Source organism: Erpetoichthys calabaricus, chromosome 11, assembly GCF_900747795.2.
Source record: "Erpetoichthys calabaricus chromosome 11, fErpCal1.3, whole genome shotgun sequence".
Lineage (NCBI taxonomy): Eukaryota > Metazoa > Chordata > Cladistia > Polypteriformes > Polypteridae > Erpetoichthys > Erpetoichthys calabaricus.
Genome location: NC_041404.2, coordinates 66,138,993 through 66,260,045, shown reverse-complemented (window position 1 = coordinate 66,260,045; position 121,053 = coordinate 66,138,993). Strand labels below are relative to the sequence as shown.

General features: G+C 39.6%; 2 protein-coding genes across 3 annotated transcripts; both read right to left on the bottom strand.

Annotated features, from left to right (window-relative positions):
• Window positions 1-366: 366 nt before the first annotated feature.
• LOC114661320 (interleukin-17 receptor D-like) lies at window positions 367-79,129 on the bottom strand. The gene is made up of 13 exons (XM_051933981.1): window positions 79,028-79,129; window positions 55,664-55,754; window positions 51,671-51,829; window positions 49,265-49,389; window positions 47,908-48,034; window positions 47,600-47,635; window positions 41,978-42,022; window positions 41,729-41,874; window positions 37,112-37,192; window positions 26,549-26,609; window positions 17,267-17,371; window positions 1,841-2,025; window positions 367-992 (listed from the first exon to the last, which is right to left on the bottom strand). The coding sequence occupies exons 1-13, from the start codon at window positions 79,127-79,129 to the stop codon at window positions 519-521; spliced, it is 1,737 nt and encodes a 578-aa protein (XP_051789941.1). The 3' UTR covers window positions 367-518.
• Window positions 79,130-107,581: 28,452 nt separating this feature from the next.
• On the bottom strand, window positions 107,582-120,716 carry apex2 (APEX nuclease (apurinic/apyrimidinic endonuclease) 2). 2 transcript variants are annotated; one of them, XM_028813256.2, is made up of 6 exons: window positions 120,479-120,716; window positions 117,281-117,364; window positions 116,188-116,368; window positions 112,904-113,050; window positions 109,181-109,250; window positions 107,582-108,859 (listed from the first exon to the last, which is right to left on the bottom strand). In XM_028813256.2, exons 1-6 carry the CDS (start codon window positions 120,591-120,593, stop codon window positions 107,597-107,599), a joined length of 1,860 nt encoding a protein of 619 aa, XP_028669089.1. In that variant the 5' UTR covers window positions 120,594-120,716; the 3' UTR covers window positions 107,582-107,596. The 2 variants fall into 2 exon arrangements, with proteins under 2 accessions (XP_028669089.1, XP_051789940.1); XM_051933980.1 differs by lacking the exon at window positions 112,904-113,050.
• Between the last annotated feature and the right edge of the window lie 337 nt (window positions 120,717-121,053).

The following is a 121,053-nucleotide window of genomic DNA, read 5'->3' as shown; positions in this document are numbered from 1 at the left end:
AAGTATATAAAGTATAAGTATAGTGGTCAGCATGGAGATGTGTTCTATTGCATTATCAACTACTGTTTTAACTTCTTTGTAACAGTCCAGATGTTGTTTGACTTCTACGATTCTAAATGAACTTCCAGCTATCTGAAATCTGTGATTTTGTAATGCAAATCAATTAATGTTAGCTTGGAATTTAATTATTTTTTGACATTATTACATGTGCAAAAAAATATGATCATTATAATAGGACATTTCCAATAAGTAACTGTTGGCTATAGATCTTCCTCCATGTCTTTTATTTTGGCAATGTTGTTGTCAGTCCAAAAACACTTCATGAATTACTACTCTTAGGGCCAGTGGCCCACTGGTGTGCTGCAGGCTGTAATCAGAACATTAAATAACTTACACATGCGTGATCCTCAACAGACCCGGTGACACTGCTGGGCATGGAAATGCAGTGATGTTGTACAGGCATCCTCAGGAGACGGTTGTCATATGTGGTCAGGGAATGTCCAATTCTAATAATTTTACTATGAGAAATATGATTTCTTAATGGCACAATATAAAAGGTAACCAGAATTCACCATGAAATAATCATCTTGATTAATGTTGCTAACATGAAGTAGAAGACCAGGCTGGAGAAGTTCAAGAGAATGGAGGTGAGAGAAGAGTTTGGGAAAATCCTCCATAAGCCTGTATTTAGTTGCCAATTGCAAGACACTGGGAGTCTGAAGGTGAATGTCTTCTTGAAATGACACCACTATGAACTTTGAGATGTCTCTCTTGAAAATGAGATCTTGTCCTAATATTTCACCCACTAGAGATACGGAAGCCACAAATAAATTCCTAAAGTCAACCTCCACTGAAGATTTCGTGTCAACAAGGTCCTTGAGTGTTTTGGAGCAAATGATGATGACAAAATCACACGACTCAATGTGGCTGCTCATCCAGGACACGTGGCCTTCACGAGCAATGACAAGCTCCTCCCAAAGATCTAAAGTCACCTAGAACAGAAATGGAAATGGAATGGTTAGTATAAACATGCCTGTCTAATGAGATGCACCAAGATGCTTTTTTTATGGTCATGTTCAGTTCCTGCATTTGTTTCTGGGTTTATCAATGATTTAATTTTGAAGCTGTTTATACGTCCATGCAGCAGCTGTTCCGCCACAAGTTAGGAGCTATCCAAGAATGAAGGATTATGGGAGCCACACTCTTGGCCATACCAGGGAAATTTAGAGTAGTTCATCAACCTGAACAAATGCACGAGGCAATCAGAAGCAACCATTCTAAAAAAAAATAAGAAATGCAAGGATAGGTCACCCCTGAACTTGGGGTTCAAAACACTGCCACACTACTAGGTCAGCATATTTCTCATTTTTTATTCTTTTGAAGTTGTTGAAGAATTGAAGCCATTTCCATTAGAATCAGACCTACTGTAGGTGCCAACCATTCTTGAACACTCATACATCTTTGGGATGCGAGAGGAATACAGTGTATCAAATAAAAAGGAAAACCCACAAAAATCGGCCTCTGCAAGATTTGCACCCTCGCCCCTGAGGCACCTGCACTAGTGTGCTTCAATACACTTTCATGCCTACCAATATATTCTAGTAACATTTTACATGTCTTCTTGTTGTTTTGAAATTGTCATCCTTATTTTGTTTCACTCGTTTGAGGACTGATGCTTTTAAATCCTCTCTAGCCATTAAAGAAAAATCTGTGTGGGCTTATACAGTAAATGGACATCACAAGTGGGTTTATTCTCCATATAAACAATTTTGTGCTGAGAAACAACAAGATGTCACCACAACTGATCTGGATAGACAGATAGGTCTGCATTCATCCTTACCTGGCAGGAACAGTGTTGCTGGAGATAGTGAGCAAAGGCCAGGACCAGATGGGTGTGTGCCGGACCCTCACAGCTGGAGTAGCATAAGAATACATGAGGAGCAACCCTTAATGGCTTTGTCTGACACTGAGGATCACGTAAGCACCTGCCAAAGGACTCTTCACCTTCATTCAGACCACCTGCAACTAGAACCAGGACACTGGAATGAGTAACTGCCACCTTATAATCAGTAGCTCCTCTTACATTAGCCTTAACATCTTTTTTTTTTTATTTTGTGACATGGTATAAGTGCCATGGAGGAAGGACAGACATCCTGGTCAGGATGGAGGACGATTTCTTGCCTGGCCAGGCAGCAGGAATGCTTGACAATCTTCATTGTAACTGGGACAGAAGAATAAAGCATGGACTAGGTGATAATTGGTACCAGGAGCAGTTTATTCCCTGACGTGGCAGATGGCAGTGTTCCTCAAGGCTAAATCCATTTAAGACAACCACAGGGTGGAATGGGAATTGGTGTCTGGAAACGTAGCCCTGTTGGGGTCCTTGGGTTCTGCCGGACGAGGACTACCCTGCTTTCCACATGACCAGGAAGTGGTTCAGACAACCTTTGGCGTGACACTGGAAGCAGTTGCGGGTCAGAGTCAGGACACAGTGGGCAACACTCACTTGGAGAAGGAACAGAGGGAAGAAATTGATTGTTATATTTTGGTGTTTTTTCTATCTGGTGATTAACTGGAACATGATGGTAACAAATAAATACATTTTCTTTGAATCTGGAATTGTGTTCTGTGACATTGTGTCTATAGTTTGGGGCTAAGTGGCGCTAGCTTGTGGTTACCACAGGTTCACCTTGGTGCACCAAATTTTGGTTCTTTTGAGGTTGTCCAAGCAGGTGCATATGGAGATTTTGGAGTGGCAGCTCCTTTTTAAAAGAATTTTCACATCAAATGTATTATTAAATGAAGGGCACTTTGAGGCAGCTCCCTGTATACTGTAGCACCTTCAGACCTTTTGAGTGACCATTGGCACTGCCAGTTTGTGAAAAGGGAAGATCTACAATCAAGAGTAATGAAAGGTAATATAACAATTCTTAACTTGTTCAAAGAAAATCTCATGGCTTATATTAGGAGTTAAACTCAAACTCAATATAACCAATAATAATTGCTAAGAAAGGGAATTAGTGTCGCGTCTGACAGGAGACTGGACAAAAACTCTCAGGTCATAAATTAGCTAAAGCCTTGTCAATGAAGAAGAGTAGGACCATTAAAATAGGAACTAGGAGTGTGGGAACATTACTAAGAGCAGGGAAACCAGAAATTATCAAAAGGAATTCCATCAACTTCTTGGGCCTATGTGAACCTTGATGGCAAGGAAATGGAGATTTCTGGACTGAGGATTACAGAATGATACATGCAGAAGGAGAAGTGTCACAGAGAGGAGTTGGTATATAACACATTAAGGACATCATCCCTGACAGTCTGGACCCCCTCCAGTTTACCTACCATTGCAACAGGTCCACTGACAATGCCATCTCCATAACACTTCACACCACCCTGTCTCATATGGAGAACAAGAACTGTTATGCCAGGCTGCTGTTTGTGGACTATAGCTCTGCATTTAACACCATCATTCCATCCCAGCTCATCGCTAAACTCCTGGATCTGGGTCTTAGCTCCTCACTGTGCAACTGGGTGCTGGACTTCCTCACCAGAAGACCTCAGCAAGTGCATATTGGTGGAAAAACCTCCTCCATCTCATCATCAACACAGGCACCCTGCAGAGCAGCTTGCTGAGCACCCTCTCTACAGCTCTACAGCTTTACTCTCTCTACACCCATAACTGCGTAGCTAAGTACAGCTCTAACAGCACCCTCAAGTTTGCTGACGATACCACTGTAATAGGTCTGATCAGCAAGGACGATGAGACAGCCTAAAGGGAGGAGGTCAGACTCCTGGCAGAATGGTGTCAGGACAACAACCTCACCCTCAATGTTAGCAAAACTAACAAGACGATTGTGGATTTCCACAAACAGGCAATAGAGCACAGCCCCATCTACATCGGAGGTGAGGCTGTGGAGCAGTTCAGCAGCTTAAGGTTCCTCGAAGTAACCCTCACTGATGACCTTAAATGGTCAAGTCACACTGCGGCAGTAGTCAAGAAAGCCCAACAACGCCTCTACTTCCTCAGGAGACTGAGTAAGGCCCGGATGTCTCCCACATCCCTGTGCAGATTCTACAGGTATACTGTGGAATCCATCCTGACAGGATGCATCACATTCTGGTACAGCAACTGCTCAGTTCAGGACTGCAGAGCTCTGCAGCGTGTGGTGAATACAGCACAGCAGATCACGGGCACACAGCTCCCTGCGATCCATGACATCCACACTACACACTGTCTCAGGAAAGTGAACCGTATCAGTGAACCGTACCCAAGCCACCCTGCACTGTCACTTTTCACTCTCCTCCCATCTGGGAAGCCACTAAAGTCCATTCGGACGCGCACCTCCATGTCCAGGAACAGTTTCTACCCAACTGCAATCAGACTCATGAACAATCAGTAACCTTGTGTCACCTCCACTGCTACCTGCACATATACTTCTGCCATTGTATTTATTCCTAGGATTCTGATTTTGTTTACAGTATTTACTTGTTTATATTCATTTATTTATTGTGTGTGTGTTTTTTTTTTCTATGTTCACTGTCTGCGGGGGCACATGCAAGCAAGCATTTCATTGTACATGGTACTTGTACACATGACAAAGAATTGAATTGTTTGTATTGCTGCAAAAAGAGCAGCTAGAAGTGACATTAGGATAGAGCAACATGAGGATCAACTACTGGTGCTGAAACTTACAGGCCAACCAACAGATATCATTGTTACACAGGTGTATATGCCAGCAACAGGACATAAAGATGAAGAAGCAGTGAAGATATATGACATAATAAATTATATTTTGGAACACGAAAAGGGAAATACATGCCATTATAATGGGAGATTGGAACGCTATAGTAAATGAGGGACAAGATGGAAAGGAGGTGGGCTCTTTTGGACTAGGAAGAAGAAATGAAAGGGGAGAGAGGTTAGTTGATTTCTGCAGAGGACATAAATTCAAGGTTACCAATATGTGGTTTAAGCATGAAAAAAGAAGAAAATACACATGAAAAAAATCCAGAGACAGAATGATTTCAGATTGGCTGTACAGTATGTTGGTAAGACAGTGTTATAGAAATAGTATAAAGAATGATGGTACTCTACCAGGGGCAGATAAAGACCCGTAATTTAGTCGTGATAAAGCTAAGATTAAAGCTCAAGAAAACTAAAGTAAATAAAAAACAGGAGAGATGCAACTTTGAAAATTTGAACTAATAAGATTACGGTGACAACATTTGCTGGCCACACTGGCTGGAGGATCTGATATGTCAGTTAGTGGAAACCGACCGCCATGCCAGTATGTATAAATGATACTTTAAAGTGCCACAAATCCATTTTTGAGGTATGCCATCAGCTGTCTTCCATACTCAGGTATGTTTTTATATGTCTGACACACCAAGACGATGTGTCTATTATAAAAATCACACCAAGGATATGTGGTGTAACCAATTTTTATGTCCGCCTGTCTGTTTTAGCCCCTGGAAAGGCTGAACCTTAAAATTTAATTATCTTTGTCTGAATACATTTTTAAAATGATAATAAACTCAGGTATCCCAGCAGCTTCCTTCTGATTTAAAAATAAATACTTCCATTAACTGATAACTCTGAACTGCTGATGTGATGACATGAGACGCTCTTCTGAAAAAGTTCAAAGTGTCAATTCTTAGCAGAGAGAGATGCAGCCTACATCTGCAGTGCTGTGCAGTAACAAAGTATTGTTACTCCACTTGAGTATGTTTTGATAATATTTCTACTTTGAGTATAAACTTTCTGTCTACTTTCATGTTTATTTCATTTACATTTTCAAATATAAATAGAATTTACTATGATGCATTTTGCTAGACAAATGAATTCCTGCAACATTAAACCAGAAAACAAAAGAACTATTCAAATACAATGTTTTATTAAGTCGATTATTTAAAATATTAGGGGCAAGCTTCGCTTGACAACCCAGTTTGCTTTGCTCGCCAACCCAACCTCCCCTGGCCCCCCCTGGCCTACGCTATGCGCCAGCCATTTCGCGTCTCTGCCGCTTGCATTGTGAAGAGGGGTGATGAATGCACCCCAAGGTGATGCGGTTGCTCCTCCGAAACCCCTTCTTAAACGGTGATACAATGGGAGACAAATAGTTTTTTTTTTTTTTTTTTACCTCCTCTTTGCTCGATCAGCTGCTGGCTTGATGCTGCTGCCATGACGCATGATTTACATCTCGCACGGTGCTTCGAACATTTAAAAGCCTGTACAGCAGCTGTCCTTTTGTCTCACTGCCTTGTCTCTCTTCTCCCCCAGACATCCTCTGCTCCTGTTGGGGGTCCCGCTCCCGAGGCGCGCCCCTATTAAGAGGAAGATTTTCTATTCCTTTAATTGTGAGACTGAACTGTCCCCTCCTGGCAACACAAATTTGACGATCTACAAGTCTCCGACTTAAAGTTTAAATCCAAACAATATATTCAATCTCTTTTTGCTGTTTTGTTATTTCACCGAGTAATAATTTCTGTTTGTTTGCGCCAATGCGATCTTTACTATCATTTTTTTGAGACTCTTGAATTTTCGTACTTTCATTATCTCTAACCTGCTCTGCATGTGTATCGTGCCAACATTTTTGAATTCTTTACGATGTTCTACTTTGTCATCTACTCTTTGTGTTTTATTTCTGGCTCCAGGCATGGTTAAATCTATTGGCACAAAGTCTCGTCTCGCGAGATGTGAAAATGTCTTTCTGAGAAAGTCACATCTCGTCTCTCTGAAAAGGTCTCGTCTCATCCCAGGTTTTTTTTGCACAGTATAATAGAGAGACGGGCTTTCCACACTTTAGGAAAATTTGTGTAAGCAAAGAATCTGGCATGATTTTCTGACATTCACACCCGATCTTCTTCGCTGCGATACCAAGTACAGCTCACTGCTGTTGTGTTTCAGCCAGAGTCCCCCTATTTGGATTCAAATATCTCATTCATGTTTAATTTGTTAATTTTTTTATGTTAACTTTGTTGCTTATTTATTTTCTGTATGTCAAAATATCTGCTGCTATGTTTCTTGTTTCTTTCTATGACTGCCCTCGCCCCTATAAAGGCTGAGGAAAACCCACAGTCCCTTGCGGTTCATTAAATGTTCTTGGTAGGTGGTGAGTTCTCCTGTATCTTTGCTATTTTGAAAATTAATGATATTCTGGGTTTTTGTGACCTGTTGCTCAGTTTTTTCGACTTTGCATCTTATGTTTCAATTGGGATGGTGGTTACTATTTCAAACTCCTCTGGTTTGTTTCTCTTCTCGGCATCTGGATGTGGCACTTGGTGTAACTGCTCTACTGCTAGGCTGCTCTCCTGTGTACACAAAACACATCTAAGATAAAGGAACATTAGAATCATCGGATGGAAAGATTCTCTCATCAGATTGGATGGCCAGCACAGACTCCACTATAGAAAACCCAGGAGCGGGTAAGCAGCCAGTTGGCCGAGGTCTCCAGGACTGTGACTTTGTTTTTGACTTCCTCTTTACAATTTTAATCTTCTTCATTGTCAACTGGCCACAGAACATTAATAAATTAATGGACAGATATTGTTGGCTTCCGTTTAATGTTTAATCAGTATCTACTTTCTTCTCTGTGTTTTAACAAATCTGTATTTATATGTGTATCAATTCTGCATTTAATAATTAGTATAATCTACAGTATACTTGTATTTTAACTGAGAATTGTTCACCTGCACTCAGCACTAAGCTGCATTGTTGTGTTTGGATTGCCTATTTTAAAAACATTGCCCTCAGTCCCTCTTGACCACCTTGGAGCTTGGTTTGTTGCTGAGCATTTTTGTTGTTAATATATCTTTTTATTTATAAAGACTCTGCATTGTGTTTAATGTGGCGAGCTGAAGTTGTCAGTTTTCTCCACTCTAGTGGGCATTTTGAGTCATAATTAGCGGACTTTATGCTTAGGACCTCTCTAGTTCACAACAGCCACATCCTGCAGAATGGACATTGATGACGCACAATTCTTGTGTCAGCTATTTCCACTGCCAATGCTGGCAATTTCAGTCCTGATAGCAGCCCGCCGAACGAAACAGAGCTGAATGTGTAGGGACATTGGTGACATATAAACCTAGTCTCGAACGTTGCTTATAGGTCTCATATTATCCTGGACATCATGGGTTGGAAATCACTAATTGGAAAAGTCCAAGAAAAAGCTGAAAGGTTTGTTTATCATGACCAGGGGCCTCATTTAGGAAGGCTCGACATGTGCATTACCTATGCAAACATCAGGATTTATAAAAGAAAACATGATGGTTGTACATGCATACAGTAAATATTTAAGGCAACTCTCCTTATATTTCAGAAGACCTGGGAAATGATGACACCCTTCATCAAGTAGGGAAAAGCAGCCAAGCAAGTTCAATAACTTAATAATTCATATCACTGAACTATTATTATAATGTGCGTTGACATGACAAGCATTTTAAACTTTAAAAGTGATAAATATGATGTGTAGACTCTATTGTAGATCCCTTTTAAGAAGGACTATGCTGTGTATGTGCACTGAACAACTGTTTTGGTTTTTTTTCAGTTTATATCGGCTACCTGTTGTCACTTATCGGCAGGACAGGGATATCTCAGCCCAGTTGCACTCCACTGTGCCTGCTGTGCTGGACCCTGTTAACTAATCGGTAAGGCGCTACATCCAGTTTTCATATGGCGTGGGTGCACATACATAAAGAAGAGGTTTTTGCGAACATGAAAAGGAAATTTGCTGCAATGTCCACTTCTTCTAAAGTAATTGGAGCACTTCACTTATATTGCAGTTAAGGCACCTAGCGAAAATGAAGCTGCTTTTGTTAACTGTGAGCAGTGACAGTCCATTAACATACAAGTTATTTACAATGCTAAGATATGGCTGAGAAATGTTGGTGTCTCTATGACCCGAGTCAATCCATGATTCATTTATTTTGAGACAAAGTAGCTTTGGCAGACATGACTGTACTGTATATCACGGCTGGCTTATTGGTAAGGTAACTGGCTGTACACTCAGTTTTTCATATGACCTATGGTGGATGGCCAGGTCCCATGCCTGGCCAGAAGAGGGCTGATGCCTTGGTTTGTATGGAAGCTCAACCCTACTGGGGCCCATGGCCACCACAGGGGGGTGCCCAGAGGATTGTGGAGCCCTGGACGTCAGCACTTCCGCCACACCAGGTCATCAGAGAGCACCTGGAGCACATCCAGGTGATTATAAAAGAGGCCACCTCTCTCAAGCAGACGAGCTGGAGTTGGGAGGAAGAAGGCAACGCTTGGGAGGAGAGGTGGAAAGGCGGCAGGAGAAATCCAGAAAAGAGAGAAAAGAACGAAAGAAAGGTGGTGCATGGGCACTGTGTTGTGTGCTGAACTTTTATAATTAAATGCGTGAGTTTGGAACATTCTATGTCTGCCTTTTTGTGTCAGGGCTGAACTTACCACAGGCCATGCTATTCATTGTAACAGCAATCATATCATATCATTACCTGCTCCAGGTGATAGTGTGGACCTGCCCAGACACTGGCGCCTTACCCCTAGAGTACAGAGGAAAAGTGCTATATTGTCATACTTGATCTTGCACTCTCAGGAACACCGCCAGATAGTCTTTAATGACTAGGTGGTAGGGTCTCGACACGTCAGGAGGGAGGCTGCTCTACCAGCCAAGGAAGTTCTGCAGCATCGTAATTGCATAAGTGCCATATGCACATTTAAAAGTTTATAAAGGGTAAATGGTATAGAAATGTGCATACACCAGGTTTTATAAACAGATTTTGGTTTTTTTTGTGTACACATTTTCTTGTTTTATTTGGCATGTGTATATTTCCTCGCTTGAATCAATCCAAAATTTTATAGTGACCCCTAGAGAGTGGCAATGTGGTCCATGTGAGTTGGTTATACAACTATATATTTCATTGTCCTCTGTACACCTGATAGTACTATTACTACATTATGAAAGTTATGAAAGTGGCATCATCGCACCCCCATGTTTTGGGATTTTTCCTGTTTTGGGCACAGCCATTTTGTGCTACAGATCTTAGGCCACATTCACCTTTAACATAGTTAGATGCTCACTGCTGGTCACATGGTTGTAGAATGTGCCACCATTGGATATTTACTACTTTAAAATGTTTGTATACAGCACTCAGTGTCTCATTTGAACTCCATGTTTTTTATAACAATAACTAAGGGTAAAAAATACAAATTAGTGTACGGATTTTACTTTTGCTTCTTGATGTATAACTGTACTTTTGAGCTTTGAATTTTGTCTCTAGCCCTTTATTGATTTTTCTTACCTTTTGTAGGTTCCTGACCATGTCTTAGTGTTGCCCTTATTTCTGGTATTACAGTATTTCTAACTTTCCAAGAAGACCCCTTTTGTGACTTCTTTTGAGATTTCAGTCCCTGGTTTAGTTTGCGCCTACTGTATATACTCGCATTTAAGTTCTGCCGCGGATAAGTCGGGCTTGATTTTACCATATAATTTCTGGTATTTTATAATGTCGGTCGTATAAGTCGAATACAGAAAACTCACGCTATTGATCTAAGAGATTATGACATGCTAACACCCACCTGAGAGAGTAACCACGGAGCACACTGCCTTTGTTTCTATGTATTGTGCCTACGTGACCACGTGGTAACACCCAAACTATTCCAAAGCGACGTTTGTACTGGTTTGTATTTTTTGTATCTCACACTCTCATACACCTTTATTGAAAGAGCATCCTTTATCTACGATGGAGCGTTCGATCTGAAGAAAATATGAAGCTGGTTTTAAATTAAAAGTCATTGAAGTGCAAAAGAAATTGGTAACTGCACTGCTGCAACAAAATGTGATGTGTCTGAGAAACTGATGCGAGATTGGAGGAAGCAAGAAGATGTAAAAAAAAATGTAGGCCTAAGTGTCGCATTTTTGAATGGGCGTATAAGTCGTGGTCTGATTTTATGAAGACCTGCCATATATGTGAGTATATATGGTACTTCTTATTCTGCTGGTATTCTGACCTTTTGCCTGTTCTTGACTTTGTATAGTTCACTCCTATTAAGCTCTCCATTTCCAGGTATTATTATTTTCCGACCTCTGCTTTTTGGTTTTTAATGCAAGCTAGATTTTAACCAGTCAGGTTGGGGAGTATGCACTGGTACAGCTCGTTGCCTCAACCACCACACGGCGAAATAGCTCATGATCCTGGTTGGCAACTCCCCCAGGGCAGAGACACGGTCCAGTCCCACCCCCCAGAATTGACCATCTATCTGCCGCAGCCAAGTGTTTCATGGACATCCCCTTGGTCTGGTCTAGCCACTCGGGTTCTCAACCTGAGGAGCAAGAACACACTCCTGAACCTCAGAATCAACTGGGAAAAATGCAGAGGTTCTATCACCACTCTGCACAGCACTCACAGTACCAGTGTAAAGGCCAGCCATGATATCGAGCAACTTCAGGGGGATCCAGCAAATAATCAGGATGTACCACATGGCAACTTGATCATCTGAGTAGAACGCTTTATGAAAATCGACAAAGGCTGCAAAGAAACTCTGACGATATTCACGCTTGCACTCCATGAGAACCCTTAGTGCCAGAATACAGTTGATAGTAGACTTCTTAGGCATAAAACCAGACTGCTCCAGTCGCTGCTAGGTGAGCAAGTGATCAAGGATCCTATTGAGGACGACCCTAGCAAGGACCTTACCCGGCACTGAAAACAATGTCATCCCCCTGCAGTTGCCGCAATCCAGGCGATTGCCCTTTTCCAGATAGGAATTTGTTTGTTTGATTTTGTTGTGTCTTCCCTTTCCTATTTCAAAGGTTGGACATCTCACTGAGGGCACCAACATTTTTATATCATGTGCTTATTAACCAATCAACATCACAGCAACCAGCATGAAGTGCTCATAAAGAAGCAACACATAATGGTGATGTCTGTAATAAAATCAGGCATCAAATGGTGATGAGTAGAATTCTTGTCTGCATACTGAATACTTTGTTTTTTGTAATTATTCTGTGTTTCTTTTGAGCATTGCTAATTTCTTGATAATTTTAATGGCAGCAGCCATATTATCTAAAGTAATGGCACACGTTGCCAGTCACGTGATGGATGATGTCATCATGTCAGTACTCTGCATCCAAGCTGTTGGAGTGAACCTAAAACTTAAGCTGATTTTGGTAGATTTAGTTACCGAAACAAAAAAATAGAATTACTGGCAGGATTAGGACTTTAGCTTGGATTTTTAGTCTTTGACGGTTGATTTTTCCATGTGTTTTGGTTATTGACCAAATTTGATTCCTCTCTTCGCCTTTCCCAAATCATATCTTTTTGTTTCCTGATCATTTTCCTCCTTTAAAGTTTTTAGACTTACAGTTTGATGTTTTTCAAGTCAGAGCTATTTCTTCACAAATGTGCTATATATGCATTTGTCTTGCAAAATTAAGTTCCTAAGTTCGGCATCTTCTCTAAATTTTAAAAACTATCTTGCCTGCTTTGGTGGTTTACATTGGAAACAGCAGGGCATGAGTACAGCCAGAAAACAAAAGCCTTAAAACTTACCGAATACTCCCTGTTTGAGTTGTGATAAAAGAAAACATCTCTTTGATGTTTCCAACGCAGGTTTGTGACAACAAAAGGGATCTGGGAATAATCATTTTATCACATTGTATTTCTTACACCATTTTTCTCAAGGTAATGTTCTGATTGCTTGTGTGAGTCCTCACATAAACATGGAAGTACATCAAAACTAAACCTACCACGTGGTATGAACAATTTATTGTGCTAGACCTTTCGAGAGTAAACCACTCCCTGGAGTGGGGGTGAAATGTTCTTGCGGAAGACAACAGAGGGTCTTCTTTTAAAATTGCTGAATCTCATAATATTGGTGGAAGATCCACTTCATCAATCACTAATGTTTAGCACCCACATGGATGATGCGACAGCAGCCATTATTGCGCCAGTACCATCACCACACATTAGCTATTAGGTGGTGAAGGGGTGTGAGACAGTTAGCCAATTAGAGACAGGGGATGATTAGGGGGCCAGAATGACTAGGCCTTAGAGGGAAATTCAGCCTGGACTTCGGGATACACGCTGCTCTTTATGAAGGTTAGATGAAGACTTCCGTTTTACATTTCATCTGAAGGAGGGCATTACTTTACAGCACAGTGTCCCCCATCACTGCACTGGGATCCACATTCAGACCACAAGGTAAGTGCCCCCTGCTTGGGTCACCAACACTTCTTCCAGCAGCAACCCAAGCTTTTCCTACTTGGTCTCCCATTCAAGTACTGGTCAGGCCCAAACATGCAAGACACAGATCAATGTGCAACAGCGGTTTTGGCTTGACAAATGAACATATTTGGTAAGATTTAAGGCTTGTATTTTCGGGCTGTGCACAATCCCTGTTAATTTCAGCATAAAATGCCAGTGTGGACAACATTGGTCATTGGAACACAATTTTGCACAGCAACTGTATACAGTATAGCATGTTGGTGAAGAAATAACTTTGACTTGAAAAATACCAAACCTACCATTTAACAATGACAAGATGATGTCACCAAAATAACATTAAAATAAATAAACCACATTAATTATAAAGGAAAGAAACATGACTTTAATGGATTCCTAACAATTTGCTCCTAGGCATATTTGTGGGTGAACTTTGCATTGTCTCCCTTCAGATGGCTGTGCAACAATCAGGCTTTGTCCTTGACTATTGGCTTCTCTCCATTTATTAAACTATTGATGCTTTTGCCAACATGCTGCCCTGCCGCCTCTGGAAACTTTGTTGAGTATTTAGCTTTGTTAGTGCTGGAGGAAGCAAATAACAAACTGTCAGCTAAACCGAAGATGGTGAACTCCCTGAAGGGTCCTTTATCCATTTCTTTTGATCCTCCTCCTCCTCATCAGAAAGATATGAAATTTTGTAGATATTAGATAAATGTATTACATTTTTGATAAATAAAATGACATGAATAATAATTGCAGTGTATAAAATAATGCAAAAAGGCAATACTAAAAGCTGAATGCTCTTATTCTATAGCTTAATTATTTGAATTTTGTGGTACTTTACAATTTCCTTTCTCTGTCTGGCTCAAGTCTTTAATCTGATACCGTTACATATTTATTGCCTTTGTTTATTACCACAGCTTTGCTTAGTCATCTGTTTCTGCTGCTCGTATCTTGTACTTCATTATTATTGCATTTTGGATGCTTTTTCACTAGAAGTGCCATAAATACCATAAATTGGACAGAAATAACCTAAAAAATTACTTGTAAAACTTTATGCTTGCTTGCAGCTGTCACTTTGCTTTGTGTCAAGTTGTTGATGCAGCTGACAGTGAACTGTAATTCCCAATCTCTTCTCTGTTCATCTGATCATTAAGATAATTTTTTTACTCGAATTTGTCACCAATTGGGCTTACTAAAAAATACAGAGAATGTAGGATGGATTATTCCTAGTGTATCAGATACTCAGGATCATTTAAGCATCCCCTGCTATTTGGAGATCACCACAAACATTAATTCAAGCAGTAAGATTAAGCTTCCTTTCAGCAGTTCATGGTACCTCATGTGAGAGAGATACTACAGCAACTCCTCAGACACAAAAGTTACCATGGCTGGCATTGAAGTTAGGACTACGAGGAAGTGGAGGGTACAGGACACAGCTGTCCAGGGTGAGTTACGAGTACACCTCAGTCCGATGGTGGGATCAGTGACAGGAATTAGTAAGATTAGGTTTGAGGCGATACCACCTATTCTAGAAGGAGGTGTGTTTAAGTATGGAGGAACTAAAATACTGTATGATGCAGGGGATTCCACAGCAAGGAGCATGGACTGGGTGGATACAAGAAATGGACTGAGAGGTTTGGGAAGTTGAGCCATTTCATATCAGATTTCCAGTCCACTCAATCTATGATGTCTTCCCAAGTCCATCCAAAGTTTCCTACTGGGGTGGGAGTGACACATAGTTTCTTACAAAAAAACGCTCTAAGGAGCAGGCGAGGCAAAAGGAGTTGACTGAAAAGGAAAAGGCAGTCCAGAGGCAAACAAATCAAACAATGGTCTAAAACAGAGCAATTCCAATTCCAATAATGCGAAAGCATAGAATAAATCCTAGAGAACTCATCACACCACAAGTGTATTCAATGAACCAGGAGGGACTGTGGGTTATCCTCAGCTTATACAGGGCAGAGGGCAGTTCCTTGCGGTGATGGGCAGGTGGATCCACCTCTTGGAGGAGCACCCACAAAACACAAGGAACATAACAGAAGATACTTGGACGTATAGAAACTAAATACAGTGAAACCTCGGTTTGCGAGCATAATTCGTTCCGGAAACATGCTCGCAGTCCAAAGCACTCGTATATCAAAGTGAATTTCCCCATATTCCCCAATAAATAATGGAAACTCTGATGATTCGTTCCACAACCCAAAACTATTCATATAAAAATGATTAATACAAAATATAAAGTAAAAATACATAAAACAAATTAACCTGCACTTTACCTTTGAAAAGAATCATGGCTGGTGTGAGTGAGTTTCTAAACTCTTGTGGGATTCAACCCAACGGGACGACATGCGGAAGAGCATCCCAAGGCAATCGCAGTCTCCCAGCGCTGTAGCAGAGAGCGAATCCGAAAAGATCGCGGACATGCTATATGTGCCTGCCGTCGATGGGTGATACAAGGAACAAGGAACATTATAAATGCGCAGGGCACAGTATTACTTGGCCACGACCCTGCCTGACTGCTGTGTCTGTGTATAGGAGAGTGGCAGATCCTGCTACAATAAATAACCGCGCTGTTGCCGTTTCAAGCTGAATAAAACTGGTGTTGCTAAAGTACTGAGAATCAGCTTCATGTTTTGGGATGCAAGACGGGGACTCGCACGTCACAGCGCACACGCACACACACACACACACACACACAGTCACAATGCTGTAGTAAATAGTATACGCTCGTACGGATGTTGACTATATGAGTGAAGCACGCCGACTCAGACAGAGAATAGGAGACGATTGCCCACAATCCCGCAGCGAGAGAGAGAGAGAGAGAAGAACCATCAGCTCAGTTGTAATCACATGACACTCAGCAGACAAAGCGTATACATACTACTCATATTGCAAGACCTCGCTTGTTTATCAAGTCAAAATTGATTAAAAATTTTAGCTCGTCTTGCAAACCAAGTTGTAATTATAAACCAAGTTACTTGCAAACCGAGGTTCCACTGTAATTGGCAAATATCATATAAAAAATGAACAAATCATCATAAATGAGAGTTGAGAACACCAGCCAGGGAGGAACCATGGCTGAAATATGACAAAGAACATCATTGAGGCAGCAGACAAAACGTGTCAAGATGGCTGTGCATCACGTCAGGGGGATCAGAGGACAACAGGTGCTGCTTGGTCACAAGTCAGGACCTAATCAGCTCCAGCTGGGTCACCTGGGCAAGGGGGTATGATTGTGGAAAGACCCAAATCACCCTATAACCCCAGGTATAATCACTGAGGATGTGACCAAGTGCGTCGCAAGATGTGTGAATTAACTAACAAAAAACTTAGGCTTGTTTTATTATTCTATAGCAATTTAAAGATCGGCCTGAATAAAAGGATAAGTGTCTGTGTATCTGTCCATGCTATGCTATGAATCTGTCATTCCAAAAGGTGGATTATTACAGAAATTTGTAGTAGCAAAATGCATTGCATTTGTCATTCCAGTAGAAGGCACATCACAAACATTAACTCTGCTTTTATAAATTGCATCTAGCAAAGAGCATATAACAGAGACATACGTACTTCATTTGTCATTCCAACAGACAGTGCATCAAAAAACAGAAACAGTGCTTTTACATATCCCATACCAAATGGCATATAAAAGAGACATGGTTCACTACAAATGTTAAGGCTGAGCACAGCTAGTATCTAATACTGTTTTTCACATAGAATCATGGGGACAGTTAAACTGTTAGTCTATGCTCAAAAATACCACTTATTAGTTAAGACAACCCCCCCTCTAATATGGCAGGGCATATTGTGGACAAAAGACTCATGGGGACTGATCAGTAACTGCTGGGTGACAACAGCTTCATAACCCAGTATGATGCCATTTCTGAACAAGAAGGCTGTTGGTAGAATAAGACATGTCTGTGAGCTCCCTCTCACATCGACACCACGCTCTGCTTATACGTATCTTGGATCTTATTACTGTATGTAACTGAAGACTATTCTCACCACTAGATAACATCTCACTCAGTACAAATACGTCTCTTTTTGGCAGTGAACATACCTTTCTTCTTGGCAGAGCACACAAATGCAATAATAAACCCCAAGGCAACTCCAGTCACCATGACCAGTAGGGGAGCCACTATAAACACAACTTTGGGGACACTCTCTGGAATAAAACAAAACAAGACACAATTATTTACACTAAATGTGTTTTAAAATTTCATATTAATGGGCCAAGTAATAACTAAAAAAATGCATGATGGCAAAAAATTTATTAGACTGTGGTCCTGGCCCTTGTCATTATTACTCCAATAAAATGAAAACAATAACAATAATCACTTGAGAAAATCTTGTAAAACATGTCAGTGGCACAGCTAGGTTATTGGCAGAGCCCATTTCTTTTTTTTTAAATTTATATAACACAAAAGGCCTTAGCAGTTAAAAAAAGTGTAATAAAAATAGAGACGGCCATACCAGAATCTTAAAGCAAATGTAATAGGAGACTTACTCAAATGCATCACGGGTGCTGCTGAACACTGAGTATCAGAGATCAGACTAACAAATGAGACTTATTTGTTATAGTGCCTTTACATGGTAATTATTATTCTAAAGCACTGTACAAATCTATAAATATAATAGACATGTTAAGATTTTTTTATATAATACTAGAATAAGGGAAGGTTAAGTGACTGGAACTCCTGCAATTGGCCTCTCAAGGTGTGTGAGGAGATCCAGTACCAGGAACTAACGCCACTGTCCGCCTCTGATCAGAACAATGGTAATCAAGATAAGGTGACATCTTGTTAGCCTCCCACAGACTCGCATGTGGCTTGTCTTTGGCCTGGTCAGCCAAAGATATTTTTGCAAGCCTTGGTGGAACAATCATAATACCCAAAAGGTTGAACTTTCATGCAACCAGACATCCAACTGAAAAGGTTATCATCTCCATTTACGACCAAAGCAGAAGTTTGCAACAGTTTCAAACAGGGACTATCTGCTGTACTTGCACATACACCTATTAGTCAGTGTGTAGCATACCTGTAACAAATGCTGCATTTGGATTCAGACTTATAAAGCACCAATGACGTTACAATAGCGGCTACCTAGAGTGCATCCATTAGTTTAGTGATGGGTAGCAAGAAAGTAACAAATTCTTTGTTTGTGTTGCACGCAATAAGAGTCTAGTAGATGCATTTTGGTAAGCCCTCAAAGCCCCAATTCTAAAACATTACCCAAAGTTTCACTCCTGTCCTTCCTTACTTCCCGTTCTCCTAGTGGGCACCTCTCTCAGCCCAAAAGGAAAATCTGGTACTTGGACTTGAAGCAGAAAAGAGCCAACAATTAAGTGTAGAGTGAGTGGCAATTAGTGTAGACTCACAGGAGAAAAATGAGGTGCACAAGACACTGTGTAAGTAAAAGCAACATGATTGTTTCATTTCTAACCCTCAGGTGATGCATATGATACTGGCCAGCGTGGCTCACCACGTGAGAAATCAAAAGACTGGAGTGTGTAAAAACTAAGAGATCTGGACAAAGGAGCACTAAGTCTCTATGTGTATCTTTTTTGTTTAGTTTTACAGTCTTTTTGATCTTTTTAACTTTTTCATTAATGTATTATGTTTATGGATTTAGTTATGGTTTTGAAATTGAGGTCTTTTGGCATTGATAATATGCTATCTTTCGGACTTTTTTTTCAGTTCTAAGAATTGTTTCAGTCATTTCCTTTAGTTTCTCCAAGTATAAGCTCCTGATTTTTCTTTTGAATATATTTACTTGAGGGCGGCACGGTGGCGCAGTGGGTAGCGCTGCTGCCTCGCAGTTGGGAGACCTGGGGACCTGGGTTCACTTCCCGGGTCCTCCCTGCGTGGAGTTTGCATGTTCTCCCTGTGTCTGCGTGGGTTTCCTCCGGGCGCTCCGGTTTCCTCCCATGGTCCAAAGACATGCAGGTTAGGTGGATTGGCGATTCTAAATTGGCCCTAGTGTGTGCTTGGTTTGTGTGTGTCCTGCGGTGGGTTGGCACCCTGCCCGGGATTGGTTCCTGCCTTGTGCCCTGTGTTGGCTGGGATTGGCTCCAGCAGACCCCCGTGACCCTGTGTTTGGATTCAGCGGGTTGGTTGATGGATGGATGGATATATTTACTTGATTGTTTACTTTGTTTCTTTAATTAATTACTGAGTATTTGGATTTTGAATTTGCTATTAAATGTATTATTAAAAAAACAATTAAATGTGGTTTTGTGTAGGGCAAGATTTTCAGTGGTTTCTCCTTTAAATGAAAAATGATAACAGCTGGATAACAGCAGCTATGGCAGTTGGTGTTTAAACTGCTGTTCTGGTCTCTGAGATGCCTCTGTCACCATTTACGCAGACACAGAATCAGGAAAAAGGGAGGTTGTCACCACAGAGCATAAGGTATGTATAAAGGCTGGGAGACAACCTCAAAGTTCATTTAATAACTGTTACAGTCCGAGCCAGAGGGTGGTGCTGTTGTCTAATGTCTTCTCTCTTCTCCCCTCTGCAGAAAGGATGATTAACAGCTCCTTCATCTCTGACATCACTTCCGCTTTTCACCCTTCTGAACCCGCCCCTTCTGGCTTGCAGACGTCATTAATTGGTTCCAGCACCATCTTGGGGCAGTCTGAAGAAGATTCTCAATTGCACTCAAATGTTTTTCCTCTTTTTTTTTGTCCATATAATATATGGGGATCACTATGGTGCACCAACTCTTTATAGTGTTTCCTGTGTCTTATTACTATATAGTCTTATATATATACAGGGTGAGTCAAAATTATGTTAACACTAATGATACTGCTATGTATATACTAATATACAATTTTTGTGGACAATTTATGTGCCACATATGGTACATGTGTTGAATATGATGGCGAACAGGTTGAAACACTCCTGTAAATTATCTTGCACATATGAAGTATCTTTTGTGAATAAATTGTTTTCTGCCATTCAAATGTTAACATAATTTTCATTTAAAAATAAAAAAAAAATCAAATCAAACTTACACGCACACACATATATATATATATATATATATATATATATATATATATATATATATATATTTATATATATATATATATATATATTGTCATGCACAAGCGCATGGGGAGCAGTTTAAGGACCCGGGCCACATCGCAACAACTCATGCCGAGGATACAGAGACGCCGCACTAACCTTTCTCTTCTTATTTCATCAGCTAGAACGAGGACTCGCTGCCATAACAAAGCCAGGAAAAAACAAAAAGCCACCATACTTCCGGGTTCCCTTCTACCCTCCAGTTCCGGGATGATGATGTCAATCTTCTGTTCTGCATCACAGTTTTCCCAGCATTCCGCTGTTTAATTTCCTGTCCTCCTGTATAAATTTTCCCCCTTCCCTTCATACTGTGTCCTATGTTGACCATTAACTTATTGTGGAGACGTTACTCTTTTTTGTGTTACAGTAAACTGGGGCAGAAACCCCAAAAGTTAAAGCTGTGTCGTTTGCTTTCTTCACAGACTGGCGTAGTCGGCAGGATAACGCCTGAGGATGTCAGAAGGGCAGGACTTGAATGCTGTGTTGAATACCTTGGCGAACGAGCTCCAGGCGGTCAAGATGGACCAGGCTGCCACTCAGGTGGAGCTCGCATAAACAAAGAGGCGGCTGGCTGCCACGGAAGCTGCGAGGCCGGACCTCGCACGTCCTCCACCCCCCCAGATTGTTCCCCTTACAGAAGCCGACGATCTGGAAGCGTATCTGACCGTCTTTGAGAGAACGGCGGCAAGAAATCAGTGGCCACGAGCGGACTTGGTGTCCATCTTGGCTCCCTACCTGAAGGGTCTGGCGCAGTCGGCCTATCACGATCTCCCTAAGCAGGAAGCCGCCCAATATGACCTCCTGAGAGCTGAATTATACAAACACTACGGCATCACCTCCGGCCAGCAGGCGAAGTTATGGTGGCACTGGTGGTTTAATCCGGAGCTCCCTGCTATGGCCCAGGCATTCGAGTTCTGGAGCAAACTCGGGCGCTGGCTATGGCAAGATGTCAATCAAGCCCGCCAGCTGGTTGAGCAGGTAGCCTGTGAGGCATTAGTATATGCCATGCCGGACTACCTCGCCCAGCAGGTCTGGAGACATCCCTTCCGGGATATGAACGGGCTCCTGGAGGTCTTGGAGTGACAACTGGCGGTAAACCAAATCGGGGGGTCTGAGAAGCCTGCTCGTATGGCCTGACAGGGATGGGTTGCCACACAAGAGCCCTCCAGTCATGCTGTCACCACGGAGCCGCTAGCGAAGTCAAGAGACCGGGTGCTCACCCCGCTGCGCTGTTTCAAGTGTGGCGAGGTGGGGCACATCCTTCCCACCTGTCCCCTCAATGCAGAACCAATGGACTGCAGCTACACGAGAGGAGAGAGGTACTGTGTGCCATCAAACCCTCTGGCACTTACGAATACGGGAATGGTGTTGGTGAATGGGCACTCGGTAGTGGCTTTGTTTGATTCCGGGAGCAATATCACCATTGTTGCTCACCGTTATGTTTTACCGCAACAATGGCTCACCAAACGGTCGAGCATAACATGCGTACACAGAGAGACCAGATCATACAGGTCCACAAGGTGTTTTATAACATGGAAGGGGACTCCGAAACAGCTTATGGTTGCGGTGTTGCCTGAATCCCCCTATCCAGTTATATTGGGACAAGACTGATCCAAAACTAAATGCGATAGAACTGTCACCACTCCTGTACACAAGCTGGGTCTACTTATGGATGGTCAGGGGACCTTCAGAACTGCTCCCACTCCGTGCTCATCGGCAACTATTGATGACGTGGACAGCCCAGGAGGACGCCTTTCGGAAACGGACCCCGATCCGGAAGTATAACCGGGTAGGGTTCCGCCACGGGGAGATGCTGCTCCCGGCCTAGGCCCTGTTGTATTAGCTGGCCTAGACTTTCAATTTCGTTCTACGCCGGTGTCATTTAAAAGAGAACAGTGGAACGACGATTCCATGAAATTTTCCCGGAATGCTGTTGTATCCACAGACGACCTGGCATCGTTAGATTCCACACCTCTGGGACCCTACTTTGTCCTAGAAAATGACTTGTTGTACCGAGTTGCGAAACACGGAGGCGAGGTCCAGAAGTTGTTGTTAGTACCGCGAACCTACTGGCGGGAGGTCTGCGACCTAGCACGTGCCCACCTCTTAGGCACCCACCTCAGGGCCGAAAAGACGTTAGAGAGGATTAAACTCCGATTCTATTGGCTCGGGATCAATGAGGAGGTCCACCGTTTCTGTCAGTCTTGCCCAGTCTGTCAGTTACGCCAGATTCCCAGGAGGGACCGAGCTCCTCTAGTCCCGATTCCCCTTATTGACGTTCCCTTTGAGCAGATCAGAGTTGATCTCGTTGGACCCCTAGAGCCTTCAGCCCGTGGCCACAAATATATATTGGTCACGGTGGATTATGCAACACAGTATCCAGAAGCAGTTCCCCTGCGGGCTGCTAACTCAAAAAATATTGCACAGGAATCGGAAGGCTTACTTTCCCGAGTGGGCATACCTAAGGAAGTCCTTACGGGCCAAGGTACGCCCTTTACTTCAGATACGTTCAGGGAGGTGGCCAAGTTACTCCGCATTAAGCATCTCAAAACGTCTGTTTATCACCCACAGACGGACAGGCTGGAAGAAAGGTTTAACCAAACCCTTAAACAGATGCTCCGTAAGGTAGTCAGCACGGATGGAAGGAACTGGGACCAGCTCCTACCTTTAGTACTTTTTGCATATCGTGAGGTGCCACAAGCCTCCTCGGGATTTTCCCCCTTTGAACTTCTCTATGGGCGCCAGCCCCGGGGCATTTTAGACTTACTAAAGGAAGGTTGGGAAGGGGAGGCACTTCCCTCCACATATCTGTTGGAATATATCGCGCAATTACGCGATCGATTAGATAAAATCCGACCTATACTAAAAGATCACATATCTCGGGCTCAAACAGCGCAGGCCCGGAATTACAATAGGAACTCCTCCCTACGCAAATTTCAGTCCAGGAGATCGCGTACTGGTGCTCGTGCTCACCTCCCACTCAAAACTGCTGGCCCATTGGCAGGGCCCGTACAAGGTTAAAGAAAGAAAAGGACTCGTCGACTATTTGGTTATCCAACCAAATCGTCGACCGACCGAGAGGGTGTATCACATGAACTTATTAAAGCTGTGGAAGACCAAGGAGAAACAACCTCTTTCCGAGCCCACCCTCTCCCTTTTCTCCAGAAACATATTGCTTAACCTCGGCAACAATCTGATGTCCCACCAATGACAGGAGCTCAAAGGTGCAATCCTGTCCATCCCGGAAGTGGTCAGTGAAGCACCAGGCTGGACCGCACTGATTCAGCACGATATTGTGACAGACCCAGGAGTGGTTATCCGGGAAAGACCCTACCGTCCCCCGGAGGCAAAAAGGGCTGAGGTGGAGCTGGAGATCCAACGGATGTTGGACATGGATATTATCGAGGAAAGTCATAGCCCGTGGTCCAGTCCCATTGTCCTGGTGTCAAAACTGGACGGCTCTTGGAGATTTTGCAACGACTTCTGACGTCTTAATCAGGTCTCCAGGTTTGATGCCTATATCATGCCCTGAGTCAACGAGCTCCTCGAAAAGGTTGGGAACGGCCCGGTATTTGACTACACTTGACATGACCAAAGGGTACTGGCAAATTCCCTTACCGGCATCTGCTAAAGAAAAAAACGCTTTCAGTACCCTTAGTGGACACTGGCAATACAAGGTTCTCTCATTTGGGCTGCATGGGGCGCCGGCTACTTTCCAGCGTCTGGTAGATAGAGTGCTACGGCCCCACCAGTCCTATTGTGCCGCCTACCTCGATGACGTCGTCATCTTTTCCGGCACCTGGGAGGAGCATGTATTGCAGGTTTACGCTGTCTTCCTGTCATTAGCGAAAGCTGGCCTACGTATCAACCCCCGGAAGTGCTTCTTTAGGTTGAATGAGGCCAAATATTTGGGATACCTGGTAGGAGGGGGAATGGTGAAACCACAGTGCTCGAAAGTAAAAGACATCTTGGAATGGCCCCATCCGATAATCAAGAAACAGGTGCAAGCTTTCTTGGGGTTAGCGAGTTATTACCACGGGTTTGTACCTCGTTTCTCTGAGAGGGCAGCACCCTTGATAAACTTGACAAAGAAGAAAGCCCCTTTGCATGTGGTGTGGAATGAAGCCGCGGAACAAGCATTCAGTGACTTAAAACTGGCCCTCACTTCGGCACCTAAATTGAGAACACCTAACTTTTCCCTTCCTTTTCTCCTCCAGACCGATGCTTCGGACACTGGCCTCGGTGCCGTGTTGAGCCAAAGTATCGACGGTGTCGAACACCCTGTGATGTACCTGAGCCGGAATCTGTTAGACCGGGAAACGAGGTATGCGGTGGTGGAACGGGAAGCCCTGGCAATCAAGTGGGCGGTAACTCACCTGCGGTACTACCTGCTGGATCAGGAATTCACCCTGGTGACGGACCATGCCACCCTCCAGTGGATGGCCCTTCATAGGGAGTTGAATCCTTGAGTTACCAGGTGGTTTTTGGACCTGCAGCCATACAAGTTCACCGTCATTTATCGCCGGGGTAACCTTCAGGCCAACACGGATGCCCTCTCGCAGGCTTACAACCTCTCGGTTCGGGCCACCTGACCTGGTGGGTCTGGGCTGGTGGGGGGGTCATGTCACGCATGAGCGCATGGGGAGCAGGTTAAGGACCCGGGCCACATTGCGACAACTTATGCCGAGGGACAGAGATGGCACACTAATCTTTCTCTTCTTGTTTCATCAGCCAGAATGAGGACTTGCTGCCGTAACAAAGCTGTGAAAAAACAAAAAGCCGCCATACTTCCGGGTTCCCTTCTACCCTCCAGTTCCGGGACGATGACGTCAATCCTCCGTCCTGCATCACAGTTTTCTTAGCATTCCGCTGTTTAATTTCCTGTCCCCCTGTATAAATTTTCCCCATTCCCTTCATACTGTGTCCTATGTTGACCATTAACTTTGTATTGTAGAGACGTTACTCGTTTTGTGTTACAGTAAACTGTTCAAACGTGCAAACGTTCAAAAGTATGGAGACACTCAGAAATATCCATGTTTTGGATTTAAATTGACGCCATTTTTATCAAGATACCACATTAAATTTATTTAAAAATACAGCTAAGAGATTAAGACACTGAAGAAATATCTGCTGAAAATGGGGCTTTGCAGGCATATGTGAGTAAAAAATTAAAATGTAGTCATTTTAAGCAGTAATCGCCATTAGCAACACTAGTAATGTATATATATATATTCATAGCATTCGTATTCTGAATCACAATCTGATTGTATGGGTGGTTACCTACCAGGTAACACTTGTGGTTGGTCTGCAAACATCTGCCATGGTGCCCTCTCAGTTGCGAGAAGCAGATCATAGAATGTTGCATAGTTTACTGTCAAATAATGCAAAGAGTACGCAACACGTGTTTCGCCCTTATTTGGGCTCATCAGGCTTACACACTCACTGCACCCCTCTCGGGGATCGAACCTCGGACGTAAGCGGCGAAGCCTCTTTACGTTGCACCACAGCGTGTGGTTCGTTTATTTGACAGCCTGGAGATCGGGGTAATTACATTCATAGCATTCGTAGTCTGATAGCATTCGTAGTCTGACGTTCGAGGTTCGATCCGAGATTACCCCGGCTGTCGAATAAACAAACCACACGCCGTGGCGCAATGTAAAGAGTCTTCGCCACTGATGTCCGAGGTTCAATCCCCGAGAGGGGATTCTGGCAGCACTTCCAAGTTCCATAATCCAGGGTTCCATAATTGCCCGGGCGCCCCCTGGCAGAGGCCACGGGCCCGAATAGGGATGAGCTTCCCAGCTCTGTTCCGGTGGCCACCATGCAGACCAGGGCGGGTGCCCTCTCGTGACCCAGGGGAGGTATTGTCCCTGTTGTCAATGTCAATGTCAATTTATTTATATAGCACATTTAAAACAACATAGGAATGCTATGGCCAAAGCCGTCTACCACACTCTATATAGAGTTTTCAGCCAAACATTCATGCTGTGAACCTAATGTTTCACCTTATCCCAAATGAGCTCTGTTAGATGAGAGATCCAGGGATTGTGCATGTAACTGGAGTAAACTGGAACCAGTTTGAGATTATATGGGTTTTGTGACTAAAAATCATAAACCAACCTACACATGATCAGATCTGTCCAATGGCACCCTTTCTGATCTTTTTTATTTTTAGACCCTTTAAGATGGTGCTTGATCTGAGAAATATTATGTAATCAATGAGTAAGAATTTGTAGCATATATTTCTTGCTTACCTGTCTCTGGAAAAACATAGTAGACTTCTTTACAAGCTGAATCAGTTAAGTCAGAAGACACCTGTGGGTGAAATAGTCTGAGTTTATTTTCAAATCACATGTCAATTGATAGTAAATGTGCATGATAGACTGAGGATCCCACACATCCCAGTTTTCATCTGCTTTTCCGAGTGCCCTGGTAACTCATTGGAAGTCCAAAGATTTTGGATTTCATTCCCAGGTGTTCCCAGTTTTTGTCTTCAGTGGTAAATGAGCACTGCTGAGCATCATTTCTTAGATATGTAGTACCTTCAACATACACATTCTGACAAATACTCTATCTCATTATAAATTCTGCTTTATTGTAGTGAAAATATATTGTTGTTTGGAATCTGTGTAATCTTTTCGAAAAAAATACCAAAGCATAGGCCAAGATTTAGGCCCAGGCTTAAATCTCCAAGGTAAAAAAGGCTTTCCATTGATTTTAAAGTTTGGCAACAAAAACACTCCTTTCTATTTAGAAATATCTAAGTATTAAGTAAGAGAGACATGTAAAAACTATTACTCTTTGCAAACAATAATGAAGACTTATTAAAAACTTTGAGTAGATACACAAATATCAAAAACTAGGCAACTCAGGTGTTTCAAAAAAGGAAACCCAAAACAAACTAAGCCAAATGCAGAAACTAGAAATCAGTAGTCAAATAACAGTGTAAGAAAAGGACAAAATGCAAAAAAACAACACAAAACAAGTTCTCACAATAGCTCTCCAAAGATGCAGTGCCAGTCTGGAGGACCTGACCTACTGCCTGGGCTTTTATAGGTAGAAGGCGTTCCTCCAACTGTACATTGTGGTGGCCCCACCTCCTGAAACTTAATTTTAAGGGAACAGGTACACATAATTAATCACATAAACATAATTAATAAATAAAACAAATATTCAAAATACAATATATTAAAAGAATAACAAAACATAACGATAATACATTAAACAATAATTTACATGAGCCATGGATAAAACCCTGACTAAACCATAACACTTGAAATATCCTCTGTAAACTCCAGCCCATCAAATCACCAAAAAGACATGAAGTGACTTCATCCATCAGACAACATCTCAATTTCACTTCAAGCATGGGTTTTAAAAATACTGTAGTGTCTTTGTGAGGCTGAGAATTTGAATTTTATTGAATTTAATTAGGATAATAAACATCTCATTGTATATGAGTCAAAATACTGCATTTACACCTGTTAAAGCAGACACCTTACAGATGTTACAAGTTCAAGAAGATTTATTTAATGGCAAAAAACTTATTACAGGTGGGCTTCAGGTTACAAACGGGTTTGTTCCAGGCAGACATTCATACTCCGATTTTGTATTTAAATTGCAACTTGCACTGAAAATGTCCATTGACACAAAAATTGACAAAAATGTATGATGGTTTATTACTTATTGTACAGAAAAAAATCAAATGTATTATAAAGTGACAGTAAAGCAATATTACTATACTTTAAATCAAAAAGCACATAAACTGAAAAAAACACAAAAATGTACAATATGACAACGTTACTCTTAAACATCCTACAGCATTTAATAATAACACAGAACTCATAGAGCTGGTAGAGGTATAGTTATGGAAACAAAACCAGCTACTAATTGGCAACTGATCCCTCAGCAGAGACATGCTGTCTTTGTAGAAGAATTGCTCAGTGTGTCAGCTCCCTGTCCCAGTAGCAGTACCGTTGGATGCTGGGACTTTTCTATCTCTCATCTTAACAACCAGCTGCCCATTGAGCTGCTTGCACTGTGATTGAGATAACTGTGTAGCTGCATATTTGGTACTCACAAAGACACAAAGTGATTGAAAAGAGTGATAAAGTTCTCACTGTGCTGTCTGCTCCTCATCATTAACGATCGTTCCTCTGCATTATCTATGTCAAAACTAATTTGGTTCGTTTGTAAGTAAAAAAAATCTAAGTTGCTAGAAGAATTGTAATTGCAATACAGTTAAAATGAAAAACATTTGGAGTTTTATTCACTTATTTGTTTCTGTCGAATTGTATGTTTTTTTATGTATCACACATATAAAATATTGTCAAATGACCCTGCTGCCAAAACATGGCAAATACTGATGGCACAGAGATTAGCCTTGTCCTATTACATTTTAACAATGACTACAAGATTTTAATTCATGTGTTAGCCAGTAGATTAGGAGAGTACAAATATATTGTGTGTGACACCCGAACTCCACAAAAGGAAGATCAGTTGATGTTAATAGTATATTAGATGTGATACAGAACAGTAAATGAGGAAGATTTGTTCATTTTCTTGCTTTCATTTTTACAGACTTTTTGGTAGATTAGAGCATAACATTTTGTTTAAAATAATATCTTGAATTTTTCTCAATATAATTGAACTTATGCATAGAGATATCAGCACCTGAATTTCGAATGTAAATTAAACTTGGTCAGATGGTTGAAATTAAGTGTGGTTTAAAGAAATGTAGCATTATATTTACACTCTGGAACTGTGAGGTAGGGTGGCTCAGTGGTAGCGCTGTTCATGTTCTCCCTGAGTCTGCATAAGTTTCATCTGATTCATCCAGTTTCCTCTAAAAAACATGCAGGTTAGGTGAACTGGTGTTGTTGGGTGTGTATGTTCGCTCTGTGATGGACTGGTGTTCTGTCCAGGTGTTTTTCCTGCCTTGAGCCCAGTGATTGTTGGGATAGGCTCTAGCTGCTTAGTGACCCTGACCCGGATAAACAGGTTTGGAAGATGAATGGCTGGAGCTAAGGCAAGGCTAAACATTGCTCAAACCACAATTCAGCAATCAGTCTCTTTTATTCTTATTATAAACTAATATTGTATTACACACATATTTACGGTGCGTGTGTGTAGTATGTATTGTTATTACATATATGTATATTAAATGTGGAATAGTTTTTGTTAGTGACACTGGGGCTGACAATGAATCTTAAAAAGAAATAGAGAATGTTCCACAGTACATTTCTATAAACGAATTTTACATCATGTACATCATAGCAACACCTTACATTATTTAGTCAATAAGCAGTATGGCAGTAACATCTTATCAGTGTTCTGCTTTGGAATTCTCATGCTTTACTGCTACAGTATGTGGGGGCTGTGTAATGTCACAGGTTTCGAGGCTTCAGTTGACATTTCAAGGAGGGGACTGAATTGGATACAACACCAGAAAGAGACCTCTGAAGTGCACCATGCGAGTTCTCCTTCATACTCCTTATAACGTGTTCACCTTCTATGTCTGAAACAGTATTTTTTAGCAGATGTTCCAAGTGAATTAGTTTGTGTGTTGCACAGAACCTTTTGCACAGGATTTTGATGGATCATAATGCACATTTAAGTGATAACCTGGAGCCTCATGTATAACACCATGCGTAGAACTCACACTATAACATGGCGTAAGCACAAAAGTGGGAATTTGCGTACGCACAGAAAAATCCAGATGCATAAATCTGTGTGTTTGCCAACTTCCACGTTCTTCCACGTTCTTCCGCTACATACAGTGTGAAAAGTAATGCACGTGCATGCACCTGCTGCCCCACCCAAACTCCTCCCAGAATTACACCTCTTTGAATATGCAAATCAATATAAATAGCCTTAAACTCAACGTTCTGTGAAAAGACAATGGGAAAAGCATGGGGGAAAACAGAAGAATTTCAGCGAATACCAAGTGGACGCAAGGAAAAACTTACTATTCGTTGGTTTAAACAGTGATATAATCAACAAAAGGAAGTTGGTCGAGTGACATATAGTGTCGGAGAAACTTGAAAGCTCAAGTTCACAAAGTCGCACAGTGCCCGAAATAAAAAAGTTGTCACATATCAAAGTCACTATGAAAAGGCGAGTCGTAGCCCACCATCTGAGTGTCATATGAAAGCTTATTAGGGTACAGAGAAAAAAAATAGGCACACAGTGGGAAAAAAGCTCAAAATGTCAACTTTAATCTTGGAATTTCCATTTCACAAAGTAGAACATCATAAACTTCATCTTAAATTTGTTTAATTTAGTAGTTTCTCAAATCCCATCGTAACTAAAGTAGCACGTTAAATGCTTTGTTTTGTATTTGATCTTCTATGTGCTCTATGTGTGTGAATTACTACGTGCTTCCGGGCTTTCTCTTCCTCTGACTGGACACAGAATCCATTACATTCGTAATATTACAGGCTCCCTGAATAATTAAAATAGTGAGATGTATACATGATATCTTTTTCATGATGATAGGAATGAAAGCATGTTATTAAACATGGGAACACGGTGGCGCAGTGATTGTTCATGTTTCACGCAAGATGCTTGCTGCGCCATGCACGACCTTCGATGAAATAATTTATTGCAGCAGTACTGTCTCTTTCAAATGTACTACCTACAATTCCTGTCCTTACTTTTCTTTCTCCAAATATCCAATCGCCACACAATCAGCTCTGTAATAGACGTTAAGCCATCTGTAAGCTTAGAACGACGATTCTTCAAAACGTTTAAGGAACATTGAAATATCTTCGTAGTACATGTTTAATTATTCTATCCATCTATCCTTCCAGTGTCGCGCCAGCCCAGCAAGAATACAACACAAGGTAGGAACAATCCGTGAACTGGCCAGCGCTGCTGCACCGTGTCCTCACATGTTTAATTATTAACAATATAGATTATTTAAATGAAGTTAAAGTTTTATCTGTATAATATAATCAACATATTTTGCTGCATTTCATCTTAAAAATGATATCATCATCATATGTAAATACGTGCTTTATAAAGTGCCACAGGTTCTGCAATATTATAACTGTAATGCAAGTTTACAGTGAGATGATTGTACTTATAAGTAAACAGTTCTACAAGGAGCACTTGATGGACTGATTGAGTGTGTTTATAGTTCTTGGGATGAAACTGTTTCTGAACCGCGAGGTCCATACAGGAAAGGCTCTGAAGCGTTTTGCCGTGGCTGAGGTAGCGTATGCTTGATGCTGTATACCGATAATTCTCTTTCCGATCAGCTGCTGCTGTGATTCCAAACTCAGATACAGTGATATAAATACTCAGAGTGGTGAAGTGAGAGTAGTATGGAAAAAGATGTTCCGCTGTGGCAAACCTTAATGGGAGCAGCTGAAAGAAGAAAAAGAAGGTGCAGTGAGAGTAACAACACTAAAGCAGTTATGATATTTGGAATACTATGGCTATTCCCTGGACCATTATATTGCTACAGGTTAATTACAATCAGATGCATTAAACTAATAAACAATATGCAGTTAGTTTCAGTGTATTTATAAAGCTGCGTCTGGGATGTGGATCTAAGTAAGAAAGGGTAACTACACAGGAACAGTAGCACTGCTTTGACGCTGGGTGCCGCCAATCTGTAAAATCGAGCAGAGAACTTGCGTATGCCAGGGTATGAGGTACCGTGGAAATGTGTGTTGTGGCACGCGGCTGGGGGTGGTACCCAGCCGGGACGCCCAAGAGGACCAGAGGAGGGCTCACGCCTCCTCTAGACCACGAGGGGGTGACCACCCTGGTTGCTTTGGGGGCCACGGGTGCGGAGCTTTGAAGTTCAACCCTGTTGGGGCCTGTGGTCACCGCCAGGGGGCGCCCAGATGCCTTGGCAGCCCTGGACCTCAGCACTTCCACCACACCAGGAAGTGCTGGGGGGTAGAGGAGCAGGGACACCCCCGGAGTGGTTCCGGGGACCTATAAAAGGGGCCGCCTCCCTTCATTCGGGGCTGGAGTCGGGTGGAAGAGGACAAGGTCTAGTGGAGAGAGACAGAGGTGGTCCGAAGAGGAAAAGGCAAACTGCGGATTTGGCCTGGACTAGGGTGATTGGTGCAGTGGCACTGGGGATTGTGCTTTACTTATTGACTTGTAAATATTGTAAATAAACGTGTGTTGGGTGCAAACACGATGTCAGTCTGTTTGTGTCCGGGCTGTTTCCCACAGCGTGGCTTTACGCCAAGTTTAGGTTTTATGCATAGCGATTTGAGCGTGGAAATGTTCGTACGCAACATTTCTGTGCGTACGCACCGTTTATACATGAGCCCCCAGTTGATTAAGACATCTAATAGGTTGCTTTTAAAAAAATGTAAAAAAAATTGCTGAAAGAAATAATAATAATATAATGGGAGACAATATAAGGGCTCAACTTATGGTAATTACCTGCCAAACTAGGGGTTGGCACTGTTCTATAATGCCTTTTCTCTTCCACTACAGGATGAAAGTTTGATGACCACACCATCTCTAATGTCACTGCTGTCATTCAACCTCCTGGACCCGCCCCTTCCTGCCTGGGTCAGACTCCTCCATCTTTAAACTAGTCTGCTTCTTGACTCCTGAAGAGATGTTCTTGTGTTTACTTTTTGTTCTTTATTTCATCCCATTACACAGGGTTCTCTATGATGCTACAAATCTTTTTTTGACATTTTGCTGTGAGGCGCCTGTCACGCAAGCTGGTGACCCTTAGAGACTTCTGTTCTGAATGGGTTGTGACATTGGGTCTGCCAGATCTCTTCCTATCAGAGTTTCAATTTAAATTGCCTTTGAATTATGTGGGTCACTGTACTTACTGACACTGATATTTTTGCAGTTTCTCTAAATGAAAGGCCTACTCTTCTAAGTGTAATCATGCTCAGTCTCATTTAATTTATTAATTGCCGTTTTCTTGCCATTACCACTGGAATTTATAACTATCTACGGTGTAATATTGTCCAAGTACTACTTCAGAGCGTGTAGTAACACAGTCTGTTCCAACTCTGCTTTAATATTAGAACCCCTGAAGCCTATGAATAAACTCGGAATCCCGGGCCACCTTAAATTCCTTTGCATCTCTCCATCAGCATCTTTTGTTTTGCAAATGTACTCCGTGTTATGGAGCATGATACTGAAAATGCAGTACAAGCAAGAAAAAAAAATGTTCAAATGACAATTCATACTCAAGTGGCATAGCGCAGGGGTAGGCAACGTCGGTCCTGGTGAGCCGCAGTGGCTACAGGTTTTCATTCCAACCCAATTGCTTAATTAGAAACCAATCATTGCCAGTCTCAGACCTTATTTAATTTTATGGCTTGTTAGTCGGTGCAATGTAAGGCTTTTATATCGTAGATTTTTTTCCTTTCCAAGGATATCATCCAAATGATATGAAGCCTAAAACAGATCATTTTCAGTCTGTCACATTTTTCTATTAAGTGTTTTATTAAATCAAACAGTGCATGATGAACACACACAGATGTAATTGGAAAAAAGCTAGCTGGAGAACTGCTGGCTGCTTTGTCTTTTACATCTTATTGCTAATAAGGAGCAATTAAAACACTGAATGCAGCAGTTTAAGATTGAAATAAGCAATTAAGGTTGGAGAACCTTAACAAGCGAGACCACTAAAATGAAGCATCAAAATGTCACTTAAGCAATATGTGCTTCATCAGCAATAATTGAGTTCTCGTTAAGGAACTGGGTTGGAACAAAAACCTGCACATACTGCGGCTCACCAGGACCGACGTTGCCTACCTCTGGCATAGCGTTTTCAAATAGTGACATTTTCATCTATGAATGTGTGTGTGTGTGTATGTGTGCGAGTGAGACAGAGTCAGATTTGATCTCATTCAAGTGGCTACTGGACTATAAAATAAACATTTTTTCAAAGGTATGTGGTCTTTTATTCAAGAATAAAACTGAATAACAAAAAATTCAAATGTCAACAAGATACCAAGCAGATATGATTCACCAGCATTTGTATGTCTGCTTCTATCCCTTCAGCGATATCTTTTAAAGGTAGCAAAACTTTACACCGGCTGTTCCAGACTGAAATCAAAGGCTGCTTCTTTCTGGGTGCATACACCGTCATCATAACACTGCCAGATCTAAACACTAGCGTGGTGAATTGCTCATGTACTGAAGTGACTTAAGCTGCAGGCTAAACTCCCATTTTACTTATGCTGCCAAGCAGAGATGTATTGTGGTGCAGCAGTCTATTAGCCGGCAAAGCGCTGTGAAGAAGCTGTCTGTTGTTACGGTTTTGCCTTTGTCCGCAAAGAGTTCCATAAGCTATATGACCACAGTCTCAGAAAGTCTTTGCCCTGAGTTGTAACTCAAAACACAGTTCTCAAGAAAACATTGCCAGATGTCCAAGATTAGCAAATTTGTCATTTTTCAGGGGTGTCATTGTTGTCAAAGCCCAAATGCTGCATGGTAGTCTAATAGCAGTTACAGGACATTGTATCTTGTGAAAAGAATGGAGATAAATGCCATCAACTCAGAGAGTACGTTGTACCATGTGAATGTCACTGAGAGAATAAAACTAAATAATAAAAAAACAAGCGATAACTTTAACAAGTAGCCAAAATTTACACCGGGTGTTACAGACTCAAATCAAATGTATGTTTTTATTAAATTATAGTAATAATAATAGCAGCTCACTACTCAAAACGCAGAGCGGCCAGCCTCGAACCCGGAACTTTTGGGTTATAAGACAGCAGGTCTTACCTCTACACCATCCAAGTATTCATACCAACGTCCTATCAATTGACATTTGAACTTGGGTTTTTAACTCATTGACAGCAACATGTAAATCAAATGATATTTTTTCTTTGGTTATATTCTTGAATAAAAGAATATTTATTTAATATTTGGACTAAAGTCTTCACACATTATATACACTTCTCATCATTATTAGTATAACATGGAAAACGTTTTTGCTTTAGGTATGTGTTCAGCATTTCTTGCATTTCTCGTATTTCCTTTCATCATACACTTACCCGGATCTTTATAGATACGGAACACACGTAAAATGCATGTATCCCAAATAACAATATACTGTATTATTTACCTTGTACTACTCCAGGCACCTCACAACCAGGTAAGGAGCCTTGGCTTAAGCTGGGAGAACTTTTTGCCTGAGTTGAGAACCTTCAAGGGGGGGGGGGGGGGGGGGGAATGGGATAGCAGGCTGCTTGCTGATTGTGCTGATTGACACATTTACAAAACAAAAGATGCTGACTGAGAGGTGTGAAGGAATTTAAGGTGGGCCGGGATTATGAGTTTTTTCGTAGGCTTCAGGGATTCTAGTGTTACGACAGACTGGTTTTTAAGTAATCAACAGAAGTGAGGGCTACCTGTGCACATTTTTTGCTTTAACTTGCAACGCTTAATTTACTTTGATTTCTACAGAACATCTGTAGGGTGTAACCTGTTAGCTGTTCCCTGAAGAAGGCCCATTTGCAATATTCTGAAATTACCTTTTTTCAGTTTTGCTAACCTAAACTTTAAATTTTTCACAATTAGATTTTGAGGAAAAACTGAGGTATTCTAAAACATAATAATAATAATAATAATAATAATAATAATAATAATAATAATACATTTTATTTATATAGCACTTTTCCCATGCTCAGAGAGCTTAATTTCAAATGTTCAAACAGATTTACATGCATATTTTCAGCCCTGCTCATCCCTGTTTTTATAAATATTAAACGATTACCTGTGATGATGGCAATAACAAGCAATGTGGATTAAAAATGCTCATTATGCAGTTATTGCCTCTGCAAAACAAAACACAATGCTGTACCAAAGTCAGCAGTGCAAAAATGACCAATTACTGAAAAAATTTCTTGTAATTATTGAATGATCTTTGGTTGCAAAAGTATAGACTATTGGTTTTTAAGTTGGTCTTTTATTCAAAAAAATATGATTTGCCTGTCTTCTGTGTCTACTGTGTCTTTCAATCTTTATCATTTATACTTTACAAACATTTTTAAGCCACTTTCTACCAAATATGCCAAACACCTGCAGTATATTCATAATGTCTCTGAATATCATCAATCTCAGTTTAACGTGGAAGGACCAGGGGAGGGAGTGTTACCTCCCCTGAACAAACATTACCTCCCCCAGAGCGGTAGGTGGCAGCACCCCTGGGTTGCAGCTGTGTCTCGGACTCCCGCAGGGCTCCATGGGAGCTGGAGTTTGGTGCAGCCTCATTGGGTTCAGTGTGCACCACCAGGGGGTGCTGCAGCTGCTGCTGAGCCCCTGATTGCTTGATTGAGCTCTTAATGAAGGAGGAGTGGAGGCAATAAAAGAGAGAGGAAGGAAAATAAGAAGAAGAGAAGTGTTTGGTGTGCTTAACTGTGCTGTACACGTGGGAAACGGGGAAAGCCATTTCCCACGGGAAAAAAATAAAAACATGTGCCCTGAACTTGTGTCCTGCGTCTGTCTGTGTCGAGTTTGGACGAAAGTGTTTCCCCTGGTGGTCTACAATAAGTACATGCTGCACACAATGACAGATCTGGTACCCCACTACGGCAAAAGTCACCCTGAAAAGTGTATTGGATAACTGGTCACAAAGCCATTAATGTCATTCATTTCTTTCTTACAAGACAAACTATATGAGGAAACCCTGGCCCAAAAGTTTACTTTTGCTTTGTGTTAAATACGTTTCCTGACTAACTTCATTTTCTTCAGTAGTCTTTTGTTGTGTAAATTATACTGCTGAATAAGGACTTGAATCGGAGGTGTGCGGGGCAGACTGTGGCAGACTCTTTTTAAACAAAGGGTGGAGTGATGCAGATAAAGCTTACCATGAAAGTGTAGTTTACCCCTGGCTTAAAGTTCTCCAAGACGTCTTTCAATCTGCTGTTCCCCTGACTTTTTTTGTGTGGCTGGAAAAAAAGCACAAACAAATATTATAACTTTAGCTGTCTATTCTGAACTATAGTGTACCTAATTGGATATGAAAGCTAGTGGAGAGCCTCTACATCTGGTCATTATTCAGGAAGTGGGTGTAGAGGTGGTCCACTCCTACAAGTACTTGGGGGTCCATATCAGTGACAGGCTGGACTGGTCCCAGAACACAGAGGAGTTGTATAAGAAAGTGCAGAGCAGGAGACTGTGTTTTCTTTAATGTGAATAGTGACATCCTTCACATCTTTTATAATTCTGTGATGGTCCATGCGATTTTCTACTCTGTGGTGTTCTGGGCTGGCAACATCACTTCAAGAGAGGCCCACCGAATCAAAAAACTAATTGGTTAGTTATGCATGCTCTGTTATGGGATGCACTCTGGACACCCTGGTGGTAGCAGTAAAGGAGAGTGCCGCTATGAACAATGATGCATATCCTCTCTCTGACACACTAACACTGAGGACTTTCAGGAAACAAATTATTCAGCAGAAGTGTGTGAAGAAATTCTACTGGGACTCCTTTATGCCAACGACTATACAGCTACATAACTCCTCACTGTGATTGTAACAGCTAAGGCAGACATTTTTCATTCTTTCTAATTTTATTCTTTTGTAAATCATTGTGGTGTGTGTTCAGACCATAGCATGCATGAAAATTGATTTATTTATTTATGTACTTACTTACTTACTTATCTACATATTTATGTATTTATTTATTTAAAGAGCTTCTGTAAAAAGCCAAATTCCCCGTGGGGACAAATAAAGATCTATCTATCTATCTATCTATCTATCTATCTATCTATCTATCTATCTATCTATCTATCTATCTATCTATCTATCTATCTATCTATCTATCTATCTATCTATCTATCTATCTATCTATTTCTCATTTGTATAAAGAACAAATAAAAACCTTTAGTAGCAGCTTTATTACAAGTAGGCCTAGCACTAGGTTTCATTTCACTATTTTTGACTTTGATTTTTGCTTTGCCCCTGTGTTTTGTTCACTCAGTTAACTTTGCTATCTACTGATTTCGACCTTGCTTGGCATTGACAACAATTGTACCCTTCATTACTTATCCCCCAGTGTTTTCTGTCACACACAATAATTATTGGAGACATTGACTCAAAAAGGGGTAGTAGGTTTGGCTTTAATATTTCATGTTCTTTCAGTGTCAGTTTTAAAAATGACACTTGATCAGAAGAGAGATGCAAGGGCTCTCTTCTGAAGCCAGGCCCTTGGGGGGGCGGTGTATGCCAGTGAATGAGTGGTGGCCAGGTGATTTGAGCAGATAAACCCACAAAAGCTGCATGGAGTTTCATTGTGTCATGATTTCCAGGCCTAAGAATCTACAAGAAATCCTTCAAAATCAAAAATCTCTAAGGATGCCTTGAAGCACAATTTAGGCCCTGGCCTAAAACTGAAATCACTGCACATTCAAAAAGCAGGTCTCAAAAACAGAGACAATTTTTAAAACCCCTGGCAAAATTAAACAAAGCAAAGTAACTATTCATTTTTTTATTTTAAACCAACAACTAAAAACAGTTAAAAAACAAAAGTAATACAAAATTCAAGAACAAGGAATACATTTTAAAATTAAACTGTTGTTTTTCAGCCAGGGTTCCTCCCCTGGCTGAGGTTCAAGTGCCATTTTTATGTCTGTTTTGTTCATTTTTGATCCCTTTGCTTATTTTAGTACTGTTGGTCGTTTTGTTTCTATGTATCTGTGCATGTGTGTTTTGTGGGTGATTCCCCCAACAGGCAGAGTCACCTGCCTATCTACGTCATGGGACTGCCTTCAGAACTATAAGGGCTAGGAAAACCCATAGTCCCTTGCGGTTCATTGTGAATGCACTCATGATGGTGAGTTTTTCTCTAGTGATAATTGCACTTTTGGTAAATTTGTGAATTTTTCAACCACTGTGCTGTTTTTTTTTCAATTACTCTTTTATATTTTCACTGGGACTGTGTTTGCTTTGGTTTACCTATTTTGAAGGCTTTGCCTTCTGTGTTGTTTGTGCTCTTTTGAGCTTTCTTGCTAAATAGTCTCTTTTGAATAATAAATATTTTTATTTATAAAGATACCATTTTGCTCCTTGTGAAACTAATTGGGTTTTTGATGATGTTTTCTCCTGTAGTGAGCAGCTTAACCAATTATTGGGACTTTTATGCTTAGGAACTGTCTAGTTCACAACATTAACAAACTAAAAACTAAATAAACACAATTTAACCCTTTTGGCTCTGACATCCTATTACTAGTACATATATATGCAGCCATTTTTGTAAAGGTACGTTTGCTGCTCCTGGAACCGGGTGTGCTACTTTTACCGCAGACTGGAGAGACTTGCATACAGTCAGCGAAGTATGGAAGTGAAAATGGATACTGTGCACACCACACAGTAAGTAGCTCCACTTTCAATTTTATTTCCTCAAGAAGATTGAAGAATTTGGCAGCAATTGTATTATAATAGTGATTTATTTTTCATGTTTCAGCTTTCTTGACACACCCCAAGGCAGAATATCTCACAAAATAATTTTTCCCATAAAAACAGGAAATCCAGGGCCGAAGGGTTAATAACTGCAAAAGCAAGTCCACAAGAGTCAAGAGAGGAAATTGAGAACAAAAGCAAAAGTCAAAAGAACCAAAAAGAACAATGTTCTGTTTCACCCAGAATTTGTTCTCTGGCTTATGTTTGTTTTTTCTCTTTTTGGTTATTTCCACTGCATTCAAAATATTATTTTCATGTTCTTTTTTACAAAAAAAAAAGTTGTTAATATTATTATGGTTATTTATTGTTTAGAATTTATGTATTGTGTATTTGTGCTGTTTTCTGGGGGTGTAAACCATAGGGGCGTGGCCACCATGACATCACTGCTGAGGAGCTCATCCTCAGCCTTTATATTCAGCCAGCTGAGTGGATCTCTCAGAGGTTCATCGAGTGACTCCTGCAAATTTTGTTTTGATTTCTGGTTACTGATTTTTTTCTTTTGAATATTGACTTTTGCCTTTGGATATCATATTTGGACTTATTAGCCTTGAGTTGCCTTCTTAGGCAAGCCCTTTTTACTTTATTTTTGCCTTAATCGACCTTTCTTTGCCATTTCATTCTTTTTTTTGTTTATATAAATAAACAGTTTATAACGATTTGTCACTGGCTTTGTCTTCTTTTATAGGTTATTCTCTCTCTTGATGGGCATTTTTGTATATTTTTTAGACATGAGCCCCATTTTAAGCATGTGTAGACCTTTGAAGTCTGTCTTTGGTGTTTGGACTCAGGCTGCCTGAGGTGAGGCTTATTTTGAGGTCAGACTTGGTGAAGTGCTGGACTGGCTGGTGATATTAAGATGCTTTTTCATCTCTTATAATCTTTTTCTGTTTCTGCTTCACAAAACAGTAATACAAAAATACTCAACAGACCAACAAAATCTCACAATAATATGTAAACCAAATAAAAAACCAGGGAAGTTATCTAAACCGTCAGCAGAAAATGCATGCCAACAGATGGTGTAGACATTTTCATGTTGTACTTATAATACAAGCCACAGAAAATATAGAAAATGTGACTTTGACTGTGGGGAGTTTCATGTGAGCTCCCTTCAAAATGGGACATCTCAGTAGACCAATTCAAAGACTACTTTCCTATGCAAATTCATCATAACACCTCTCACCTCATTCGTAAAATAAAAAACAAATCACAATCAGCACACCCAGAAATTCTATTTGGTCCAAAACGATTAATCTGTTGCCATTGCTTTTTATTTTTGCAAAAAACTATACATAAGTAATTTTTAATTGTGTTTACTAGAGATTGATCAGAAAATCAGCAGATGTCTTGCCTTTCTGCCAGAATTTCTAAACAGAAAAGAGCAGAATGAAGTGGGAATTTAAAAAATGCTTGTTGCACACACATAAACATAACAAGAAAGTTGTTTGGCCTCATTTGTTCTATTACCTTATTAAAGCAGTCTGAAAAATTATGTCTTATTAACATCCTACATTTTTTAAATAATGTTAAGTACATTTATATTTCTGTAATAAAAATGATTTGGGACAGATGATGACTGGCTACGTTAATGGACAGGCAGCCCTGAATCTGAATGCCTTGTCAATGTTTGAGTAGAATGTCCTCCCTCTTCTTAAATTCCACTCCATAACATGCCGTCCTGTTGCCTGATGCAGCACATTTTGACAGTGAAAAATCACGAAAGAGCTTCCTCATCAAAGAAGAGTTTAAGGAGTTGAAGTTCATTAGAATTCCATTCATTTTGCAATAAATCACAAAAGTTAGGAATACAGTCTGGATGTTGAAATGGCATTGGCTTTAGGCACATGATGTCACAGGACTTTCCTTTCCAAAATGTAAAGATTAAAAATTATTTTCAAATCAAGGAAGATTCCCTGACATATTGAGGATTGTGTGTCCTTTATAAAGTTATGTGAAATAAATATCAGCTCACACTTCTATGGCTTTTAATCAAGTCAGGGAGACGTGTTCTTCCAAACATTAACATACCACCATCTTCATCCTCCAGGATTCTTCCTCAAAGCCTCTGTAGTAGACGAGATAATATCTGATGTTATATTCATCGGGTGCTGAGTCAAATTCAATACTAACTGTTTTATTGCTCCCAAAAATGGTGATATTTGTAGGAGCCCAATCTGACAGGATGACAAAAAGAAAACGACAGACAAATTAAAACATATTTAAAGAAACAAAATAATAAATAAAGGTGATTTTGGTTTGAAAATCTCCAAAACTTACTCTTATAACATTCATTTTCAGCATAAAGATCTAAGTGGAGACAGCCTGAAACAAGACAGCAATACATTTATCAATTTATAAAAAGTACTAAGGATGAACAAGTTAAAAAATACAGGCATGGGGTAACATTCAGGTTCCTTCAGGAACTTAGTCAACTGTTTTGAAACCTGGAGCGTTACTTAAAGTTTTGCTTATTTAAAGAGATATCACATTTATGTTTATTAATTTTTTTCCAACAGTTTTATTTAAACAGTGATAACAGAATGTAATTAGTTATATTAGGAGAGCATCCTCTTTAATAAAATCCCTGTGTGCATCCAGGTGTCCGTGTGTGTGTGTCTTCTGGTGAAGTGCGCATGCGCGGGGCACGGTGCAATGCGCGATATTACTGTTAGAGAAAGTTATAGGCATTTTACGGAAATACAAACCAGTATTACTGCGAGAGGAAATTAAAGGTACACAATACAGTGATGCATATTACAGCCACATGCAAGCCAGTATTACTGTCAGAAAAAATGAAAGGCATATTACCGACGCGCATGCCTGTATTACCGCCAGAGAAAATTAAAGGTGTATTACGGACGTACAAGACAGTATTACTGTCACAGAAAATTAAACACACACAATACACGGTGGCAGCACATGAAGAACGGTCAGCTCAGCAAGTAAACATCACCAAAAGAAAGGCTGAAAGAAAGAAAAATACGACCAACAAAAAGAATGAGGTCAAGGTCCCTTGCCATTTAATATAGACTGTTCCTACTAATGTTTATTTTATGTGCTACTGTTCTAGCGCCCGTTATTGTAACGGGCTTAATGACTAGTATAGTATAAAATGCTTTATTTAAATATGCAAATATGTAAATAATAAAATGTATTTTATTATTTAGTTAAAAAACGATTCACATTGACATGTAGTGGCTGAAGAAGCTTTCTTAGAGAGCAGTGATGTAAAAACTGCAATAGTTGATGTACAGTTTTTGAGCTGCGAGTTGTTGAGGGCCTGTTTTTAATTGTGCTTTTTATTGGTTAAGCATACATTTTTTTAAAAGAAGCATCCTTTTGAGATTTCATATCTATGTTGAAGTACTGTACACTCACACACGTGTAGACAGTTAAGGCAATGGTCAATTCCTGGACTCACGCAGCTTGGCTGGGGATGTGTGTTGATGTGTAAAAGAGAAAACAGGTGGAGTGGTGGCTTTATGGCTATTGCTCTGTGATGGTATCTGTCAGGTTGCTGCTTCAAATCTCATTAATGTCAGAATGGATCCTACTCCTTTGGGCTCTTCAGCAAGGCCCCTAATCTGAAAGTTGCTCCGGGATGCTGTACAATATCTGACTCTGACCTCCAAAGGTCATGTGAAAAAATCATTTTCCCATAGGGATAAACAAAGTACATCCAAATAAAATATATATATATAAAAGGTATAATAAGAGTAACTTTTTAAGAGTAAATGATTCAGTTATTGACATCACAGACATAAAAATATTATCTGCTTTCTAAATGGGAATTTTTGAAATTTTTCAAACTTGAACAGTGCGCTATTTTGGAGATAATTGAACTAGCTGTGTAAGCCCGTGCTGTAAAAAGCATGGAGTCCTAGAAACTATTGAAATCATCAGAAAAAGAATTGAAATGTAGAGATGTCAGGTAATTGAAAGGCACTACACTGGGCATCTCTCTCCTAGGAGGATTTGTTTTACTGACGTGCTCGCATCGCTTGTGCATTAGCGGATAAGTGACTTTGTCTTTCTTCGGAGGTTTTGTTTTGCCAGCATGCTCACCTCACTTGAATATTAGCAGCAAGTGGAAAAGTAAAAAGTATACCGTTTTGCTGATGTGCTCACCTCGCTTGTGTATTAGCGGCTAAGCGAGTGACTCTTTCTTCTGAGGTTTCATTTTGCCGATGTGCTGGCCTCACTTGTGTATATTCCTTACCCCGACTCCACCTCTCACTTCCGGGCCGGACAGACACACACACACTTCCACGCGTTTATATATAAGATTATCCTACACATTTCCTTGAAGAAAAAGAGTACTAAATTTGACTAAATCAGTGTAGTGGGAGCTGAATTGTTTCATGTGGACAGACAGACGGCCAGGCAGACATGATGACAACAACAGTAGGTGCCTTTGCATTTCTATGTATACACTCCTATCAAAACCAATCAAGTTCCTACTGCAATGTTAATGCCACTTATTAATCAGTGACTGTTTTTTAACACAGTATGTTAAAGCACCAATGCAAGGGGAAGCCGGTGTAGATTTAGTATTTTGTAATAATCAGGATAGAACTGACGGTGTAGAGGTGATTGAACCACTACAGTCAGTTGGCCATGATATTATACAGTTCTCAGTGTTTTGTAAGAGTGAGGATGCAAAGACTAAAATTGTTAAGTTTAACTTTGGTAGGGCAAATCTTGAGCCCTACCAAATCTTGAGTTGGATGTGACTGAGTCTAAGAAGGATGGACTGGGATAAGCTTTTAAGTGTGGAGACAGTTGAGGAGCAGTGGAACAGGTTTAAAAACGTATTACATATAATGCATGACAGGTACATACCTAAATTTGAAAATTATAGGAAATGTAAAAAACTCCACAGTGGGTCAATAAATAGTTGAAAAATAATATGCAAAGAAAAAAACAGCTGTTTACAGCGTATAAGGCTAATACTCCAAAGTGAGTCGCATATAAGAACATGAGGGCAACCATTAAGAAGGATATTAGGAAAGCTAAAAGACAGTTAGAAAGAAATACAGCAGATAAAGCAAAAGATGACCCAAAGAGATTCTTTCAGTGTTTTAGTAGTAAAAGATCAGTCAAGGAGGAGGTGAAGTGCATCAGGAATAGTAAAGAGGAATTAAAAAATACAGACAGTGAAATGCTGTAGCGATTACTCGAAACTTGCATTTGCTGAGGTCTTCAAAATTGAGGAAGTGGATAACCTCCCAGCGGTAAATGGGACTACTAAAGAGGTTCTGAGTGATTTAGAAATTGTAGAGGGAGAAGTACTGCTCAGATTAAATAGGCTGAAATCAAACAAACCTCCAGGACCAGATAATATTTACCCTCAAGATCTTAAGGAGGTTAGTGAGTACATATTGATACATATTTGTAGGAAATTCCAATAGACTGGAAAATGGCAAATACTATCCTGTTATATAGAAAGGGTGACCGAGTAGATCCAAGCAACTATAAGCCAGTAAGCTTAACGTGCATCACAAGTAAATTAATGGAAGAAACTATAAAGAGAAAGACTGAGTAACACATGGCAAGAACAGGAGTTCTACTGAACATTCAGCTTGGGATCAGAACAGGGAAGTCATGTTTTACCAACATGCTGAAATACTGTGAGGAAACAACAAAAGGATATGCTCAGAAGTGGAGCATATGATATTATTTATTTGGACATTCAGAAAGCATTTGATAGATTGCCACATGAAAGGTTGAGCATGAAACTAAATTAAGTGGGAGTTCAGGGTGATTTTTGTAGATGGGTGCAGAACTGGCTCAGACACAGGAAGCAGAGGATGATGGTGCGAGGAACCTTATCAGAGTTGGCCGATGTTAAAAGTGGTGTTCCACAGGGGTCAGTGCCATATATAATAATATAATAGGAATATAAGTAACAAGCTGGTTAAGTTTGCAGATGATACCAAGCTAGGTGGATTAGCAGATCATATAGAATCATTACAGAGAGACTTGGACAGCACACAGGCTTGGGCAGATTTGTGGCAGATGGAATTTAAACTAAGTAAATGTACTAAGTAATAATTTCAGGTTTGGATACACAATGGGAGTTCTGAAATTTGAAAGTACACCTAATGAGGAGGATTTAGGAGTCGTAGTGAATTTGACACTATCAGCTGCCAGACAGTGTTCAGAAGCCATTTAGGCCCGATTTATACTTCACACAACGTGATGCATGCTGCAGCAGACGCTCCTGCTACACAAGCGTTGTACTGTTTATACTTGCACGCGTACTTTACGTAAATCTGGAGGAATCCACCATGTGGCAGTTCGAGATATTACCATGGTGAGAACAGGTTCGGCTTCACTGTGTTGTGAAATACCTGGAACACCCATTAAATTCCGATGACACCTTCCCGCAATATCTTGAAAAGGATGTTTAATGATTAAATCCATCAGTCCAGGGATTTGTCCATTTCAACAAGCATTGGACATGAAAACATGTAAACTCCAGGCAGGGAATATCAGCGACATGACTCCCTGCAAGACAGCAGTGCTAACGCTCCGCCACCGTGTCACCCCCATGTGTGTAATTATTAACAGTATTCATTATTTAAACAAAATTAACCATTTATATGTAAAATGTAACATTCATATACTTCAATGCATTTCATCATGAAAGTGATATCAAGTATAAATCTAAGGACTCTAAATGTGCAGAGAGTTGAAATATCATACATTTAATGTGCTCAGTGTGGCGATCTATTGCTGTTTGCCACTGCTGTCAGTACCGGAGGAAGCCCTAGAAAAAAAGACGGCACAGAAGATGCTATGTGATACTTTTAAAATGTATTGTGTCATTACAATTGGGAAGTATGCAACGCTTAAATATAAAAGCACCACGAATGCATCTGTATGGCATTTTGCTTCACCACTTCAAACCATTCATCAAACATCGAAGTGCGCACACTAATCTCGTAGGATCCGCAAAGCGGCTTTCTGTCACATGTAGATGTAACCAGAGACTCTGACATCACATTCCAACTTTTAACACACTGTGCGCCCCGACTTTTTGCTGGTACTGCAACTCGCGCACTCATCGCATTAATTTCTGAGGACCTGCTCAGAGGACGCATCAAATGAACGCTGGAAACGCGAGGCAGCCATGATGCAGGCACGTATGCGTTCTGAGCGTAAAGTATAAATGAGCCCTAAGAAGGCTAACGGAAAGTTAGGTTATTATATAGCGCCCTGATATGTGGATTACAAGTCCAAGGAGGTTCTGCTCAAACTTTATAATGCACTGGTGAGGCCTCATCTGGAGTACTGTGTGCAGTTCTGGTCTCCATGCTACAAAAAGGACATAGTAGCATTAGAAATAGTCCCGAGAAGAGCAACTAGGCTGATTCCATGGCTATGGAGAATAAATTATGAGGAAAGATTGAAAGAACTGAGCCTTTTCAGTTTAAGCAAAAAAAGATTAAGAGGTGACGTGATTGAAGTGTTTAAAATTATGAAGGCAATTAGTACAGTAGATTGAGACTGTTATTTTAATATGAGTTCATCAAGAACATCAGGACACAGTTAGAAACATTAAGAAGTTTTTCTTCACACTGAGATCCACACATGGAATAAGTTACCAAGTAGTGTGGTAGACAGTAGGATTTTAGGGACTTTTAAAACTACACTTGATGCTATTTTGGAGGAATTAAGTGGATAGGACTGGAGAACTTTGTTGTGCTGAATGGCCTGTTCTCGTCTAGATTGTTCTAATGTTCTACTGTGTCACCTTAGGAAGTGAATACTCACTAGTTTACACAAAAACACAGCAAATAAATACAAGCATTCAAAGATAAAAATACAGGGACAAGTAGGCAGAGCCTAGTATCACACAAACAAAATGAGTATCACAGAAAGGGTGAACGTTACCTTCACAGTGATGTGCACCATAAACCTCTTTGCAAGCTGAAAACCACAAAAACAAAAATGTTAACATGTGCAGAGTGGCACATAGAATTCAATAAGTAGTAGTGCTTCAAAATTTGTGTTTGTGTTTGTCATTCTGTTTGGATTCCACACTCAAAAGTGAACTTCTTATTTTCAGACTGTATGTCTACATTCTCTTCTCTAAAAGTCATTCTTTACGCAGTCTTACTAACATTTAGTTAATAGAGGGTTTCTCAATAAGTATAGCAAACTCCAAAAAATGAACATATTATTAGTTCAGCACCACTTACTTCTAGAGGTGAACATGACTTCGGTAAAGATATCCTTGTCTTTCTCTGTGCCCATTGGTACAGGATAAGCACGGACTCTGATGGAGTATGTTGTACTCAAAGGAACACAAAACGTTGTTCCCAAAACCTGAAAAGAGAAGCAAACGTTCACCACTTCTACGACATAAACAGAAGTGAAGCAAACCTTCTAGGGAAATTTCAGAGCCACACAGTTTATACTTAAGACATGGCTTGTCTTACTTCATAGTAAAATTACTTGCATTAAATTAACATGTCTGGTGTGTGACTCCATATATATATATGTGTGCATGAGGGCTTCTTCAAGGCTCTGATGAGGTAAGCACTACCACCTTAGGACGAGAGGAGGCACTGACATTAACAACTTTGTGTTTTTGTCCGCAGCTTTGATGAACCGTAGCCAGACGATGCCAGACCTTCCAAGCCCTGTCCCTTCAGGGGTTAAAAACATATATACAGTATTGAGTTTCCCCAACTGATAGCTCAAAATCCTCTCAAGAACTTTTTGAACGAGTGTTTCATCAGTGGCTGATAATTTTGCTCTGCACTTTTTCATTTCTTTTCTAGCATTTAAATAGGGATTACCAGGTTGTTGCCCTAAAGTTTGAAACCACGTCAGGAAATTGTGTATATATGTGCAGTCGATGTCATGACTCTGTTAGTTTGTTCCAACCACCCAAATGTCCTATCACCTCTTAAAGATTTGCAGATTGGGTTAACTCAGTCCTTTAAGAGCAAGCATGAGGATGTCCTGTGATGAACCTCATCCATGCCTACTTTCTGCTTTGAGACACTTTTACTTGCATAGAGTGTTTGTATGTCCCTTGACCAAGAAACAGAGATGTTTAATGTTTAATAATTATGGCCTGAAAAGAGAAAAAGCATATTTTCAAAAGAAGTGAACTATTACAGTAAAGCTAAGAGATGTCACAGTACAGTTAAACTTGGTGTTGAAATCTCCCATCAGGCCACCTGGGTCATCGGATTGTAACCTGCACCTCTCCAAATCATTTGGCTCTTGACAATGGCTCTGAAAGCAGCAAAAATTGACCTGAGCCTAACTTACTCAATCTAATAAGAAAACATTTTAAACTGAACACAGGAAAACTTACTTCTACCTACTTTTTCTAAAAGGTAATAATAAATTGACTGTTACTGTCTAACAAAAAAAAAATCAACATTTCATTATCAACACTTCAAATGCATACTGTGTATCCAGCAAAATAAAAATACTGCAATGCTCAATCTGAAGACTAGCTACGTTCATAATAAGTACACTGCTTGAATAGACTGGGATGCTTATGAAAGTCCAGCTGTTGTAGTATTCAAGTCAACCTACCATGCTGGCGTCCTCGTTCTGAAGCACTCCTCTCTTGTTAATGATGATTTGCTGACATTTAGACAGAACGCCGTACCCTGAGTCAGACTTCAGCTCAACAATGAAGCCCTGCAGGAACAAAATTCCTATGAAAAGATATTTAATGGTGATTACCATAAAAATTCAGTAATTTAAGGCCCAGTTTCTAAAGTTGGCATCATCTTTTGGTTAGAAAAATCAGATATGAAACCCTAGGGGCGCAGTTTCAGGTCACAGTGTAGTCCTAAACAGATTCTTTCAGCCTGTATGAATAGTTGAAGTCAAGCCTGACAGGAGTGTTATGGCTAGCATTAATGCATGGGTTGAAATATCAGACATCCCTGTTAGGTTGATTGCTGACCAATTTAGCTTGATGTACAATTGATGTACAGTAAGTTCACTAGACACATAACACAGTTGCCAGTACCAGCAAGATGGGACAACTCTGCAACCATAATCGTTCAATGTAAAGATAGCACTTGACCTCCACTCCAGCTGGTGGCTACAGGCAGATCCAAATTTTTTTGTGTTTCATCAGAATACGACAATTCATGTTGGTAGAGTTCAAGGTCAGCAATATTTCTCTTAACTTACATGGTACTACAGTTGCTTCTTCTAGTACAATTCATAATCTTGGTGTTGTGTTTGATTCCATTCTCTGTTTCCAGACATGTAATAACTATTTAGCTAAAGCCATGTCTATGACGTATGTAATATCATGGGCCTCTGCTCTTAACCAACATTCCATGATGCAGAGATCCTAATTCATACTTTTATTACCTTATGCCTGGACTACTGAAATATATTATAAAATGGTCTCCCCGTCTCCCTCTGTAAATAAATTGCAATATATCCAAAACCCAGCATTCAGGCTACTCACCCATACCTGTACATATCCCTCCTGTTCTTTTCCAATTACAATGGCTTCTTGTAATCATTCATAGTTCTCATACTTACATACAAAGCACTTAATGATTGTATCCCTTATTATCTTCTGCTTTTCTTCAACTTTTTATCCCATCTCATTGCTTCAGGTCTTCTGGCACTGGACTTCTCCCTCACAAACTTGTCTTCTGTGGGAGCCCACTCATTTAGTGGGGCTGCTCCTGAACTCCAGGATACGCTTCCTTATACTCTTTGCAACCGCACAAGCCATTGATCTTTCAAGTCCAATCTTAAATCACATTTATTAATTCAATATTACCATACCTTTATTAAGATCTAACAGTTTACCTCTTTATGTAACTTTTTAGCTATTTGCTGGCACACTGCTTCATAATTTACCTCCCCAAGTTTTTTTTTCTTGTTGTGTTTGTATCATTCCAGTTATTTTGTATTTACTTTGGCTTTCTGTGTTCCTATTTGTTAATTAATTTTTATAACGTGACCTTGGGTTTTAGATAAGGATCTATGTAAGTAAAAAATATTATTATTAATAACTGGAACATGTCTAACTCTGTTTCCCAGGAGAGATGGCACAAGAGGCCCTGAAAACCTGCTCCATTAAGGGATCAGTCTGTGATTGTGGCCAGACTATAGTAAACAGAGTGTTTTCAGCTAAAACAAGGTATTGCTTTCCAAAAATCCAAAGTCTGCTTGTCTACCGGAAGATGTCATACTTACAATCTTACAGATGCAGCTTTTCATTACATATGTTTTCCAAGGTCTGTCTCAATACATTTTTTTAATTAAAAAAACAGCTTTGGCTCTGAAATGCTGCAGTTGGATGTCACTTCATTTCACACTGTTGCCAGCCATTTGCTGTTTTCTGTTTGCCAGCTATGTTACAGATCCTGCTAACAAGATAATCAGATCATTTGTTGTCACTGCTTTGACTTTTCTGTATTTGCCTTTCGTTTCGTGGTAGATCTGTGTATATGGATGCTGCTTCACCTCTCAACAAAACTAGGTTCTGTTTACCTGGCGACTGTTTCTGCAGAACTTGTACAATCACTCCACATCAACTGGGTTTCTTTGAGAGAACCGCTGTGCCTTGCCCTGGACTGATGTCCCATCTACTTTTGGTTCTTGCCTTGTACTTTGTACTCCCAAGATAGGCTTGGATCCCTGTGACCTTATAATGTAAATCAATGGATAGATGTGTACAACTAAAAAAATTTTTAATGACTACTAATTTCCTTTTATCATCAGTTTATTTGATGTTAAGTAGTCTTTCCTTTACTTTATTGTTTTAATCATCCATCCATCCATCCATTTTCCAACCCGCTGAATCCGAACACAGGGTCACGGGGGCCTGCTGGAGCCAATCCCAGCCAACACAGGGCACAAGGCAGGGAACCAATCCTGGGCAGGGTGCCAACCCACCGCAGTTGTTTTAATCAGTATATTTTAAATGATAAAGCATAAAACAATATTCTCACTTCTCACCATATTCACTTGGGTACCACTGAACCACCAAGGTATCCTGCTCTGGACATTGGCTGTGATTGCCTGGGAGTACTGTGAGATTTCTTGGTTGCCCGATTTTGTGGCCACAACTTTCCTCCTGTCCATACTTCGTGTAGCAAGGGGAGATGTGACTGCACTCTATAAAGCAAAAGAAACGAGTCCTGAAGAGATCCATGACAAAAGAAGGCAACAAGCAAACCACATAAAGACAAATAAAAATGGCACTGTTGTCATGAATCATATTGTTTTTATACGGTTTATATGTTGATTTGTTTAATTAGTTTCTGCAATATTTATTTAATTTTAAAATTGTGACAGTCAGATCATTTCATGACCATTTTGTGAGAATATTATGTGCCATTTTGTGGTATTTTTGATGGCATTGGCCATGTTGAGTACTGGTAAACAAGCTGGTTGTCATCACATGACCGTTGTCAACTTGACAAATGACATCATCAGGCGTTGATTATTTAAGATGGTAAAGTGGCATTCTAGGTGTCCTAACTTTGTGATTTCAAAAACAAACCTTTATTGTGTGAACTCATGTTCTAATTCTTGGTTAGTTTATTTGATGAGTTGTGCTCTGTTTCCTTTGACTACAGCGTTCTCTTCTTCCACATATTTAATCGGATGGTTTAGCCACTCTCTTCTGGTTTTTGATCCCTGCCTCTTTCAGACTTTCTTCCTCATCCAGGTTTGTGAATATTGTGTAGAACAGACTGGAGTTTGTGATGAGTGATTCCCTGGCTAAAAGAACTTTATTTTTCCATATTTTTGACTTTGAGCTTTGCTTCCGACTTTGGCTTGACTAGACATTATTTCCTTTCTGGTTTTGACCTACGCCTATGTTTTATCTCCAGTTCCTTCTTGTCTTTAAGTCTGCACCTTGGTGGTGGAAGAACAACATGCTGTGTATGTGACTGACTCCCAAACATGTCAATTTGCTCCTATTCCTAAACAAATAAGTGATTTTCACTAATGTAAAATGATGTACAGTTTGCTCTTCAATGCCATATGGATAAATAAAACCTTTTCTGGAAAATGTATCTTGCCTTATTTTTTTGTTATGAAGCATTGACTTCATTAACGAATAATAGTTATTTCTCAAATAACCATTGATTATGAAATTTGCATACCTGGCTTTTACCCTCTGCTAACCCTGCCCATCCCACAATGAGTGGAATACATTCATATTGTGCATCTGCACTCTTTTTATTTCATTTTCTACATTTTTACATGCAAGCTCAATGATATTAAGAAATAATGCATATTTTTAATGTATATACTGTAGGTTTCCTCTCTGACAGAGGCCTGGTGCGGACAAGAACTACAGGCAATTTAAAGAGTTGTGCCATACCCACAGGACAGCCTAGCAAATTTTATGCACTGGCAGTATCACTAGACCTTCAATAGGGGGTGCTATATCTAAACATAAAAGAAAAACCTTGGAGCTAATAAGACATAAACATAGATGGAAGACAAAGAATAGGAGCATTCAAGGAGATGAACTAGTTTTGAGTGGATTATAATGGTGAAATGGTTTTTAAGTGTCCCTGAGGGCTATGCTGGACCGATGATTGTGCCCAAATACTGCACGTGATATGAGCGGTGAGGAAGCAGTGCTAACTATTATGTCTCTTTGCCTCAAAGAACCACAAACTAGCAATACTTAAATGAAATATAAATCATTGTGCTCTCAGATTTCAAATCTTGAGGCACACATTGACTGTGCCATAAAGTGGCGGTGTGGGACTGGCTAGCTCCATTGTTTGACTTGTGACTCTGGGCGCACCTGGAACCTCTGGTTTTGTTTCAGATTTATCCATTCATTTAGAAGAAAAGCAACACCTTGTAAATACTAATACATGAGATGATGGGGAGGGCTCCTCTAAGGTCTGTTTTGTGATTATATATAATTTGTATACATAATTAGCCATGTGGTGTTGCAATACACAGGGATCAGTGTTAAATATCTGGTGACAGTATTAATTATATTCTCATTATGGTCAGATATTGTACCCCTCAACAGAAAATATTGCAAGCTTTTTTATTTATTTATATTTTTAAATTAATGCAGTATGGAAATTTGGCAGTGTTTCATTTGGCTTCTGGACCCATTTTAACCTTTTCAAGTACACTGATGATCCACATACAGCAATGAAAAAGGAAGAATGGGTTTCTCCTTGGTGAACCGAGTGCGGTTGAGAAAATATCAGGCAGCACTGTTAAGTGCAATATGGATTTTTTTCATTTTCCTTTTTTGTTTGTGACTGACCATCAGCTGTGTCAGCAACGATCTTAGAGCAAGCTTGTGTGAAACCTCTGTGCATCACTGCTACAGCTCTGTGATGTCAAAAAAATGTTTGCCTAACCCATCCACACAGCAAATTTCCAGTTAAATATACACCAAACAAGGTCACCACTGAACACACCGTATCTGCAGCGAAAACACGTTGGCACTAGCTGGCAACAACAAGCACCATTAGCCTATGTGTGGCTCCCTGCACCCCTTTATACTGGACAGGTGACCAAACGTTGCCTGTTTGCCTCTCTTGTTGCTTTTCCACTTCCATCTGTTTACTCATCTTTGTCATTTGCTATAACAATACCTGCTATGACAAATATCTGTAAGTGTCATGGTATTAGTGGCACCTCATCCCTAGCTCTACCCATTTTTTATTTTATCGCTGGTCATTTAAACAATTGCTATTAATCATTTTCAATTTAGCTTGGAACTATTTGGGCCAATGACTTTGACTGGTCATTTGCACTCAGGTGTGACAGTTAATAGATATGCAGTCACTTGAGAAGAATAAAATGACACTTGAACACATCAACAAAGGACTGTGACTTTAGTTAGCCCAGCCTACTGTGCTCTTCGGATCATTTGTGAAAGGTCAGTGGTATTGAAAATCTTTTATTTGGAAGATTTGGCTTTGAATCTTAATTTTTTACTTTAGGACTCTAAATTTTGCATTTTGAATTTTGCTGTTTAACACTATTCTTTATTCTTTTCAAACCTTTTATCTGGTTCCTCTTTTTGAGCCTTATTTGTCTTTCAATTTTGAGTAGTTTATCATTAAGTGAAGTATTTGCTTTTCTTTATTACTGTCTCTAATTGAGCATATTGTTCAATACATACAGTATTGAATATTGAATTATTTCATTTATTTCATAAATAAATTTAGTATTACATTGGGAAAGTTTTTTGTTTTGCAGTTTTGCTCTACTCATGTTGGGAGTAGGTGGCACGGTGGCGCAGTGGTAGCATTACTGCCTCGCAGTTAGAAGACCTGGGTTTGCTTCCCGGGTCCTCCCTGCATGGAGTTTGCATGTACTCTGGTTTCCTCCCACAGTCCAAAGACATGCAAGTTAGGTGCATTGGCGATCCTAAATTGTCCCTAGTGTGTGTGTGTGTGTGTGTGTGTGTGCACGCCCTGCAGTGGGCTGGCGCCCTGCCTGGGGTTTGTTTCCTGCCTTGCGCCCTGCATTGGCTGGGTTTGACTCCAGCAGATCCCTGTGACTCTGTAGTTAGGATATAGCAGGTTGGATAATGGATGGATGTTGGGAGTATTGCAACACTAAGAAGAAATTTTGCTACGAAAGAAAACAAATTCTGTTCTATTTACTTCTTTATCATGGTGATCCAAATAGACATAACAATATGTAGAAAGGCTTCATGCATGTTCTGGTTAGAACACCCTGAAGGAAACAATTGAAATTAAGACTGTCATTTCTTGTAAAAAGCAAACTCACACAGGATAGTTAATGGTTCCCTACAATTTTATATTGGAAAAAGTGGACTTTAATGTAATGAATATTAAGGCAGGCTGGCACCATTCAGTTCAGCCTAATTTTAATGTCACTGTGAATCATAGCTCATTAGCCCCAGTAATAGCCCCACCAAACAAATGTTAACTAATTGCTGCAATTAGTTTTTATTAATTTAGTAAGAATTTATTTTGAACTTACTTTGCACTGAGTATTCAGTTTTCCTTGCAGATCGTTGTATTCTTCTCCAGTGACTGAAAAGCCGGCATATTCTGCTGCTAGTGCAATTTACCTACAAAAGAAACATAAAATATATGTAATGGAAGTTAAATTTTGTCACGATCCATAACAATTTAAACCTGAGCCAAGCTTATAAAATGGAGGTTCACAAGAGGAGTACCTGTTCTAACTTAGAATTTTATCTGCTGATACAATGACAGTCGGTCAACAGCAGGAAACACGTGCAAATGGGGAGTCCACTGTAAGAATAACACTAATCTGCATTAAAGTCCTCCTGCATAAAAAATCCATCCATCCATCCATTTTCCAACCCGCTGAATCTGAACACAGGGTCACAGGGGTCTGCTGGAGCCAATCCCAGACAACACAGGGCACAAGGCAGGAACCAATCCTGGGCAGGGTGCCAACCCACCGCAGGACACACACAAACACACCCACACACCAAGCACACACTAGGGCCAATTTAGAATTGCCAATCCACCTAACCTGCATGTCTTTGGACTGTGGGAGGAAACAGGAGCGCCCGGAGGAAACCCACGCAGACACAGGGAGAACATGCAAACTCCATGCAGGGAGGACCCGGGAAGCGAACCCAGGTCCCCAGATCACCCAACTGCGAGGCAGCAGCGCTACCCACTGTGCCACCATGCCGCCCCCGCATAAAAAATCAATAAACTTAAAAGATGTTAGATTTAGGTGTGCTGATTCCTTTTCAAAAAAGTCTTGATTTTTTAAAATGAGCTACGTTTGTTTTATGACACAAGCATTTTTCATCCTCAGAATATAATTTGAAATATATTTTGAGACGAAAAATGGCAGTCTTCTTCATTCTTAATATTAGTTGAAGTGGAAACAACTCAAAATCATTTGCTACACACTTTTTGCTCTCCATTAGTATTTTGTTTCTACTTCAAAATAACCAGCAATTTATATTTCAAAGGTTAGAAAGATGTCTTTTTCTAACCTAGAATAGGAAAAGTTGTTTAAATGGTTTTACAGAATTATGCAAGGTTGGGTTGACTCGTACATGGTCTTGACCAGGGAACAGTTACAGTAAGCAAACATATTTCTTGAAAATACAAAGGCAAAAAACTACCAGGAACTAATTGATGAGAGTCTCTCTTTCTATTTGCGTACATCATGCCTTTAAAAATCCACTCTCTTTACCCTTGTTTGGATTTTGTTCTCCAAGAACATTGGCACAATCTAAGATTCAATGTGGAGAGGTTCCAGCAGGTCATTGCTTAAAAGGAAAGACGTTATAGTGCAGGGGATCTTAACCTGAGGTTCATGCCATGGACCCATGGCTTTCAGGGAGCCGTGAAGGTCAGATAAAATTAACATTTATATTCACTGTACAGCCCGGTACTGTTCATTTTTCTCGTGTGAGCTTGCTCACGTGATTTTTCTCATGCATTACATCTCTCGTTGTTATTTTTCTCGCAAGTATTTATCTCACCTAAGTCTAATGCGTGAGTTACATATTTGAGAGAAAAATAACAGCAAGAAAAATGTTGTGCGAGAAACATCACACAAGAAAAATAGCGGTCACCATACAGCCCTACCCCTTGTTTCTATCAAAAGTCGAAATAGACTGGATGTCAAAGATGATATGTGTGCCACCTTGTCGAAGACCACTCCACAGTTTCATATTCTTATTCAAGGCAAATCAAGAACAACCTTCTCATTGAAATAAAGTAGATAAAGAGAGAGTAGATGTAGTAGTGGTAGTTGTAATGGTAGTAGAAAACGTACTAGTAGTAGATCTGTTTTAATTTGCATAAGAGAATTGTATTTCATAATTAAAATGAGTGTCCATTACTTTTTGCATAAAAAAGGAATTTTTTTTAGATTGTTTACTTTAAAGTTTATTAATACTTTGTGTATGTCATATATGTATGAGACAAGCAAATCTCGATAAATAAAGTACATTATATTCATTGCATGCAAAGTTGTGCGGGTGGAATTGAAGAGTCGCATGCACTACTGATTACATCAACTTCTGTATGGACATTGTAGTTCCAGTAAGAACAGTACGCTGCTTTGCTAACAACAAGCCATGGATTACAAGTGACATCAAGGGCCTTTTGAACCAGAAGAAAAGGGCTTTTAAAGGCGGTGATCAGCATGAGCTCAAGCGCGTGCAGAAGGAACTTAGAGTCCAGCTCAGGATGGTGAAGGAGCAGTACAGGAGAAAGCTGGAGCAGAAGTTGCAGAATAACAGCATGAAGGAAGTGTGGGATGGGATGAAGATCATCACTGGCTGCAGCTCGAAGCGGGGTGCCACCATTGAGAGAGACGTGAAGAGAGCAAACCAAATGAACAACTTCTTTAACAGGTTTGACCACCCTAACCCACTCTCACTCTCACCTTGGAATACTGCACCCTCCACACATCCTTCTGCTGATACCAGCATAGGAGAGACATCCCCACCCACAATTACAACAGCGCAGGTGAGCAGAGAGCTGAGGAGACTTCGTGCCAGCAAAGCAGCGGGTCCAGATGGAGTATCGCCATGACTGCTGAAGGTCTGTGCATCGGAGCTGGGGGTTCCTCTATAGCGCATCTTCAACCTGAGCCTGGAACAGGGGAGAGTCCCAAGGCTTTGGAAAACATCTTGCATCACCCCAGTCCCAAAGGTATCATGTCCAAGTGAGCTGAATGACTTCCGACCTGTTGCTCTGACATCACGTGATGAAGACCATGGAGAGGCTGCTGCTTCACCACCTGAGGCCACAGGTTCAACACGCCCTCGACCCTCTGCAGTTTGCATATCAGGAGAAGGTGGGAGCGGAGGATGCCATTATCTATATGCTACACCGATCCCTCTCCCACTTGGACAGAGGCAGTGGTGCTGTAAGAATTATATTTCTAGACTTCTCTAGCGCCTTCAACACCATCCAACCTCTGCTCCTTAGGGACAAGCTGACAGAGATGGGAGTAGATTCATACCTGGTGGCATGGATCATGGACAATCTTAAAGACAGACCTCAGTATGTGCGTCTTGGGGACTGCACGTCTGACATTGTGGTCAGCAACACAGGAGCGCCACAGGGGACTGTACTTTCTCCGGTCCTGTTCAGCCTATATACATTGGACTCCCAACACAACTCGGAGTCCTGCCACGTGCAAAAGTTCGCTGACAACACTGCTATCGTGGGCTGCATCAGGAGTGGGCAGGAGGAGGAGTATAGGGACCTAATCAAGGACTTTGTTAAATGGTGCAACTCAAACCACCTACACCTGAACACCAGCAAAACCAAGGAGCTGGTGGTGGATTTTAGGAGGCCCAGACCCCTCATGGACCCCGTGATCATCAGAGGTGACTGTGTGCAGATGGTGCAGACCTATAAATACCTGGGAGTGCAGCTGGATGATAAATTAGACTGGACTGCCAATACTGATGCTCTGTGTAAGAAAGGACAGAGCCGGTTATACTTCCTTAGAAGGCTGGCGTCCTTCAACATCTGCAATAAGATGCTGCTGATGTTCTATCAGACGGTTGTGGCGAGCGCCCTCTTCTACGCGGTGGTGTGCTGGGGAGGCAGCATTAAGAAGAAAGACGCCTCACGCCTTGACAAACTGGTGAGGATGGCAGGCTCTATTGTTGGCATGGAGCTGGACAGTTTGACATCTGTGGCAGAGCGACGGGCGTTCAGCAGGCTCCTATCAATTATGGAGAATCCACTGCATCCACTAAACAATGTCATCTCCAGACAGAAGAGCAGCTTCAGCGACAGACTGCTGTCACTGTCCACTGACAGACTGAGAAGATCGTTCCTCCCCTAAACTATGAACAACCTTCTCAATGTTCTCACTATGTGATCCCTGCAGGATATCCCAGTCTGTAGTTCCAAACCATTCTCTCAGAGCCTTCTCTGCCTCAGGGGACCACTACCTGAATGAGCGTGTGGTTGTAGGTAGGACCCTCACTCTTGGTTTGTAGTGAGGCTGAAGCAGAACCAGGTTATGATCTGCTTTCCCAAGCGCAGGCAGCGGGGTGGCGCTGTATGTGTCTTTAACGTTTGCATACAGTAAATCAATAGTCTTATTTCCCCGGGTGTTACAGTCCACATACTGGGAGAAGGCAGGTAATGTTTTGTCCAGCGTCACATGGTTAAAGTCTCCAGCGATTAGCACAAGCGCCTCAGGGTGCTGTGTTTGTAACTTAGCAACAGCAGAATGGATGATGTCACTCGCTGTCTCCCCATCTGCCCGAGGAGGGATGTAAACAATAACAACAATGACGTGTCCAAACTCTCTGGGCAAGTAATAATTACATAAGTAATGTAAAATTTCTTCATGTCTAAACAGTTAATTTTAAAAATTTATCATGTTTTTCTCTAAAATAGTGTCTTTTGTTTTAAACTTTCATCTCTCAAAAACTGGATTTGGCACCCTCAAATCTGTAAAGAACACCTAGCATTTTTGGCCAATGTATTTAGTCAACATGTTTCTCGGTAAACTAACATTTTAATTTTAGAAGCACTCAAATGACAGGCGAAAAGTACATTCTGTTTTTATCACATCCATCCGTCTGTCTGAATGAAACAACTTGGGCTGGTTAATTGAAGTATGGCACACTTATAAAGTTCCATTTTTATTCCAATACCTCAAATAAAACACACCATACACATTTTCTGAAATTTCAAAAATTCTCATTTAATGTACTAACTGCACAAGATGGCAGCAACTTTGAGTGGAAGATGTTGCCAAGTCACAAATTTCAAGCCAAGAGTCAGAACCAAAAAATTCAAAGTTAGACAAACTAGGCTAAGGACATGTGACAAGAATCATAGTCAGGGATGATGCGGACAAATTATGAATCATACGCAAAAACTAGGTCTAAACTAAGATTTGTAATTTTAGGGCAGTGGTTCTCAAACTGTTGGGTGGGCCCCCTTAGCGGGGCACGAAATAACAAAAAGGGGGGCACAAAGATATGAAGAAAAAAAAACAAGAATCAAAAATATGAAAAATAAATCTATTGAAACCAAAACAAATTAACTTAAACTACATTCTGATACTAGAAAAATAAATATGGAGTTAGATAAATGTCGATAAAAGTTAAGTATCCATCCATCCATCCTCTTCCGCTTATCCGAGGTCGGGTCGCGGGGGCAGCAGCTTGAGCAGAGATGCCCAGACTTCCCTCTCCCTGGCCACTTCTTCTAGCTCTTCCGGGAGAATCCCGAGGCGTTCCCAGGCCAGCCGGGAGACATAGTCCCTTCAGCATGTCCTGGGCCTTCCCCGGGGCCTCCTCCCGGTTGGACGTGCCCGGAACACTTCACCAGGGAGGCGTCCAGGAGGCATCCTGATCAGATGCCCGAGCCACCTCATCTGACTCCTCTCGATGCGGAGGAGCAGTGGCTCTACTCTGAGCCCCTCCTGGATGACTGAGCTTCTCACCCTATCTTTAATGGAGAGCCCAGACACCCTGCGGAGAAAACTCTTTTTTTTTATTTTAAATAGGTATAATAAAATATGCATCTATGATATATCATTAATTAAAAAAGAACAAGTTGGTATTAGTGGGCTCCTTTCAAAAAACCTTAGGGGGGCGCGATTACAACTGTTATGAAAACTCGGGTCGCAAATACTTAAAGGTTGAGAAACGCTGTTTTAGGGTAACATAGCATTCATCTAAAAGAAATAGCATAAAGGCTTAATAAATATCAGAAACCTGTTCAGACACACCAGGAAACCAGATAAAGGTCAAGTGAACAAAATGCACACTGAAATACAAGAATTGGTTTAGGAAAAATACTGAGATGGTCACGTAAATAAAGAATGTACCAGAAGAAAGGTTGATGTAATATACAAAATGAACTGAAGGATGACTAAGAGATGACTAAGCAGATGTCCTATAAACAAGAATGGACAGTTGTTCTATGCACAGAAATTTCAAGGGTGGCGGCGCAACTCAAAGGTATAAAAAGAACCAGAATATAATATAGCAGACTTTTATTTTATAAAAGTCATTTGGGTGTAAACCATAGAACCAACCAGAGTAAAATGCATGCATTGATTGACACTGTATGTAAATTCAATAGTTTATAAAATGAACCTCTATTCTTTGTTTCTCTGATCATTCTGACCAGGCTGTAACGGACTGCTTCTGAAGAATGCTCCCTCTAAGGGAGTAATTAAAAGATACAATGAACAGCTTATCTCCTGCCTGATTACTGAATTGTTCTGTTAGAGGATGTTTCTTTCTTTAACCCTTTAACCGCCAACTCCCTAAATATTCCCCACGCCAGGCGAAATCTGAACAATTTTTGTTTTTTTACTTTTTTACATTTTTTTTACATTTTTTACATTTATTCAAGCAGTATTGACCACTAAATGTTGTGCAAGTTGCCAGTGTATACACGAAATCTTTAAATGTAACCTGAATTCTCAGCTAAGCAAAACATCTTGATACCAAACCGTGCCCTTTTCAATGGTAGATACTGTCGAAACTGTAAGCGGCCCTTCCACGACAATAAACTTTCATCAATTGCAACTGACGGTCCTGGCATGTAGGGCAACTGAAATGCTTCAAATAAATGATCAATCAAAGGACGTAGCTTGAACAAGTGGTCGCGGTTTGGATCTTTCTTATCTGGCTCGTTTCTGTTGTCATTCAAATGAAAGAATTTCAGCAGCAAAGAGAATCGGTTACGTGTCATGACAGCTGCAAAAATAGGTGTTGCATACATAGGATCTGTAGACCAGTACATCTCAATATCTGGTTTTCTGATTATTCCCATCAACATCAAAATCCCAATGAATTTTTTCATTTCGTTTTCATCAGTGTCAAACCAAGCACGAACACGGGAATGTGGAGGTAAATTGGGATTTTTCTCAATAAACTGTGCTGCATACAGATTTGTCTGATGAACAAAATGTCTAATCAAATCAGGTGACACAAACAGCTCATAAAACTGCTCAGCAGTGTAATTGTTTACATCAACAATAAAGCCACACGTTCCCTCAAACGAATGCAGAAAAGGTAGTTCACCACGGGCAGCAGCCCAGCTGAGATGCTGGGGATACACCCACTCAGCGCCGTCATCCGATGCGTCTTCATTCACAATATCATGCAGCGCACGTTGCTGCTCATCACTGTCACTAAAATCTTCTTCAGAACTGCTACAATCATGATCAGAACTGTCCAAAATCGCCTGCAAAGCCTCACTTGAAGTCAGTTTACGTTTCGCCATATTCACAGCTGTTACATGCGAATCACGTCACATGACCGGCCAAAACAACCACAGACTTGTCGAAATACAACGTAGTAATAATACCCACGCCAAACCGTCAGTTATACTACTTGCCAGGCATTCATATAACCACAGGCAAATGTGCCGGATAATTCCGGCAGTATGGCGTTAGCATTAAAACAACGGTGCCGGATATATCCGGCAGAGGGCGGTGAAGGGGTTAATAAGATGTAAAATTTTCCACCACAGGAGAATCCAATATCTTAGCCAGCCAGGAAGAGCCCGGGTTGAGCTTTATACCTTCAACCCAGAGATGTCATGTAACGTATACATCTGGTTGACCTTGCCTGGCAACAATAACTCTCAATGTGGCAGCACCCACGAGAAAAACAACATAGCATTGTTCGTGAACATTTTTTTTTATTTTCAATGCCATTAAAAAACTATCAAGCACAAAAATAAATGTGGCCATGAGATTCCTTGAGTTCTAAAATCCCTAAATTGAAGTCTCAGTGATTTTAGAGGTCAAGGAGAAATTATAAAAAAATCAGAAACAAAAACTTGATCCAGAAATTTTAAAAAGTATTGGGAAGTTTTCAAAATTGTCTATACTACAAAATAATTGATCGATTTTCTCTTTCAAATTTACCCAGCATATTTTGTATATTTTCCTCTCACTTCACAGTAGCAAAATAGATTGCAAACCCAATTGAATTTATCAAAGCACCAGTAGAGCCGCATGTGTAACAGAGAACATGTAGTCACATCATTAGCCTGCATGCACATCTGCAACACCAATTCATTTATCCTACTGCTTGAAGTCATACCAGGTAAGGTAAAGAATTTTCATAACTGTAGAAGTAAAAAAATGGAAGCAAGGAAAGTAAAACATCATTTATCCATTAAGAAAATTAACTTTACTGATTCACTTTAAACATAAAGGTGGAAAGGTTTCCAATTCTGGCTTATTTCCTTTTTTGTACCCAGTGATGCGAGACTAGGCGCCAGCCCCCCGCCCTCTGTACAGCTACTTAGTAATGCATAAACTTATCAACTTGGCACATGACATCTAAATATCAGGGACAGGCATACCGAGGACCCTCAGATATCATTCTTGGACAACCTTCAAGACATGGCTAATCTTTGAAAAATCAGCTCAGTACATGTAAGTGCAAAGGTTTTAACGCATGAACTGTAACAAGTATTTTAACTATGAAAAAATGATAGATGGGAAGATAATAATTCTGAACCTGATTTAAGTGTGCATATTGACAGACCTTAATTCTTCTTGAGGTATCAATGATGCAGAATGCATGTTAATCTGTAACATTAAAAATGTAATAAATATCCGTAATCATGCTACAAAAGGGATAGAAGCATGTCAGCTGAACGAGATGCCTTACAGAAAAAGGAAATCACATTATGCCTAGACTAATGGATATGCGCTGCTGAATCCCCTCCATTGGGAATGGAAAAGATTAGATTTAACATCAAATATTCAGAATGCCTGAAAGTATCCACAAACTGAATCCTACACATTTCTTATGAACCAGAAGTGAAACACTCATTGAGAAAGCAGTGAAAGCTAAGAAAGAAATACACTGCTGGAGGAATGTGAGGGTTGTAGCTTCAAAGAAACTGGAGTCTGGAAACTGTCAACGTGATGCTCATTCAAGTACCCACTGGGTAAGCTGCCAGGATCTCTTAGTGACAATTACACCCAACAATCTACTTGACTGCTTGGTCTCTTAAGTGCTTTAATGCTTTATAATAAATTATTACAGCGATGAAGGCTGCAGATATACTGTATGTCCCTCACTTCAAAAGCTTCAAAGGTTGTTTGATAAGATGAGACCAGGCTGATATGCAAAAGCAAATGGCCTGCTATCTGACTCATTTTTTGTAAAGTATATAAACATCAATGATTATAAAAGAACAAGGCACTGATGAATTGTGTGGGATATATCTTCCCAATGCAAAAGCCCTTTAATCTAACATTTCTAAAATACTTCTGCTTGGCATTTTAAAATAAGCTCACTTAGCTTATACCTGAAAATAAAAGCCAACCCACAACATTTTAAAGCTACACCACTGTCTAAAGTCAGTGTTGCTCCTGCAGTGGGAGGTTGCAGACAAGTATTTCTAACATTCTTTCAGGTCCTATCAAGAGATGTCAGCTTAGCTTCCTCACAAGATACCAAATGGGAACCTAAAACTCAACCTGCTTAATCCAATTCAGGGCTATGTGTGGCCAGAGCTTAACCTGGCAGCATCTGATGCAAGGTGGAATCCAGCAATGAACAATTTATTGCAGTGAACTTTCACATTCACACCCACAGTCCCTCATACAGGGCCAATTTAGATTGTCCAACTAAACTAACCTGAACACATCCATGCTCAACATGGTAACTGAGCCAGAATTTGAACCTGAGATAACAGCAGACGCAAAGAAAATTCAGTGCCAGCCATATTTAAGTTTAAAAATAACATTTTCAGACTTGCTAATTTGAACTTTTAGCCATGGGGGCTGGAACCTCAGTAGCACTGGGCACAAGATGGTAAACAGCCCTAGAAGGGGTGCCCGGACATTGCAGGCCCCATGCACACCCCCAGCCTGCACCTTTAAGCCACTTTAACACATATGTTTTTGCCTATTTTGGGTATCTTACACATATAGGCTCTAATTTTATTTTTTTTATGTTCTAAAATTGATTTTGTGATACTGTGTTTTTCTTTTTTATTTTACGCAATGACTTTGGATTTGGCCTCATGAATGCGGTTGTCACACTTTTTACATATAGAGATGGTCGATTCATGAAAGATTGATTCTTTTTGAACAACTTTTTTCAGTGAATCACATGAATCGAGCACAAATGCATCAGTTCACTGGAGCTCAGAGGGACTAATGCTAACGTCCATGTGAATCCTGCATGACATCATCCTTATCTTCACTTCCACTGCCTGCTGATTGATGTGTGAAAGGCTTGTGCAATAACCACCTGACTCATGAGCCGCAACTCATTTGATTTGTGATCTAGTCACAACCTAAAAATCAGTCTAACAATTCTTGTTTATTTAATTTGTGAACGAGTCTCTATCCGAGAATCAGTCTACGAATCTCTCTCATTTGACTCAAGAACAAGTCATTACAAGTTCTCATTCACTTGTGATTCAGTAATGTAATGTCCTATTTTAAACTTGCAACTTAAATTTGTTTTGCTGTACTGGTATATGAATTATCATAATTGTAATTATATAATTGATTACATATGCATATAGAAATATATATTTATTACATATATTTTAACGAAAGACCTATGTGTGTATGGAGCGGGCCACTCTGCTCACGTTCAACCACAGCCACTAGATGGCGCACACATGCACTTTTACATTTTTTCAGCACTTGCATGCACTTCACTTCTCACTAGGAAAGATTTGTGTGCTGCAAATGCTGCTGCACAACAACGATGTCATGCTAAATACACAGTCTAATGATTCTGAGACACTGTATTTATGCAGCAGGCAGCATATAATGCTTGTTCATGCTAGTTTTTCTATTTGTCTATTTTGCTAAATGATTTCCTAATGCTATTTTTTCTGATGCTATTTTGAGTATTTCCATTTTTGTATACATTGGCAGTAGTACTCGGGTGTTGTACCATGTTAGCCATTATGAATGTAGTGAGAAGTCAAGAAAAATGACACCTTTTATTGGCTAACTAAAAAGATTATAATATGCAAGCTTTTGAGGCAACTCAGGCCCCTTCTTCAGGCAAGATGTAATACAGAAAGTGGAGTTCCCTGTGTTTATATACACACTAGGACAAGAAACAACATTGGAAAACCTTTAAGTGAGACATCTTAAATGTAAAAAATTAATAGACCTCTTCAGGCTAAGATTCATTTAGCAAGAGAGGAGAACAATGTATAGTCAAGATCTTTTGATAAGACAACAAAGTCTTTTTAATGAGTTTTTCAATACAATATGGGTCTGTAGTCAGGTTGTCTGTGTCAGTCTGAGAGATGCAAACAATCCTCATACCTGGCCATAAAACTCTTGTCTCTATTCAAACCATGTTGCAATGTATTAAATTTTAGCATGAGTTTGACTTCCCATTCTTTTCTCTATTGCTGTGTTCTGAAGTTGCCCATAAGCACTGTGACTTTAAAATCCCTCTCACAGTGTCCATGGCTGTTGAAGTGGGCCGCTACAGGAACATCTGTGTTGCCACGTTTAATGTGGAACCTGTGTAAATTCATTCTCAGGCGGAGTGTTTGTCCAGTTTCTCCCACATAGAGTGCAGTGTCAGGAAATTTCATGCAGAGAATGAGGTAGACTACATTGGATGATCTGCAGGAAAACGATCCCTTTATGTAATATTCTAGTCGGCAGTGTGGTATAACTACACGGTCTGTATTATAAATGTGAGCACACATTTTACATCTTTTCTGTAGGCAGGGAGGTTCGGACAATTATTTGCTGCAGGTTTGGTGATTGTCTTTATGCCAGGAGGGGAGGTTCAGGAAATGCATTTTTCAGTGTTTGGTCATTGTTTAGCATTGGCTGAAGTTCTTTTATAATTTTTCGAAGTGCTTCAAGATGTGGGTTGTAGATGACAACAAGGGGAATGTGGTTCTTGTTTTTATATTCCAGAAGGTTGTCTCTGGTTATGGTAGTAGCTCTTCTTATTTGAGTTTCTGTTGTTTTGGAGGTATAACCTTGTCTGATGAAATCTTGTCTAAGCTCCTGCAGTTGTTTATCCCGGTCTGTCGGGGTTGTAACGTATTACTTGGCTAAAAATAATGGAGCACCTTATAGTGAGATGCAGCCCATTGCAGTCCCCATTTGTTGCAAGTAGAAATCTTGTCCAAAAGAGAATAAATTATGTGTCAGAGTGAATTTTATCATTTGTATAACTGACTCTGTGGGTAAATCATGTTGTTTGAGGTACGTTTCACATGCCAATATGCCATCGTCATGGGGGATGTTTGTGTAAAGTGCCTCAACATCCATTGTGGCCAGTAAGGTTCCCTCAGGTAAGGGGCCTATAGCTGACAGTTTTTTGCAAAGAAATCAGTGGTGTCCTGGATGTAGCTGAGGGGTTTAAGGATGTGCTCCACCCAACCTGAAACATTTTCTGTGAGGGAGCCAATTCCTGAGATTATAGGCCTTCCTGAGTTCCCTTCTTTGTGGATTTTAGGAAGCATGTAGAAGGAACCCATTTTGGGGTTCTCAGGAATTAAACTGTTTACATGATCCCTGATGTCAAGAGGAAAGCTACTTACTATCTTTTTTAGTTCCTTCTTGTAGAGATCTGTGAGGTCTTCCTGTAGTTTGTAATAATCCAGTGGCAGCAATTATTCATTATTCTTTCATTCCTTTTTACCACCAGACTTTATAGAATTTTCAAAGCATAAATTGCTAACTTGCACATTTTTAATTTTTTGATGTATTTACAAAATAACTGCATTTGTAGTGTGTTCAGGTAAATGTTTGCATTGCTCCTTTTTATTGAATCTAGTAGATGGATTTATCATAATTCTTAAATATCCACCATGTGTGCTAATTTTTATGTTTCTCTCTTGACACTGATTGTCACTTTTTAAAATCTAACACCTCAACTTATTGCACTTGCAAAAAAAAAGAAGAAGAATCTGAATTCCAAACAAACCCTTCAAACATACAAAAATGTGGAACTGAAGTGCAGGGGCGTCATGCATAACGCCGTGTGTAGAATTGACACTAAAACATGGCGTAAAGACAAAAGCGGAAATGTGCATACGCACAAAAAAATCCAGATGCATAAATCTGTGCGTTTGCCAACTTCCATGTTTTTCGACTCCATAAATCCTGGTAAGCGTGAAAAGTAACGCTCATGCACACGCCTGGTGTCACATAAATAGCCCTTAAGCTCAGTGTTCTGTGAAAAAGCAATGGCAAAAGCACAGGGTGAAATAAAAGAATTTCAGCAAATACCAAGTGGAGGCAAGGAAAAAACTTACTATTTGTTAGTTTAAACAGTGATATAAGCAACAAAAGGAAGTTGATCGAGTGACATAGAGTGTCGGAGAAACTTGAAAGCTCAAGTTCACAAAGTTGCACAGTGCTCAAAATAAAAAAGAAGTTGTCAGATATCAAAGTCGCTGTGAAAAGGTGAGTCGTAGCCCACCATCTGAATGTCATATGAAAGCTTATTAGGGTACAGAGAAAATAAAAAAAAAACAGGGACACAGTGGGAAAAAAGCATAAAATATCAACTTTAATCTCGAAATTTCCACTTTAATCTTGTAGTTTATTTTGGCATTAAAGTAGAACATCATAAACTTCATCTTAACCTTTTAACCGCCAACTCCCTAAATATTCCCTATGCCAGGAGAAATCTGAACAATTTTCGTTTTTTTACTTTACATTTATTCAAGCAGTATTTACCTGCTGAAATACCTGCTGAAATGTTTCAAATAAATGGTCAATCAAAGGACGTAGCTTGAACAAGCGGTCACGGTTTGGATCTTTCATATCTGGCTCAGATAACGGGCAGCAGTCCAGTTGAGATGCTGGGGATACATCCATTCATTGCCATCATCCGATGCGCCGTCATTCACAGTATCATGCAGCGCACATTGCTGATCATCATTGTCATTAAAATCTTCTTCAGAACTGCTACAATCATGATCAGAATTATTGTCCAAAATCGCCTGCAAAACCTCACTTGAAGTCAGTTTACGTTTCGCCATATTCACAGCTTTCACTTTCGAATCACATCACGTGATCGGCCAATACAAGCGCAGATTTGTCGAAATACAACGTAGTAATAATACCCACGCCAAACTGCCAGTTATACTACGCGCCAGGCATTCACATAACCACAGGCAAATGTGCCGGATAATTCCGGCAGTAAGGTGTCAGCGATAAAGCTACGATGCCGGATATATCCGGCAGAGGGCGGTTAAGGGGTTAAAATGTTTAATTTACTAGTTTCTCAAATCCCATCGTAACTAAAGTAGCACGTTAAATGCTTTGTTTTGTATTTGATCTTCCATGTGCTCTATGTGTGTGAAACATCTACATGCTTCTTAAACGGGCTTTCTCTTCCTCCGACAGGACACAGAATCCATTACATTCGTGATATTACAGCTCTCTGAAAAATTAAAATACTGAGATGTATACTTGATATAATTTTCATGATGATAGGAGTTAAAGCATGTTATTAAACATGGGAACACGGTGGCGCAGTGATTGTTCATGCCTCACGCAAGATGCTTGCTGCGCCGTGCACGATCTTCGATGAAATAATTTATTGCAGTGTACTTTTCTTTCTCCAAATACCCAATCGCCACATAATCAGCTCTGTAATAGACGTTAAGCCATCTGTAAGCTTAGAACACTGATTCTTCAAAACTTTTAAGGAACATTGAAATATCTTTGTAGTACATGTTTAATTATTCTATCCATCTATCCTTCCAGTGTCGCGTTAGCACCAGCAAGAATACAGCGCGAGGCAGGAACAATCCGTGAACAGAGGGCTAGCTCCTCGCTAGCGCTGCGGCACTGCGTCCTCACATGTTTAATTATTAACAATATAGATTATTTAAATGAAGTTAAAGTTTTATCTGTATAATATAATAAACATATTTTGCTGCATTTCATCTTAAAAATGATATCGTCATAATATGTAAATACGCGCTTTATAAAGTGGCTCAGGTTGTGCAATATTATAACTATCACAAGTTTACAGTGAGGTGATTGTACTTATAAGTACAAACAGTTCTACAAGGAGCACTTGATGGACTGAGTGTGTTTATAGTTCTTGGGATGAAACTGTTTCTGAACCACGAGGAAAGGCTCTGAAGCGTTTGCTTATGAGAGCAGTTCAATAGACAGCATGGCTGAGGCAGCGTGTGGTAGATGCTGTATACTGATAATTCTCTTTCCAATCAGCTGCTGTAGATCTGTGATTCCACACTCAGATACAGTGATATAAATACTCCGAGTGGTGCAGTGAGAATAAAATGGAAAGAGATGATCCGCTGTGGCAACCCCTAACCGGAGCAGCTGAAAGAAGAAGAAGAAGGTGCAGCGAGATTAAGAACGCTAAAGCAGCTATCGTATTTGGAATAGTTTGTCCATTCCGTGGACCATTATTATGTTACAGGTGTGGACTATGGCCGGCAGATTATCCCGGCCAATACCCCCAAGCCACCAGGTGGAGCCCTTCCTGCAGCATGGAGATGCCCCAAATTCCAGCAGGGTATCATGGACCTTGGAGTTTTCCTTCACAGCTCTGCTGGATACCATGGGGGCCACCAGAGGACGCTGCGGGGAGGCTCAAGGACATGTATTATTTGTATAGCCCGGAAGTACTTCCCTGTCATGAGGAGGAAAGAAATAAAGTACTTCTAGGCTGAAGAAAAATGAGTTTTTCCCTGACCCAGAAGTGCTGGATAATCACATGGACTGAGGGCTCAGAAGCACTTCCGGGTCATGGACTATAAAGGATTCTGGGAAATCCCAGACGGACGAGCTGAGTTGGGAGGAAGGGTGGCAACGTGTCTGGGAGTGGAGGATTATTGATTATTGATTATTGTATTGTTTATTTATGAGTATTGTGGAGTGGAGGTTGCTTGGTGCACATTATTATTATAAAATAAATAATAATTTGACTTTTATCTGGTGTCTGGCTTCTGATCTGAGGGTTCAAGGGAGCGATACCACCCCCTATCTGTCACACAGGTTAATTACAATCAGATGCATTAAACTAATAAACAATATGCGGTTAATTTCAGTGTATTTATAAAGCCGCGTCAGGGATGTGGATCTAAAAAAGAAAGGGAAACCACACTGGAACAGTAGCAATGATTTGACTCTGGGTGCCGCCAGTTTGCAAAACCGTGCGAAGAACTTGCGTACGCCAAGCATTTAGCTATCGTGAATATGTGCGTGGCTTTACACCAAGTTTAGGTTTTATACATCGCGATTTGAGTGTGCATACGCACCGTTTATACATGAGGCCCCAGGTTTCCAGGAGTGGCTGGTCTGACAAAATAACTCCAAGGTCACAGGGTACATAATTCATCAAAGTAACAAAGCATCCAAAAATTTCCAAAGAACTTAAAGCTTCTCCTGTCTCAGCTAAGGTCAGGGTTCGTGACACCCCAATCAGAAAGTCAATGGGTTTCTTGGACAAGTAGCAAGGCAGAAGCCACTTCTAACCAGATTCTTCTCTCTTTTGTACTGAAAGACAACTGAATGATCTCCTGGTCTTTTGAGAAATGGTCTATAAACTGTCACGTGCGTGCGCATGGGAGACAACTTAAGGGCTCTCAGTAAATGTAATTACCCACCGAGCCAGGGTTTGGCTGTTTTCTGATTCTTTCTCTCTTTCGCCCCCTGCAGGCTGGGTGATTGTCAGCCCTACCATCACTGATGTCATCTCCGGTGTCCGCCTCCTGGATTGCCCTTTCTTAAACTGGCAAACAAGTTACCTACTTCAGTTCAGTTTGGACTTGTGTCTGTAAAGACATCTCCACAACTAATTGCATGTTGATTCATGCAAAAAACTGTCAAATTATACAAGGTCACCATGATGGTATCCCAACGTTTGATCTTTGTTCTTTGTGTCGTTTTACAGGACAAATGAAACAAAAATGGAATTTTCTGGATGAGATGAGCCACAGGAAAAACAAGGCATGGGAATGTGCTGCTTTCACAACGGATGGAGCAATTAATTCCACTCTGTGTTAGAAAAATTCTTAAGGATGCTGGTCAATCATTCATTTTTAAGATACAACTGAAGCACATTTTTGTTATGCCGCATAATAATAACCCAAAACACAAAAGGAAGTCCACATGAGAATAACTGAAAAGAAGCAAAATTAACATTTGGGACTGGCCTAGTCAAAGTGCACACCCTAACCCAATAAAGATAATGTAACAAGACCTGAAATGAGCACTTCATGTTAACAACTTTCCAATGTGTATAACTTAAAGCAGCTCTGTAAGGAAGAATGGACTAAATTCATTTGCTGCTGGAGTATGTGAATTTCCCCCTGGGATTAATAAAGTATCTATCTATCTATCTATCTATCTATCTATCTATCTATCTATCTATCTATCTATCTATCTATCTATCTATCTATCTATCTATCTATCTATCTATCTATCTATCTATCTATCTATCTATCTATCTATCTAGTGAAAAGTCAAGCAAAATGACACCTTTTATTGGCTAACTAAAAAGATTACAATATGCAGGCTTTGGAGGCTACTCAGGCCCCTTCTTCAGGCAAGATTAATATCAATTTACAAGAAGTGCTTGGTCGCAGTCATTGCAGCTAAAGGTGGCACAACTGCTTGTTAACTGAAGCGGGCAATTACCTTTTCACACATTGTCCAAAGGTATTGGATAACTTTAATGACTAGATAAGTGAAACAAGTATTAAAAAATTTGTTAATTAGGATGATGAGCCAAAATATTCAGTGACAAAAATCTGCAGAAACAGAGAGGACCTGGAAATGTTAAATACTTGTCACGTCACTTAATATGAATGTGTATTTGTGTGTGGATTTAGATATGATAAAAAATAATATCATGCCATTTTAGGTATATCATTTTAACAATTGTATTTTTAAAAGCATAAGGTTGTTGGAGCCCATCAAATGGGAATAGTGCAATAAAAAAACGTCAACAAATGTTAATTCTTCATTTGTAGAAAAACAGTGTAAAAGAACATAATTGACTTCTGAATGTTTCAAATAATACATTAAAACTGCAAAATGAAAACCTATTATGTAGAAGCAGTTAGTGAATCAGGCACAAAATAGGACTTCCTTCACATGGCCAGTGTTTCAAAGTACTCTGCCCAGTTTTATTAAAAGTGCAACATTCATTGCTAAAAGAAAAACACTTTTTTGAACAAAGAACATAAATCAGAATACTAAGCTGTGAATTTGCCATTTTAAACACAATGACAAGTTTACCCATTTTTTGATATTCCTACCTTAGACAAAGTCAGAGAGGTGATATTTCGTTGGTTTGGACATGTGCAGAGGAGATGCTGAGTATATTGGGAGAAGGATGTTAAGGATAGAGCTACCTGGCAAGAGAAAAAGAGGAAGGCCTAAGAGAAGACATGCAGATGATGGGTGTAAGAGAGCAAGATGCAGAGGACAGGAAGAGATGGAACAAGATGATCCGCTGTGGTGACCCCTAACAGGAGCTTTATAAGATGACATACATGTTTTAAACCCAAATGGAAAAATGTGACAGATATGAAGGTTACCGCCATTTGTATTACACTAGTACATGAAAAAAAGGATTATTCTGCCTGATTGTTATCAGTTATATCAGTTATCAACTACCAAAAAGTTTAGGTAAAAGAATTTTGATGGGTAAACATTAAAATGTGCCACCTCATGATGCTGCAGTGGAAAAAAATTAAAACTAGTTATTTTAGATGATTCAAAATTTCACTTTGGTTTATATGCATTTGTCAATTAACAGAATTATTAGGTCAAACTTAACACCCTGAGTAGAACAAAGTGACGGACTGTTGTTAAAATACGAGGGGGTACCCAAAAATAACCAGAATCTGTACCTGGCACACAATCTAAACTTGCAGTATTATGTGGCAGTCTGCCAAGTGGCGTTGCTCTGTATTGTTTGTATTGCATTCCATGTCGGTTTTTCTTGGGGCTTATTAAATGTGTTCTGCGATTTTTGTGATGGGTGATCATAAATAACAGCGAGTCTGCATTCATTTTTTTTTTCTCTTAGGAAAACAACTGCTGAAACTGTAATGATGCTTGAAACTGCTTGTAAAGAGGAAACTTTAAGTAAAACACAGGTTCTTGAGTGGTTTTCGTATTTCAAGCAAGGGGAAATGTCACTTGAAGACCGATCAAGATTTGGCCGACCTTCCACAATTAGGAATGACAAAAATCTTGAAAAGGTTTGCAATGCAATTTACGAAGATGTCATCAGACTATTGAACAGATTTCTGAATTGACTTGTGTGTCTTGGAGTTGTTGCCAACTTCCCTACTCTCCTGATCTTGCTCTGTGCGACTTTTTCTTGTTCCCGCAAATGAAAAAAGAACTCAAAGGAAATCGTTTTTGAACCGTGGAGGAAGTCAAAGAAAAATCACTGCAGGCATTGCACAACATTCCTCTTCAGCAATTCCAAAAATGTTTCCACCAGTGGGAAAACCGTTGGGACAAGTGCATTCATTCACATGAAGAGTTATTTGAAGGAGACTAAAGTTTCAGTAAGTAAAAATTATTAAAACAATATTTTTTTTAATTCCAGTTATTTTTGGGTACACCCTCAATGTGATGGAGAGATTTCTAGCATATAAATTGATAACTGTTTTGTATGCCTTTATTTGTAAACTAGACAAAGTAAATGTAATATAAGGTATTGTTTCAGGAGGCATGTTTTACTTCATTGATGTGAACACTGGTGCTTTGATGATTACCTAACTGACCCCCAAGTCTTTAGGACAGACTCAGGATGTGAAATGTATGGTGAGGGCAGGGACATGCGGTCAGGGGAGGCAGGTGAGGCAGAGCCTCACCTGTCATCATGAAAAGTAAAAAAACTAATAATGATAGCATAAAATAAATTTGTTTTCTGTATGATTCCAATAATTTTGATAATTTTTATAGTCAAAATCACTGAATTTGCGCATTTCCTGTTCAAATACAGGGGAGAAACGTGAGGTGCAACGAGACGAGCCCTCACCTCGGATAGTGTTCTCCCTCACTCATTGGGTTGATGCATGTAATTGGCGCATGCCTGTTGCTGTCTCTCTGTATGTTACCAATAAAATGTTTGCCCACGTATTTATTATACACCCTGACTTTCCACAGTCTGGTTAATATCTTTAATGAATGTGTGTGGCAGACATATCTAGTCATGCTGATCGGATATAAAACCACAGTGAAAAGGCTCAAGGTGAGGCAAACATTACTGAGCCGTACCGATGGGGAGCCCAGCAGGTGCTTGTTGCTGCTGTTCTTCTTGGCGATAATCTCCATTGAGGCAGAGAGAATTTTAAAACTAAAGGAAAATAAGGAGGACTTTTACAAGAAAGTGACGGGGATTTTCTTGGAGAAGGATAGGTGCATGGACTAAATGGTTTTCAACTTTATAATAAATGGAATCAGACTAAGAAAAAAACAATCCAATATTTAAAAACTAAATTTTAACATTAAATAAAGTATTCTTTTGTTTTTCTTTTTATCCCTTTTTTGAACAGTCTGCAACAAAATTGATTAAAGCATCAGAATTTAAAGCTTTTAAAAACAACTAAATATTTCAATTAAGGTCAAAATTGAAATCCGTTTTTTTGTACATCACTCTATACTTTCATTTGTATTGAATGAAATTGAATTGTGGAATTGCAACGGCAAATTTAGAACGCATGGAGGGTGCAGAGCAAATGCGCTCTCTCTGCTCTTTCTTGCCGCTATAAATGTAACGTTCTTTCTTAGTCAAACATGTACCTTACCTATCTGTATGTAAAGAATGCTGATGAGATATGAAACATTACCAGTAGTCAATGTGCATGCTGCCAATTGAATAGTGAATAAGCTACTCTTTTGGGTTCATATGTTTGTAAATCTGACTCTGAAGGAGTCAGTGCCTCACCAGCCATGAACCTCACCGCACGTCACTGGTTGTAGAGGATGGAGCATCAGACCAGCATGACAACGCTGACTGTGTTTGGACTTAGGAACCTGTAAGCCATCTACCACAGGAAGACTATAAAGTGACTAAACAAAGCAACTGGGGGATGAATTGCACTTAAGTGCTTTCATTGGCTCAGGAATGAACAAATAAACTAATTCTATTGGTCTAAAGTATGGCTGTTTATGATTGGTTTTGAATCAGAGGCCATTCTCTACTACAACGCCTCACTGGATTAAAAATGATATAAAGTTGGTCACCTTGCCTTTACCTCTCTCTCTCATCATCTAGCTATGAAGACATCATCTAGCTATAAAGAGAAGACTGTGATGAAGATAACTCTATCTAGGCAGCCATACTGACACAGGCATGTGGCCTGTTTCAACACACCATTCAAAAGCCATGTAGCAGCAAAGCAAGATAGACATAAAATAAGCCAAGAGCTGCCCATGGATCCCAAATTCACTGCTACTTAGGCTGCAAGGGTTTGGTTTGCCAATATTAACATGTTATTCTGCTTCCTTAATATGTCTGGGCACGTTTATCTTGGGCAGGGGTTGATTTATGGTTTGCTAAGTTTGACATGATTGTATGGAATGTTGTTTTCTTCAAATAATATCAATAAAATTAAATAAAAAATAAATAAATAATGTGTAAATGAACTACTGTACTGTGGTGGGTTGGCACCCAGCCCAGGATTGGTCCCTGCCTTGTGCCCTGTGTTGGCTGGGATTGGCTCCAGCAGACCCCCGTGACCCTGTGTTCGGATTCAGCGGGTTGGAAAATGGATGGGTGGATGAACTACTGTAGTACAAGTTTCTTTACTCTCTCTAATTGCCAGAGGATACAAATGTAAAAGGTGCTAAAGCATCTAATCACAGAGTGGTAAGTGTATGCGATTTTAGACATTACACAAAAAAGAGAGTCAAAGGGGAAAACAGGGTCATGATAGGACTTTACAAGATGAAACAAAATACAATCACAGCATTAAACATAGTTTCAAAATGGTCTTTTGCTAGTATTCATTTTAAACTTGCCCTTCAGATCTTTTTTCCCCTTATTTTAAAATTTTTGTTTCCTGACCCACATGTTTTCCTATTACTGTATATGAAAGTAACAAAATCTGGCAGGAAGCCTTGTCTATCACACTTTGCTTCCCTTTGACACCTATGCCAGTTAAGTGAAATCGGGTAGGAAAATGGCAGAACACCACATCCTAACAAAACATCTGTAAATGGCATTTAGTATCGACTTTGCAGATCAAAGTTAAGAACGGCTTCTTTGTAAAAAAAACAAGCTCCATTATCAGCTGACTGCATCAGTCAAGCCTACTTTGGGCTCAAAAACAAGCACGGCTTTACACATTAAAGGCACACACAGAATCTGAGAAGCACGCATGACTTGTATATTTTCAATCTCAGGTCATTACTCTTTACTTTCAATACCTTGATAGAGATCAAAATCACATAAATGCATTACAATGCATCATAAAGTTACAATTAATGTAAAAAACGTCAAAACTTGCAGATGCACTTTAGATTATTTTACTTTAGTTGCTTATTGTTGTATATCACAAAAGCAACAGATTCTTTTTTTCACGTGTTTTTAGTAAATCAATCCAACAGAATTAAGACTGAGATAAACCAGATTAGGGTGTCAGCATAGTGTTGCCAGGTCAGATGCCACCACATAACGGCCATGATTTAGGCTAGTGAATTAGAAAACGGAGAGACAGATTTGATAAGATGGATCAAAATATTTTTCACTTTTTAAGCAGTCTAAAATTCTTATTATTAATTCTTTTCTTCAACAGAAATTTGACAAAAGCTAACATAAAATGGGTGAATTTCTAAGAAAATGGTTTGAAGAATTGCTTATTTAATGTAAACCATCCCTCTGTTTTCGGAACCTGATCTATAGTCTATCAAAGCAGCACTGAGTAGGATGCCAGTTCATAGCGTAGCCCCCCCAACCTAAAAGCACATCTATGGAGTGTTGGAGGAAATGCTTGGGAATATGGGAAGACTATGTACATTTCACATGGCATCGACTACACACATTCTAGTTTAGCTCAGGAAAGTTTAATCTACACAGACCCTCAAACACACATTCAAAAATACATTATAGTTTTATAGGGTTAATACTGTCACGTGTGCAGAGAACAGTGAAATTCTGCTAATCAACATGCAACACATGTTCAGGTTAAGAGTTTTTATTAATCTTTTGATTCACATTCATATCTCCAAGGCTAACCTGAAGAGGGGCTAAGACATCTTCAAGACAAGGTGAATAAATGAAATAAATCAGCAAACGTACATTGATCATAAGATCCTGGTCCACCAATGTCTTTCTAAATACATCCACACAGATGGTACCCCACACATCCACACTGCCTCTCGCCACACCGGGACCCACCACCCAGCCCCCTTTACCTCTTGTAAGCAACCAAATGGACAGCTTGCTGTCTGTGCCTGAAGCTCATTCTTGAAGGTGAGCACTGCAAATAACCCCAGCCAAACAGTCAGGAGGAACATGACAGCCCCTTAAAGATCAATGTTTACTGCGAGCAGATTTTAAAAAGCTCAAAAGCCAGCCCCCTTTCTTTGCGAAATTCTAACCGCCCACCTACTGTACATACTTTGTGGAGTCTAAGTTCCAGGCAGTTAAACAACAAAAGATGTTGACAAGGTGTGCAACTGAGATACGAGGGCTTACAGAAGAGCAAGAAGCAGGTGATTGCTTTTCTTTTGTTGTAAGGGCCCCTCAGTCAAAGGGTTTTGGTAAAGTTTGATACTTCAGTTCTAAACAAATGTCACTGTTCAAACTTAATTTTACAAATCCTGTTAAGGTTAATGTAAATATCTGATTTCAAATTGAATTTTTTTTTCTCTAAATGTTAATAGGCAGCAGCTGTTTTAGGAAATTGATGGATTAAAATGGCACGTGGCAGTGCTAATACAGTATAGAAGGGAGGACTACTTCTGGGTAATGAAGTTTGAATTTTTCTAATGCAACCTAACCCCAGAAGGACCCAAGAGGTGTGCGATGGCATTCCAGTGGGTACAACAAAGAGGAAGGATATGTCGCTATTCATCAAAATTGAGTGATGTATGTTGTCCAACTTTATCGTGGTGTAATTAGTGTCTTGTAATGTGCCGTCAATTTTTAGGTTGTTTATTAGTTAGTACTCCTGTTCGTTTTATGTAATTGTGCACACAATTGTCACCTGTGAATTAGCTGCAGAAATGCTTGTTCTTGTGGGTTTCTTGCTCATAAAGGTGAATAACTTTATTTCAGAAAATGTAATTTGGACCTTGTAATGACCGTAGAGAAGGACATGTTCTACTATTGATTTCTGAGCAAGCCTTGATTGTAAAATGTCACTGATTTTGTGGTTTGATTGACATTTTTGCCAGGGGAGACTAGAGGGACTGAATTGGATGCAACAATTGCTGCTTAGAATAAGACCATCTCTCCTGATGGCGGTCCTGACAGTAGTATGGCAATTTTAAATGTGCGGCGCATCTGCTTTTGAACTGCAGTGCAGGTGTTATCAGGTAACAAAGCTCTCATCGACTGAGTTTCATTGCTTAGCAGCGCTGGAAGCTGTTACTTCATGGGGGTCTCCAATTCTCCAAACCCCTTGATCATTGATCATGTGTCATTTTCTCACAGCACTTGATGCTTCACCAGATACCCCAACCCTGACAACCCCTGGATCGTCAACTGAGTATCTAAGCTTCATGATGGCACATTTACAAGATTTTAGTTCAATTTGTTCAAATATTAGAAATTTGACTTCTTCATCTTCAAATGTGATATTATTTTTGTAGGGGTTGTGAATATAAATCAAATATTTTTTAGGGGTGTGGGGCATAGAATATGTTGGGGGCCATTGAACTTCATGTCTCATCAGTTTGTTCCAGTTTCCCATAATTCATTATATAAAGATGTCCTTCCTGGCTTCAGTACTAAATTTAATTCCCCTTAATTTCCATTGGTGTCCTCGAGTACCTGATTCATCCTTAAACTGAAAAATTTTTTACTTCAATGCCTTAGAGAATTGTGACCATCTGAAATAAGTCTCCATACAGCCTGAGACAAAACCTGTTTAATTCTTTGAGTCTACCAGAGTAGGACATGTCCTTAAGTCCTGGGATTCACTTGGTTGTTCTCCTCTGCACAGCTTCAAGTGCTGCTATGTCTTTCTTGTACCGTGATGACCAGAACTTAACACAATGCTCCAGATGCGGTCTCACTAGTGCATTAGATAGCTTATGCATGATATCCCCTGATTTAGTGTATATTCAACAGTTTTTACAATACAACCTAACATTTTGTTTTCTTTTTTAATAACTTCTGCACATTTGAAACCATTGTGTCAATGTAGACCCCTAAATCCTTTTCAGAGGTTGCTTCCTTTAGGACAGTGTCTCCCATCTTGTATTTATAATTGTTGTTCCTTTTGCCCAAGTGTAGTACTTGTCTACGTTAAACAGCATTTTCCTGGTTTTCACCCATCTTCTGAAGCTTGTCCAGGTCTTTTTGAATTCTTTTTGCTGCCTCCTCTGTTTCTGCCATTCCTCCAGTTTTAGCATCACCTGCGAATTTCACAAGAGTACTAACTATACCAGAGTCTGTGAGGCTAAGGATCTGTGCTGGTATCCAGAAGGTTGCCGGTTCGAATCCCCGTCACTGCCAAAAAGAGATCCTACACTGCTGGGCCCTTGAGCAAGACCCTTAACCTGTAATTGCTCCAGGGGCGCTGTACAATGGCTGACCCTGCACTCTGACCCCAAGGGGTATGTGAAAACTAACCAATTCCTAATACCAGAAATTGTATAAGGCAAAATAAAGAACAAAAAAAAAAAAGAGTCAATCTCATTAATATAAAACAGAAAAGTAACGTTCCTCAAAGAATACACTCACTTTACAAAATGATCCCCTCTGGCCAATGAAGCTCACGTTAACAAGTCAATATGCTAAAGTCTAGCACTGTATGGAACAGAGATTTAGTAATTTATCAAATCAATAACATTTTTAGCTATTATTAACATAATCCATTGTAATAAAGATTCAACTCCAAGAGCTTTATATTTTCATGATGAATAAATAGAGAAAATATTGTTAAATCCAGGAATGGCAGAACTTTAAAGGCATCTAATAAGGACATTGTGGACTCTACCATTAGCATCCAATATGTTAAACTTTTATTTGTCTGAGCAAAGCACTCTGACCATCCCTTACAATAAACGAGCCAAACAAATTTTCCTTGTTCTTAACAGGAATGCTTTTTCACACAAGAAACATGATTTTGAAAGTGCACCCAATCCTTCTATGTATTTATTTAACATATCTGGCATTCCACTATTTTAGATTTATGAAGTGGTCATCCTTTTATTATACCTAGATTGTCTTTTCTTCAAAAGGAATAACTTAGTGGGGTGAAGAAAATCACCACTAGTCACAAATCTAGTAAGGCATGATGGAACACATTCACTTGACTCTCTTCTTCTTCTAGTTTCGGCTGCTCCCGTTAGGGGTCGCCACAGCGGATCATCTTCTTCCATACCTTTCTGTCCTCTGCATCTTGTTCTATTACACCCATCACCTGCATGTCCTTTCTCACCACATCCATAAACCTTCTCTTAGGCCTTCCTCTTTTTCTCTTGCCTTGCAGCTCTATCCTTAGCATCCTTCTCCCAATATACTCAGCATCTCTCCTCTGCACATGTCCAAACCAACGCAATCTCGCCTCTCTGACTTTGTCTCCCAACCGTCCAACTTGAGCTGACCCTCTAATGTACTTATTTCTAATCCTATCCATCCTCGTCACACCCAGTGCAAATCTTAGCATCTTTAACTCTGCTACCTCCAGCTCTGTCTGCTGCTTTCTGGTCAGTGCCACCATCTCCAACCCATATAACATAGCTGGTTTCACTACTGTCCTGTAGATCTTCCCTTTCACTCTTGCTGATATCCGTCTGTCACAGATTACTCCTGACACTCTTCTCCACCCATTCCACCCTGCCTGCACTCTCTTTTTCACCTCTCTTCCACAATCCCCATTACTCTGTACTGTTGATCCCAAGAATTTAAATTCATCTACCTTTGCCAACTCTACTCCCTGCATCCTCACCATTCCTTTGACCTCCCTCTCATTTACACACATGTATTCTGTCTTGTTCCTACTGACCTTCATTCTTCTCCTCTCTAGAGCATATCTCCACCTCTCCAGGGTCTCCTCAACCTGCTCCCCACTATCGCTACAGATCATAATATTATCAGCAAACATCATAATCCACAGGGACTCCTGTCTAATCTCGTCTGTCAACCTGTCCATCACCAATACAAATAAGATGGGGCTCAGGGCTGATCCCTGATGTAATCCCACCTCCAACTTGAAATCATCCGTCACTCCTACCGCAGACCTCACCACTGTCACACTTCCCTCGTACATATCCTGTACAACTCCTACATACATCTCTGCCACTCCCGACTTCCTCATACAATACCACAGCTCCTCTCGAGGCACCCTGTCATATGCTTTCTCCAGGTCCACAAAGACGCAATGCAATTCCTTCTGCCTTCTCTATACTTCTCCATCAACATCCTCAGAGCAAACATCGCATCTGTGGTGCTCTTTCTTGGTATAAAACCAACTGCTCCTCACTAATAATCACCTCACTTCTTAACATAGCTTCCACTACTCTTTCCCATAACTTCATGCTGTGGCTCATCAATTTTATCCCCCTGTAGTTACCACAGTCCTGCACATCTCCCTTAGTCTTAAAAATCGGCACCAGTGCACTTCTTCTCCACTCCTCAGGCATCCTCTCACTTTCCAAGATTCCATTAAACATTCTAGTTAAAAACTCCACAGCCATCTCTCCTAAACACCTCCATGCTTCCACAGGTATGTCTTCTGGACCACTAGTTTTTCCATTCTTCACTTGACTCTCTGTTTATTCCAATTAAGGTTTGAGGGTGCCAGACCCAATTTGTACAACATGAGGCACACTTACTCTGGGCCCCCTCACGCAAAGTGGTCAGGATACTTACCTCCAAGAAGTTTACAAGCATTTGCAATAACATTTACTGTGTGTGTGCAATTGGATTTTCCATCCTAATGTTAGTGAAGATTGTGCATGCTGGTATCGACTGAACTCCACTCTTGATAAGCCCATTGCTCTCATGCAATAACTGAATTATACTTACTAGTCTCATTAGATAAGTAACATTATGTAAGTATGGCTTTTCTGTTTGCACTTACAGATTTGTTTTTTATTCTATTAGCTTGCTGACCTTTCAAATGCCTGCCAGGCAGTCTGGTGAAAATGTGGAGATTTACCTGCTTGAACTTAAAAATGGTGAAAAAGAATAAGAACGTGAAGAATAGCCATGAATAGAAAATGTATTTAATCAGAAAAAACAGGAATGTGTCGCCGTATAAAGACCAAATAAGCATTGTAGTTACTCACGTGTCATGGATCCAGTATTCTCAGTTCAAATTCCACATCTGGCTGTTGTCAGTGTGGGTTTTCCTCTCACATACCTGTTATAGTTTTATCAGGGCTCTAGTCTGTTTCATGTACAGTAGTTAGGTTTGTATATTTTGTTACTTTTTGCTAATCATTTTTGGTATTTTGTGTAATTACTGTTTTTGTTAGGTCCTTGTTATTTTCTTATAATGTGTTTTTGTGGTCCATGTTAGTTCTGTAAGTTAGTATGTTCCTTATTTTCTGTATGTTGAGCCTAGGAGGGCAGGCCCCCTGATGCTGCAGCTGGAGAACCATCCTCAGTGCTATTTAAGAACTCAGCAGTGCATGAAATTTCTGTTGTGGCATTAGTTACAACTTGATTTAGCCTTTTTCATTCTCTGGAAGTGTTATAATCTCCCTTCAGAAAAAGGCAGAGAGTTTATTTTTAAATAAGGATTAGGAAATAAACCGTGAGTCAAAAATTGAGCTAAGTTTGTAATCAGAAAGTCAGTGTTACCTTCTACTAAGACCTAATTCAAAAACCAAAAAGCATAGTCAAAAAAGAAAAAGAAGTCTTGAAACTGGATCAAAAGCAAAACACAACACACAATCTCTATTGTGATTTGATACATGACTTAATTTTTTGTGGTGTTTTGTGGTCCATTTTACACAATATATACATCTGTTTAAAGGTTTTGAATATCAGAAAATCTAAAGACAACATTAGTATTTCATGATGATATGAAAAATTGGAAAGTATTTGCCTTTTGATGTGATATCATCTAACACAAAGGTATAGAAGTCTGTACGTACATTCCTATAGTATCTGAGATTTGGGAAAAAAAGGTGGTTGGTGGGTGATTATTGCAATAAAAATGTTTTCCTAACTTCAACTTGATTTTTTAACTATGTTTCATCTCCTAATCCTCTTTAATAAAAATTTTCACGGTCTTAAATCTTTTCAGTAAAATATCAAATGACACAACTGTGCACATTGGTTACCTATTATACTGTTGTGCTGCTGACATCATAAACAGCAACCTCTGACCTGATTATCACAGCAATGCCATAACAACTGTATGACAAAATGTTTTAGTTGGACTCTCTTTGCTAGAAGGAATGTTAGATTCATTGGTCTGACTGAGATTCCCTGCATTCACATGAGATGTGAGGAGCAAATAGCGGCAAAAAAAGCAGAAGCCGTCAGTATGGCTGAAGTAGGGAAAGCGAGTGCTTGGTGCGTAATAAATTGAAAGAAAATTATGTTTCATGTTGCGTTAGAAGTATTCATTGTGTAATACGTTTTCGTTCTGTTTGGCTTTGAAATTAACACTCAAATACTTTTTCAACTTACACTTTTACTGTAAAACCTCAGTAAAAACAATTTTTTGAATTAACTTTTCGTCAATAACGCATTGAGTTTTGATTCGATGTTTGGAGTTACATCGTGACAACACAACATATATCTGCCCGTGAGTGAATATCGTTTCTTTCTCTCTAATAAATAAACCGACTTTTTCAAATGTTTGTCCCTGTGATTTGTTAATTGTCATAGCAAAAGCGATTCTAACGGGAAACTGAAAAAACATTTTAATACGAATGGCAAATCAAGATCTCCTTTGGTGTCTAATGTTATCTGCGGAAGATGTACTATGTTACCTTTCTTGTCGCCTGTTAAAATTTTACATGTCAGAGTTGTTCGACATCATAGTTTATTGATACACATTTAACCAATTTGCTAATGAACTAATTTTTGCATTAATTTGTTTGACTTTATCATTTCTTGCTGCCAGGATTGCCCGTGTACTCGTTTCTTCTGTTGATAACCCTTCGGGATGAAATTCTTCAATAAGATTTGGACATAATAAGTCTTCTTTTATTGGTAACTTAAAATGAGGAAAACATAAAAAATTTACAAGAGCTGAGAGCGCAGGAACTGTGTCTGACAAAAACATTCACACGAATGAGAGGTGAGAGGACCGTGAGCGTAGGTTATAAATGGTTGAGAGGAGGGCGGGACTTGAAAAAATCTCTTGGCAATAGTCTCATCTCAAGATTTTCTTTTATAATAGAGTGATATCTCTGATACATTTTTCTTCTTTGTACTTGTTCATGTACCCCCTATAGCTGAACTTTAAAAAGTGGTATAATTTGGATCATGGCAACATTTTCTGCTGGCATGTTATGCTGAGTTATTTCTATAACACATAATTACAATGTTCAATCCTTTCTTAACAGTATTTGTCATTACAGTTCAAACAACATTTTTGTATTACGCAACCACAACCTGTTAAGATGGCACACTTTTACTGCTTCAAAACCTTTCATCTACAGTATGTGTTACTAGATGGAAAGCACAGTGTGGCAGACGGCCGGGTCCCATGACCGACCGGGACACCCCTTCGACATATGTCCCGGGGGAGCAACCTTGGGCTGCTCAATACCTCTCCCGGGATGCTAGGTGACAGCCTCCCTGGCTGACAGTGGTGCCTCAGCTTCCCCGCAGGGCTCCATGGGAGATGGAGTTCTCCACAGCCCTGTTGGGATCTGGGGTGGCCACCAGGGGGCACTGCATAGGTCCCTGAGCCCGGCTGGACGAGTCATCAGCCCCACCCGGAAGTACTCCAAGTGCTTGATCACCTGTTTCCAGTTGCACTTCTGGGTGGGGTATAAAAGGGGCCAGCAACCACCACTCAGTGGCCAGCGTCAGGAGGAGGAGGACGAAGCTTGACGGGAGAAGTGGTGGTGCCAGAAAGGAGTGTGTTTTTGTGCTTGTGCTATTTTGGACTGTGTTGTGCCTGTGGGGTCACGGGGAAGTCGTGCCCCACAGGTGAAGAAAATAAAAGTCTTTGTTTTATTTTGACATGTGCCTCCCTCCGTGTGAGCCTGTGCCAGGGTCCGGCGCAATATAGCACTTTATTACAACAGTTAAAAAGTTTTGTTTCAATAGTGTTACGAGCCCTGCATATCTTGAAACACATTGACAGATTCTTTTATCATGTGTGTTTTATTAATTAGTGATAGAATGAATACAGGCTGCCATTTGCTTATACTTTCTGATACTATCACAAAAGGTTACAATAAATCTAGTAGCTAAAAACAAAATCATAAATGACATCAGACCAGTAGTTCTGACATCGCTGGTTATGAAAGCATTTGAAAAACTATAAAGAGAAAGCTGACAGGGAAACGTCAGAGTTAATTAGATCCATTTCAGTTTGCCTACCAGTCTAACAGAGGTACAGAGGATGCCATTGTCACTTTGCTTCATCTGTCATATAATCACTTGGAGGGGATCAGGACTCGTGCAAAGCTTCTGCTTGTGGACGTCTCATCAGCTTTTAATACCATTGAGACCCAGCTTCCTGCCGAGATCTTAATTTGGATTTAAATGTGGTAGGATGGCTGATTGACTTTTTAGCAGACAGGACTCAAAGAAGGAAAGTAAATGGTAGTCTATCTCCACATTCACAGGGTCCCCTCAGGGCTGTGTTCTTTCACCTCTTTGGTATATTCTCCACACTAATTCTTGTTGCAGTAAATTTGAAAACAGGTTCATCTTAAAATTGGTTGATGACTCTGTATTGTAAGCCTAATGAATGAGAATGAAACCAGTCATGGTTCAGTGGTAGTTCATTGTACCTAATAGAGGATTGTAGAGGAAACACCTCTCACTCAGAGAAAGAATCATCAAAGTCCATGTAGTGAACATTGTTGACAGTTCTAAATATTTGAGGGTAATCATAGACTTTAATGAAAACACAGAATCTGTGTACAGAAAGGAACAGGAGTGCCTCTACTGTCTAAGCAAGCGGAGTCTTTTTATGTTATTCTTTCATAAATCTTGTATTGAATCTGCCTTTCTTTATGTTCTGCTGGCCTGTTTTGGATATCCTAATTTCAGCAACAAAAACAGTCAGTGAGTCATTTTCTAACCCGCTTAGTTCTGAACAGGATCATGGGGGTTTGCTGGAGCCTATCCCAGCTAGCATAGGGCACAAGACAGGAACAAACCCTGGAGAGGGTGCCAGTCCATCACAGGGCAAACACACACACACACACCATAAACTAGGGCCAATTTAGGAAATGCCAATATTTCCTAACCTACATGTCTTTGGATTGTGGGAGGAAAACCACATAGACATGAGGAGAACACGCAGACTCCACATAGTGAGGACCAGGGCCACAAACTCAGGTCTCCTTACTGCGAGGCAGCAGTGCTACTACTGTGCCACAGTGCCACCCCGCAGCAAAAACAGAACAAATGAAATTGTAAAATTGAGTAGTAAAACAACTAGGCCGCAACAGTCAAATTTGACAATCCTGTTTAATAAGAAAGTATTTCATACACTCTTAAAAATAAAGGCACCAGAGTGGTTCTTCAGAACAGTGCCATAGGGGGTGGGGCCATATTTGGTTCCCAACAGACAAATCCATATGAAGGTTCCAGGAATAACCTTCATTTATTTAGTATTTAACCTTGAATAGGTGATAGCAGGTCCATAAAATACAATCGTGTTCCTCATATTAAAAGGACTCTTGTGTATGAAATAACACAGCTAAGTTCAGGTTTTCTTAATCTGTTAGTGTCCTCCTAGGTAGTCTACCATACATTAAAGGCTTCAGGGTTATTTCTGCATATGAGGAAGTTTATCAAAGCACAAAGAACCAATGTCATATGAAAACAACCCTTCCCTAAATGAAATGGTGATCTTGTCAAGAAAAGGTTCAACAAAGAACCACATAACCCAGTAAAGAACCAAAGAAGCATTATTTTTTAAGAGTGTATTCAGTGAGACAGGACTCACCCATTACAGACTCAGTTCCAGTTGTTGCCTTCAGGTCACAGGTTCACGGTTCCAAGAATTAAAATTAACTGGTTCAAATATTCTTTTATTCCAACTGCTATTAATCTTTTAAATAAGTTCAACTTTAATAAAGTTCCATAGGCTTAAATCATAGGATGAACAGGTAGTGTTGGCATCAATCATCAGTCAAGTCTAAATGTTGGTTTAATATTATGGTATAATATTTTTAATTGAATATTTCACCATATGCATTATGCTCAGTGCTGTATTATATTCATTTGTACTAAGTTTATATTGGATGGATGTGTTTTTAATGTTATATTGTGGTCTCTTAGAACCTGCTGACAAAACAAATTTCCTTCTTGGGACAGTAAAATGAAATTGAGTTAATTTGCCTTTTGATTACCTGACTGGAAACATAGCAAGCCATTGAACCTCACTTCATATCTTCCAATGATTATTATTCTTTGCTATTAATGATGTTCTTACTTGTTGTCTTTATATTTATGTAGATGTTCATTGTTTTTCAATATTTTGTGCGCATTGACATTTTAAGTATGGAATTTTTCAATATCTAAGATATTGATTTCTTAACTTTTAGAGGAAAGCAGCCAAAACAACTTTGAATTTGGAGATTGGCAAGTAGAAAGAAAAAAACGGCTCGGGGTGTGTGCAAGCAACGCCACAAGGCAGAGATGAATACTAGTTATTACACCCAGAGTTTCACATTATGGCTTCAATCCCCTGTAATTAGGATAATACCAGAGTTACACAATACTACGCATACTAAGTTTAAGGTTGTGGTTTAATGTTTATATTCTGTGGTGTTTAATTTCAAAACTCAAATGCTCATTAAAAAAGCAAAATAAGATAACCTAATTCTCTTGCCATCAAGTATAAATTAGTGCACCATAAAAACATTGCAAAATATGCATTGTTCATGACCTACAGCATTTCATATTTTTGAAAACTAATAGATTAATTTCTCTTAATATGCTGAGTGCTGAGACTAACGCTATTTTTATACTATTTATATATATATATATATATATATATATATATATATATATATATATATATATATATATGAATATATACACAGTATATAAATTATATATACATTGCTACATGCGTGCGCATGTAAGACAGCTTATGGACTTGTGTAAATTTGACTACCCACCAAACCAGTGGGTGGCGCTATTGTCTGATCCTTCCTCTCTTTCTTCCTCTGCAGACTGGCTGACTGACAACCCTACCACCACTGACGTCATCTTTGGTATCCGCCCTCCTGGACCCGTCCCCTCCTGTCATCACTCTTCATAAACCAGCACACCTGTTTTTTCCCTCATTTCTGTATTGGACTCACCCACTACATTCTCAATTCCAGTTGTTGCCTTCAGCACACATGCTCACAGATCTAAAAACATGCTATTTTTCTTGCATAATTTCTAATATTGCATTACCAAAGTGGTAGCCCCAAATCTTTTTCTGTGTTTTTGTCTCCTTATTACAATATAAATAGTCTGGATAGGAATATAAGCAACAAGCTGGTTAAGTTTGCCAATGATACCAAGCTGGGTGAAAATGGCAGAATAATTTAAATCTTTAAAAAGAGACTTACACTTGGGAAAATTTGTGGCAGATGAAATTTACAAAAGTAAACGAAAGGTATTATGTGTCAGAAGTAAAAATATTAAGATTTAAATACACAATGAAACTTGAAACTACTCCCTATGAGACGGACCTAGGAGTCATAGTGGACTTGTTACATCCAGGCATTGATCAAATACCATTAAGAATTCTAATGGAATGTTAGCTTATACAGCATGATGGGTAGAGTTCAAGTCTAAGGAGGTTCTGGTCAAGCTTTATAACACACTGTTTAGACCTCACTTGCAGTACTATGTACGGTTTTGGTCTCCAGGCTATAAAAGGGACATAGCAGCACTGGAAAAAGTCCAGAGAAGAACGACTAGGCTGATTTTAGGCCAGAGAGGTATGAGTAGAGACTGAAGAATCAGAATCAGAATCAGAATCAGAATCAGCTTTATTGGCCAAGTATATGTACACATACAAAGAATTGGACTCCGGTTTTACCTAGTATTGTCCCTGATGCTGTGAGATTGACTTAAGTGTTCATGAGAGTGATGGCCTGAGGAAAGAAACTGTTCACATGTCTGGTAGTTTTGGCGTACAGTGCTCTGTAGCGCCTACCAGAGGGAAGAAGTTGAAAAAGGTTGTAACCAGGGTGTGATGGGTCTGCAATGATGTTTTCTGCCCGTTTCCTGACTCGAGATCTGTATAAGTCTTGAATGGAGGGCAGATCAACACCAATGATTTTTTCTGCAATCCTGACTGTCCGTTGAAGTCTGTTCCTGTCCTGTTTTGTGGCTGAGCCAAACCAGACTGTGATAGATGAACAGAGAACAGACTGGATTACTGCAGAGTAAAATTGGATGAGCAGCTCCTGAGGCAGGTTGAACTTCCTGAGCTGGCGCAGGAAGTACAACCTTTGCTGGGCCTTTTTAACAATTGTGTTTATGTTTAGTTCCCACTTTAGGTCCTGGGAAATTGTGGATCCCAGAAACCTAAAGTTTTCCACAGCGGACACAATGCTGTTGAGTAGTGTGAGAGGGGGCAGCACTGGGGGGCTCCTCCTGAAGTCCACTGTCATCTCCACAGTTTTAAGCTTGTTCAGCTCCAGGTTGTTTTGACCGCACCAGAGGGCCAGCTGTTCGACCTCTCGTCTGTATACAGACTCATCACTGTCCTTGATGAGGCCAATGACTGTCATATCATCTGCGAACTTCAGGATTTTAACAGACGGGTCTCTTGAGGTGCAGTCATGTGTGTAGAGGGAGAAGAGCAGAGGAGAGAGGACACATCCCTGGGGGGGCGCCAGTGCTGACTGTTCGTGTGCTGGATGTGATTTTTCCCAGTCTCACTTGCTGCTTCCTATCTGTCAGGAAGTTTTTGATCCACTGGGAGATGGGAGCTGGTACAGTGAGCCAAGTGAGTTTGGTGTGGAGGACTTCTGGAATGATAGTGTTGAACGCCGAGCTGAAGTCCACAAACAGGATCCTAGCATATGTCCCTGGAGAGTCGAGATGTTGCAGGATGTAGTGCAGTCCCATGTTGATTGCATCATCCACTGACCTGTTTGCTCGGTAAGCAAACTGTAGGGGGTCAAGCAGGGGGTCTGTAATGTCCTTCAGGTAGGTCAACACCAGTCTTTCAAAGGATTTCATGACCACAGACGTCAGGGCGACTGGCCTGTAGTCATTTAACCCTGCAATGGAGGTTTTCTTTGGAACCGGGATAATTGTGGAACGTTTAAGGCAGGAGGGAACTTCACATAGCTCCAGGGATCTGTTGAAGATCTGTGTAAATATGGGGGCCAGCTGATCAGCACAGACTTTAAGACAGGAGGGTGACACACCATCTGGACCTGGTGCCTTCCTGATCTTCTGTCTCCTGAAGAGCTGACTCACGTCCCCTTCACAGATCCTGAGTGCAGGTATGGTGTCAGTGGGGAGGGGCAGGGGCTTGGTAGTGAGTGCTGGGACTGTATTTTGATTGGCGTGGGTGAGAGGTGTGAAAGAGGGATTATCAAACCTGCAGTAGAACAAATTCAGCTCGTTGGCTAGTTGATGGTTCTCTTCAGTATGGGGGGATGGTTTCCTGTAGTTGGTGATGTCTTTCAAACCTCTCCACACTGATGCAGGGTCGTTGGCTGTAAACCTATTTTCCAGCTTTTCAGTGTAGCACCTCTTTGCTACTCTGATCTCCTTTGTCAATGTGTTTCTGGCTTGATTATACAGGATTCTGTCCCCACTTCTGTAGGCCTTCTCCTTAGCCTTACGAAGCTGCCTGAGTTTTGTAGTAAACCAGGGTTTGTTGTTGTTGTATGTGCGAAAAGTTTTCATAGGCACACACATATCCTCACAAAAACTGACGTAGGATGTCACAGTGTCAGTAAGCTCATCCAGGTCTGTCGCTGCAGACTCAAAAACACTCCAATCAGTACAGTCAAAGCAGGCTTGTAGTTCCAGCTTTGCCTCGTTGGTCCATCTCTTCACCGTTTTCACCACAGGCTTTGCAGATCTTAAGTTCTGCCTGTAAGTCGGGAGAAGATGAACCAAACAGTGGTCAGAGAGTCCCAGGGCAGCACGAGGGACAGAGCGATAAGCATCCTTTAATGTAGTGTAGCAGTGGTCCAGTGTGTTTTTGTCCCTGGTAGGACACTTAATATGCTGACTGAATTTTGGCAGTTCTTGCCTGAGGTTTGCTCTGTTAAAATCACCAAGAACAATGAGCAGGGAGTCCGGGTGTTTGTGCTCCATGTTAGTTATCTGGTCAGCCAGGTGTTGTAAAGCTTCACTAACACAGGCCTGAGGTGGGATGTAAACACCAACCAGAATAAACGAGGAAAACTCCCGCGGTGAATAGAACGGTTTACAGTCAATGAAAAAAGACTCTAAGTGAGGGCTGCATGTTTTGATTAGTTTAAGAAAATGGAGATTAAGCAGTGTAGCAGTAGAGGCTTTTATCGACCTCTTGAACCCTCAGGTACCATGGCAAACACCAGGTAAAAGACCAATTATTATTTATTAAATAATAATACTGTGCACAAAGCACCCTCCACTCCACACTACTCATACAATAACCAATATTCTCAATACAATAATCACTCCTCCTCTCCCAGACACTTCGCCACCCTACCTCCCAGCTCAGCTCAGTGTCAGGGCTTTCCCAGAGTTCTTTTATACCCCCTGACCCGGAGGTGTTCCTGCCCAACAGTCCACAAGTCCTTATTACTTCCGGGTCAGGGTAAAAGTCCTTTTCTTCAACCTGGAAGTATGTCATTTCTCCTGTTCATGTGACCAGGTTATAGGGCACATAACAGTCCGACAGCCTCCCTACAGCGACTCCTGGTGGCCCCCAGGGTATCCAGCAAGGCTGTGCATACAAACTACAAAGTCCATGAGGCCCTGCTGGAATTCGGGGAACTTCCATGCTGTCGGGAGAGCTCCACCTGGCAGCCTGGGGGTGAGGGCCGGAATATTTAGCTGGCCATCCACCACAGCAGTAACATGATTGAAGTGTTTAAAATTATGACAGGAATTAGGTCAGTGGATCCAAACTGTAACTCTAAAATTAGGTCAACAAGAACATAGAGGCACAGTTAGAAACTGTTTAAGGTTAAATATCACACAAAGTTACAAAGTTTTTCTTCACATAGAAAGCTATAGACACCAGAAATAAGTTACCAGGTAGAGTGGAAGAGAATAGGACTTTAGGGCCCTTCAAAACTCAACGTGTTGTTGCTTTGGATAAATTAGGTATGTGGGTTTGGTGAACTTTAATGGAATGAATAGTCCTTAGGTTACTTTGACAATGTTTGGTATCTTTCATGTTTTTTTCTTTTGTGGTGTTTTTTTGTGCGCGTAAGCTATTAAAAATAATATTGTGAATTTCCCATTGGGATTAATAAAGTATCTATCTATCTATCAACTTATTTTTGGCTTATTTCAATGCTTCCTGCTCATCCCTTGTTATTAACCTCCTTAGTGTTACTTTTTTTCTTGAAGAAACATGTAAAAAGAGTTGCATTTTTAGGCTTGAAAAATCACTTATTTATTAAATCTGATCTTTCTACTGTAAAATGTGCAAAATACTAGAAGTACAAAGTTAGAAGTGTAGAAAGTATAATAATATACAGGGTGAGTCAAAATTATGTTAACACTAATGGTACTGCTATGTATAATATACTTGTATACAAATTTTTGTGAACAATTTCTGCCACATATGGTACATGTGTTGAACATGATGGCGAACAGGTTGAGACATTCCTGTAAATCATCTTGCACATATGAACTATGTTTTATGAATAAATTGTTTCCGCCATTCAAATGTTAACATAATTTTGACTCACCCTGTATAATAATAATAATAATAACAATATAAATAATGCTAATACCGTAAATACTGTCAAAATGTGTCATTTGTTTAGTATATCTTGAAGCACGATGAAATACACAATCCAACTTCACTGTAGCTGCATTTATCCAAATTGCCAAAGTTCTGCAGCTTTCAGTTTACTTCATAGGAGGATTCAAGTAACAGTGTTACGCATGTTCAAATAATTCCGCAGACCAAATATCTTTGTTTTAAAAGTTTTAGTAAAATTTCAAAGAAAAACAATTCACACAAAAAGAAAAGAGAAAAAAATTGACAGCAAATAATAATAATAATAATTCATTACATTTATATAGCGCTTTTCTCAGTACTCAAAGCGCTATCCACACAGGGAGGAACTGGGAAGCGAACCCACAATCTTCCACAGTCTCCTTACTGCAAAGCAGCAGCACTACCACTGCGCCACCTGTGAAGAAAAAAAAAGTTCTGTTTAAGCCTTATAAATCTTGTTTCATTTCTCAAAGTTTGGTCATACAGTCTTCTTGAGGCACGTTAAGCAAGTTAAACACGTAAGCATGGTCAGAAAAGTGTACGCCATCTCCTATTTGTAACATATCTAACAGTCCATGCTAGCAGTAGCACTGTTTCTTCACTGGCTTAATCAACACTCTGTTCTACAGATATGGCTACGAAAGTTCTATCTAATGTTAACTTACAGGGGGTAAAAGGCTATACCATAAGTAGCTATAAGGAACTGATATTCTATTATTAAAATGAAGCAAGCACTACGTGAATTTAACTTCAGATATTAACTTCTTAAGATTGGCTCTTACAGTCACAGTCGGGACAATACTAGTGTGATTCCTTGTGGATTTTCTTTCCAGACTGATGAACTTTTGAACAACGCACTGCACATGCACGATTGACACGAACGTCACTTTTGGATTCATCAGAATCACTTTCAAATTCGCTGTCCATTTCAGTTTCACTTCCTGATAACAGATTCACTTCATCATCACTACTTGTATCGCTTTCAACAGCGTGCAACACCTGGGCAGCTGACAAACATTTCTTATGCCATTATGAGGCTATAAGACGTGTCTGCACTGTTGCCTGGGTAATACTTGGGCCTGTCACTTACACATGATATACCTACAGTATATCGTTTCCTGAGCAACACTCGGCACTAGCGCTGTTCGCACTTTTACAGCCCGAGTAATCCTTGGGTCTAATGCTTACATGAGACACTTCTATACAGTTGCCCAAGTGACACTTGGGACTAATGCTTTTAGCACTGTTTTTACAGTTTGAGTGATGCTCGGGTCAAACGCTAAGAGGTTAATGTTTGCATTTGACGGTTTCCCTCCCCTCTTTGGACTTTGCCTTTAGAGGCCCTTTTTTGTGTTTAGGCCGTAGCCCTTTTTTTTTGAGTATTCAAGTCTAACTCACAATAACTAATTGTTCATATACTGTATATTGCAGGGGTCCCCAACTCCGCTTCTGGAGGGCCCCATTGGCTGTAGGTTTTCATTCTAACCCTTTTTTTAATTAGTGACCTGTTTTTATTCCTAATTAACTTCTTTTTAATAATTTTATTTGACTTGCTCTTGAAGACTCAGATGCCTTAAGTTGTTTCTTTTTCCTTAATTAGCAGCCAAATCATAATAAGATACAAAATTAACCAAAACATGAGCAGCCAAACATGACTAACATTGTCGATCATACAATACCTGAAAATAAAGAAAGGTGAAGGTCTCAGGAAATCTGATCTTCTCAGGTCCCCAAAACATTTTAACAGTGCTCTTAGAAAAGAGAAAATCAACAATTTTGGAAATGTCTGCTATTGCACAATGAGAGCAGCAACAAGCCATAGAATTAAAGAACAGGTTTAATTAACAACAAGAATCAGAGCCTAATTAAGCAACTGGCTGGAGTAAAATTGGTTGGAGTTCGAGTCCCTGACTTAGTTGGTCTTCTGTTGGCTCACTCACTCAACATTTCATTTCTGTTTGGGTGTCATTTAAGGAAAGAAATGAAGCAATTCAGGGGAACGACAAAAAAAATCAGGGGAACAAATCTTAAAAAGCAGGTCAATTAAAATTAATTTAAAAGAAGTTAATTAGCAGCAAAAACAGGTCACTATTTAAGAAAAGTTAGAATGAAAACCTGCAGCCACTGTGGCCCTCCAGCACCAGAGTTGGGGACCCCTGGTATGTTGCTTTTACAAATTGCTTTTCTAATAGTTTCAACAATTTTACTGGACAGCATATTAAGGTATGTTGAAAATTTGGAACATATCCAATTTGGAAGCCTAAGGGTTGCAAATGGAAAAAATCAACTTGTTCTCTTCAGGTAAAGGGTGACTGAAAAGTTGCCCCACATGGAGGAGTTCAGGTTTCTTGTGGCTTTGAGGGGTAGTTGCAGGAAGATCATGCAATTAACTGATAAATCAGAGCAGTGGCATTCATTTTTCAGACATACTGGACTGTGGTGGTGTGACAAGAAAACCTTTATATAGGTTGGTCTACATCCTTGCTACTTACGTCTAAGATTATAAACCTAGCTGGAGACCAAAAGAATGAGATTGTGACTACAAGATGGCGAAATGAGGCTTCTTGTGCATAGCTACTAGGCTCACCCTTCATGACAGGGCGAGGAAGTCAGAATGATAGTAAAGATATAGAATTGTGGCCTCTCAGTAGGTGTGGTAGCTAGAATGCCCTTTGGAGGCGTACTATGAATGGGAGAAAATGGAGGATATGCTGGACATGCTTAACTAGATTCCTAGTGCCTGCAAATTTCCCTGAAGTGGTCAGGATAAGGCATCCTGGTCATTCCAGCTCAGCATGTTGTCTTGCGATTCTCACCTGGAAAAGAGTAAAGAAGATAAATAAACTTTTGTATGAGTAATCATTAAAAAAAATCTACTAACTTGTACTTTTAACAAAGACAATTGGGAAGGAATGTGTAGTGGCTAAGCATCACTCAGTCCTGGGTATTACCATTGTAGATTTAACTGAGTGTAGTGTCATATTTAGTCTCAGGTCATTCACTGGGGTAAAGTGAGAAATCATTTTTAGCTCTGCTCTTCCCAATTACACAGTTTTTACAAACTCCATTGAAACACCCAGTTCGAACTTACAGGTTAATTACTACATCGTTGTTTTTCACATTCTGTTGTCCACACACTTTGGATTTGTGAAGTGATTTGGATTAAAATGTTGAGACTGTGCTTTGACACTGATATCTTTTCATCATGAAAATGTCTGCTGCTTCACATAGGCACTTGAGTTTTATTATCTGGGTTTGTGTTGTCATGGACTGTGTTGGGCATAAATCTATTATATAAAGATAACAATTTTTGACAGTAAAATAAAAGCAGAGGCTGTACAATGGTTACCTTTATTGCCTTTCTGTGTGTGTGAACTTTGAAAGCTCTCCCCATGTCTCTATTAATATTCTGTAAGTCCCACGGTTTCTTCCCATGTTCCAAAAATGGATACCTTAAGTTACCTGAAACTAAACTGGTCTGGTTTAATTGAGAATGGCCTCTGTGTGCCTTGTGATGACTTTGCATCCAACTCCGGCTCCCAGAAAACTTGTAACCGAATAGTCAGGCCTAAAAATGGGCGGACGGGTGAAATTTATTCCATATCAAACCCAACATATTTAATCATTCCGACCTCCATACAGTAAATGGTGGCTTACATTTTCTGTAGTAAACTAAGTCACTTGGCAACAGTTCAAATCACATTAATTTTAATGGCTATATGTACAGTATATTTTTGATGGTAAGATAGCCATCACTGTGGAGCCTGCAGTAAATATTTATGAAAAGATCCATTAAGAACTGGAAACAAAGGAGAACTCACTTTTATACCTGGTACCAGACAGATATTTTATGACAAGATGGACGGATTCATCTCCCGCTGCTCTGAAACTGCAGCTGCAGAACTTCCAAAGAGAGAAGTGAGAGCAGTAAAGCATGGGAAATCTGTACATCACAAACAAACGGCTCCTTAGTCCTGGATCCCCATCATTGCCCAGTTCCTCCCTGTGCAGAGTTTCCATGCTCTCCCAAAGATTTGTGTATGCGAGGGTTAACTGGTAATTCTAAACTGGCCCTATGTGAGTGAGGGTAGGTGAATATGTGCCCTGGCACTCAATCCATGGCACATTACTGCTCTGCACCCAGTGCTACGGAGATAGATTTATATTTCTGTGTTTAGCAGGAATAAGCATATCAAAAAGAGAATTGAAAGATGACACAAGTGGTTTACACAAAATTAAATTTGCAATGAAACTTTGAGTTTTACTTCATAAAACAAATGGTGATTGGTAACCATTGAAGTTCATGTCGACTTGCAATATACAGTAAAGGAAAATATGAAAAAAAACTGGCAGAATCATAGTTGGTGAACGAACAAAAGATCAAAACTAGGAGTCAACACAACTAAGCATCAAAACCAAAATGAGAACCAAAAATTGGAGTCAAAAAACAAAAGCATAGATTCAGAAACCAAGAGAGCAAAAATAAGTATTTTTTATCACCACGTATGTATCAAACTCAGATACCCTGGCACTGCTGAGGGTGACCTTTAAACTGTCACTCTTATGGCATCTGAAACAAGCAAATCACAATGTATTCTAGGAGTCATTGCCAAAGAGATGGCAAATACAAAAGGCTCTAAAATAGTGATGCCCAGAGCAAAAAAAAAATGATGTTGTGGCAAAACATAAACAAAACATATGCTTCTAAAATAAGTCAGAAACACTATTTCTGACCAATCATTTGCCGACCAGTGATTTGGCTACACTTCAAATTGGCTGTATGTCGGTTATAAAGTGTAAAGGTTATTGCAAATTGAGGCTCCATTCGGATTGGTGTGGGTCACCAGTAGGCATACTGATCTTCGAGTTTCAGCATCCGAGCAACAGGTCCAGGCAAGGAAATGCTTCTCACCCAGTGTTGTGCCACTGGTGGCTTGCAGATTGCCATCGTTGGATAACGAGCAGGTTGTAGTAAGTCACCAAAGCAAATGTTTCTCAACCACTGGGTTTACAACCGAGGTTGCCGCCAATGGGTCGCGGGTGCCATTGTTGGTTTGCGAGTGGGCTACGGTGGGTCGTCGATTGATCATGCAGGCTTCAGCAAGGAGATAGTCTGCAACTGAGTTGTCAATTAAATTAAAAAGGCAAAACTGGGTAGTGGGACCATAAAGGTTGAGAAACACTGGTGTAAGGGAAGGGAAGGTGGTGCAGGCTGAATGCTATACTTATGTGGAGCAGCGCCAGTCCAAACCAACCATAAAGAGCCCTCCAAGAGTCAGAAAGTATATGAGAAATATTAATGATAATAACAAAAGAGTTACTGTAATACTAGAGCTGGTTTTGGCAATTTCTAAAACATTATTATGCTATTGTTTTCCTTGGCTGTAAGAATCTGCTTAACTCATTTGGCTGTATATCGGCACATTATTGTGTTCAAAATCCTTTCATATAAAAAACCCAGATTCCATATTTAGATTTCCAGGAATATAATTAGGAAAGCCATAATAAATTTATGAAAATTAAAGATTGCAACAGTCTGGAAGCATTCCTGCACTAAATTCTGCATGTTTAACTAGCGTTTATTTAAATAAAGTTCTCCCCGGACTCATTTTCTGTCACATATTGTTGAGCCGTGTGATGTTTGTTGTGTTTTTCTGGTAATATGATGCCCACTATTCCAATTACATAGAAAAATTTGGCGACGGCAATCCAAAAGATACTGCTGAGACAGAAATGATACTTGGTACGTTAAGCGTTTGGCGCATGCGTATCCTTAGCCTCATCTAGAGGAGTTAAGAAACAGTGGAGTGTGGTTGCTAAATGCTCATACCACAAAAGAGTGAATGTAGTGGGTTATCCTGTGGTGGGTTTTGTTGTACCTTCATGCAGAAAATACTGTATGGAGCAGGTGTCTTCGACCGAGTGAACAAGCTGGTCACTGAGGAAATGCTGGGGCACCAACATGGTCGCCCTTTTTAACATTCTCAAAGTCCAAGAACTGAAACAGGTGCTCATTGGTGTATAAAATCAAATCAAAAGAAAAAGAAATGAAAATAAAGGATAAACTAGAGGATTCAGTTTTCTCTTGGGTGCGTCAATACTCAGGTTGGCGCTCCACTCATCAGTCTGCTCTCCTGAGAATGAGACGAGCCATGCTGGGAGGGTCTCGGTTTTATAGCGGAGGGACTGGAAGGGGTGGAGTCATTCTCCCTCTGTGGGCAGTTTCTCAGAGCTGTGGAAGAAAAAGGAGATTATACCATTAGCAACGGCACCCCCTCATGTCCCGAAGTGGTAGAGCTTACCTTGGATGAGCCCGGAAGACAAACCTCAGATGCACATGTGTCACACATTTAACATTTTTAAAATATGCATAGCACTCTTTGCTGTTGGGAACAATAAATAAAATATTTATAACTGATTTTACTGGTGTACTGCACAGTAAATACTGGTAAACACAAAAGTTTGAATGAAGCTTTAGGGAGTAATGTTCCTTGTTCTCGACCCCAAAAGAAAATGTCAAAAATTCCCAGAAATTATTTTTTTAAGTAAGTTTCATGATTGCAAAATTGCAAACAAAATTAATTTTAGCATCAATGTCCAAAAACTATACGCAAATCGGCTGTTTCCCTGATTATTGGACACATTTAATGATGAGCCAGTGATTCATAAAAAATATATATTCTGCTCTTTGTGCCATTTACATAGAAAGAAAGGTGTTCATCCTGTCTGGAAGTGTTTCCCTCCTCTAATTCCTCCTATGTCTGCCTGTCATTTAGTGTTTAAACTCTTCAGTAAAAACTCCAAATCATTGGGCTTATTTCCTGTCTCATGTAGACTTGTGTTGTGGTTGTTCTGGTAGAATGATGCCCACTTTGCCAATTGCAATGACAATCCTGAGAATTGCAATAGTATAAATATGTTGTAGACATAAATGACACTTGGTAGGTTCATCCACAGTGCTTGAAGCGTGCATCTCCTCGGCTTCATCTTCAGGACCAAGAAACAGGAAGATGCTGTTTCTAGGGCAATAACAAGGGGTGAGCTTCCCTTGCTTTCTTGTGGGGAAAACTTGTCAATGTGGGCAATGATGCACTTTGGTGTAAAAACTACTCAGCATATCACATTTTTTATAACAACACAGTGTGCTATGACAGAGCGATGTAAGCAATAGCCAAAAAACAGAACTGATTTTACTGGTGTGTAGTGCATTACCTGCACTACTTAACTGTAAAGGAATATATTTCACCCAAAAATTGTGTTGTTATTTTTATGTATATTTTTAATCTCATGTTTTCATGGACAATGGATATTAAAAAGTTTATGATATAATACAAGCTTGTAAAATTAAATATGAAACTCTCCACCTCATTCATTGTTCAAGAGTCTTATCTTCAATTCAGTCCATGTGGACTTGTGTTTCCTGCTTATGATATGGGCTAATTTTTCTGGAAGTATCTGTTTAGCAAAAATTACATTTCTTTTGTAAATTCTGAGCATATAACTGCATAACTGATGTGTGATTATGCTATATTAGTAACATGAGATTTTTTTTATTTTCCATGGATGTTTTTCCACATCATTTGCCATTATGCTGTATTGGTCACCATAGACCCCCATTTCATCATAAACTTTATCTCCATTCTGTTTCTGGATTGAGTACTTCCTTTAACTTCCTTGGCATTTACCCTGAATGTGACTTGGGCTGGGAATTCTATTAACTTATGGTTAACCATGAGCTAGACAAGGAGTAACATAATCTTTAAATCCGAATAGTACTTGGGACCATACTCTGTTGTCATCTAGTGGATGAAATGGCATCATGTGGCAAAAAACAGTGAATATTTCTATGTGTTTTGCCACTCTGCGGTAACTCATCAATATTCATGAGTGGGGTGGAGCCTCCAGCAAAAAACTCAACGGCAAATGGAAAGCCATATAAGCAGTTTTAGGTCAAACTGAAACTGAACCATTGCTGAAATCAAACAATAGTGATGACAATGTGAACTGGTCATCAGAGGTTGACAAGGAAAGTTAAACTGATGCATGATATGGCACTCTACCACCAAACTGCCATGATATGCCAGGTGAATTTGGTTGAACGAAGCTTCACCATGTTGCGACAGTAGCTGTATAAGTTCAAGCAAGATGATAGCCCTCCAAGCACTGTTCACAATGCACAACCGCCAATGTCCGTGTCAGGGGAAATGCAGAAGTCACTAAGCCTCATGTTGTGGTAGCCTGCAGTTACACAAGGGGCACATTAATTGTGAGGATCATGCACTGACATTCTACCCTCTCATGTGTAAGCAAAAGAAAAATTATTATAAGAAAAGTTTGAAGAAAGAAATTGTGCTTTGGTGGCTGTTTCTAAATACTTCACAGAAAGGATGTGTGCAAAATGTGCAACAGTGGACACCAAACTTTCTACTATATTTATGTTTTGGTATTTACTGGTTTCTATTACATGTAATAACATTTTTTCTCATTTTTCCTGGGGTAAACCTAATGCTAAGGAGGCTACAGAGTAATATTTGTTGTTTGTGATCTTAAAAAAAAACTTGAAAACCCCTTAAAACTAAAACTCTTTAGTGAGTTTTGTGATTTGCAAGTGTGGCACAGCTTGCAAAAAATTTTTTTAGCATCGCTTCGTGCAACCTTATGCAAAATGAAACTCGTCTGTTTTGTGTTTTACTATTTTTCATTTGATCATATTGTGACAGCTGGAAGAAACTTGTATGTTATTCTAAGGCTAGCATTTGCCCTGTAAATCTGAATTTACGAATCCAAATGGTAAAGTAACTTAATTTATTTGGCTGGAAATGTCAAAACGAACTTTGAAAATATTGTTTCTACCCTGTTGAAGCCATACAAAACATTCCACTTTCTTTTCTAGCCCTCTTACAGCTAATGCATTAATTTCAGTTCACTCTCACACAGCACACAATAGCACCCTTTATAGCTGACAAGTTTTGACCACCACAAACATAATTTTTGAAGGTCCTGTGCTCTCAAGTTTTTAAGGCTCTACATTAATAACAGAGGATAAAGTAAGGTTAGGCCAGTTCCCAGCAGTAGTAGGTAAACCAAACCCCCCACTGATAAAAATCACACAGAAAATCCCCGTTGGAAACATATAGTCCTTGAGAAAAGATGAACATCTACTGACTAAAGCCAACTCCCAGCAATCCCCAGGGCATTCTGCAATATACCACAGTGCATCTTAGTATCAATGACTACAGAGGAATTGTATAAGGGTGTGCTGCTGGAGTCTGTCACTGGGAACACCACAATCTCCCAGCCACTTGGAGACCCCGTTCCAAGCTCAGGAGGTAACTCAAACGGGGTAACAGTAGTGGCGAGCACCATAGAAGGACGCCAAGAAGGAAAAGGGAAATCCACAGCTGGTTACAATGCTCCCCATAATTATAGTCTAGACATAAAGTGAACAGACAATAACGCAATGTGAGCAGACCCACCAGCAGCTCTAAGCAGAACAGGCTATAGTGAAACAAAGGGCTGGCGGACATAACTGACATGCTAAGATGAATTGGACATCCTCTGTACTGGCAGCGGCCGGGACTTTTGTCGCTAAAAGCCACATCCATTGCGGCAGTTTTATTATGCCGGGAATTGTGGAAAAGAAACACTATTATACAATGAAGCCCAGTATTTCCTAAAGGAATCAAATGTAACCCGGGGCACCAGCTGAAGGGAACAACTTAAAAACTACTCTTTATATCTACTAAAAATACTGAACACAAATCATTTGCTGTCTTTTCTAAATGTTAATAACCCTATAAATTATCTGTATACACACAAAGCAGTAAATGCAGTGCATAGCTTACAGTGTAACCAGTTAAAGGGGATAAGTGACCACTGCGTCATTTATAAAGAGAAACCAGAGGAGTGAAGAAAGTCACATGTCTCATCTGTAGTGAGGAAAAACTATTTCATGTCACACCTGATATGAAAAGGGTGCCCAGTGAGCAGCCCTTGCTAGTAAAAGGGGCTGAAAACTAAAAGCCTAATAAAAAACCTCACGATAAGGTCATTTGTAATACGGCCTTCATTACCTAAAGTTCATTTTGTGCCCTTTCTCTGCACCAGTGATTTCCGAAATGTGATAAGATGCGTGCAATGCTGGTAACACACCCAAGCACGCAACCATCACACTGAGTCATTTTAAAGTTAAAACAATTTAAGGAAGTTGCTTAAAAATACCATCTACTTAAGGCCGAGTCAAAATAAACAGACGGGTTAGAAAAAAATGCATGTAGAGAATGAAAAGGAGCAGCTTGTCTCAAATATGCTAACCAAAATAAAACTTGTCTAAACGTAATCTTATATTTAGTCTACAAACTAAATATTTTCCATTTTCTTTCTTAGCACATCTTTACTTACTAGCACAATTTCAGAAAGGATGGCCATAGCATGTTATATGTAATTAAATATGATTAAAATGAATATGAATGGGAGGTGATCTCTGAATCGCGGGGAGGGGGGCGTTGCATAGTGATGGTGCATTCAAACCTGTGTTGATTACACCACACCCAGTGTGACAGCGCCGTGCTTTAGTAGTAATTCAGTTTGCATCACAGATCATTTAGAATTTCTGAACAGCCTAACAAATAGAACTGGGGATATGAAGAGGTTAAAACACAGGAGCTAAAGGAAAAGATTAGAGGGACGAACAATACTTAGAAGGTGGTGGTGGAGGCTAAAATCGAAAATACAAATGACGTATGGAGATGTATGGGTAGGAGTTCACATGGACAGGGCTACTGAGCTGAACCTGCTCTTTACAACATGCTTCACTCAGTTTCTTCTTTTTAACACTTCAATGGCTACTCAACCCACAAATCCACCTAGCTCTCAAGGCCCACGAAATCTCCTAACTTCTGTAATTCTCTTACTCAGACCACATGGTCTCCATATCTTCAATAAACACGGTGAGGAGGGTAGGGATGAGTTCTTATCCCAGTCATACAAAGTCTGTCCACCTCTGCTGGCCAAGTGATGGGAGACTTCATGGTGACAATGTTGTTGGTTCAGATAGTATATGCTCCAAGGTGAGCATCATCTATTTCTGTTTATGCTATATACATTAGATTTCAAATCCATTTTCGAGATATGCTACTGCAGTCATGGAGTGTATAATTTGGGGAATACAGAAGCCTAGTGGATGACCTTGCTGACCGGATCAGGTTGAATTTCATTATTATCAATACAAAAAAAAAAAAAAAATGGTGATGGACTTGGGGGCGGCATGGTGGCGCAGTGGTAGCGCTGCTGCCTCGCAGTTGGGAGACCTGGGGACCCGGGTTCGCTTCCCAGGTCCTCCCTGCGTGGAGTTTGCATGTTCTCTCCGTGTCTGCGTGGGTTTCCTCCGGGCGCTCCGGTTTCCTCCCACAGTCCAAAGACATGCAGGTTAGGTGGATTGGCGATTCTAAATTGGCCCTAGTGTGTGCTTGGTGTGTGGGTGTGTTTGTGTGTGTCCTGCGGTGGGTTGGCACCCTGCCCGGGATTGGTTCCTGCCTTGTGCCCTGTGTTGGCTGGGATTGGCTCCAGCAGACCCCCGTGACCCTGTGTTTGGATTCAGCGGGTTGGAAACTGGATGGATGGCTGGTGATGGACTTCAGGAACAGCAAGGCTGCCCTGACTCCGGACTTCATCCAGGCAATAGACGTTGAGGTGATTCAGATACAATGTATAAGTGCCTGGGGTTCATCTGGACACAAACCTGGAGAAGGCTGCAATCACAGAACCACACACAAGTAGGGTCAGAAACAAATGCATTTGTTCAGGCAACTCAAGTCCACTGACTTGCGTGGAAAATATCTACATACTTTATGTTATATTGTGGTGTCTTGAGGCAGTAGAATGAGAACAAGGAATGCCAAGAGACTTTTTGCTCTGGTTTGGCCTGCACTCTCTGCAGGAAGCAGCAGACAGAAGGATGCCAGCTTAGACGCTCGCTCTCATAAACAAGGCCTCATACCCTCTGCATGAGATCCTGATCAAACAGTAGGGCACCTTCAGCACAATGCTAACTCTATCACTATGCTCTAGGAAGTGCTGTCGCAGATTTTTCTCATCAGCTGGCATCAGATGTTACAGATAAACCTTTAGATAAACTATACTTTTGCTATTTTACTACTTTAAACAGATTGTGGATGCATTTACTGGCCTGCCTGCAATGTACTTTGTGTACTTTTTGTTTATCTACTGCTATAACATTGCAATTTCCTCTTAGGATAAACACCTACTTGTATGTCGGTCTATCACACTGTCTAATCACACTGTCCAATCATGAGAGGCATTCAGTTCTATCCAGGTTTGATTCCTGCTTGCCATCAGCATTACCAGAAGAAAGTTACAGCAATCGATGCACAGCTAGAGAAATAGAATTAATCATTCTGACCACTTACCATTTTTATAGAAAAATAAACCTTATTTATTTCATTATTTATAACATAAAAATAGGTTAATAAAAAAAAAAAAGTTATGGTCAGAATACTGCGTGAGAGAACATACAGTATAAAAAAAGATCACTGCTTCCGAAATACACTGCTGTGTTTCAGCAGACGACAAGAAATGTTCACATGAATACAAAGCTAGGAAGCCAAACAATTCTTTACAAATAACCAGGCATTTTGCACATTTACGGTTGCATATACCTGCATACGTTTTATACCAATTTTTAGCACCAGTAATGAAGGTAAGTATGTTTAGTTCTTTTTCTTTATTTTCCCTTTTCAACCCAAAGAAAAAAGTTGCATCGGGCTTCTGGATTTGAATTGTGTCCTTGTGGTCGGGCACAAACAAAGAACTTCTTTCCTAAATTGGGCCCTGCTTTCTTAACCGTCCGTAAAACACATGGTTCACCATGAATCTTGCAGCTGGGTGGAGCAGGGGGTCCGTGGAGCACTGACTTCCAAAATTCTGTTGACTTTCCCCCGATATTACTTTGTTTATCATTAGCTCGTTCACTTCCTTTTCTTTCAGACCTGTCTAAAGGTCCTTCAACATTTGAAGAACGATGTCCCGGTGATGTCAGGAAATAGTGGCTTTCTTTTTCATCTGATTCGTAGTTTATTTCTTTGTCAGTCAGTTCTTCATTTTTGGACAGATTTGTATAAATCCGACTTGCTAGAGTTTTCAAATGCTTGTTTTCTGTCAGACAATCATTTTCAGATTCTAGTGCTCTACTTCTAGTACCCCCTATTTCTTGTGATGGTTCAGTGGAAATTTCAAAGTTCTGATAACTGTTTATATTGGAATTACACTGGGGCATATTTTTGGTATTGACATCATTCAACTTAGGCTTAAAGAAAGCCAGGAGACTGCCATGCTGTCTAGATTTTACTTTAGTATATGAACTTTTAGGCCTCTTTGTAACAGGAGATGGTGCTTCCTGTGCATCTCTTTTTTTTACGAGATTCTCCAAAGTAGGTCTGATATTTTCTCTGACTTCTTCAGCTTCCTGAGACCCTGGAAGTTGGGGCACGTCTTCCACCATTTCTTCTGGTTTTACAGGCTGACCAACTTTAACCAAGAAACGAGACAACTTTTGTTGACGGCCGGCAAATTCTGGCATGTACTTTGTGCAAAGTGATGGGCATTTGGAACTGGCAATAGAGAAACATCGCAGTTCACCACGCACTGGGCAGTGATCTGAACCCTCCACTTCTGGCATAATTTCAGAATCCACAAATTCATTTTCTACAAGATTCCTATTTGCAAATATGTAGTCAATCCGAGTGCCATAATTAGTCTGCCTTGCACCTGTCAAAGTAGACCAACAAGTAAAAGCATTGGGCCTATTGGGGTGGAAAAACCTAAAAGTATCCACAAACTTGCCACCTCCCTCCACTTGGGAACCTGATTTGTTAACTTGTAGATTTCCTTTATCTGATGTTGAATCATCCAGCTCATCCGCTGTATTGACTAATCCAAACAAGAAATTGTTCAGCCATTTTCTACCTGGGTTATCTTCAAAGCTATCCTGAAGAGATTAAGCACAAATGAAAACACTGAATCAGTACAATAATTGTTTTGTTAAATGATCTAAAACTATTGTAAATAAAAGACTAAAAAACATAAAACCTTCATGACACAGTGAAAAAAAAGAAGAAATCAAGCAAATTCACAAAGCATTTTAAAAATTAATATCCTCTGGTGAAAGTTTGGAAGTTTACATACAGTACTACTATGAGCTGCTACAATGATTGTGCTTACTTTATATGACAGCAATACTGTGCTATGTGAAAATTATAATTTTATTTACTATTCAGTGGTAATTTCTAAAAGTTCAAAGAACACATACCAGATCATCAGGATCACAGTGATCAATGGCCTTATGAGAAGTGTTCACATCACCCAGGATGATCACATGGCTATAAAGCACAAAGTATAGTAAAAAAAAAAAGTTAAATCACTGAGAGAAATAACATGCTACATGGCTCTATAAAACATAGAAAATAATGTAAACACAGCTCACTAGATGCTGACAGTTATTCAACTCTGGTTTAGTATTTTTGTATGGAGGCTGATTTATGCTTCAGTAAAATATACTGTATCTTCTGTTTTGGCTGATAAAACTCTGTACATGGTCATTTTAATCATCAGGAATAACACTGTACCTTTAATGGGATGAATTGTTTTAATTCTTCAACCATCTCTATATTTTTTTGGAACCCGACATCAATAAGGTTTTCAAATAAATTTTATTGATCTTACCAGCAATAAGCACATGCGCGCACACACACACTACCAGAATACATTACCAAATATGAACACACTAAGTTACTAAAATTTTATCAGTTAATATTCCAATGAATTCAAACAAAATACTCATGTATAAAAACTACACTATGAAAATAAATATGGCATGCTGAAAATTGACTGATAATACAACTTATTCTGTTTATCAATGCAAACACTTTATATAATATATTTAGCAAAAATTAGCACTACTATAACTCTGACATTGCAGGTAGACATTTTCTAAAAGGTAGTAAAATTGTACAATTTATAAATGGCTATTGTTTTGAAATCTGTAAACATTTATTCTGTATGAATATCTAAATATGATGAAAGAAACAAGGCTCCAGGAAGGAGTTAAAAAAAAAAAAATCATAAAGGAAACATTTGCTCTTAAACCAAAAATCTCACAACCCAAATATACTTGTAGTTACTCTTCTGTGGTACTGATGGGAAGGCAAACTGTCTTGTTTGAGCTACAGAGTTGCAGAACTTCACATCATAAACCAGCAAATGAAAATCAATCAATTATCCACACCCAAAGATTAAGGGAAAAATGCTGGAACCAAAATTCAACATCCTGGACAAGTGTAGTCCAAAACAGAACTGAGTAGCTCAGAACTCCAAATAATAATAACGATATACATGTGTAATATGTTTTGATTTTAAAAATATAACAAATTACAATAAAAAGATTTTAAAGAATATCTAAAAATTGTTGGGTTTATGTTCAAAAATTATATACTTTTATTTTGCAGTTGTATTTTTTGGATTCCACAACTCCAAAATAAAAAATATACATAAATAACCTACTATTTTCAGTAACAGTTAGTGAAGCTAATGGTTTGAGAAGTGCATTGCAACTAGATCCTATAAATGTACCTCCACTGTCCTGGAATGTACCTTTTACATCAAACCCAAATTCAGAAACCCAACGTCAACGTTTTTACCTGTATGCTACCCCATCTTTATAGTTTTTTCAGGGATTTCATCTCACAGTTTCAATCTGCTCATTCACAAAAATGTAAATAGAAAAAGACTTTCATTGAGAATATTACCACATAGAAATGAAGGCTGACATGCGGCAAAAACGTTTGTGCATAGTAATATGCACTTGTGTATAACAATAACAAGAATAACTAATTTGATTGTACACTTCAGCACAGAAACATACATCAGTTTAATTAGCACTGAAAGAAAAACTAAAGTAACATTTTATATAAACTATTAGCTATTTTTTCAAATACAATCTATATGATTTCAATTTAACTTTGCTCAAATTCTCAACTGAAAAGACGAATATAACCTTAAAGTAATGGAAAATTAAATATGCATACTGAACACTAAGCGTATACTAGCTGTAAAAAAGGCTAAAAAAAGGCTGACAGCCAAAGAATCAACAAAGACCTCAGCATTAACGTTTGCAGTGCACCATGCAATGCATATGTGTATTATATGCCATTTGGTTTGGGAATCATAAAAAAAAAAAAAGTGTTAATGTTTGTGATGTGCCATCTATTGGAATGATAAATGCAATGCATTTTATTACTAAAAATGTTTGTGATGCACAATCTTTTAGAATGACAGGAACACAGCATCCGGACAGTCAAACACTTAATCCAAGCCAGCTTTGTGAGGGCCATAATCCCGACAGAACAGAAATGGCCCCACACAAGCACAAGCACCCACCCACCCACAATTACTCACTCTGCAACCAACTCAGAGTTGCCAATCCACCTACAGCAGTTTAAAATTAGACACCAACTTGTGTTTTTTTTCAACCAAACAAAATAATGGAGATAACGTATTCTGGTCTTTCAAAAAGCAACTCTACTATTTTTACTAGGGGCAATCTAATTTTTTTTTATCCCCATGATGCTTGTAACGGACAGTCCCCTATATATTCAAGTAGCCAGAGTTCTCTTGTCTTCAAAGTAACAATACTCTGACTTTTTATGCAGCTATTCTAAGGCAGCCATCCTCCTTGCTGTGTTTCATCCAAGCAGTTCAGTGCAAACAGTCCTACATAAACTCTACGCAAACATTAGGTATCTCTCTTCTAAGCAGTGATGCTCCTCACCATTTTCCTACAACCACCCTAAAGCCTTGTTTTTTATCCCAAGGAACTTAGAGCAAACAGTCGCATAACCATCATTACAGATCACTGCAAAAGGGCCTTCTGATTGCACAGTGACATTCTCATTGAGCAATCAAGTCTGGAATGGTATTCTGTGACTTGTCACAGGTCATATTTCAGTCAATCAAAAAAAAAAAACAAAACATAAGCATAATCTTTACATGGTAAAATGTTAAATTTAAAAGTGTTTATTTACCATCACTCCAAGCAGGCCTTATCATTATCCATCTATTATTTATTAATTAAATTGCAAAATCAAAACATTGTCTGCACATTTCTTTATAAATACCTTGTGTTTAATGATATTCACCATGAATCACCCCTCTTTTTGGACCAAAATTTAACAATAGAAATATAGACTCATCTGATCTCAGACCAGTTATATACTGATTCCTTATAAATATGCTGTCTTTTGAATTGCTATCAGATACTTAATGTGTACTAAATGCATGTGCAAAGAGTGTCTTTGAAAGGTGTTACTTTTTAACCCTGCTATTACTGTGTGTTCTGTAAATTCCCCATTTATACTCTGCCCAGCACTCCTTTTCATAAAATGTTGGCAAGGGAGCAGGGACCACCAGAACCAGGTCAATCATACATAAATATTACAGTTTATTGATGTACTATATATGGAAACCATAAGCAAATTACTTCTAGAAACTATTGTTGAACTCATCGTTAATTTCTAGTACAGTTATATTACCCCATCTAGTTAACTACATAGGAGGGAGTACCTTTTCAAGACACTCTGTTAACTAATTACTACCTAAATGAGCAAGCAAGAATTCAGCATATTAAACCACACCGTAGATCTTATTAAATTTTTTTATGCTGTAAAGAGGATTTCCCTGGACAATACCCTTTTCTCTTCTAGGATCAAGTTATAACTTCAAAAGATTTTAATTGAAAATGTTGTTTGTAGGTTTACCAGATTCTATGGAATATCCATCCATTCTATGGAATATTCAAGCTGATATTCTAGGTCTGCATTAAAAAGTATATTTTGCCTACTGCATAATACATATGATGAAAAGAGACTTTTTAAAGAATTATGAAAAATGATTTTTACAGAAAAAACTTGTTATATATAAAACAGCGCTTTGCCTAAACCAAGTTACAAAAATTCTCAAGTAGCAAAACAAAATCTACCTGCCAGTTTTCAGGATTGCTTCAGCACGGATTTGCAGAAGTTGGTAGAAACGTAACTTAAAGAGCTTACGTTCTGGTTTTTCTGGGTCAGCACGTGGACAATATACATTAATGACTGTCAGAACCTCTTCTCTGTCACCAGAGCACCTACGATGATAAAAGGAGGTATATACTCCATTGACTTTCCTAATATAATATTCGTCACTGCTTCTGCTAATACAAATTATTTAATATAATTAAAAACCAATAAAAACTAGCTGAACTAGATATAGTATAAATGCCATAAATCATAAATGATATAAAAAATGTTATGTGAAAAAAATCATCTATTTTTTTTGAACCTACAGTGCATCCGGAAAGTATTCACAGCGCATCACTTTTTCCACCTTTTTGTTATGTTACAGCCTTATTCCAAAATGGATTAAATTCATTTTTTTCCTCAGAATTCTACACACAACACCCCATAATGACAACGTGAAAAAAGTTTACTTGAGGTTTTTGCAAATTTATTAAAAATAAAAAAACTGAGAAATCACATGTACATAAGTATTCACAGCCTTTGCTCAATACTTTGTCGATGCACCTTTGGCAGCAATTACAGCCTCAAGTCTTATTGAATATGATGCCACAAGCTTGGCATACCTATCCTTGGCCAGTTTCGCCCATTCCTCTTTGCAGCACCTCTCAAGCTCCATCAGGTTGGATGGGGAGCGTCAGTGCACAGCCATTTTAAGATCTCTCCAGAAATGTTCAATCGGATTCAAGTCTGGGCTCTGGCTGGGCCACTCAAGGACATTCACAGAGTTGTCCTGAAGCCACTCCTTTGATACTTGGCTGTGTGCTTAGGGTTGTTGTCCTGCTGAATGATGAGCCATCGCTCCAGTCTGAGGTCAAGAGCGCTCTGGAGCAGGTTTACATCCAGGATGCCTCTGTACATTGCTGCAGTCATCTTTCCCTTTATCCTGACTAGTCTCCCAGTCCCTGCCGCTGAAAAACATCCCCACAGCATGATGCTGCCACCACCATGCTTCACTGTAGGGATGATGCCAGGTTTCCTCCAAACGTGACGCCTGGCATTCACACCAAAGAGTTCAATCTTTGTCTCATCAGACCAGAGAATTTTCTTTCTCATGGACTGAGAGTCCTTCAGGTGCCTTTTGGTAAACTCCAGGCGGGCTGCCATGTGCCTTTTACCAAGGAGTGGCTTCCGTCTGGCCACTCTACCATACAGGCCTGATTGGTGGATTGCTGCAGAGATGGTTGTCCTTCTGGAAGGTTCTCCTCTCTCCACAGAGGACCTCTGACAGAGTGACCATCGGGTTCTTGGTCACCTCCCTGACTAAGGCCCTTCTCCCCCGATTGCTCAGTTTAGATGGCCGGCCAGCTCTAGGAAGAGTCCTGGTGGTTTCGAACTTCTTCCACTTACGGATGATGGAGGCCACTGTGCTCATTGGGACCTTCAAAGCAGCAGAAATATTTCTGTAACCTTCCCCAGAAATGTGCCTCGAGACAATCCTGTCTCGGAGGTCTACAGACAATTCCTTTGACTTCATGCTTAGTTTGTGCTCTGACATGAACTGTCGACTGTGGGACCTTATATAGACAGGTGTGTGCCTTTCCAAATCATGTCCAGTCAACTGAGTGTACCACAGGTGGACTCCAATTAAGCTGCAGAAACATCTCAAGGATGATCAGGGGAAACAGGATGCACCTAAGCTCAATTTCGAGCTTCACAGCAAAGGCTGTGAATACTTATGTACAAGTGCTTTCTCAGTTTTTTTATTTTTAATAAATTTGCAAAAACCTCAAGTAAACTTTTTTCACGTTGTCATTATGGGGTGTTGTGTGTAGAATTCTGAGGAAAAAAAATTAATTTAATCCATTTTGGAATAAGGATGTAACATAACAAAATGTGGAAAAAGTGATGAGCTGTAAATACTTTCCGGATGCATTGTATCTTTTTCAACAATGGAGTTGTTTATACCAGTAATCAGATGTAAGGAAATCTAATTCTCAGTGGACCACCAGAAGGCTTCCAGCTTAACATAAAAGCATTGAGCAAGTGTTTAACTCTTAATGTTCATTACCTTCAATGAATTAACAAGCTGAGCATTTTCTATATTTATCTTTATTATAAACACAATCAGACAAATTGCCAAGTACACATATGATTAGATTCAAATAAATGAAGCAAATAATTAAATTTGGTGAAACAAATGACTACATTAAACTAGAAACTACATTTTGTTTGTAATGACATTTTAAAAGGCACATGCAACTTAAAGATGCTGGGCAGCAAAATTTCAAGTAAAATAAAAATTACTCTAAATAGCAGTGCATAGAGCATATGAGTTCACCAAGCTAATTTAGTCATTGTTTTTAACAAGTTATTTCAGGCTTTTTCCAAAATATGTACAGTAATCCCTCACTTATCGCGGGAGATAGGTTCCAAGGCCGACCGCGATAACTAAATTTCCGCGAAGTAGGGACACCATATTTATTTAATTATTTAACGTGTATTTGGACGCTTTTAAACCCTCCCTGTATTGTTTACAACCCACCCTTTACTCTATTAATAACAGGGACAACTGCTAAGCAATATGAAATGGGTAGATAAGTTTACACTTACTGTATAGCGAAGTACACGTAGCTATATATGACGTGATGATGGTGATGAATATGCTGCGCAGTAAAAATGATGACGATGAAGGTGATAATCCCCTGAATGCAGTAGCAAGAGCACGTTATTGCTGAATGAGTGAGATGAGACTTCCTGGTTAATGCAGCACTCCGTCGCTAAGCCAATCAGCAGCACACAGGAACTTAACTGCGTGCTCTGATTGGGTAGCTTCTTAGCCATCTGCCAATAGCATCTCTTGTATGAAATCAACTGGGCAAACCAACTGAGGAAGCAAATACCAGAAGTAAAAAGACCCATTGTCCGCAGAAACCCGCGAAGCAGCGAAAAATCCGCGTTATATATTTAGATATGCTTACATATAAAATCCGCAAAGTCGTGAATCCGCGAAAAGTAAACCGCGAAGTAGTGAGGGATTACTGTAATATTAAATTTATGGTCTCTTGGGATTAGGTGTTGCAAGCAATTGTTTTAAATGCACATAAATTATCTAAATAAAAACATAACTAAGAATGTATTATTTTTCTACAATCTTTACGCAATATCACTGGTATGTAAGATTGGGGACACATTTCTAGTCTGTTTGACCCTTTTAATATGAAGGAGGGGGTCAGGAGGACCCAATTCAAGAGTTAATTTTGCTTACGTAATCTTGTGTTGAGTAATGACAGCACGTCCCTCGTTGTCTAGTTGCTGTAATTCTTCATCAGAAAACTCTGTTCTGTCTCCATAACATCCCACTGTTTCTCCCTTACTGGATAACAAGCCTGTCAGCCCTTCCTCAGCAACAAAAGGTATTGCACTGTTTTTGCAAAATGTTGCCACCCCTTAAAAAAAATTAAGCACTTCATTATTAAAAGTAAAATTAATTATTTGACTTCTGCCCAAATTAAAGTAGTTCTGCAAAGAAGAGTGGGCTACAATTTTTCAACAGCAATGTGGAAAACTGATATCAAATTATATTAAGCATTTAGTTGTAAAAATTGCTGCAAATAAGTATTGGCAGTATGGGGGGAAATTACTTTTTCACATGGGCAGTATGGGTGTTGGATATAACTTTGTTCCTTGAATAAATAAAGTAATGATTTAAATCTGCATTAAATGTTCACTCAGATCATTTTTTTGACTACTGCATTTTGTCTGAAGGTCTGAGGCATTCATTGAGTAAAATATGTAAAAACAGAGGATATTGGGAAGAAGCAAATACCTAAATATGTGAAATAATCAAGAAAATTGGTTTAGTTAAAGATCCCTTTTGTCAAGGAGGTTGTTTGTAATAAAAATGAAAGAAATCATGAGTAACACCAAAAGTAGCAAAAATAAGTGACCAAATCCTAACAGACAAAAAATGTAATGCAACAATAGAAAACTGGCAATGGAAACAACCAACAAAAATAAGAAAACAGTAAACAATAATATGTAAAGGAAAAAATAGTAACATGACCTCAATGAATACATGAATATATTAAACTCTTCTCATTGGTGGATAGGCAAAACACAATTTAGTATTGCTTTACTTACTTAAACATTAACATTTACATCTTTTTTATTTCTTGTTATTTATACCATGTTAGGATTACCTTTAACCCTCTTATAGATCATGTTTAGTGGAGCAGCCTCCAACCTACTCATGAAAAGGACCCAGTGGCCATGGTGTAGAAGAAGAATGAAAGGCTGGGCTCAAGCAACTGGAATGGCAGGATAAATTGAAATAGTGCTCCCTTACTGCTCCAACTCACCAGAATATCCACTCCGCCCACGGCTGAAGCTGAAGTAAGAATTATAACCTTCAACAATTGCTGTACGCTCATCAAGCAGGTCTCCTGGAAATACAAAAAGATATTTCAGAAGTCCAACCATAAAAGTAAACACTGTGTAATTTCACCTATGCATAAATTTGAATCTTGTTAAAAACTTGTATTCAAAGCATCCCTCATCAATTTATTTTCCAAACCTATGGAAAAAAAAAATCTAATTATGGTGACAGCATCAGTCACAAGGCAGGAACAAATCTTGGATAGGAGGTCAGTCAATTGCAAGGCACAATTATGCACAAATCCATACTCACTTCCACAAATCAGACTAGTCAATCTGCATGTCTTGGGAATGTGGAAGGATGTCAAAGTACCCACAGAAAACCCAGCCATGCACATAGAAAGTCCAGGACTATGAAGCTGTCAAGCACTAACTGCTGCATCAATATGCTAGTTAAATTAACACCTTTATAGAGTAATAGAGACGCAAAAATCTGTAATGATACACCTACTAATATTACCTACTTCCTACTAATATTACAGAAATCTAATCAAACTCAACATTTAAATTAAGATGAAGGTTTGTTAATTAAAAAGTACACGGTTTACTTTCAACTCCTGGTGAAACTCCTCTTATATCACAATTTTAACTTCAATGAGATCTTTAGTAAGGCCAGATCTAACATTAACACTTTGGCAAACGTTCTAAAATTATAAAGATTTGACTGTATCTTTTAGCATTGTTTGTGTATATAGTTAGGGGCAGGATGATGAACCGGCTAAACACAAAATTATTCACTTTAGACCCAAATGTAGTCTTACATTTTTCAAAAATCATTCTTATTGACATAATTATTTATATTTATAACAATATTGTATCCATCACTAGATACAATTTTGCTATACCTGTTAAATTATTCTACCTTCTTAACCCACACTCATGGCTGTGGGGACCAGAGCATAAGCTAGTGCTACTGGGCACAATGCAGGAAGGAATTTTGTCCACTAGAAACGCTCACTCATACAGGAACAGTTTAGCATTTCTGTTGATCAACCATATACAGTATGTCTTCGTGCTACAGAAGGGAAATGAAATATCGAGAGACAACTCCACACAGATACAGAAATAACATTCCAAATGACTGGGCTGAGTCTCAAATATGGCATCTTTCATCACTGAGTTCCCACAATATATTCCAATTTCATTTAAAATTTTAAAGTATACTAAGAAAGGTTGTATTGAATCATACAAGGTTCATCTATTATTTTGTTAATAAGTTAAGGATTATGGGGATTGAAGCCTTTCCTGGCAGCACTGGGTGCAAGGTAGGAATGAATCCTGGAAATGGCAATGGTCCACTGCAGGACACATAACCACACTAATTAATATGCAGTGAAATTAAAATCAACAGACAGAAACATTCTAGAAACATTGGATGCAAGGCTGAAAAAAAAAATACGAATGAGATCCCTTTCCAACAAGGCACACACCACACACACTCACGCCAAGGCAATTTAGATGAAAAGTAACTTAACAAGAATGCCTTCTAGATGTGGGAGAAAGCCGGATAAAACCATCAAAAAGACATCAGTTCCATATAGCTTAGCACATGCAAGTAAGAATTTCACTGTACTCTGCACCTATTAACTGCAAAAGAGCAATTGCAATGTCAAATAAACATTGGCTGAGAAAAAAAAAAAAAAAGGTCCACAGATTTTTCTTTTTCAATATCAGTCTCTACTTTTAGGAACATTACATTAAGTATTTATAGCAAAATATATACTGGTAAAGTGGAAGTATGGAAGTACAGTAAAGTGGAAACTGAAGATCATGCATGGTCAATCGTGTTGGACAAAATATAATTTCACAGGATTAAAACATACATAACCGAGACTTTCACCAAAACAGTTACTCAAAACTGAAAAGCATCATACATCCACTTTTCCTGTTATTTCGGTTTTAGGGTCTCCACTGGTTGCTGATTATCTGGTCAGCATCGGACATAAAAGTGGAAAACAACCCTGCAACTGACACTTTGAAAAAACACTTCTGAAAGACCCTATTATTTTAAATTATATTAAATCTAAATATTCTCTAAGGTAAGGCAAAGAGAAGAGTTTAAAAAAAAAAAAAAGTGCGAAAAAATCCCCTCGTCTCCATAACGTACTCAGCTAAAGGGGTGTTTTGAATTTAGAATACTGGTCATTTTCCATAACCAGAGGCAATGATATAAATAACGAATAACGAAAAGGCATGTAATTTACAATGATGTTATGTGCACACATACAGTTTATACTCCCGCTTTATTTGAGGATTTTTCTTTCTCATTTCAAAAACAGATTAACTCAAATTGTCACTAAAACCTGCAAAACTGGAAACGTAATTGTCACTAAAACCTGCAAAACTGGAAACGTAAAGTGATAAGTTAATGTGATGAGATAATGCACTAATTCACGGAAAATGACTGGGGTTGCCTCCAGCACGTGCAGGTTTTTTTTTTTTCCATAGTTAGGACTTTTATGTTGAACGAGTCAACATATACTGTACAAAGTTTCGTTTTTCAGAATACAAGCATTAACCTATGCCTTGTATCCTAGCGAAAACCGACTAGTTCGTCACCAGATTAACAGAGCGCCATCGTGATTAGTGTGCCAGGATGGTGTTCGTTAATTCCAATAGTATGCCTAACAGAGCTCGATTTGTCCTCCATCCGTTAAATAATTATTATAAATCCAACTTCAACCTCAGCTATTTGTTTTCATCTGCAAATATCTGATCCACGTGTTCAACTACTACAAAAATGTTGTCTACCGCTTTTACGAGGAGAGAATAATGGCTCAGAAAAACACAGATGTGCTACATTATTTAGTATGCAGAAAAAGGGCTGACCCTCAGATCCATTATATCAATTCCCACAAGTTACTTTGCGATATATATATATATATTATATATATATATATATCTCGCAGTACTTAATGACACGCCTATTATTTATATATGCATGTAGTAATAACTGATTTTTCGCTTTATGGAGCATAGACGCTCTGTTTGAGAAATTGCTTTACTAGGCATATACACAAGTATACGGAAAAGAATATTCATATAAAAAATGACAACGCTAACAGAGACCGAGGGGTGTTTTTACAGCTATGCGCATATGAATGTTATTTCCCCTCTCTTACTAGTCACTTTTGTTTCCTGCAGACAAATGATATCAGCATTCAGAGAATCCAGCATCTGCTGAAAACGACCCCGGAACGTCCGAATCCCGTTAATGTTCCAGCTTACAATCTTCATTGCATATAAATAAAGGCTTCACACCCCCCAACAAATAGCAGTCGCAAAGCAACACCGAAAACAAAAAAGCGGGTCTGTCAGAGCACAGTTCGCGCTTCGTCGCATATCTTCTACGTCACCGCAGCCCACAGACGTCACTCAACGCACTTCGTGACGTTTAGAAAAGATTTGATTGGCTTCTCAGTGTGAGCTGCGCTGCAGAAGACAACTACAGGTATTAAAACCTCAGACAGACAGATGTGGGCATTCTTAATAAAGTCTTTTTAAAAAGTAACGCATTAGCAAGATAATCACCTAACGTTTTATGTTTTAAAACGTACGGGGAATGTTGTTTTCAGAGTGTTAATACACTTATTGAGATACTGTTTTTCAGAATTTTCACCGATTACAGTATTATTTTAGCAATAAAAATACACAGGTGTTGTAGAAGGTCTCAGGTATTAGATCGTAAAAAATATCA

What these genes read in the sequence shown, in the direction of transcription:
- apex2 (XM_028813256.2), bottom strand. Translation starts at nt 120,593, where the DNA reads ATGAAGATTGTAAGCTGGAACATTAACGGGATTCGGACGTTCCGGGGT. An exon ending in GCAGGAAACAAAAGTGACTA is followed by an intron (nt 117,365 to 120,478) that starts GTAAGAGAGGGG and finishes TTGTATTTCCAG; the next exon opens with GAGACCTGCTTGATGAGCGT. An exon ending in TGGGCGGAGTGGATATTCTG is followed by an intron (nt 116,369 to 117,280) that starts GTGAGTTGGAGC and finishes ATTTTTTTTAAG; the next exon opens with GGGTGGCAACATTTTGCAAA.
- LOC114661320 (XM_051933981.1), bottom strand. Translation starts at nt 79,129, where the DNA reads ATGTTCCTCCTGACTGTTTGGCTGGGGTTATTTGCAGTGCTCACCTTC. An exon ending in AACTGAATACTCAGTGCAAA is followed by an intron (nt 51,830 to 55,663) that starts GTAAGTTCAAAA and finishes TTTGCTTTATAG; the next exon opens with AGTGCAGTCACATCTCCCCT. An exon ending in AGAACGAGGACGCCAGCATG is followed by an intron (nt 48,035 to 49,264) that starts GTAGGTTGACTT and finishes TTCTCTTTTCAG; the next exon opens with GTTTTGGGAACAACGTTTTG.